We start from the raw sequence: 136,293 nt of genomic DNA, 5'->3' as shown, positions 1-136,293 counted from the left end.
TTACGCTTTGCCCCTGTTCCTGTGTTCTTTCTTGCCTTATCGAACACATTTTATTTTGTTCCTTGAATTCTCTTATATGAGCAGGCTTTCATGCAGGCTTCCTATGTCTAAAATGCCCTTAACTCTTGGCTCCAGCTCAGGAGTCATCCTCTCCTCTCCAGCCTTCCGCACCCTCTCCTGTGTGTGCAACCATAGCATAAGGTGCAGGCTCCTGGCTCCTGGCTTTGGATCTGCGCAGCTCCGGCCGTTGCGGCCATCTGGGGAGCGAACCAGCGGATGGAAGACCTCTCTCTCTGTCTCTACCTCTCTCTCTGTAACTCTGTCTTTCAAATAAATAAAATAAAATAAATCTTAAAAGAAAAGGGACAGTCTTGGAAAGATTGTTAGTTTTCCTCTGGGGTAAAAGAAAGGAGGGAAGGACAGGAGAAGGAGAGTGTAGGAGATCGTGCTGGACAGCTTCTACTTTCTCTCCTAATGCAGCGAACACTGCACATAACAGCTGACCTGAAGCTCCACTTTCACACCTTCAAACGTTTTTCTTTTTAAGACTTCTTTATTTATTTGAAGGGCAGATTCACAGAGAATGACTTTTCCACCAACTGATTTGCTCCTCCAAATGCCCACAATAGCAGGGTCTGGGCCAGGCTGAAGCCAGGACAAGGAACTTCATCCAGGTCTCCCAGGTGGGTGGTGGGGACTCAAGCTGTCATCTGCTGTCTCTCAGGATGCGTTAGCAGGAAGCTGGATCAGAAGGGGAGCAGGGACTCCATCCCAAGCACTCTCATACGGGATGTGGGCATTCCACACAGTGGCATAGCCTGCTGTGTGCTAATGCCTGCCCCCCAAATTCTTAATTCTACTAATGTGCCAGCTTCACATCTTGCCAAGTTGTGAGAACCAAGGAGATCATACAAGGAAAGATCATACAAGGAAAGGGCTCGGAACTCTTCAGATAAGTAGCAATGGACCAGATCATCGCTTACGTCTGACTGCAAATCCATACTGTTAGCAGTTGCTAGGGGCTGGCACTGTGGCATGGTGGGTAAAGCCTCTGCCTGCCATGCCGGCATCCCATATAGGTGTCAGTTCAAATCCTGGCTACTCCACTTCCAGTCCAGCTCTCTGCTATGGCCTGGAAAAGCAGTAGAAGATGGCCCAAGTCCTTGGACCCCCGCACCTGCATGGGAGACCTGGAAGAAGCTCCTGGCTCCTGGCTTGGGATCGGCTTAGCTCCAGCTGTTGCAGCCAACTGGGGAGTAAACCATTGGTTGGAAGACTTTCTCTCTCTCTCTGCCTCCCTGTAACTCTCTCTGTATTTCAGATAAAATAAATAATTGTTAAAAACAAAAACAAAAACAAAAACAAAGAAAGTTGGGGCTGGCGCTGTGGTGCAGTGGGTTAACGCCCTGGCCTGGGGCGCCCACATCCTATATGGGCACCGGTTCTAGTCCTGGCTGCTCCTCTTCCAATCCAGCTCTCTGCTATGGCATGGGAGGGCAGTGGAGGATGCCCAGGTGCTTGGGCCTGTGCATCCGCGTGGGAGCCCCGGAAGAAGCTCCTGGCTCCTGGCTTCGGATCGGTACAGCTCTGGCCGTTGCGGCCATCTGGGGAGTGAACCAGCAGATGGAAGACCTCTCTCTCTGCTTCTCCTCTCTCTGTGTAACTCTGACTTCCAAATAAATAAATAAATCTTTTAAAAAAAAGTTACTAAATCCCAAAGCCCCTCCCATGTTATCATGCCTTTAATTCTTTCCTGTGTTGTCAATTCTGCAGTTCCCAGAATTAGAAACATTTTGTTTGCCTCTAAATTACTTTGAAAGAAATTCACTAGACCTACCATTACCAAGTAATTTTTTTTATTACAGGGAGAAAAATGATGAAACTGAGGAACACTACCCCCCTCCTGCAATGTCTGGCTTTTTTTTTTTTTTTTTTTTGAAGTCATGCTTAAGTCTAACTATATGTTCTAAAATTGGTTTAGGATTCCTTTCAGCCACCAATGCCAACTTATCTTAGGCCAACAGGACTAGAGTTCAGTTGATCTAATTTAGAACAAATTTTTATCCGTAGAAGGGATGGAAAATCTAGGTGAGGATTAAGGTCATGGCCAAGGTACAAGAGGAGGAGGAAGTCTGAGTTAATTATAACCTAGGTTCTGCCGTCTTAATTCCAGGAAGCTGTCCCTTAGCTAGGTGGACAACTTGTTGATTGAGGAGGAGCTGGAAGCCACCAGCTCCCGGATTCTGAGATGAATTTCCACAAGTGAAGGTGTCAGTATTGAAAGACTAGAAATCCTCAGAGAAATATGTCACTTGGAAACATGTCACTTGAGTAGGCATTTGGCTATTTCTCTCCAGCTATCGTGGCTGGCCTAAAAGAGTTCTCTACGGCTGTCTTTTTGTCTTTTTTTTTTTTTTTTTAGACCCATTGCGTCAGGCTGTTTTCACATATTTTTTGAGTACACATTATAATGTAGTTATTGTTTTTAGTTGTTTAGTCTTAGATTTGAAAAAAAATTATTACCTTTTGGTAGACAGCTGAGAAAAAAATACAGAACAGTGAGAACACGAACATCACGGCACGAGGAGACCTCATGCTCCCTGATACAAGGATGCCAGGCTGCAAAGCAGCCTTTCTTTTTTTCTTTTTCTTTTTCTAAAGGTTTATTTTATTTATTTGAAAGACAGAGTTACAGAGAGAGGCAGAGACAGAGAGAGAGGTCTTCCATCTGCTGGTTCACTCCCTAGATGGCTGCAACAGCTGGAGCTGCACTGATCCGAAACCAGGAGCCAGGAGCTTCTTCTGGATCTCCCATGCAGGTGCAGGGGCCCAAGGACCTGGGCCATCCTCTACTGCTTTCCCAGGCCACAGCAGAGAGCTGGACTGGAAGTGGAGCAGCCGGGACTAGAACCGGCGCCCATATGGGATGCTGGCACTTCAGGACAGGGCTTTAACACCTGCTGCGCCACAGTGTTGGCCCCGAAAGCAGCCTTTTTTGATGTTTGTCATATGTGAAGTTACATGAGCTTCTGATATTGAGCTTAAAAATGGAAAACTTATTTTTGCGGCATTATGGGTAGAGGCCAGGTAGTTAAATGATCACTGGTCAATTTAACTTTTATTGTGTTTCATATTCGACCCTACCCTCCACTCTTTTGCCCCAGTTTCTTCTCTAGTCGGAGCGGTCCCCATCAACATGCAGCCAATCCGATTGCTCAAGCCCTAGGAAATGCCATGGCAGTGAAGGCTGTGATGCAAATCCTAGTTGTGAGTCATCGCTCGCTCCCGCTGACGTGGGCATGGCGTGGCTCACATGTGGGCTGGAGTTCACCTCGAAGTCTGAATGAAAACATGAAAAGCACTTGGCCCCTTGCCCCACTCCTGCCCCTCACAGGGCAGTAACCAACTGAAGTCTCCCAGAGCGGAGAGGATGTGGTTAGAGTCAGGGAACAGGATTCCGGGCCTGCGTTCCAGTCCTCGCCCCTGACTCACGCACCTCGGGCAAGTGGTTTCACTCCGTTTCATTTGCACTGAAGAGTGAGGAGAGTCATGTGTTGCTGCCAATCTTCTTAGCTGTATGACACCTACTACCCAGAAAGAGGCCTTTGCTGCAGTTGAGATGCACAAATAGGGAAACGTGCCACTAAGGACGGTGTTCCACGAGAGGAGAGAAGGATGCTGTTGCTGACTTGGGTCCTTAGGCCCTTTCTGTGCGTGCCTTTGGAGAGCTGTACTAGTCAGTGCGGCCTGGGAGGCTGTGTGAGTGGGGCCGCATGGTGAGGGTGGAGCATATGAACTTGGGGTTCTGCCCAATGGGGGTGACAGAGCCCGAGGTGGAGTGGAGACCAGTTTCCCTGTGGCAGGTTCTAGCAGTAACTTAGGTATTACACAGCCTACCACGGTTCTGCCAGCATATTCCAGGCAGATGAAACCTGGACAGGGCTCCAGGCAAAGCAATGATGAACGACAGATCGTTCTTGACTTAATGTTAACTCGGTCATCATCACTTTCAGTCTTTTTTCACCAAGCCTGCGTTCATGTGACTTTGTTTCCATTTCTCTACTTGAAGGTCACGAAAACTGGCAACCACTCTTCTGCTGTCACCTGTAATTCTGAGAGCCAACCACATGTATTCACTTGTTCTACTGAGTTCTCTGCCCGCTTTTTGTTTGTTCATTTGAAAGTCAGAGTTACAGAGAGAGAGGGGGAGGGAAAGGGAGAGAGAGAGAGAGAGAAAGAAAGAGAATCTTCTATCTGCGGGTTCACTCCCTAGATGGCCAAGCTAGAGCCAGGAGCTTCATCTGGGTTTCCCACACGGCTACCATCTTACGCTGCTTTTCCCAGGTTATGAGCAGGGAGCTGGATCAGAAGCGGAGCAGCCGGGATGCAAACCGGTGCCCATGTGAGGTGCCAGTGTTGCAGGTGGCAGCTTTACCTGCTATGCCACAGTGCCGGCCCCAAGTTTCCTACCCTCTTGAGACCCAGAGTGAGATAACATCAAGGTAAAAATCAGACTGTCCCTTGGGGAAACAATAGTTATTTTAACAAGTAGGCTATGATTCAAAACCACACAACAGCATTTTAATTGCTTTTGGATTTGACAACACTGGAATCCATCAAAACGAAGCCTCTGAAGATAACTTCTTACTTCATGTAAGAAGTCCAAGATAGGGGCTGGCATTATGATGCGACCAGTAAAGCCACTGCCTGTGACACCGGCATCCCATATGGGCATGGTTTTAAGTACTGGCTGTTCCATTACCCAATCAACTCCCTGCTAATGTGCCTGGGAAAGCAGCAGAAGGTGGAGAATATGCTTGGGCCATGGCACCCATGTGGGAGACCCAGAAGGAGTTCCTGGCTCCTGGCTGCAGCCTGGCCCAGCCCTGGCTGTTGTGGCCATTTGAGGAGTGAACCAGCAGATAGAAGATCCATTTCTCTTTCTGACTCTGCCTTTTAAACAAACAAACAAACAAACAAACAAATCTATCTTTAAAAAGAAGTCCAAGATAAAATTTTTTAGGAAACCCATCCGTAGGTTACATGTATAAAATCCTTGAAGGAAATGTGAGGTGCTACAGAGCCATCTATGATGTGCTTCTTTCTGTTGTACCAGGGATATTTTTTTAAAAGATTTATTTATTTATCTGAAAGTCGGAGTTACACAGAGAGACAAGGAGAGGCAGAGAGAGAGAGAGAGAGAGAGAGAGAGAGAGAGAGAGAGAATCTTCCATCTGCTGGTTCACTCCTCAGTTGGCCACAACAGCTGGAGATGTGCCAATCCCAAACCAGGAGCCAGGAGCTTCTTCCTGGTCTCCCATGCAGGTGCAGGGGCCCAAGGACTTGGGCCATCTTCTACTGCTTTCCCAGGCCATAGCAGAGAGCTAGATTGGAAGTGGAGTAGCTGGGACTCGAACTGGTACCCTTATGCTGCCATCCGCCACAGCGCTGGCCCCTGTACCAGGGCTATTAATCCTGAAATGCAGGCTTGGCAAAGAAAGAGGGAGTGAAGATGGTGAGTTCGTAAGGGATTTCTGAGATGTTCCAATTTCAGACTACGTCTTTTATAACAGGATCTTGTACTGCCCACCTTCGGTTCCTCCTTCTTAGCTCTTGGGCAAAAGCAGCCCTGTGATGCCCGTGCTCCGTATCGAAGGGAAGCGGATAAGGGATCCAGATCTCTGTCTCAGAGCTGGAGGGTGAGATGCAGGTGTGACTCAGCTGGCATCAGCTTTGTAGCATTCTCAGCCTGCAGGCCTGCAGGAAGCCAGTCCCCCAGGCCTGCATCTCCCTCTGTGGCAAGCTGCCACTCACCTCTGCCGTGTATCACCTCAGTATCAAACAGAGGCAGAGGCGTCTGTTTCAGTGTTTGAAAACTGACAGTAGACAGGCAGAGAATGTGATGGGCTAGGGTTACACAGGCAAATGAGAAACAGTACCTTCCTTTACGAAGCTCACAGTTTAGCAAGGGAAATAAATGTAAATGCAGCACTGGACTACAGGGATGTGTGTTGGGAGAAGCATTACAGGAAGGGCAGAGGGAGACATCAGAAGACTTCTCCAAAGACGGGATGAGTTGGCTTTGAACGTGGTGCCAGGCAGAGGATCCCTGTGAGACCTCAGTGGAGAGAAAGGGCCATCAAAGAAGGATGCACTCTTCTCTGAAGGGAGGAGAGAACACCCACTTTGCTGATGGCCGTGTCCACATACCCATGGAGTCTATGGTCACAGAAGGCCTCCATAGCCTTGGCAGCCCATGGCAGGAGCCTCGGGTGATCACCGACGTCATAAATAAGAGTGTTAACTGTTAAAGGAACAACAGAAGTCACTGTGCATTTACTCCCCATATAGGACCTCCGTCCATAATGAGTTGTACTATGAGAACTGACTGTAAATTTTGATTCCAAACCGTACTCTACATGGTGTGTGTATGCATGGGTGCAAATTGTTGAAGTCTATGCTTAGCATGGAGTTGGTCCTCTGGATATGAAGTCAAACTGAAAATGAACCATAATGAAGGAGATGGAGAGGAAGAGGGAGGTGGGATGGGAGTTGGAGGTGGGGAAGGTGGGTATGGGGGAAAGAACCAGTGTATCTATGTATACAACTAAAGTTGTATCTATGAAAAAATTCATTCATTAAATTAAAAAAAAGAAAGTGGTGGCCGGCGCCATGGCTCAACAGGCTAATCCTCTGCCTAGTAGCGCCGGCACACCGGGTTCTAGTCCTGGTCAGGGCGCTGGATTCTGTCCCGGTTGCCCCTCTTCCAGGCCAGCTCTCTGCTATGGCCCGGGAGTGCAGTGGAGGATGGCCCAAGTGCTTGGGCCCTGCACCCCATGGGAGACCAGGAGAAACACCTGGCTCCTGCCTTTGGATCAGCGTGGTGCGCTGGCCGTAGTGCGCTGGCCGCGGCGGCCAGTGGAGGGTGAACCAACGGCAAAGGAAGACCTTTCTCTCTGTGTCTCTCTCTCTCACTGTCCACTCTGCCTGTCAAAAAAAAAAAAAAAAAAAAAAAGAAAGAAAGAAAGAAAGAAAGTGGTGCCAGGAGCTGCCACCTGCAATGCTGGCATCCTATATGGGCACCCAGTTCAAGTCCTGGCTACTCTGCTTCCACTTCACCTCCCTGCTAACATGCCTGGGATGGCAGTGGAAGATGATCCAAGTGCTTGGGCCCCTGCTACTCAGGTGGGAGACCTGGATGAGGCTCCTGGCTTTATCCTGGCTCAGCTCCAGCCACTGTGGCCATTTGAAGAGTGAAACATCAGATAGAAGATCTTAAAAGAAAGAAAGAAAGAGAGAGAGAAGAGAGAGAAGGAAGGAAGGGAGAGAGGGAGGGAGGGAGGGAGCGCTGCTTGGTAGAAAGGGCCAGGAATGAAGGTACAGGGAACAATATTTATGAAAGTATAGATTCATTATGGCTAGATTAGTTTATTCATCGCATGTGTATTGAGTGACTTCTATGTGCCTAGAACTTAGGTTAGGAACCATCTAGCACAGGCAAGGTAGAATGCGTGTGTTTGTGTGTGTGTGTGTGCGCAAAAATAGTGGTAGGTTAGTAGAATAATGGCTTATTTTTTCCTAGTCAAGTAGGAAGTAAGGTTATCTGTTGATGGAAATAACCATGTCCCATGGAAACACAGTATAAGTGGCAGGTAGTAGTAAGTGCTCTTTTAAGACTGTGATCCTGAATGTAAAAGCAAGACTAGTCACCTTGTTTGCTCCAGCTATACTCAGCTATGTGGGTGCAAGTGCAGAGCAGGTACACAGTGTATTAAGCAAGGATGTGGTTTTGGCAAATGATTACAGCAAAGTGAGAGCCAAGTAAGTTCAAGTGCATTCAGGGGGATGATCTTTATTGATGATGAAATATGAATCGGGGGACTGGCACTGTGGTGCAGTGGGTTAAGCCCTCACCCATGATGCTGGCATCCCATATGACTGCCTGTTCAAGTTCCTTCTGCTCCACTTCTGATCCAGCTCCCTGCTAACGTGTCTGGGAAAGCAGCAGAAGATGGCCCAAGTGCTTGGGCCCCTGTACCGATGTGAGAAACCTGGAAAGAAGCTCCTGGCTCCTGGCTTTGGCCTGGCACAGCCCTGGTCTTTGCAGCTATTTGGGGAGTGAATCAGTGGATGAAATATCTCCTTTTCTCTTTGTCTTCCAAATGAGTAAATAAATAAGTAAATAAATAAATACTTTTAAAATGGAGAGATATTAATTGTGTAAAGAGGGAAAAGGTGAGGGGAAGGACTGGAAAGGAAAATGGCCAGAGAAAGGGATGCATGAAACTGAAACTAGAGTGGCTGAAATTTTTGGTAATAACATGGGAATCCATGCCCAAGACAGAGGAAAGACATAATCTAATCTTTGGCGTTTCTAGGGGAACTGAGAGGCCAAGTACCTGGACGGATCATTTATGTCAATAATTCTCACACTTTAGTGTGCATCAGAATTATGAGAGCCAAATAAAACACAGGTTGCAAGATCTCACTCAGGGGCCGTATTCTGGAAACAACACAACCTTGTGCATTTTGAAATTGCCAAGAATTAAGATACAAGTAGTGCAGTAGCAGGCAGCAAGCCAGGAGACACAATTATCAAGAAACAAAGGGGAGTGAGCTGGTGGCCAGTAGAAAACTACAACAAAATTGGGGCGGTGCTGTGGCGCAGCAGGTTAGACCACTGCCTGTGGCGCCTGCGGAGTCCCAGCCACTCTACTTCAGATCCAGCTCCCTGCTGATGTCTGTGAAGGACAGCCAAGTGTTTGGGCCCCTGCACCCACGTGGGAGACCTGGAAGAAGCTCCTGGATCCTGGATTCTACCTGGCCCATCCCTGACTGTTGAGGCCATCTGGGGAGTGAACCAGCAGATGGAAGGTCTAATTACATGAAATTTAAGGTTGGGTTTTTTTTTTTTTTTTTTTTTTTTTTAAATTTTTTGACAGGCAGAGTGGATAGTGAGAGAGAGAGACAGAGAGAAAGGTCCTCCTTTTTGCTGTTGGTTCACCCTCCAATGGCCGCCACGGTAGGCGTGCTGCGGGCACCGCGCTGTTCCGATGGCAGGAGCCAGGCGCTCATCCTGGTCTCCCATGGGGTGCAGGGCCCAAGGACTTGGGCCATCCTCCACTGCACTCCCTGGCCACAGCAGAGAGCTGGCCTGGAAGAGGGGCAACCGGGACAGGATCCAGGATCGGTGCCCCGACCGGGACTAGAACCTGGTGTGCCGGCACCGCAAGGCGGAGGATTAGCCCGTTAAGCCACGGCGCCGGCCTAAGGTTGGGTTTTTATAGGCACTGGTTATAAATTGTGTGGCTGAAAGTTAATACCAAATGAGATTAAGATGAGGCTAAAGATAGGCTGTCAAGGGACTTGTATATCAGTATTAGTTTTTTTTTTTTTTTTAAGATTTATTTTATTTATTTGAAAGACAGAGTTACAGAGAGAGAGATAGAGAGAGAGACAGAGAGAGAGAGAGAGAGAGAGAGAGGTCTTCTATCCGCTGGTTCACTCCCCAGATGGCTGCAATGGCCGGAGCTGTGCCAATCTGAAGCCAGGAACTTCTTCTGGGTCTCCCACATGGGTGTATGGGCCCAAGGACTTGGGCCATCTTCTACTGCTATCCCAGGCCATAGCAGAGAGCTGGATTGGAAGAGGAGCAGCCGGGACTAGAACCGGTGCCCATATGGGATGCCAGCACTTCAGACCAGGGCGTTAACCCGCTGAACCACGGCACCAGCCCCATTTTTATTAGTTTTTCATCTACTTGAAAGGAGAGTGAGAGAGAATATCTTCCATCTGCTGTTTCACTCCAAAAATGGCCACAATAGCTAGGGCTGGGCCAAAGCCAGGAGCCTGGAACTCCACCTGAGCCTCTCATGTGGGTGGTTGTAATGCCTAAGTACTTGAACCACCATCTGTTGCCTTCCCAAGTGCATTAGCAGGAAGCCGGATCTGAAACGGAATAGCCAGGACTCGAACCAGCACTCCATTGTGGGATGAGGGTGCCCCAGGCAGTGGCTTAACCTGCCGTACCAGTATTAGTATCAGGGCCTCTGTTTGATAAGCAGGTCTAGTGTTAAGTTCTCTAATGTGTTATCTCTGGTGAAACTGCTACAGTATTCCCCACAACAGTGATCACAAGCATACCATTTATGTCCTGGTAAATAAAAACCACACTGATTAGGAAACAGCATCAAAGAGTCCTACAAAGCTGTGCATCACCTTACATAAAATTAGGGAGGCTGACATCTGGAAGGACAATAAATCTCAAATAACTTGAGAGTAGTGCAAAGCAGGACTGAGACTATTAGTGCTGAATGAACCATGGAAATTCGAAGCAGGGAGGTGTGCAAGGTGGTGATGGGTGACAGCAGGGCACAGAACACAGCACGTGATCATTACCTGGGCCCAGCGTGTGCTTCCACCACTTGTTACTGATGGGACCCCGGCCAAGGCACTTCATGTTTCTGCTGCTCAGTTTTCAACTTATTAAATGGGTAGATCATTCCTACCAGCTGCAGGCTAAGTGAGATAGAGCAAGTGCTCTGAAAACGTAAATTGCTATACACACACAGAATATTTTAAAACATATTGAGTTATTCTTGGAAATCTGGGCAGAAGACACACTCACAAGTGCTAGGAGATGACTGGAAAAGAAAGGCGAAACCTTGCTCCGAGGAGAGCAATGCTGAGATGTACAGAAGACTGAACGTGCAAGTGGAGTTTCATATTGGTCTGCAAGTGAGGAAAGCTCAACAAATCTTCACTGTTGACATTTCTGTTGAGTAACGTACTTTTATTTATTTTCACTTACTTGACAGGCACAGTAAGCAAGGTGGGGAAGGAGGGAGAGAGATCTTCCATCCGGCAATTCATTTCTGAAATGCCTGCAAGATCTGGGGCTGGGCCAGGTGGAAGCCATGGGCCAGGAACTCCATACGGTTCTCCTACGTAGGTGGCAGGGACCCAAATGCCTAAGCCAATCACTTGCTGCCTCCCAGGACAGCATTAGCAGAGAGCTGAATCAGAAGTGGAGGTGGGACTCAAACCCAGGCACTTCACTATGGGATGTGTGCGTCCCAAGTGGCTGCTTACCCAAGGCACCACAACGCCCACCCTAGAACTTACTTCCATAGATCACACCCTTGGACCATAGTGACTGATCATTCTCACTCACTTGGACGTTAGCAAGTGTAATCTTCCCTCTCCTTATGATGCCTTCTAGAGTGTCTGTACTTTCACCTGAGAAGAATGCAGTACCATATGCACTAACCTGCACCCTGTGCACGTTTCCATCCTAGCACCTGTTACACGGACTTGACTGATGTTAGACTAGGCAAACTGTTGGAGGACCTTGTCAAAACCTTTCAATGGGTTTCCACTTGCTGGCTGTAAGACGGCTCAACCCTTGACATGGTGGAAAAGGCACCTCAGGATCAGGCGCTGTGTTTCTGACTTTGCCGGTGTCGTCTCACGGTTCTCTACTCAGGGATCCAGCCACACTTAGGTTCTTTCAGGATCTCCCTCGTGCCAACCATTTCCTGAGTGAACAGGTTTCGCCCAGGCTGTGCTGTCAGCCTGATGTACCTTGCCTGTCTTTCTGGTCACTACTCTTTACTTTAGGTGTTACCTCTCCTGACCATCTCCTTCTCAAGTCTGGGTTAGCCTCCTCCTTCAGTACAGCCCTCCTCACATAACGGCAACTGTGCAATGACCTGTCTCACAAGACAAAGCTCTGTGAAGCCGCCGACAGTCTTGTTCATGTTTCTACCACAGTGAATAGGAACTGAGGTGCACAAGAGACATCTGACTTTTATCGACGGAGCCAATGGCAAACACTGGCACCCTGGAATTCAGTGAAAGATGGCCTCCTCAGTTCTCTGCTAGGAAACAGGCCATTTGGAGTTGGCCCGGCAGAAACAAGCCTGGTGAAGTCAAGTGGCCACTTCATGCAGCCCACTGCTATTTTAACCTAAGAAAATTCTGTACATGCACTACTAGCCACACGGAAGACCAGACACGTGTTGTATGGCAAAGGAGGAAGTAGCAGTCAGGTGAGTAGTAAATGTTTATTGTAGCACTTTCTGGTGTGACTAATGTGGTTTACAAAACTCACATCACATATTCTTCCACAGGTTCTAGCTAGTGCAGTCTAACCTCACACCTTTCTTTCTTCTGCTTAGTTTTAATATTCATGAATTGTATGAGAGACTCATACAGATCACCATTATCAGAGAAGCCAATATCTTTGCAGTGATGCTACTCATTTTTTTTGACAGGCAGAGTGGACAGTGAGAGAGACAGAGAGAAAGGTCTTCCTTTTTGCCGTTGGTTCACTCCCCAGTGGCCAAAGGCCGGTGCGCTGCACAGATCTGAAGCCAGGAGCCAGGTGCTTCTCCTGGTCTCCCACGCGGGTGCAGGGCCCAAGCACTTGGGCCATCCTCCACTGCACTCCTGGGCCACAGCAGAGAGCTGGCCTGGAAGAGGGGCAACCGGGACAGAATTTGGCACCCCGACCGGGACTAGAACCCAGTGTGCCAGCGCCACAGGCGGAGAATTAGCCTATTGAGCTGCGGCACCGGCCCTCTACTCATGTTTTTAAGTTACAGAACAACTTCTTGAAAAGGTGTAGCTCCAGTTTTGATCACTTGTATGTATTGCAGAAGCAGTAAGTTGGGCATTACTTTGTTTCAGAAGAGCAGCAGTCTCTGGGAGACTTCCTTGCCAATTAGAGAAGCTGGACCTGGCCGGTGCCACAGCTCACTAGGCTAATCCTCCGCCTGCGGCGCCGGCACACTGGGTTCTAGTCCCGGTTGCCCCTCTTCCAGGCCAGCTCTCTGCTGTGGCCCGGAGTGCAGTGGAGGATGGCCCAAGTGCTTGGGCCCTGCACCCCATGGGAGACCAGGAGAAGCACCTGGCTCCTGGCTTCGGATCAGTGCGGTGTGCCGGCTGCAGCGTGCCGGCTGCGGTGGCCATTGGAGGGTGAACCAACGGCAAAAGGAAGTGCTTTCCTCTCTGTCTCTCTCTCATTGTCCACTCTGCCTGTCAAAAAAAAAAAAGAAAAAGAAAAGAAAAGCTGGGCCCTCTATTACAGTAGAGCAGCAGGGCTGAAGCGGGCATCCTGCAGCAGGTTCCTAGGCTCAGTTCCTGGCTCTGGCCCAGTAACTATGTTCTTCCTTTCATCTGGGAGACTGGGACTGAGTTTCCAGGTCCCGCTGAAGCCCAGCCCCATCCTGGCCACTGCAGGCATTTGAAGAGTGAACCGGCAGATGGAAATCTTTTTGTCTGTTTCTTAAATAACAAAATAAAGCAGCAGTATTATATAAATGTACAAGGTAAATTTGGGACCGATAAAGGTTCAAACTTATTCAAGGATTAATACTATATTTTGTTATAGTACATTTACAATCAAAAGGCACCAGACCATCTTGGTTTATCATGGCTACATGTTTTGTTGAAGCTAGGAGTGTCAATGGAGGGGCCAGCACTGTGGCACAGTAGGTTAATCCTCTGCTTGAAGTGCTGGCATCCCATATAGGCGCTGATTCTAGTCCTGGCTGCTCTTCTTCCGATTCAGCTCTCTGCTATGGCCTGGGAGAGCAGTAGAAGATGGCCTAAGTGCTTGGACTCCTGTACCCACACGGGAGACCCAGGAGTTCCTGGCTCTTGGCTTCCGATCCGTGCAGCTCTGGCCATTTGCTGCCATTTGGGGAGTGAACCAGCGGATAGAAGAGCTCAGAGCTCTCTTTCAGTCTCTCCCTCTATTTGTAACTCTACCTCTCAAAAAAAAAAAAAAAAAAAGTACCAATAACCCAGCCAAGGATTCTAAGATTCTCAGGAAAAGTGAATGATCATGGCCAGCACCGTGGCTTAACAGGTTAATCCTACGCCTTGCGGCGCCGGCACACCGGGTTCTAGTCCTGGTCGGGACGGCAGATTCTGTCCCGGTTGCCCCTCTTCCAGGCCAGCTCTCTGCTGTGGCCCGGGAGTGCAGTGGAGGATGGCCCAGGTCCTTGGGCCCTGCACCCCATGGGAGACCAGGAGAAGCACCTGGCTCCTGGCTTCGGATCAGCAAGATGCGCTGGCTGCAGCGGCCATTGGAGGGTGAACCAACGGCAAAAAGGAAGACCTTTCTCTCTGTCTATCTACTCTGCCTGTAAAAAAAAAAAAAAAAAAGTGAATGATCAGTCTCCTTTATCCTCAAAAGAGTTTCAGCAAGACAGACTGGAATTAAACACTTCCATTTATTTCAGGACCTAACAATTCAGATCGACGGATGACACGCAGTTATAGCCCTGTTTAAATAGCTCCAGGCTATTTTATTTTTACAAAGATAGGTAAATTAGGTAGGTTAATAAAACACCAAAATGAGACGTAAAATGTAGATCATGGCGCTCATCTACAGTTCCTGCTGGTGAAGATGTTACAGACACACATTCACAGAACACCACTCTGCTACTCTCTCGGGGGGATGATTTTCAATTTGACATGAAGCATCCCAACATTTACATGGTTGTTGTTAAGGGGTCTTACCTATATCAAATTTTGATTTTTCTGAATGCCCTTCTCTGACTTTATTGGAAAAAACCTGAAATATCATATATTGCAAGCTTCCAAACTGAAATGTTATCCCCATAAATTCATATATCAAGTTTCACAGATTCACACATATTCTTTCCAATTTCAGCTAATCAGATATGCATTTGGAGTTATATTAATGTATCAAAGCAAAATAACTCGATTTAATGTTAGGAGAAATTCAGACTTTCCATTAGCATCTGAGAGAAACATTTATTTTTGACATATTTTGTTCAGATAACAGTCTCAACACACATGGTCCAAAACCACTCAAATAATAAATCAAATACAATCCGATGTCGAACACTGGTCTTTAAACATTATAGCCCACGATGCCACGCTTGCCTATGATCTCTCCGATATAAAACCACATCCACACCTCAGTGGCCACCAAGCCATTCAGCACAGCTTCCTGAAAAACAAGAAGTACAATGCTTAAGGGCCCCTTTTCTTCTTCTCTATGTAAGATTATTCTTTTCCAGGATTAAGTGACAGAGATGCTATTCAAAACCAGAGGGCAGTTGCAGTCAGTCAAAATTTACTAAAGTTAACTCTGTTCAACTGCTGAGAATACTTTTAACTTTCAATTTTGTAAGGTAAGTAGTCCAGCGCTTATAAATTCTTTCAAAGCATTCTTTAAAGCCCTGAACTGACTTAACCCTTTCATTATAGTTTATGAGACACTTTATAGGCCCTAAAACAACCCACATCCTGGAACTAGCTGACAGAGTTAGACAGGACTTCGTATGAAAGGATGGCTGTAGGGAGGCCAAGTCAGTATAGGCAGTTTTGTCTGGCCAAGGAAAATCTGTTGAAAGATGCAGGGCACTATCTTCCCCTTTCAACATAATTTTTATCCATTTATAATTTAGCTTAACTCTTTCCAAGTTCTCAGTGGTTGACATGTTGCTGCCCTTAAAACAGAAAAATACACATATGATTCCAGGAAGCATTATCTCATGTAAGCACAATTTAGAATATTGAAATTCTAGTTGAAAAAAGATCTTTCTGCAACAAAATCAGGCCTTTTTCTATGTATGTATGCATTTATTTATTGTAGGCCTTCTTTTAGCACTTCTGGGAGTAGATTTTCCCTTCCAAATTAGACCAGAACTTATTAGACTTTTTGTATCCTGTACTTGCACTAAGTAAACATAAAAACCATGCACCAATCCTTAGTCTTCAGATTTTATCCTCATGAAATTCAATAACCCCAGTTTTGGTATTTTTTGTCCTTTAACTTTCTGACGGTGATACAGTTTGAGATCTTTTGGCTGAAGGGGACTACAGAAGAATAAAAACACAGCTCCAGCAAAGTGAGCTGTCTGACTTGACTACACTGCTAAAGTCAGAGCAGAAAGAGGCTTATTTTCGTGCTATGGTATAAGACAACTAGGAAACGGAGGCATAAAATAGCCCAATTATTTCGACCCAGGATGGCAAAATTAGAAAACCGAGTCTCTTCCTCAGCAGTCAAGAAGAGATTATCTCTCATTATGCTGGATTCAGTGTCACTGGAAAATGCATATAGTAATCAAAACAATCAGAAAACTCCCAAGGGAACACACTTTCTGTTAGGCACATACGTTTTCATTTAGCCCATGGTTACCTTAACTGTGAGCTGTTTGAAGCTACCAGTCTGAGCACTGTGGACTATTTTTTTCAGGCTTTGAATAGCTGTAGGGATCTCAGCAGGGGTTGGAGGAACCAGCTCAACCTTGGCGTAGTGCCAAAATGTGGCCAATCGAGGCTTCGAGTAAGTCACAGCAGCTGGAAAACAAAACAAAACAAAACAAAACAAAACCAGGATGAACTCACTAGAGACCAAAAGAAGCAGATGTGTGGGCTGGACACAAATATTTATTCATGCATCACATTCATTCACAGCTCGCACCAAATGTGCACCCGGTGTGAAAAGTCAAAGCTGCTCCCTGGTAACAAGAGGCTTTTAAAGATGCAGAACACCTGTGTCACAGGGCGTTCAATCAGGCCGGAAGCGCTAAGCACATCCAATTATGCCAAGACTTCACTAGTGGCCTGCCAGTACTGTCACTTTACTTACGAATGGCTACTCTAGTTAACTGTAAAGTGACCAGAATATGGATGCAAAAACAAGAACCCCGCAGCAATTCATTCACACCGTGTCGGTAGAGAGCAGAAAGTTGGGAGGGAAGAGGTGTAGAAGGGGAAAGGAGCTGTGTAGAACGGCAACCTGAAGATAAGATAAAAACATCACAATGCTGGCTACAAATTCGGATGGAATTGTGACTATCAGCACCTAGTTTTGGTATCCTCATCAGTATGTGTTGGGTTAAAGCTTCCTCCTGAAGCACAACTGTTCCTCTTTGAAAAGCGCCACAATTAAAAGTAAAACCTACATGTATCGTTAAGAGCAGCATCTATTACTGAGTGGAAATTCCTCAAGGAATTTACTATTTCCAGAAGAAAATCCTTAATAAATGGCAGATAAATGTGTCTATGACAGTGACTTCATCAAGAAATAGAGTAAAAGTAACATGGTGGCTGGCATTGTGGCTTAGTGGGTTAAGCTGCACCTTGCGATGGCAACACAGAGTCGGGATGCTTCACTTCTGGCCCAGCTTTCTGCTAAGACACCTGGGAAAGCAGTGCATGATGGTCTGAGTACTTGGGCCCTCACCACCTTTGTGGCAGACCCGATGAAGTTTCTGGCCTCTGGCTTCAGCCTGGCCCAGGCCTGGCTGTTACAACTATCTGGGGAGTGAACCAGTGGAATAAAGACTCTCTCTCATCCTGCTTTTCAGAGGTAAATCTTAAAAAAGCAAAACAAGGGGCTGGCGCTGTAGTATAGTAGGTAAAAGCTGCCACCTGCTGTGCTGGCACCCATATGGACACTGGTTCAAGTCCTGGCTGCTCTGCTTCCAATCCAGCTCTCTGCCACAGCCTGAGAAAGTAGTGGAAGATGGCCCAAGTGCTTGGGCCTCTGCACCCACGTGGGAGACCAGGAGGAGGCTCCTGGCTTCAGATCGGCCTAACTCCAGCCATTGCAGCCATTTGAGAAGTGAACCAGCAGATGAAGACCTCTCTCTGTCTCTCTCAGTAAAAATATCTTTCAAACAAACAAGCCCCCCAAAACAAAAACCATGAATGCATGAACATGCATAAAGTGTCTATTAATTCAAGGGTGGATTATTCAAGTCTCTTGATGCCCCCCCCCCTTCCTATTATTAACTGCCTGTATTTAGGTATTTCATTAATCTTAGAATCATTCTGTCTCTCATCTCTATTTGGGGACATGGGTAAATCTCTAAGGAGACCCAAAGCCCTAAGAGACTGTTCTCAATACAGCTACCAATGCCTGTAACACAGGACAATGAGAAAGTACATATTAACTGTCTTTAAATTATCAACACATCACTAAAAAAAAAAAAAATCAGTACACTGCACACAAATACTAGTTGGTTCTTTTTTTCCTCGGGGTGTACAGGTTACCAAGTCTGAAACTGCTTGATATGTATACAGGGATGAGCAAAAGTAAGTAAATCAAAGGTAGGTGGTAGAGCCAGTTTTCCACTGAAGGAGCAGGAAGTAAGAGACTAGCAAGGAAAAAGATAAATAAACCCCACGGTTTTAGAACTGGAGATCGCCCAGTGAACTCATATTTAGCTTAGTATACACACAGATGGATAATTATGTGTATACATGTATACCTGTGATAGAATGACTGGCACACACACCTCCTATACAGACAGGCATCTGTATCCCTATTCATTGAGAGCCTAAAAGCAGTGTTATTTTAAATAGCAAGGAACAAACTTGGCATACTCAGGTCTTAGTTTCTAAATTCCATTCTCCAATAAAAGGAACGAGGGCTCCTTGGGGAAGTGGCTGATTAATTCCAGACCAGGGCAGGGAAAACACAAGATGAGTCTGAAGCATTTTGTAGCACCAAAAATTAAGGAGGCACGTTAAAGGGGTAGAGGTTCCAACCGGCAAGAGCTCCCAAGGGCCAAGGCTGCAACGCAACACTAGGTCTCTGAGATATGAAGCTTGTATCACTAATGATGTCGCATCACGTGGCTATCATCCACCTCCCAATATGTGGTCGGGCCACGTCATCTCTTCAGTGTCCTTTCTAAAACGCACAGCTACAGACTACTCATGAGAAAAACCCCAGAGAAGGTCAGACTGAGGAACATTTTTAAAGATATCCCAGCAGATACCTAGATGGACATCTCAAGATGGTCAAGGTCATGAAGACAAGGACAGGCTGGAAAACTGCCACAGATTAGAGATGAGTAAACGTGACAGCTAAATGCAAGTGAATGAGGTACCCAGGTTTGAATTCTGGAACGGAAACAGATTAATGGGAGAAAAAAACAAAAAGGTTAAGTCCAAACAAAGTCTAGAATTTCGTTAGGGGGAAAATCCAACTCTGGCGTCTCTGAAGAAGTCTACTGACAACTCTTTGCATTTCCTTAACCTTCTTTGTCCCCTGGCATGTTAACAGATACAGTCAATAATTTCTATTAAATATTTAACGTTCACATTTAATACAGACCTATGTCACAAAGCAAAATAGATTTCCATGTTAACAGTGCGGCCCTGGTCAAGTCCTTCTTTCTGAGAGAATAACAGTAACTTTTGGAAGAATAACCATTCTTTGTTAACGATTTATTTACTGGAAAGGCAGAGCAAGGGGAGGGGGGAGGGAGACACAGGGAAGGAGAGAGATCTTCCATCTGCCAGTTCACTTCCAAACGGCTCTAACAGTCAGGTCTGGGCCAGGCCACAGCCAGGAGCCTGGAAGTCCACCAGGGTCTCCCACCTGGGTGGCAGGAACCCAGGTACTTGGGCCATTAGCCACTGCTTTCCCAGGCGAGTCAGCAGGGAGTTGGATCTGCAGGGGAGCAGCAGGGGCTCAAACCATCACTCAGGTAGCTGCCCCAGGAGTAACAACTTACCTTTCAGTTATTTCAGCACTAAGGAATGGGCTTACAGACTTCATTACAAAAGCGACTTTGTTCTTGTTCGAGGGAATCATTAGGACTTGCAATTCCTCATCTGGTACCCCCTCAGGTATGTGAGGGCCACGCTATGAAAGCCCCCTTGAAATAGTAAAAATACGCCTCACATCAACCACCAGGTCCGAAGACTGACGCCTCCTCTTTGTTGCTTTTTGTTTATGAAAAACTGTAGAGCTTTATACCAGACACCTGGATGATCTTAGTAAAGTCAAAAGTTGCAAACCTAAAATCCTTGGGAAAAATGTGTAACGCGTCTCCCGAGTAGGCGGCGGGTTCCACAGGAGGGAAAAATATACCAGTGTTTACGGTACTCGGCGCTGCGAGACCTTCCCAACACTGGTGGGCTGGGGTGTGTGTGTGTGTGTGTGTGTGCACAGAACCAGCAGCAGTATCAGCAGGCTCCGGCTGAGAAAAACCCCAGGAATGCTAATCTGTAACAACAAAGACCACTGTTTACAGAAACCCCTTTCCTTGCCCACCCGGGCGCGGGTACTCAGCCACAAAGCCCAGTGTCACCGAACATTTCCCTCGGGTTAAAGCGGAACCTCAGAACCTGGCCAAGACAGAAAAGAGCCAACATGGGAGACCTCACCCACTCTTGAACATTCCCGTAGACTTCCACATACTCCGCCGAGAACCAGGCCACCGGAGAGGCCGAATTCATGGGCTTCCACACGTCACCCGCCCCTCCCTTACCTAGCTCCCCTCCACATTCCTGCTCTGGAGACCTAAGGGGGAGTCCTGGCGGCAGCTGCCGGGCTCCCGGCCTCTCCCCACCGCCCTGGTTAGGACTGGGAACTTCTAGGTTGCAATGAGACCCCACGGCGCAGGCGAGGCGAGCGGGAGGCTGACCAGAGTCGCCAGCCTGCGGCCTCCTGCCGCCTGCGACCCTTGGCCGGCGCGGCCCCCGCGGGCCCTCCGGGTCATCGCGGCCCGCTTCCTCCCCGTGGCCCGTGGCCCTGCTCGAAGGGCAGTCTCACACTGAGCTCACCGTTCACCAGCGCCGGGGCCTTCTCCGCGAGGTTACGGACAAACTGGGCCATGGTTCTGGGCTGCAAAGTCCGTCGCCGCCACAGCCGGCTGAATGTCACCCCCGGAAGGACCCGCTGCAGGACCCCGTCCCATTTCCAAGGTCAGGTCGCCTCTCTCCGCGCCTGAACTCACGATATTTAGAGGTCCCACCATCTTCGCGGAATACAGTCAGCCCACTTATTTTGTTCAGTCACGGGGGAGAAAGTGTCTGTGAAAAGATGAAGTTAGCGTGTACGTGCAAAACAACCGGATCCCGCAGAAAAACAGGCATATCTTGGGGCAGCCACGCGCGGGGGCCCGGAAGGCCGGCGCGGTCGGGAAATGCGCATGCGCGCTGGGCCCCCAGCGTTTTCTTGGCGCCGACCGCCGGTTTTTTGCGTAGCACTGTTCCGGAGGTTTTCTGAGGGAGCCGAAGCCCGCGCTGGAAGGCATCGCTGAAATTCTCGTGGTCCAACACGGTTGTTTTAGAAGCAGAGAGAGGGTCCAGGGACAAGCACGTAACCTCGGGGACTGAGAAGGCGCCACAGCAGCCCTAAGTCGCCGTGTTTAGCTGATGGCTCTTCTTGAGCTGATTTTCCGAATCCCTGTCTGCTCCGAGTTCTGTGTCGGGGTTGGAACCCCATCCCCGGTTCCCCACAGGAGCCTTGCAGATGTGAGGGACAAAGTCGTCCAGTATGCTAGACGTTTTGGGATTCAGAGAAAGCTGGTGCGTTAGGTCTCCTGTCCCCACGGAGGCGGGCTGGTAATTGGCCAGAGCCGGGGAGTGGCAGAGTTGGGGTCTGAAGAGCAGACGTCGGTGTCAGGTTGTGTGTGGTGCTGATCTGGGAGGACCACTGACCGAAAGGGTCGTTTAATCTGACTGGAAGAAAATAGGATGTAGAGAAGTGGCATGTGATGAGAACAGAACTATAAGTAATGTATTTTGGGGAAGCCTGGGCAGAAGTAAAACTCGTGGAAGGCTCAGAGTTGGAAAGAAATATTAGAAGTTGCATCAAGAGGGGCCCTCGTTGTGGCCCAGCAGGTTGGGGTACAGCCTGCAACGCTGGCGTCCCCTGATGAGTGTCAGCTATTGGAGGCCTGGCTGCTCCACTTCTGATCCTGCCAATGCACCCGGGAAAGCAGCAGCAGATGGCCAAAGTACTTGGCCACCTGCTGCTAGGAGATCACGATGGAATTCCTGTCTCCTGGCTTTGGCCTGGCCCAGTCTTTGCCAGTTGCCGCCATTTGGGGAGTGAATCTGTGGATGGCACATCTGTCTTGTCTTTCTCTAACTCCCTTTCTTTTTTTTTTTTTTTTTGACAGGCAGAGTGGACAGTGAGAGAGAGACAGAGAGAAAGGGCTTCCTTTTCCGTTGGTTCACCCCCTAATGGCCACTGTGGCCAGCATGCTGTGGCCAGTGCACCGTGCTGATCTGAAGCCAGGAGCAAGGTGCTTCTTCCTGGTCTCCCATGCGGGTGCAGGGCCCAAGGACCTGGGCCATCCTCCACTGCACTCCCGGGCCACAGCAGAGAGCTGGACTGGAAGAGGAGCGACTGGGACAGAATCCGGTGCCCCAACCGAGACTAGAACCCGGTGTGCCAGCGCTGCAGGTGGAGAATTAGCCTATTGAGCTGCGGCGCCGGCCTCTAACTCCCTTTCAAGTAAATAAGTCATAAGAGGAAAAAAAAAAGGCGGGGGATATCAAGCAACCAAGAGCATTTTTCAACAAGGGAGTGATTCAACTGCCCTACATGCTAAGAAGCCAAATTAAAGATGGGAAAGTTAATTTAGCAACGTAGAAATCTTTGACATTAGCTAGAGAAATTTCCAAAAGTGAGGCCAGGAGCCAAAGCGAATCTGTGAAGGAACACGGCTGTAAGGAATGCCAATCAGACAACCAAAGGGGAAGGTGGAAACTGGGAGAAACTGAAGGTAGAGAAGAGAGTTGACAAGAGCCCTGAGGAGGGGAGCAGGGTGGAGCCTTTCCCACACAGGGGGTGATGGCGGAAAAGGCTGAAAGCAGAGGCCCTTGTCTGTTTGCCTGGTGAAGCAGAAGGCAATGCCATTCCACTGTGAAGCGAGAGGAGAGGGCAGGAGAATCGGAGGATAGAGGTCAAGGCTTGGGATAGCTGCTGGAGTTAAGGACACATGGAAAGACTGCTGGGCACCGTGCTAAAAACTGTGTTGTTGTTAATACAACAGCAGCCTGCAGCTTGGACACTGGAGCAGAGGTGAGTGGCTGGAGTAAGCTGAGGTCTTGCATGGCAGGGGTATAAAACAAGGGGCAAGAAAGGGGAACGTGATAGCAGATTATTAAAAGATCTGGAGTTCGGGCCAGATAAAGAAGAAAAGTGATGGGAAAAGGGACTTGATCCCAGGGTCCCCTCCAGAGGCCTACCTGATAGGGCAGACCAATTCAGCCAGGTCACACACATGAAACTGCCTGCCCAACAAAAAGTCAAAGCCAGAAATGGCCATTTTCAGAGGGATTTCTAAAACTGCCACTAGCTTTCAATACTTCAAGAAAATGATAACAAAGGTTGTAAGTCAGATGGTTCTTTTATTAAATACAAGTTTTGAACAAACACCCCCAGGCAAGTTTGACAAGTAACCTTCCTGGAATGTTTCAAAATACATTTATGTTGATCAAGTTTTATTTCAATCAACCTTTTCGTTGTTTTGATCTTCCTCTTCTTGGTTTCTAGGTTCTTTTCCTGTTTAGCGATTAGAGCATGTACATTATTTCCTCACATGACAACCGCCGTGCAGCATCAGCCTCTGGCTTGTCAAGGCACCCAGCAGGCTTATGCTCTGTGCAATGGCTGCTTAGCAACCAGCATCAAATAAAGTAATGAAGCCTTTCTAAGAGTGTGACACCACACAGCAACTGGCACCTTCGAAACCCTTTAAAGCTTCCTTCAGTTTTCACACATCCCTTAACAACTGTACTTAAGAAAACAAAAACAAAACTCAGATTGATAAATCCTACTTCAATAATTTTCCAAGTTTAGTATTAGCCTCTTGGTAAGTTATGAGCAGTACCAGAGCTGGCTCAGGAATCTTCCTTTATCCTATTGTCCTCCTGCAAAGCCAGCACACTGGGCATGTCAGGAAGTCTCACTCGCAGATTCAGCGCTGCTTCCGAGTTTCAGATGGAACGCCTCGGAAGCTTTTCCGAGTGCAATACACATTGTACCAAGATGGGAATTTTTTCAAGGCTCATTTTTGGATATCCTTAAGTTACTTCACAGAAAGAAAAAAGGCACAGAGGACACTTGGTTTCTTCACCAGTGGTGGCCTTAAGCTACACACCTGCCTTTGTGATGAGAGTAAAGATAGCAGCATTCGTGGTGCCACAGCCATTCATACAGTTTCAGGAAAAGAGCTTTAAAACAAATGCCAGGAAAGGCTCATAGTCTTGGAGGCTAAATACAGAAGTATAATACAGACACTCGAGGCAGCACAGAGACTGCTGACCAAATGCTGCTGGACCCAGCTGCCTTCTCAGGTTTTGTGCCCATTTTCTGCAAAACTCTGCCCTCCTCCCTTCTTTTTAAAGTGAAGCCATCTTACTAGGTTGGCCAGTGGAAAGAAGCTGATTCCAGACCCAGTTCATTCTCAGGTGAAGGAGGATAATAAATATGAAATGAAGCTCATTTCAATCCTGTCAACCCATGCCTCAAAGACCCAGGGCACACACTAAATTGATCTTAAATTCAGGCATTTACAGATGTATCCTAAACTTCCTTCTTTCATTTATAAGCACAGCAATATGCAATGTCTACTTATATCCAAGGTGGGAGGTCTTCTCGGATTTGAGATTCCTTAGCTGATACTGACAAAAAGAAACCAAGGACAGCTGGCAGCAATGTGTGTTAGAACATCATAAAACTATTCTCACCTTACTTAAGAGGCCACATAGTGTCCTCTACAGGAAACAACGACACCTGTTTCTAGATCATACCCCCCTTTTTTTGTCACTTGTGCTATCTTTGGGCAGAGAGGGATAGTAATAGAGATGTTCTATGCCTCACTCAGCACGTTAAGCTGCAGTATGAGTAGGGCGCTCAGGCTCAACCTGTAAAAGATCCGTCCCTTTCCCAATTACTCAGGTTAAAGTGGGTATTTAAAAGGGTTTGCACAAAAAATTTTGCTCAAATTCCTATTTTGTTCATTGATGACCTAAAGCTGTGTTAGAAACAGCTCTTAGGAGTCAGGTCACAAGCCCAGACAGACATTAATTATATACATTTGATAGTCTCAGAACTGTATTTGTCAGCACAGCCATACACGGCTTACATCTCACATGGAAGAGGCAACACAAAGTTGTACCCAGTTTACACTAGACCAGTATAAACATCGTGTATGCAGCTGTACACTGACACAGAATGTCCATATTAGTACCTGAGAATGACACTGTTCATCGTTACAATGTTTGTTGCTTAACTCTTCTACTCAGGCCTAGTTCTTGTAGCAACAGATTTTCCTAGGAGAAAAAAAAATGGGCACAACAACCTCCTATATATTCCTTCACCCCAGAATTTTTCTGAATGAAGTGTCTAAACTGCAAATTTGCCCTATAAAGCTTCATAAAAAAGACTGTAGGCTCACTTTTCCATGATGACGATCCCATTGTGTTACAAGATGACAAAACTGGGAGCTACCAACAAAAGTTACGTAAGATTCTTCTTTTGTTCCTTTAAAATCTCACCTATCCACCTTATTCAAAAAGCCTACACAAACATCAAGGTATCTGCTTTTATGTGAAAAGTTATTCTGTACCAAGGAAAAGGGCTTAAGTCTAGATCTAGAGAACTAGTAAACACACAGGATAACTGAAGGGTTTCTGAAAACATCAGCTATCACTGAAATATGGGACTTCCTAGATGGAAAAGCAGTGCTCACCAAAAACATTTGAGCAATACTTGGAAGAAAAATAGTAAGGTGGCAGACAGTTTAAGTAAAGTGAACATAATTTAAAGCAAGGGAAGGAAAAAGGAAGAATAGGAAGAGAGAACCAGAAGGTGAAAATTAGTGATTACTTCTAAATGTGGTGATGCTATAAGAATTATAATTTCTTGCAAGCCAGGGAGCACTGTCAAGTTCTTAGGAATCTTAATTATCATAATTTGAGCAACAGCAGTTCTCTAATTTAGTTAAAAAAAAAAAAAAAAAAACAAGAAAAAGGAAAGGAACAGAACTAGAAAGAGAAACCACAAACAATTGTTTATCTGCACTCCAGGGTTGGTTCTGGCTTGTTTAGTTCACAGTATTTATTCAAGCTGCTCCTTTTGTTGCTGCTTCCTCTCTGCGAGCCACCGTTGGATTTTTTCCTTTAGTTCTGTATTTGGCCGGATCTGGTCCATGGTGAGGGGACTACGGTTAAAGGGATCTGTTTGGTCACTGGAACAAAGAGAGAAAGGGAAATGAGGTTATTTCCATAAACTTTAAAATCCTAAGCCCAAAATAGAACACCTAGGGACCTCACTTTGAGACTGAAGCCAGGAGTGCACTACAGCATGGAGTCAAATGCCAGATGTTCACTTAGGGGTTAGAAAGAATGAGAAAGGAATGATTCAATTTTTTAAAAATCTACTGTCTTCTCTGTCTCTTAAACTTTATTCAACACCAATATGCAGATGGTATTTGTTCCAGTGGCTTAAAAGTGCTCTCCTTATGTTGCCAACTTTTAGATTTCCCTAAGGCATAGCCACTATAAAATACAAATTTTAAAAAAAGGATGTATTTTGGCCGGCGCCGTGGCTTAACAGGCTAATCCTCCACCTTGCGGCACTGGCACACTGGGTTCTAGTCCCGGTTGGGGCACCGGATTCTATCCCGGTTGTCCCTCTTCCAGGCCAGCTCTCTGCTGTGGCCCGGGAAGGCAGTGGAGGATGGCCCTAGTGCTTGGGCCCTGCACCTGCATGGGAGACCAGGAGAAGCTCCTGGCTCCTGGCTTCGGATCAGCGAGATGCGCCGGCCGCAGCGGCCATTGGAGGGTGAACCAACGGCAAAAAGGAAGACCTTTCTGTCTGTCTCTCTCACTATCCACTCTGCCTGTCAAAAAAAAAAAAAAAAAAAAGATGTATTTTATTTATTTGAAAGACAGAGTTAGAGAGAGAGGTAGAGACAAAGAAAAAGGGGGTCTTCCATCCGCTGGTTCACTCCCCAAATGGCTGTAATGACAGGGGTTGGGCCAGACTGAAGCCAGGAGCCAGGGGATTCTTCCATGTCTCCCTCGTGGGTGCAGGGGCCCCAGCACTTGGGCCATCCTCCATTGTTTTCCCAGGCCATCAGCAGGGAACTGGATAGGAAGTAGAGCAGCTGGGACTTGAACTGGCGCCCATATGGGATTCCCTTTTGCAGGTGGTGGCTTAACTTGCTATACCACAGGGCCAGCTTAATGGGAAAGACATACCTCCTAGCACAGCATCATGTTTGTAGCAAATGTCTAATACCAAATACCATGAGATAGAAAATTCACTTTTTTCAATATTTAAAAAGTCTCTAAATTTGAGTCAATTTATAGAATTAAAAATTATTTTGAGAAGCAGAGAGAGAGAGAGAGAAACAGAAACAGACAGAGCTCCTGTCGCTGGTTCACTCTCTAAATGCCTGTATTAGCCTGGGCTGCACTTGGCGAACCCAGCAGCCAGGAACTCAATCCAGGGACTCAAGAACTTTTTACCTCCAATGGTGTGCATTAGCAGGAAGCTAGAATCAGGAATGGAGCTGGGACTTAAACCCAAGCATTCTAATATGGGATGCAGGTGTTCCAACCAGTGCCTTAACCACTAGGCCAAGCACTTGCCCCTTATATAATTTGAAAGAGTCTCTCAGTACCCACTTTTATCAATGTTGCACTTAAAAAAGTGAAGGGGCTATTCAGGCAGTAAATCAGCTACTATTTGTTACGTTGTTCCTGCAGTATTTATTACTTTGTTTTCTGTAGATATCAGGGGCAGGCTGTCTAAGAGCAGGCAAGCTGGGGGAAACTCAGGGTTATCATGGCTGAACACGATGAGAGCAACAAAATGTGAGGTAACTCATGGTGAATATGGTATAAAACTTCAGTGAAAAAAACTTTGTCTTATATTTTTACAACTAAAATGAAATTAAAACAATTTTGGGTCCACATCCACTACGTGTTGACAGACTATAAAACATGTTTTGAATATTTAAATTCTTAACAATCAACTAACTCCAAAGTGCCTACCCAACACATCCACAAATCAATAGTATGGGGCACTCAGTGGGCGCAAAGTGCTGTAGTAGGCACCAAGGAGAAAAAACTGACAGTAAAGGAGCATGGCCCTGAGCTCCCAAGGCTGCTTTGGGGACTGGCCTACCTCAGTAAGTGTCTGGCGATGGTGGACCGGTCCACGGTGACTCTGGAGGATGGCAGCACCACAGGGTCCGACATCAGTGTGCTCATGATGGGGTCCAGGAACTCGTCACAGGCGTCGGCGTAGGTCTCCTCTTCCTGCTGCTGCAGGTCTGCAAGCGACTGAGCACACAACACCCACGAGTCTCAGCGACTTCACAGTGCAGCTCAATTCAGAATCCTCAGCGACCACACCTGAATCCTGCTCACTAATTACCCTTGACAGTGATCATGAGAAAGCTTAACTTTATTTTCTCAAGAAAAGCCAAAGTAGATATTTCAGGTGCAAATTTAGCAGCCAGCCCCAAATCTGAAACTTCAGGCTGGACTGGAAATGGGTTTGAGTGTTGGCAGGAAAAGTAATACCACAAAGACCCAACATTCTTCCGGCAGCAGTTCTGTTACAAATGCCCAGTTCAGAAGAGTGGTGGTCAGCAGGGGTGGGAGGATACTGCTAGCATAATAAGAGTCACTCGTAAGCCCATGGACAAAAAGCAGTTTTAGGGTTTTTTAAATTTATTTCTAAAATTTTTTTATTTTGACAGGCAGAGTGGACGGAGAGAGAGAGAGACAGAGAGAAAGGTCTTCCTTTTTCTGTTGGTTCACCCCGCAATGGCTGCTGCAGCCGGCGCACTGCGCCTATCCAAAGCCAGGAGCCAGGTGCTTCTCCTGGTCTCCCATGCGGGTGCAGGGCCCAAGGACCTGGGCCATCCTCCACTGCACTCCCAGGCCACAGCAGAGAGCTGGCCTGGAAGAGGAGCGACCAGGATAGAAACCAGCACCCCGACTGGGACTAGAACCTGGTGTGCCGGCGCCGCAGGCGGAGGATTAGCCTAGTGAGCCACGGCGCCGGCCAGTTTCAGATTTTTGGTACAAACAGGAATAGGAATTTAAAACTGACTTCTACATCTGATTCCTTCACAACTCGAGTTCCTCAGGGATCTGTTTAAGCTCCAGCCCAAGAAGGAGCTCAATGCAATAAAAAAGAAACTCAATGAGGGAAGACTTCTCAGTAAGGAGGGTTTTTCATGAGTCTTGTGTGTCCTTTTTTTCCTTTTCCACTCCTCCTAATGTTCTCTCAAACTCCAACCAAAGGGATTAGCTGAAGGCAGTGCAGTACTTTAAACTTTAAATTGAATGGATATCCCAGTATAAGCCAACTACCAACTGCAGATACAAAGAACAGAGAAATAAAAACCAATGAATGAAAACTACCTATCTTGAATTTAATTCTAAAAAAGTTCCTTTGGATTAACATTCTAGATTTTCAAACCTACTGATACTACTGTGCGTAAGTTTCTGTAAAAATGGCCTATGTAAATGTGTACATTCTCTTCTTCTAGTAGAAGTTTCTTAACTTTGTGTTCTTTCTTGGTAAAAACAGTGTTAGTAATAAGAAAATGTTAGTTCTAGTTATTGACTGATCTGGAAGCAGTACCGGCTTCTACATTTCTCAAGACAATGCTCTTTGTCTTCCTGAAACGGTGAAAAGCAGCATGTCTGAGTCTTAGACCATATCATTTTTTTTCTCAAAAAAATTTTGATTGGCTGATTTGAGAGACGAGGCAGTGAGGCAGGAAGGGAAAGAGAGAAAGGGACAGAAAGAGAGAGAAAGAGATCTTTCATCTGCTGGTTCACTCTCCAAATGCCTGCAACAGCCAGGGCTGGGCTAGGCTGAAGCCAGGAACTCCATCCAGGTCTCCCACGTGGGTGGCAGGAACCCAAGTACCTGGGCCATCATCCGTTGCCTCCCAGCAGAGGAAGCTGGATCAGGCTCGATCCCAGGCACTCCAGCATGGATGTAGCATCCTCAGCGGTGCCTTAACCCAGTGCACCACAATGCCTACCCTGGTATAGTGATTTTTATTAGGTATGTTAGCAAATTCTCCTCCTCACCTTGATTCTCTCTGCCAAGTTGCTAAAAGCCACAATCATATTCCCTGGTTTATTTATTTTCTTCAGGACTCGGACTGTTTGTGCAAAGAGAGTTGGGGAATAGGATCGTCCATCCTTGGGCACGGTGGCACAGAAATTCTCCTCATCCCTGCAAGGTCAGCACAGAAGGTCACTGAGCACCAGAGGTAGGTCAGTGAGGGGGACGACAGAAGCACTGCACAACATTCTCATCACTTGCAAGCCCGAATGTTCTTCTGATCTAGAAAGATGGCTCATGTTCAAGGAAGGAAAATACCTATCAAGTATACCCTGGCCTTAAAGGAATACTTTTCCAAACAACAAACAGTACAACAGGTTATCTTTGCACGGATCAAGGCAGAATGTTGGCAATGCTAAGCTATGACCATGGGTCATACAAAATCTCCTAATTTAAAACTACATAAGATTCCTTCACCAACCAATTAGAAACGAAATGTTTCTTTTCCATTTCCACACAGCTGCCAACCAGTCATTCTACCATCAAAGCCCCGGATGAAAACATTCAGCCTCCCTCTGGCTTGCCCAATTCCAATCTCAGGTACCCGAGATTTAAGTAGATAGTGCAGATGTCTGATACGAGCTGCTGGGGTTTGAAGTCAAATTCACTGAAGTCCTTGACTTTCAAGGCGCCCATCTTGGGGCCCACCAGGTGCTGCAGGAAATAGTTCAGCATGGAGATGATGCGCTCAGCCAGGAAGGGATGCACAAAAAGTGATTTGATCTCTGGAAAAGAAGTCAGTATCTTAAATAAACTCAGCTTTGCAATCTTCTACTTATTATGTCTAGTTGTCCTGCAGACCTCTGGGACTACTTCTATTTTTACTACATAAATAATACACTTTCTTTCTTTCTTTTTTTTTTTTTTTGACAGGCAGAGTGGACAGTGAGAGAGACAGAGAGAAAGGTCTTCCTTTTCCGTTGGTTCACCCTCCAATGGCCGCTGCGGCAGGCACATCACGCTAATCTGAAGGCAGGAGCCAGGTGCTTCTCCTGGTCTCCCATGCGGGTGCAGGGCCCAAGCACTTGGGCCATCCTCCACTGTACTCCCGGGCCACAGCAGAGAGCTGGCCTGGAAGAGGGGCAACCAGGACAGAATCCGGCGCCCCGACCGGGACTAGAACCCGGTGTGCCGGCGCCACAAGGTGGAGGTTTAGCCTATTGAGCCGCGGCGCCGGCCAAATAATACATTTTCATTGCAGAAATAGATAACCAAAAAAACAAAAAACAGTAAAAAAAAATCTCCAAAAACTATCACCCAGAGATAAATTAACTACTATTAATATTCCACTCTATATCCTACCTTTTCTATCCATATTTACATACATACATATTTTTAAAGCAAAACTGATTATCATATTGTACATATTCTGTAACTTGCTGTTTTCAGTAACTATATCATGAATATTTTACCATTTTAATAAATGTATGTCCCTGTGCTCTCTAAAATGGTACCCACTGGTCACATGTGGCTTTTAAAATTTAAATTAAATAAAAATTCAGTTCTACAGTTGCACTGGCCACATTTCAAGTGTTCAACAAATATATACAGTACTAGGCAGCCCAGATTTATAGAACATTTTCATCACTACATAAAGTATCAGTAGAATACAGATGATTCAAACCCCTCCTTTTTTTTTTTTTTTTAATTTGAGAAGCAGAGTGAAAGAGTGAGCTCCAATGTACTGGTCACTCCCCAAATGCCGGTAACATATGGGGGAAGGGGCCCAAAGGCAGAGGCTGAGAACTCAATTCAGGTCTCCCACATGGGTGGCAGGAATTGGCTACCTGAGCCATCAATGCAGCTTCCCAGGGTCTGCATTAAAAAGAAGCTATAATCCGAGTTGGAGCAGAGGAGCGAAACCCAGGTACTCTGGTGTGGACCGTAAGTGTCATAATCAGTGCCTTAACTGCTAGGCCAAATGCCCAACCCAATTTACACCATTGTGAATGGCCAGTTTTCCAGTCAGTGATTGTACCATAGTTATTTAATCTTTTTTGACAAATACTGTTTTCAATTTTTTTTTGGACAGGCAGAGTGGACAGTGAGAGAGACAGAGAGAAAGGTCTTCCTTTTGCCATTGGTTCACCCTCCAATGGCCGCCGCGGTAGCGCGCTGCGGCCGGCGCACCGCGCTGATCCGATGGCAGGAGCCAGGTGCTTCTCCTGGTCTCCCATGGGGTGCAGGGCCCAAGCACTTGGGCCATCCTCCACTGCACTCCCTGGCCACAGCAGAGAGCTGGCCTGGAAGAGGGGCAACCGGGACAGGATCGGTGCCCCGACCGGGACTAGAACCCGGTGTGCCGGCGCCGCAAGGCAGAGGATTAGCCTAGTGAGCCACGGCGCCGGCCCAATTTTTTTTTACCACTATAAACATTTTACTTACTGATCAATCTAATCTCATTGTATACATATTTTGTGACTTCACAAATTTGTGAGGAACTTGCTACATCACAGGCATGAAATCCAAAAATTTTTAAAAATTAGTTGACACATGCCAAGTTTTATAAGGCTCAGAGAAAGACTGCCACTAAGTACTACAGTTTTTTTGTTTTAGTCATTATCTATTGAATGTTCCACAGTTAATGCCTTAGCTCTCTCTTGCTATCCTTCTTCCCTAAACAAAATCTCCCAAATAGCTAATCAAATATTTGGTTCCATAACTTAGTTATGTCATTTAAGATCATGTCAGTATCATTTACAGCAGGGCCATGTGGTGTCTGAAACAACTTTATTGTAACTTTTTGATTTTGTTTCCTTATTTTCAGAGTACCTATCACTACATCCTTTCCAAAGTCTTCACAGGAATTATAAAACATTCAAAGTGTTTATTTTTAGCTGCTCTTTACTTTGTGGAGACATTTTTTTCTGGACGTTTCAGTGCTTTGCTGCAGCCTAGACTGCTGTGCCATGGTCACACACCTCCACCATCATCGAGGGAATCTTCGGCGTGCCTCCCTTGTGTGGGATTTCACCTTCCTCCTCCTAGGTTTACTCCTTCACTCTGAGCGGGATGTCTTTTTGCAGCTTCCCGAGAAATGGTATACTGGAAGGCGACTGGATACCTTCCCAGCTGAAAGTACCCTTATTTTTACCAGCAAACTCAACTGATAGCTGACTATAGGATTCTAAACTGAAAAAAATATTTTCCCTCAGAAACGTGTCCCAGCTTCAGATGTCACTGCTGCGAAATTCAAAGCCATTCTGACACTGGAACCATGCCGTGACCTGACTTTTCTCTGGGACCTGTCTGGGGGCTTCCCTGTACCCCGATTTCCTGAAATTTCACACTGATGCATCTTAGTGTGAGCTTTAAAAAATTCTGTACAGGACACCTACCACTTGAATTTAGAGTCTGTTCTGAATCTTGGAGAATCTTTCGGTATTAATTAATAAATTCCTCTCCTATATTTTTCTCTTTTGAGACTTTCTTAGGCCTATCTTTTTTTTTTTTTCCTTTAAAGATTTATTTATTGAAGGCAGAGTGACAGAGAAAGAAAACAGTGAAAGAGACAGAATGCTTCCATCTACTGGTTCACTCCTCAAATGGCTGCAATGGCCAGGGCTGGGCTAGGTGAAAGCTAGCAGCAGGAACTCCATCCAGGTTAGACCTATCTTTCATTTTCTAATCCTTTTCTCTCTCTCTCTTTTTTTTTTTTTTTTTTTTTTTTTTTGACAGGCAGAGTGGATAGTGAGAGAGAGAGAGAGAGAGAGAGAAAGGTCTTCCTTTTTGCCGTTGGTTCACCCTCCAATGGCCGCTGCGCCGGCGCATCTCGCTGATCCGAAGCCAGGAGCCAGGTGCTTCTCCTGGTCTCCCATGCGGGTGCAGAGCCCAAGCACTTGGGCCATCCTCCACTGCCTTCCCGGACCACAGCAGAGAGCTGGCCTGGAAGAGGGGCAGCCGGGACAGAATCCGGCGCCCCAACCAGGACTAGAACCTGGTGTGCCGGCGCCGCAAGGCGGAGGATTAACCTGTTAAGGCACGGCGCCGGCCCCTTTTTTCTCTTTTAATTACCATCTCTTTTCCTTCTGTTCTTCTTTATGGATGACTTCATTGAGATTCTCCTGAATAGTTAAAATCCTGAAGTACATATTTTTAGTATCCAAAGCTCTTATTCTTTTAGCCTCTTCATTCTTTTTACGTGACTGCTGTATCTTCTCTCATTCCTGAGATCACAAAGATTTTTAAAAAGTTTTCATCTATCTGTATTTCACATTAGAGGAGCTAGCTACTCAGGTGTCTGGGGATCACTGGTTGTCACTTTTAACTGAGGCACTAAAAGTCATTATGAAAAGTACCCAGATATTATATTTAACCAGGATTCAAGATTATTTTTCAGATATTCTCTCTCACACACACACTCTCTCTCTCATGGCTAACCTGTCCTCCAGAAAAATCTGCCTGACTTATGCTTTCTGGGGGCTCTGTGAGGGAGACCGTTTCCTCATTCCCATGTCAACAGCGGGAAGCTTTTCTAGTGAGTCATTTCCTCAGATGTGCTGTCACCAGTCTGAATTCTTGGTTTCAGCTGGCAGATCCCTCACTTGAAGCAGATCTTCTGGGGAAACGGTGCCTTATTTCTTTACCTGATGTCAGGAAGGCCAGGGTACCGATTGTTTCATTGGACATGATGTTATGGAAACGTGCCAGCTGCCCAAACATCTGCAGGCCAGCCTCCTTCTCTCGGCGGGCCTCTGGAGTCAGACCATCCCATTCACCTCGGTCCTTCTCGATCTGCTGAATCTTTATCTTGCTTAAATACTACAGAAACCAGAGGGGGCAGAGATCAGAGAAAAAAGTGCAGTTGGAGGAACAGGATATTTCAGAGGTCCTATCTAAAATCCAGCTAACTATGCTGGGAAAACAAGAGACTTGAGTCTGTGAGCACAGGGCTAAAGTTTAGAGAGTACTTTTAGAGAAAAAGCAAAGTTCTGCCTTCAGATTTGTTTTAGCTTGGGTAGATTCAAAGGTTTGTCCTCTAGAAACAGGACAGTATTGTAGAAAAGAGGATAAATAGTATAATGTAGAAAACCCAGGCCAACAACAAGCAACAGTGAAAAAATGATGACAATGAATTCTCTCTGAAAGACAAAAATCACTCCACTCCAATTAAAAGAAAGCCTCCAAAAACACTGCTTACCAAAAATCAAAGCTCTATCAAATATGCAAGGAGTATAGAAGGAGAACCATAATTATTTAAATCTCAGCATTCTTGCTGTTGTAGCAAACAACATGTTAAACCTAGTCTAACACCTACGTTTCACAATATAGCTAAGGATTTAGGAAGCAATGTATAGATGAAGAGTAATGATTACTTAAAGTCTTTTTAAGACAAAATAACACAAACCAGATTTTTTTTTAAAGTACTAGTGCAAAAATCACAAAGCAATATCCTCTGATTGCCTCTTGTAGTGCTGGCCCGATTATTCCTGTGAGTGCACTTCCTGCCAAAGTTACCCATTCTAGCTCAAGGCCCTTTTCTAACAGAACACTAACAGAGAGCTCCGGAAGAGCAAGCATGGAGCTACACTACTACTAACAGATTTTTGGTATTCAAGTACTAGGGGCATAAGGATTGCTTTAGTATAATCACAAAGATAGAAATATTCATGATGCTCTGATGGTGTGGGTACAGTTAAATCTTTTACCTGTATGGCTTCATCCAAAAGGAAGATGGCATCGTTCATTAGTAGGTTAAGAAAGCGAAGGAAAAGTGGGGGATTCATGGCTTCTAAATTCTTAGAGGCGTAGTCAGCCAAATCCTGTAAGTTCCAGCCCAAGAGAAAACCATTTCAGTACTGAATCACAACTCACTGGGGCCTATCTGAAGCAACTGGTTTCACCAGAAACTCACCTTAATGCTCTCCCGATAGTTATCTGTCCCCCACATGTATCTTAGGATGGGATACATGGGACGGCGATAATTAAACTTCTGTTCAAACTGATGAGGGTCTCCTGGAGAACAAAACATCAGACAGGTAGTGCTATTAGGGACAGAGTAGAGCCCAGGTCTGTGTGGAGTCCTTTTCTTTCATTGTGAGTGACAAAACCACTGACAAAATTTGCCCTGAGGGGGTCAGATTAGATAGTAAGGAGGACTAGAAAGGTTAGTCAGTGTGTACAAGTTGCAGTGAGATACAAAGAATAGGTTCTGGTGCTCTATTACCTGGTAAGGTTGTCTGCAGCTAATAATGTGTCATATATCTCAAGATAGCTAGAAAAAGATCCCAAATGTTATCAGCACAAAGAAACAATAAATGTTTGAGGTGATAGATGTGGTAATGATCCTGATTTGATTACTACACAATATACATATGTAGTGAAACTTTACACTATATCCCATAAATGTGTACAATTACTATATGTCACTAAAAATCTGGGAGGAAAGAGTCTGCACTGGGAGTTTCTAAATGCCTAGGGTTGTGGCCCAGTGTTTACCTCATCTCTTTGCTGGGAACCTGGGGGAGAGTGATGTAAATACTTTACCCAGCAAGGGACAAGGACCAAACTGGTAGGAAAGAAAAAGGAAGAAGAGGTGTCAAGGGAAACGAATGTGTCCACAACCCAATGTGGAGTACTCATCAGACGCTGAATGAGGCCTCCTGAACTGGCCATGGTGGCAGTGAAAGCCACGTTCAGAATGGGATACTAAGTAGTCCTCACATTCTTCAATATCCCAACTGTGTAGCCAAATAGTTCTTGATTACTCTGGAAAAATCAGGCCAGGGGCTAAGAACCTAAGGGATTTTACACTTCTAAAATATTGAAGGCGTCTACGGCCATACCACCCTGAACGCGCCTGACCTCGTCTAAAATATCGAAGGCATCATTAGAGCTCCACAGGGCAGGTCACAGAATAAAGGAAGAGTAAAGGATTTGAAGTGAGAACTAGGTTTACATTCTGGCTCCGTGTACTGCAGGTTTCCACTTTCTGAGAAAACACAGACACGGTACCACAATACAGTCACACACTGAGATAACTGCCCTGACATTCTATACAACTTCTATGTGTTATGGACTATTTCACTGAATCACCACCCACTTTACAGATGAGGAGACGAAGGAGCCGAGTTGAGACAAAGCCGGAATCCAAATGTGGAAGGCTGCCAGTAAAATGTTCAATGCTTCTTTACACGTTAGTTGTACTTATCACTGGGTGGTAAGACATCCCCTTAGAAAGGGTCTCAACCAACTGCCTGGCTTGTCTACTGGCTGAGTTAGGGCACTGTTTGATCAAGCCTAGGGGCTTAGGGCAGAGGGAAACAGAACGCTGTCTGCTGGCATCCTTGCTCTGGACCGTTAGCCAGCCTAGTCGAGGTAAGGGACTCTCTTCCTCAGCACCACTGGCTCACTATCCATTCTTCTGCAGGTCTAATGACAACCCAGGTTTAATCAGACAACATAATTTGAGTATGATTTGATCAACCCATGTAGTATAGGAGGTAAGCGTTATTTAAGGTGAGAAACAGCTGGTTTTACCACTTATTAGCTGTATGATACAGTTTTATTGGGCACCCCAGTCCTCATATGTAAAATGGGCAAACTTTTCAGAGGGATATGAGGAAAGTCTGGTTTACTGTAGGTACTTAGTAAATGGGGGCTTGACATGTCTCTGGTGTTCGAAAACTGAGCTATGAAACCCCACTGCTATCAGTCGCTCAGTTCTGGACCTGGCTGCATGGCTGCTTTACCTGTAAACTCAATGTCCACAAAAACCTTGATTAGTGCTTCCGCAAGTTGAGGTGCGTGTGCAAAGTTGCAGAACACACGTTTCCGATGGAACACACTGGATACCAGGGGGTTTGGGGTCTGGTCCAGATGGGGCATCACTGCTTCCAACACCTCAGCTAGTTTGGCCCTTAGATGGGGATTCTTCATTCTGCAAATAGGGCAAAACGTGAGGTGAGCAGGTACACTTATCTCCCAAATTTATGACTCTGTTTTTTCCACATGAGGAGCCAAAATATCCTGTACCATCATGACAGGAGAAAACAGGATCCATTTGTGCAGTTTTGTCATTTTTGTGGGGTGAGGGGGTGGTGGTGATTCAGGATGAACCATTTAACCCTTGAGATGACAGCTTACAAAGGAAAAGGGTAAGAACTTCAGTCTGTATTTAATGTTTAGCCATTCTGTTCTCTTGTTTCTAACAATCCACTATATACTGTTTACTATGATTCTCTGATAGCTTCATCCCGGATAAACTTGCTGTAATTTTATATTACCTGCAGTGTACACAATGTTTGTCTAATGAACACTTGTTGACCCATGACTTTCCATCAGGTTTGCTCAGCTCAGTGGAGGACCAGCTTCTATCTACTTCTCACTGACTTGGCCTAGGAAATTGTGGGTCACTCTTTAGTGTGCAGCAGATCTTCATTTAAAAAAAAAAAAGATTTATTTTTTATTTATTTGAAAGGCAGAGTTACAGAGAGGGACGGAAAAGGGGGGCAGAGAGAGAGAGAGAGAGGAGGTATTTTCCATCCTCTGGTTCACTCCCCAAATGGTCACAATGGCTAGGGCTGTGCCAGGCCCAAGCCAGGAGCCCAAAGCTTCTTTGGGGTCTCCCATGTGTAGAAGGGGCCCAAGCACTTGGCCCATCTTTTGCTGCTTTCCCAGGCACATTAACAGGGAGTTGGATTGGAAATGGAGCAACTGGGTCAGCTGCCCATATGGGATACTGGTGTCATAGGCTGCGGCTTAACCCGCAGTACACCATAACGCTGGCCCCTAATCTTCACTTTTATAAATAATTTCTGCTTCTTTTGGCCTACATGCCAAAACAAATAAATAAATAAAATTTTAAAAAATTTAAAAAAAATCAGGGAAACAACTCTATAAGTGATAGTTATCTTCCTTTGGGAAAGAACAATAGAAGCTATGAGAAGACTTGAGATCAGAAATAATACTGACCCGGCCGGCGCTGTGGCTTAACAGGCTAATCATCCGCCTTGCGGCGCTGGCACACCGGGTTCTAGTCCTGGTTGGGGCACCGGATTCTGTCCCAGTTGCCCCTCTTCCAGGCCAGCTCTCTGCTATGGCCCGGGAAGGCAGTGGAGGATGGCCCAAGTGCTTGGGCCCTGCACCTGCATGGGAGACCAGGAGAAGCACCTGGCTCCTGGCTTCGGATCAGCGCGATGCGCCAGCTGCAGCAGCCATTGGAGGGTGAACCAACGGCAAAAAGGAAGACCTTTCTCTCTGTCTCTCTCTCTCACTATCCACTCTGCCTGTCAAAAAAAAAAAAAAAAAAAAAAAGAAAGAAAGAAATAATACTGACCCAAGTTTCCTGCTCATACAATTCAGAAAAGAGCAAACTTTGTTGTCATACAATTATTACAGGATCATTAGCACCTGGCTGCCACTGGTAAGGTTTCTGGCATTATGGCAACTATGTTAACCAGGGACTAGGAGTGGAATTCCCAACAGGTACCTTATGCGTAGGTTCAGATTCTCTGTGGGCAAATTCCTTTGCTTATTATGCCTCTCAACAGTGGGATTTTTGGCTACCCATAAGGATGGTCAGGTGATTCATTAATGTTAACATAACTTCTGAAGGCAACCCCTTATGATTCAGGCTTGTTTATTTCTTGGCATAGAAGTCTCTTGAGTGTTTTGCAGCTCTAAATAGTGATAGAGCCAAGCTTTCAGCACTTCACCTTTCTATGCTTCCAGTGAAAATGGTGATAAAGTGAAGGACATGCTCCAGGGAATCTGCTGATGTCTCCAAGATGTCATCAGCAAAGCGGCGGAGAAAAATGAGGAAATCACCAAGGTTATCTGCAAAAAATTCTGTAAAAGAAAATATTCACTGGATTAGTCAAACATCTAACAAGACCAAACATTTTAATTCCTTTCTCTCTACTTAATGTTAAAAAGCTTCAAATGTCTTGTCAGTGCCAGGAATGATGGTAAGTCAATAAATGTAGACTCACCTTTACACATAAGTCAATTTCTATTTTTATCAAAGTAAATATATGAACTCTAGTGATACAAAAGACCATTAATAGGCTAGTATGCCAAGATGTTTTTCATTCTCAGGATTAACTGTGGTTGCCAACAACGCTTCAGATGTTTGTAGATGCACTAATAAATATTTTTACATGAGATGGCCATAGCAGTGAGGTGTCAGGAGGGCCCTCCAGTGATCCCCGCCTCCCAGTATTTGTACCTTTGTGGGCCCTTCTCATACTATTCCAGGGTAGAAGGCATACCAGGAGACAGACAGTGGAACTGATGGTATGTCATTTCCAAGGTTTTCCTTTTTCTTAAATATTTATTTACTTGAAAGGCAGAGTTACAGAGAGAAGGAGAGATGGACAGAGAGAGAGAATCTTCCATCTGCTAGTCTACTCCCCAAAAGCCAAAACCAGGAGCCATGTGGGTGCAGGGGCCCAAATACTTGGGCTAGTGACTGCTGCTTTCCAAGGCACCTTAGCAGGCAGCTGGATGGGAAATGGAGTACCCAGACTCAAACCAGTGCCTATATGTGATGCCAGAGCTGCAGGCCATGTCTTTAATCCACTGAGCCACTGCACTGGCCCCATTTCCAAGATTATACTGAAGTGATCTTCTGTATATAAAGAGAATTGGAAATGAAAAAAAAAAAAAAAAAAAAACAACCTGGTGTTAAAATGGAAATGGCATAGAAAATTAATTATTTTGAAAAAAAAAATTATGTAGGATCTCTGTCTTTAATGTGCTGTACATTGCTATTTAATGCTATAATTAGTAATCCAATGGTAGGTTTTTCACTTGATGTTGCTATATGGGCAAAATGTTGAAATCTTTACCTCATATATATACTAAACTGATCTTCTGTATACAAAGAGAATTGAAAATGAATCTGTACATGAATGGAAGGGGAAAGGGAGCGGGAGGGGGGAGGGTTGCGGGCGGGAGGGAAGTTATGGGAGGGGGGAAGCCATTGTAACCCATAAGCTATACTTTGGAAATTTATATTCATTAAATAAAAGTTTAATAATAAAAAAAAAAAACAAACTTGTAGCTTGCATTTTGTTCACTCATTCTGGGGTAGGCCAGCTGCCACACATGTGTCCAGGAAGAGGGGCTCTTGGTTAATAGCACAAGTAACCGAGGCCTGTGAATAACCACATGACTGGGTTTGGAAGTGGATCCTCTAGCCCGTCATGGCCTCAGATTCCTAGAGTCCTGACTGACAGCTTGGCTGCAACCTCATGAGACTCCGGGTTACAAACAGCTGAGGGTGTCTGTATTCCTGACCCACAGATATGGTGTGATGTTTGCTATTTCAAGCTGTTGTATTTTGAGGTGACTTGTTACACAGCAATATATGACCAATACAGTGCTTCAGAACACATCAACTGACTCCATGGGAACACCTGCTGGCCCCTCACGGACACACATATCCACATACAATCTGCCTGCTGGGTTAACAGACAGGTGATATTTTTCCTAATTAAAGCACAGGGGGAGTTAAGATACATTTGTAAGTTGAACAACAAACAATATATTAATTATAGAAATAAATAGCCTAGAAAACCTGAACCACATTTCATCCTTTGAAGACTATTTTCTGATGTGCACAGCAATGGGGACACAAGGCTGAAGAACAAACCATTAGTCCCCCTCCCCCATATTTTGGCCAGCAGGTATCATCTACAAGTTTGTTTTCCCAAAAACAACTGAATGATAATTAAGAAAGGCTGTTTTGAAGATTAAACTTCCAAAGTGACCTAGTTACACTCAGATGGCTATAAATAGAAAAGTACTCAAGAGAGAACCTGCTTACCTGGCACATAAGCCAGAGAGTTGTAGCCATCTGGCAAAGGAAAAGTCAGCTCTACAGGCTGTGAGCCCTCATTGCCTATGGCCAGCTGAACCAACAAAACAGCCATGGACACCTGTAAATTGAGGCAATTCTGCAGCATCTGTGGCTCAGTCATGGCCGTCTTGGTAGAAAGATAGATGGTCATCAGCCGCTCAAACTGCTCACGGAGACTGTCAGCAGCAGGGCTAGAGCTTTGCTGGGCATCCCGCCAGGCGACCTGTAGCCGATGCAGGTTCTGGTTGATTTTGACCATCTGATCATGCAACCTGCCCGGAAGAAAGCAAACGACATTGGGTCAGGGAGGCTCATACGGAACAGTCTAGTAAAGTCCATCCCAGAAAAACAAATCTTCCTTTACTTATTTTGGCATTCTCTGTGATGATATAGAGGGCACACACAGAAGTTTTAGACATGACAGAGGCAGGGTGCACAGCACTGGGAAAATGCTACAGTCAACAGAATTGAAACTAATTACAAACAGCAGCCTTCAGCTGAAATGCACCATCCAACAGACAGCTGAGCAGGGTGTACTTGGGCATTATTAAGCAAAGTACAAGAAGTCTGGCAGGACAGCTTTACCCCACACAAGTGCGATGATCATACTTTGATGGGGTTATATGGATGACCTGTCTATGATAAGCAGACAATGAAGTTGGTGAAAAGAGACTTTATTTATTTAATTATTATATATATATTTTTTGAACTTTCGATTAGCAAGACCACAATTAAACCAGTGACCACTGGGATGCAAGCTAAGTGCAGTTTCCAGCTTTCTGTTGTTCAATATAAAATTAAATTATTCTTCACAAAAAGTCATTCAAATATTCTCTACTGAAAAAAATGGCCCCATAATTCCAAGTTATAGATAACCGTTTCCATGTATACAGTTCAAAATCATATCCTTTGGCCCTGTGGATACTGTCTAGTGCTAGTTAGTTGAGAAACTAGATGACATTCATTTTTGTGTTTAAATCCAGATGACTGAGCAGGTTAAGAGCATGGTGAACTTTTATCATTTTATTTATAATGTCAAGGGGTAAAAAATCTTCTAATAAAGACATAATTTTAGGCTGGTACCATGGCTCAATAGGCTAATCCTCCGCCTTGTGGCGCCGGCACTCCAGGTTCTAGTCCCGGTCAGGGCGCCAGATTCTGTCCCGGTTGCCCCTCTTCCAGGCCAGCTCTCTGCTGTGGCCCGGGAGTGCAGTGGAGGATGGCCCAAGTGCTTGGGCCCTGCACCCCATGGGAGACCAGGAGAAGCACCTGGCTCCTGCCTTTCAATCAGCACGCCGGCCACGGCGGCCACTGGAGGGTGAACCAATGGCAAAGGAAGACCTTTCTCTCTGTCTTTCTCTCTCACTGTCCACTCTGCCTTTCAAAAAAAAAAAAAAAAAAAGACATAATTTTTTCATTTCCCACTAATTTGTTAAATTGAGGATTTTGAAAAACACTCTATGTCATTAAGTATCCTGAAAAGGCAATAAAAATTTCTAACCCTAATACTTGTTCCTGTAGACTGTAATTGACTAAACTGCTACTTTTCCCCACTTATTTTTATTTGTAGCTATAATCAGCTAAAGCAGACAAAAAAATATTGTAGGAGGACATGGGGCTATCTAGAACCAGAACCATTTTGTGGAACTATACACTCTAGTTCTCAAATCTACACTCTCCTTAAAATCCCCTTTATTTTAATCATAGGTATTTTATGGTCCTATTATTCTCATCAGAATCTCTTATGAATATTTCCTTAATTTTTTTCCAGCTCTGTCTCTATATTATAGAGCTTGCTTTTTTTTTTTCCCCCCATCGAGAGTAGTGAGTAATACAAATCCAAAAGCAAAGAGTTAAATATAAAATGAAAACAATTTCACTTTCCCAGATGACAACAGGAATCAAAAACTTGCAAATGTAGAGAAAAACATTAGTGTATTTTTTAATTTTAAAAAGTTAAACAGATAAAAAATTCAAAACAAATTTAAGTAATCTGGACAAAATTCATTCATGTAAACACAAATAAATACATATAATGCCTTTTTTATACGAGGTTCTAATGGGAGCTTTTAGCATCAAGTGAGATTATATCTCTAAGACTCACTTTCAACCTCTTGTTATCAATACAACTAGTTCTTTCCTAGTGACATCAGGGGAGTTACCTGTGAAATCCCAAGTACAAGGTGTATTCTGTCAGGGCAAGGTTCTCTGTCACAAGGTTGTAGTTCTGGGGAAACTTTGGTTCCTGCACAGCTGGGATCAAACAGGTTTCTTTGTCCAAACCTCAAAAAGTTAAAAAGGAACAGTAAAGGGCTTGCCATAGACATCTCTCTGTCTGCAGTCTCCTCCTCCTTTCGTTCAGCTTCCAAACCGATACCACCACCAGTGATCTCTTTGTAAAGACAAATCTTTTGGTTTTTTAAAACTTTTTAAGATTTATTTATTTATTTGAAAGGCAGAGTTACAGAGGCAGAAGTAGAAAGAGAGAGAGAGAGGTTTTCCGTCTGCTGGTTCACTCTCCAAATAGCCACAACGGCCAGAACTGGGCTGATCTGATCCGAACCCAGGAGCCAAGGGCTTCTTCCAGGTTTCCCACATGGGTGCAGGGGCCCAAGCACTTGGGCCATCTTCCAGTGCTTTCCCAGGCCATAGCAGAGAGCTGGATCAGAAGTGGAGCACCCAGGACTTGAAACAGCAGCGGCTTTACCTGCTACACCACAGTGTCGACCCCTTAAAAACAAATCTTGATACATTACTTTCTTGTCTGAAAACATCTGTATACAGAAATAGCTAAATCTCTTTTTCTTGTCCATGAAATTACCAAACTTGATAAAGAACATAATGGGGGTTGGTGCTGTGGTGCAGTGGGTTAATCCTCCACCTGTGGCACTGACATCTCAGATTGGCACCAGTTCAACTCCTGGCTGCTTCACTTCCGATTCAGCTCTCTGCTATGGCCTGGGAAAGCAGTGGAAGATGGCCCAAGTTCTTGGGCCCCTGCATCTGCATGGGAGACCCAGAAGATGCTCCCGGTTCCTGGTTTCAGACTGGTGCAGTTCTGCCTTTTGCAATCATTTGAGGAGTGAACCAGAGGTTGAAAGACCTTTCTTTTTGTCTCTCCCTCACTCTGTAACTCTACCTCCCAAATAAATAAAATCTTAAAAAAAAAAAAAAATTAGAAAAAGAACATAGTGTTGTAGAGTTTTTCAAGTGAAAGGCAATGGACTGTTTGTATTTATCCTGTGCTTTTCTGCATTTACGATTATTTGCTTTTGAGCCAGTTATCACTTTTATACTTAGAAGAGCTACAGGGGCCACTGTTGTGGTACAGTGGGCTAAGCCATTGCTTGCAATGCTGTAATCCCATATTGTAGTGCTGGTTCAAGTCCTGGCTGCTCTGCTTCAGATCTAGCTCCCTGCTAATGTTATGGGAAAACAGCAGAGGATGGCCCAGGTACTTGGGCTGCTGCCTCCCATGTGGGAGATGCAGATGGAGTTCCAGGTTTCTGCTCTTGGCCTGGCTTATCCCAGACTGTTGTGGCCATTTGAAGAGGGAACCAGCAGATGGAAGATCTCTCTCCCTCTGTCACTTTGTATTCCAAATAAATCTTTTTTAAAAAATTATATAAAACTCGAAGGAAATACATCCAATTGTTTAAAAAAAGTGATTTACTGTGAGTGGTAGGTTCACGAATCATTTAATTCCTCTTTACTACTTTGCATTTGTCACATTTTCTCCAGTCTGACTCCAGTCTTCTTCCTCTCCAGAACCCCTTCCGCCATTTCCCACCCCAACCACGACCTGCTTCCTGCTCTACTCACATTGAGATTCGGAGTGTTCCTCAGTCAAGGTTTTCCATAATCTTGTGCCTCTTTGCTGCTACTCTCTCTCTATAAAGAGGTTCTCTCGCTCCTTTGCTTGGTAAAACCTAACTCATCTTTCAAGGTTCAGCTATGAAAACTTCTAACTTTGTGCAGAACTCTTCACTCCCCTCTCTCTGTCTGCTCAGTTAGCCCCATGCCGCATTACAATAATCTGCTAATATATCTGCCTTCTTCTGGAGCCTCTGAATTAAAAAAGCATAGCGACTCTGCTTTATTCATTTTTTATAAAAAAAAAATCAGTGAATGAATGAATGAATGAATACACAGCCACCAACCCTGGAAGTCTGGCTGAAGCACAAACAGTTAAAGGCTATCAGTTACTGTTTTTAAAGTCTTAAACATTTTTTTAAAGGTCCTTCTTTCTGTCTCATCTTTTTTGGAAAAGCTGCACTCTGAAAAAAGAGAAGGGGGTGAACGCCTTACATCACACACAGACACACACCCACTGAGAGGCCTAGCTCCCCCACCTCCCTACCTCTCATGTGTACATTTTTAATTTTTCGTTCTTCGTCATTCAACTCCTTCAGGGCACAGTAAGTGGGATTGAAGGTGAGGAGCCGAGAGGATCTGGGTTTGCAAAAAGGCTGGCACAGCTTCAGGAGGGCAGCGCCCAGGTTCAGAAAGAAGGCATCCGAGGCATGCATTTGGAGGAAGATCTCTGGCATCTGATTGGCCCAAATCTTGGTGCGGCCTGCATTTGCATGCAAACAGTTTCCGAGCCAGGACAAGATACAGTGTTTGGTTTCTGGAGAGAGCTGGAGTAAGTTCTTCAGCATCTGGTAGATCTTTTCATGGAACTGAGCCATGAACTGTTTAACCAGAAAACACAACCACAGAACATTCCAGTTTCACAATCCTAATATTTTTTACTTCTAAACCTTAGCAACTGGCAGTTTCTAAAAATATACTAATTCTAGTCTTTCTCTTCAGTGTCCCTATCCCTAAGGCTCTCTTTCTGATTTCTAAAAAATACATTTCTGGGCACTTAGGAGACATTTTTTGATCAGCTGCCAAAATGCAGACAGCATTACTGAGCTTTAGAGCATTGGTTAGCAAACTTCTGCAAAGTGCTAGATGACACCTATTTTTGGCTTTGCTTATTATAAGTCTCTGAAGCAATTATTTAACTCTGCCATTGTATAAAATCAAGCCATAACCAATACATGTACAAATGGACATAACTATATTCAATCACAGGCTATTTTCAAAAACAGGAGGCAGGCCACTGCTATAGTTCACCATCACCTGCTTTAGGGAGCTGTGGTTAAATGACAGATTGAAACCACCCTCGCTTGAACCATTGGTCAGCCATCTACTTATTATAATTTATGCTAAGAAGCTCAAATAAAGAGAGCACAGATAAAAGAAAGGGGGTAAAACATTGGGTTCATAAGCAGGAGTTCCAAGACTCCAGGAGCTAAAGTTAGGAGCCACGGCTCAGTGGGAACAATGAGGGTGATGGGAAGTGGCTGTGCTGCTTCCTACCCTACACAAAGGTCTACCCTCCGCTCTTAGCATAGGCTAAAGAGGCTGATTTCTTCATAGGATTATGCTAAAAGCCAACCACATCCATTTGCTTTCCCAAAGAGGCTCAAGCAGCCTTATCTGTACCTGGTTCCTGAGGAAATTATTTAATCTAAGCTCAGGGGGTTAGGATACCCCAGTAAACAGTTCCACCTGATGGATGTTGGCCTCCTGGACTTTGATCTCCTGAGGACTGGACCGGGATGGATTCAGGAAGTAGCCATGATTTTCTACCACACCTGGAGTCTTTAATAAGCAGGAAATATTCAGAATTACTCCTAGCAAGGTCTTCTGGTACATCTGCCCATTGCTAGGGTCCTTGGGTTGAATGTATTCTACAAAAACCTGTAGAAGACAAATCCTACTTATTTATCTGTGTGGTGTGATAAAGATGAAGGCATCAGAGTTAAGATGATACAACAATTCTTTCTCGTATGCCATAGGTTGTATCACAGCGTTTTCGGGTTAGGAAACATAATGTGTTAAATCTCTAGCACAACTGAATCTGTAACACCTTTCAGACCCACCTTTGCCATGTCCTTTTGCCTGGTGAAATAGAGAAGAATATCCAGGTATGCATACAAGAGGATCTGGCAGAGCTCCAGATCTTTGATTCGACCCAATAAAATATCAAACACTGGAATCATGACCTCTGGAAATGTTCGAACTTCTTCATCCAGTATCAAGGCTTGAATGACCTCCTCTAGAAACTCAGTTACATCTTCAAAATCTAACAGAAGACAAATGAGAGAGAAAGGAGGCCACCGGGATTTTTAAATGCCTGTATACCCTTCTGATGCATTTGATAATTCTCTTGGTATTTAACCCCAAGTCTGAAAGTGTGAGCCTTAAGTTAGACCAGAACCACAATGACTCTGAGACTTTCTAATGTAAGTAAAGGAATTTAAAGTCTGGAAATCAAAACATAGAAGCTCCCACATCTTATCTACTCACGGGCTCCTTGGATGGCTTCCAACATCAACTCTACCAGCTGCTCATGGATGTTTTGGTCAACATAGATCTCTGGGGTCAGGAGAATTGTCCGGGTATTAGACACAGTGAGGTTCCTGCACTGCACTGCAAAAGGTAGCAAGTTCTCTGGGACTTTGGTAATCTGCAACAGCACAAGGGAGAGAGGAAAGAGTCTAGCTCTGCGACCTAGAGCAAGGGCAGACACAGTGTACACCGGGTTCCAAACAATATCAGTTTCCTGTGGAACCTTCAAAATCCACGAGGTTCATTCTTTTGCTTAAGGAATTAAGAATTTATCCGATAAAATTCCAATCCTGAAATTGTCAAGCTTAGCCTACTCTAATATTTATACTCCAATGGAAATGAATTTATTGGGCTTTTTATTTTTTTAAAGGTGTGATTTCTAAAGAGGTTTTAGAGAAAATAGGAGACACTGGTTAACTGAAGAGAGGGGTGACCCCAAGCCACAGAAAGATGACTAAGGCCTTAGAAGACAAACTGAAAGTGCTTGTAATATCCAGTTCCAGATAGACTATGATGAATATAAACTGTTGTAAAGGCCAACTCGGGCTTACATACTAAAGTCATCTCCAAGAGCATAATATAATATCCTATGGGATTATTACTTTACCTCCTCCTTGGCTCTTTGGAAGCAAGAATACAGGTAACAAAATATGTGCCTCTCCCCTGCATCGCGATCAGCAGAGAGATTTAACGTTGTGGAAGAAGTCATGTTAATCAAGTGGTTGCCTGGATCTTGAAGTAACAGGCGAGCAAAGATGGCCTATTAAGAAAAGCAAACAGAAATACTAAATCACTGCAAAGTCAATCTTAGGTCACTGGATGTCACACATAATTCTGACACAGGTTATTACAAGAATCAGAGACTTGGATGTAGAGTGAAAGGGAAAACAATGACCCAACATTTTATTACTTTAGAAAATATTATACATAGGGGCCGGTGCTATGGCGTAGCAAGTAAAGCTGATGCCTGCAGTGCCAGCATCCCATATGGGTGCCGGTTCGAGTTTTGGCTGCTCCACTTCTGATCCAGCTCTCTGCTATGGCCTGGGAAAGCAAAAGAGGATGGCCCAAGTTCTTGGGCCCCTCCACCTGCATGGGAGACCTGGAAGAAGCTCCTGGCTCCTGGCTTCAGATTGGTGCAGCTCCAGCCATTGCGGCCAACTGGGGAGTGAACCAGCAGATGGAAGACCTCTCTCTTTCTCTGGGTAACTTTGACTTTCAAATAAATAAATCTTAAAAAAAAAAAAAGGCTATTTGTTGAAAGATGTTGAGAATCAATGATTAAACCTGTATGTAAAAATCTATTCTGTGGGATTGCTGACCTCACTCAGACTTTAAGATACTTTTAAGCTTCATTTTTAAATTTTTATTTATTTACAAGGAAGAGTGACAGAGACAGACACACAGATCACTCTTCAAACTGCTGGTTCCTTACAGATACTTCAAATGTGAGAAGTTAGACTGCAAGATGTGAAGTGTTTTCCCTACCCAGCTTTTACTCCCCTGGTAGTAGTGATGCACCTGTAAGGTGTGATGCATTGCTGTGATTTTTGAAAGGATATAAAGACAAAAAGTGAGATAGGCCTTGCCCTAAAGAACTTCAAGAATGTAAAATGGGAGATGAGACAGGCACATAAAAAGCTGTTACATGAGACAGAAAGTGACAATTCCCATTAGAGATTACTCTAGGATCTTGGAGGAGGGAGTAACAACTCCTAAGTACAGGCTTTGTAAATAAGATGGCATTGTAATTGATTCTTAAAGGATGGGTAACTCTGGAAACATGGTAGATGAGAAGACCCCAAAAGAGGAACACCATACACGTTGTAAGCGAAAGAGGTAAGCAGGATCTCGGCTGGAGAAGGGTGAGCAGAGCTCAGCAGCAGGGCTAATTTTGCTGAAGGCGCCCATTAGGAACAGAAGAACAGTACCTGCTCAACATTGCTCATATCAAGCCAATCTTGATCTTCCAGTTCTACTGCCATTTCTTCCAAATACACACAACGGCTGGGGATACCATTCCCACTTTTCAAGCTTGGATCACCTGGGAAATGATTATAATCTGATAGGTTAAGGATAATGTTCCTGTTTATATTATATAGACAACTGATCTTACATAGACACCAGCACTTTTCCTGAACTCCAAGTTTGACTCAGGAGTGATCCTGATATACAAAGTAGTATGTAAAGATTTAAATCTTTTTCTTCCAGTCACAGAGCATGGGCTTGGTTATAAACCTGACATCATAACATTTAAAGAGTAAATCCCAGACATTAGTTCTAACTTTGGGATTTAACTACAGATAGGGCACACAGGGAAAACACTGATATCTCTCAAGGCTTCCATCTGAGCAAAACTGGCTTTGATGCCATTCCCATTTCCCTTTCAGGTAGTAAAGCCGAGTGGCTATATGGCCCAGTTAGAATCAAAATGGGGACAAAAGTTAGACCTGTGTTTAAACATCGTTTGTGGGTCACAGCCAAAGCTTCACTGAAATATAAACCCTTTATTCCAGGGGCACAGTGGGTTTGTCTGACCATCAGATGCAAAATATTTCTAAGAACAAGTCTCTGGTGCAAGCCCAAGTAGGAAAGGTAGAATAATGACCAGGTTGGCCACAAGTCTTTAACTCACTGTTGTCCAGAGTAATGAGGAAGATTCTTTGGATCATGTGATTGATGTTGAGTTGCTCACATATTTCCTGTTGTGATCGGAATGAGCGGCTAATCTCGGCCACAGAGTAATCAAATTCATCCAGGCTCTCTGACACACTGTTATCCGAGTCATCTGGGCTAGCTGGGAGTTCATCTGCCAGAACATGTTAAGCTGTTCAATGCCACATCCTTCTCTTTAAGAAACCAATTTACCACCCAAAGTGATAAAAAAGGAGGGTAATTTTACTGTGAAACAAGTCAATCATCTAACCAGTAAATATCTTAAGTCTGGCAAGTTAAGTGTTTGATTCTAAAATCCACAGCTATAATCTCACCACAAGGGGAAAGTTTTATTACTTCTACTCATAACTGTGTTCCATACTGCCAAAAATAGAAACGTTATCTTCCCAACAGAATGCTTGTAAACAAAGAATTACCTAACAGGTCAAAATGCCTGGCTTTCTCCAGGAGGAGACATTTGTTTTAATAATTCCAAACTGGCCGGCGCCGTGGCTTAACAGGCTAATCCTCTGCCTAGCGGCGCCGGCACACCAGGTTCTAGTCCCGGTCGGGGCGCCGGATTCTGTCCCGGTTGCCCCTCTTCCAGGCCAGCTCTCTGCTATGGCCCAGGAGTGCAGTGGAGGATGGCCCAAGTGCTTGGGCTCTGCACCCACATGGGACACCAGGAGAAGAACCTGGCTCCTGGCTTTGGATCAGCACGATGTGCCGGCCGCAGCGGCCATTGGAGGGTGAACCAACGGCATAAAGGAAGACCTTTCTGTCTCTCTCTCTCACTATCCACTCTGCCTGTCAAAAAAAAAAAAAAAAAAAAAAAAAAAAAAAAAAAAAATTCCAAACTGTTCAGGAAAGTGCAGTGCAGAAAGTCTCCTCTGAGCCAATTCCCTATAGACAAGCACTTAATTCCGCAGTGTTCCAGATTTTTTTCCCTTTATTCCAGTGCTAATGTTCAGTACTTGATTTTTATTGATTTAAAAAATGAGATTACTGACTGGTGCCGCGGCTCAATAGGCTAGTCCTCTACCTGCGGCGCCGGCACACCGGGTTCTAGTCCCGGTTGCCCCTCTTCCAGGCCAGCTCTCTGCTGTGGCCAGGGAGTGCAGTGGAGGATGGCCCAGGTGCTTGGGCCCTGCACCCCATGGGAGACCAGGAGAGGCACCTGGCTCCTGGCTTCGGATCAGTGCGATGCGCCGGCCACAGCGCGCCGGCCGCGACAGCCATTGGAGGGTGAACCAATGGAAAAGGAAGACCTTTCTCTCTGTCTCTCTCTCTCTCACTGTCCACTCTGACTGTCAAAAACAAAACAAAAAATGGGATTATATTTTACACAGCCCTTTTCAGCTGGCTTTTACAATTAACCAGCACCAACACCTTTCCTGCTAGGTCATTTAGAAACATACTTCATTTTTTTCAATGACTGTATTATGTACTGTATTTTTGGCACACACTGTTTTATGTAGGTACTTAAACTCCAAGCTGGTTCAACAAATGATGAACAATACAGTTGTTTCAATTTTTCATGACTTTAAGTAATATTGCACTGAATATAATTTTTTGTTCACTTGTATTTCTATAGGATAAATTCATAGAAATAGAATTGCTCGCTCCAAGGACTTGAACATTTAAAAAATTCACATATACTACCAATACCCTCAGAAAGACTAATTTACAAGCCTACCCACCGGTATATGTGAGAATATGTCTATTTCAATCTTCACAAATTTCACAGATTAAAAACAAGCTAACTGTTGCCGTAACTGGCATTTCTGTGACTAGCAAGACTGGACTTTTTAATCTCTAGATTATCGTATGTAAATTGCTTATCTCCTTTTCTGTTCTGTCCTTTCTCTAGTTACCTTTTTCTTACTGAATGAATCTCTTTTGTTTCTTCCAAACCCTTTCAGAACGACACTCGTAACGAATGACTACAAACACTGCTATTCACTAAAAGTCACACAGGAGTCTCCATCTGCTTTTCTCTGTTGACAAGGTGGCTACTCTGCAAGCCTAAACACCATCCAGAAGGAAGAGCTGCCTCAGTGTGGTGAGTTTAGGACCAAGTAAAGCTCAATATAGGAGGCCAAAGGTTTCGACAGAGTGCTAACTTCTAATGGCAAACAGGTTGGACCTGGTGGCACGATAAACTCTGTGTAAACAAGCTACGATGACGAGGTGCCAAAATAGTAACAGCAGGGCAGTGCCGGCCTTGTTCCCACTGCCTGCAATGCTGCCGAGTCCAGCCAGCCTTATGTCTGTTTACAGCCAGCTAAAAAGTCAGCATCGTGTTTATTTTTTCTTTGCTTTATCCACCACCCTAACACACATCGTCTTGCCTTTATCTCCTTTTTGTTTAATCTTAATCAAAAGAAAGGCCACATCTCAGCTATAATTGTAAACAATTTTCTATTTCTCAAAGAAAAACTATTCCTCTTTTTGGAGATAGGAGAAGGAGTGCAATGTTTAGTTTGAAAGACTGTGAACGCTGGGGCCAGCACTGTGGTATAGCAGGTAAAGCCACTGCTTGCAGTGCTGGCTTTCCACATGTGCACCAGTTCAAGTTCCGGCTGCTCCACTTCTAATCCAGCTCCCTGCTAATGCACCTGGGAAAGCAATGGAATATGATCCAAGTGCTTGGATCCCTGCACCCATGTGGGAGACCTAGCTGGAGCTCCTGGCACCTGGCTTCGGCCTGGCCTAGCCCCTGCCTTTATCACCATTTGGGTAGTAAATCAGCAGACAGAAGATCTCTCTTTAACTCTGCCTTTCAAATAAATAACAAATCTTAAAAAAAAAAAAAGAAAAGAAAAAAGAAAAGGGAAGACTGTAAATGTTCTCAGGAGTCTAGTATGTCCGAGGCACCCCACCCGAGTTCTTCTAGGCCACATGTTTCCTGACTGGAGGAAGCTGGACTTGATCTTAACTTTGTTTCCACATAAAGACAAACATTTTTCTGATTAGTGAGATATTCAGATTTTTTTTTTCACATTAAGGCTAAGGGTCAGGTTTTCCCAGGGTTCTAACAGCAGTAGGTTCTAAACAGTAGTAGGTTCTAACAGCAGTAGGCTATAAAAGAGGCCACTGAGAAGCACTTTACTGGAGAGGGCCTTCTAAACTCTGAACTTAGGAACAAATCTCATTTATCCACAAGTCAAAAAGCTCTCACAATCTTCCTTTTACACTTGCTTTCTATAGCTGCATATGACTTGCTTTCCAAACTTTCACTTACTTCGTCAGTTTACTATGTTAAAAATATGTACTACTTAACACAGTGATTTTTTTCTTTTTAAAAATAAAACAGCACGGCAGCTTTGATATCACAATAACACCCATTCTTATGGAACCACTTATTTTCCAGTTTCTTTATACGCAGGAGGTGTGGAGGCTAAGGGAGAACCCAAAACAAAAACCAACAAAAACAACTTCTGCCCTAAATGAACAAAAACAATTTCTGTCTCAAACTTAAATTCCAATTGCAATTAAAGGGCCCAGGGAATACTTAACTGGGAAGACCCCATTCCAGGTCAGCTCATCCGCGCGATTGGCTCCTTCACTTACCAGATTGCTGCTTCAGCTGCTCTTTTTGGATTGCTGCAAACTGCTTGGCATCAGCCAGGGAGCCAAAAAGAGCAGCAAAGGGGTTACTTGAGATGTTGTTGTTATTCTCCTGGTCTGTCATTTCACTTTAAGTTATCCTCCATCCAGACCTAGGGGGAGGGGCTGTACAGGGACAGGTATCAGACACAGAAGGGCAGATAACAGAACAGTTATAAGACCCTCACAGCAATTCCTTTTCCCACTTCTCAGATATAATACACTTCAAAAGGCTTTGGGTTAAGATTTTGCAAATTCTGCTCCAAAATGCAATACTATTTTGGCAAAATCAATTTAAACCCATCAAATGGACATAATGGCCTAATTTGGGGGCAGTGAAACCCCAAAAAGCCTAAAAAGAGCATTCAGTTGAAATGTACTTATCTGTAGTCAAGTTCTTACTTCAACATTTGCTATTGCTATTCCTTCAGGAAAGGCTAGGCATAAAGAAGTCAGAGACCTCATCGGCTAATTCTAACAGCACGGCACTTAGAAAGAGTAACTATGAAGCTCCGTAAGTCTCGAGGCTGGCAGGCTAGTTTTCATTCACTATGGGGAGGAAAAAGTGGCACCTGCTCAGACTCCTATGACCTAGGGTTGGAACTAGGACTTCCCTCAGCTACATACAAAATAACATAACCCCATAGCTTAGGTTTAGAACAGCAAGTCATGACCAGAACTAGACTAGCTGTATGTTATATATCTTTAATATGTGTTCGGCAGTCTTTCTCTATTTATAGGCTTAAAACTACTGACATTTCTTGAACTGAAAACGAAGTGGCTTTTGTTTAATTCTATATCTAAGTTTCACTGCTTATCTGATTTTTTTTATTACAAAAATCAAAGAAACATAGAAATTTTCAGGTTTACAGTGTAACATAAAATAGACAAATACCCCAAAGGTATTTGGTGGAGCTGACTGAGCCTGCATATGTACTCCTGTGGCTATACTTTGTTTTTCAAAGCCAAGCAGACTTAGAGTTACAACAGGATGAGCAGAGACCCCTGAAAGGTTGTCTCCCATTTCTAAGATTTTTAAGGCCACTGCATAAAAACAGACCCAAGAAAAATGTGGGAAGAGACACAGGGTAAAAATAATACGCTTAAAGGATGTTGAACTGCTACAAGAACAAAGGCCTTAGAGCAGGGGTAGAGACACAAGGGAAGGTGGAAAAAAAAAAAAAAAAACTACCTTAGTATATTGAGGTAAGCTTCCTTACAGAATGACATTAACAAAAGCTAGCGCCAAGTTGGAAAAGTTACAGGAAGAGATGATAACACTTCTCAATAAATCTGAGCTACCTCCACCAGTTATTTCACATCCCTCTGCTATGTCTTCTGGTTAAGTATTAATGGCTAAGGGCCAGTGTTGTGGCCTAGTGGGTAAAGCTGCCGCTTGTGACGCCAGCATCCCATACTGGCGCTGGTTCCAGTCCCAGCTGCTCCACTTCTGCTCCAGCTCCCTGCTGATGCACTTCTGAGGGCAGTGGAGGATGGTCCAACTCCTTGGGTCTCTATACCCATGTGGGAGACCCAGATGGAGTTCCAGGTTCCTGTCTTCAGCGTGGCCCACCCTTGGCCATTGTGGTGATTGGCGAATGAACCAGCGGATGGAAGATCACTCTTTCTGTCTCTCCCCCCCGCCTAGTAACTGTGCCTTTCAAATAAATAAAATAAATCTTTTAAAAAAATAGTTAATGATTAGTGGCCTGCTTTGTGGCGTAGTGGGTAAAGCTGTCGCCTGTGACACTAGCATCTTATTCAGGTGCCAGTTTGAGTCCTGGCTGCTCCACTTCTTCTTTAGATTTATTTATTTTTATTTGAAGGTCAGAGTTACACAGAGAGAAGGAGAGACAGAGAGAGAGAGAGAGAGAGAAAGTCAGTCTTCCATTCATTGGTTCACTCCCTAATTGGCCACGATGGCTGGAGCTGAGCCAATCCGAAGCAGAAGCCAGGAGCCAGGAGCTTCTTCTGGGTCTCCCACATGGGTACAGGGGACCCAAGCACTTGGGGCATCTTCTACTGCTTTCCCAGGCCATAGCAGAGAGCTGGATCGGAAGTGGAGCAGCCGGGACACGAACCAGCACCCATATGGTATGCCGGCACTGCAGGCAGTGCATTTACCTGCTACACCACAGCGCGGGCTCCTGCTCGACTTCTGATCCAGCTCTCTGCTAATGTGCCTGAGAAAGCAGTGGAAGATGGCCCAAGTGTCTGGACCTCTGCCAACCACGTGGAGGACCTGGAAGAAGCTCCTGGCTCCTGGCTTTGGACTGGCCCAGCTCCGGGTGTTGAGTTGGGGAGTGAACCAGTGGATGGAAGACCTCTCTCTCTGTCTCTCATCCACTTCTGTGTAACTCTGCACATTAAATAAATAAAAGTAAATTTTTAAAAAGTTAATGCCTAATTAGTTCTAATGACTTATGCAGACAGTATAGTCTCTCAGTGTGGTGTCTTTACTGCTTCAAGAAATAGAACTCCTTTTAGAAACTTTTCATTTTTTGTTTTGTTTTCTTTTATCTGAAAGGTACGCATGCACACACACAAAGAGTGAGAGAGAGAGAGAGAGAGAGAGAGAGATTGATCTTCAATCTGTATTGGTTCACTCTTCAAATACATATAATATACAGGGCTGAGCGAGGAGCCTAGAAGGCCATGCAGCTCTCCCATGTGGATGGCAGAGACCCAAGTACTTGAGCCAACATCTGTGGCCTCCCAGGGTGCCATTGTCAGGAAGCTGGATCCCTTGTGGAGTAGCGGGACTTGAATTTGAACCAGACACTCCGAAATGGGATGGGACATCTATGGTGTGGCTTCTTAACTGCTGTACCAAAGGCCCACCATAGTTTTTTTTTTGTTTTTTTTCCCCTTTTTATTAGAGATGTATTTTATTTTTTTGAAAGACAGAGTTACAGATGGGGGGGGGGGGAGGTCTTCCATCTGCTGGATCGTCCCCCAAATGGCTGCAATGGTCGGAGCTGAGCCGATACAAAGCCAGGAGCTAGGAGCTTCTGTGTTTCCCAGATGGGTGCAGGGGCCCAAGCACTTGGGCCATTTTCCACTGCTTTCTCAGGTGCATTAGCAGGGAGCTGGATTGGAAGTAGAGCAGCAGGGACTTGAACTAGTGCCAATGTGGGATGCTGGCGCTGCAGGCTAGGGTTTTATCCCATTGCACCACAGCACCAGACCCAGGAATTAAGACTCTTAGATGATGCTCTATCCATTTTATTTTTTGCCCTGTATGACATGGTTAACATGTATTATGAAAAAACTATGCAAGGATTTAAAAAATATTTTGTACAAAATAATATCTGTTAATTCTATTTTCATGAACTTTTTTAACCATCATAAATTTGAGTTGAGTTTAATAATGTAAAAATGGAAGCTATTTTATGTAGTGTTAGAATTAACAAGAATCATTGACAGGGCTTTCCCCTACATAACTACCACATCAGCTTACTAATTACCTCTAATTCATATACAGGCCCCAAGAAGTGCTTCCCTGTCTGGTGACCACTACCCTTCATCCATCGTAAGGTGCTGGATTTAGGAATGCAAAAAAGTATAGTGAGTTCTTGTTATTTTCTGTTTCTAAAGCACCACCATGTTATTTCACATCTCTCAGTCCAGGTGTTCCGATGGGGCTGATATCACCCACTAAATCCAGGAAGGGGCATGAACAGAAAGAACGCCGTATTTTCTGGCCAAAGCAGCTAAACCAGGATGGGGCACAAGACCCTACTGAGGCCTATGAGAGTTAATGAACACAAGCTTCAGGGCTTCGGCTGAATCTAAACAGAACTCTGTTCTCCTGCTTGGGTTGCTCGGCTGGCAAGATAAAGACCTAGACTTGCCCTCTTTACAGCATCTACAAAACACCTAACCAAAAACTAAGTCAACATTTAGAAAAATAAAAATTGAGAGATGAAAAGTCTTCTGCATTTTTCAGTTCTAAAAGTCAATAAATTCGGCCTGCGCCGAGGCTCACTAGGCTAATCCTCTGCCCGCGTCACCGGCACTCCGGGTTCTAGTCCCGGTTGGGGCACGGGATTCCGTCCCGGTTGCTCCTCTTCCAGTCCAGCTCTCTGCTGTGGCCCGGGAGTGCAGTGGAGGATGGCCCCAGTGCTTGGGCCCTGCACCCGCATGGGAGACCAGGATAAGCACCTGGCTCCTGGCTTTGGATCAGCGTGGTGCGCTGGCCGCAGCGGCCATTGGAGGGTGAACCAACAGTAAAGGAAGACCTTTCTCTCTTTCTCTCTCTCTCTCTCTCTAACACTGCCTGTCCAAAAAAAAAAAAAAAAAAAAAAAAGTCAATAAATTCTCTTAAGTATAGAAGCCAGTTTACAGCTTTTTTTTTTTTTTTTAAGAAATACATCTGAAAAGAGCCTGGGTTATTATAAAGGAGATACATCTCCTGTACCTTGTGTACTGAAAGGAGGCTGAGGGCTAGCACAACACAGCATATGGCACAGACAAGCTCTTAAGACTACTGAGAGAGACACAGAGAACTCATCAACAATCAATGGCACCACGTCCTCCCTTCTCAACAATGCACAAAGAAGCTGGTTTCCTAACACAGCTAGTCTATAATTTTGCTAGGATTTTTATCTTCCCCCATTGCATTCCTAAGTAGATCTACTTTGCTAGATGATAAGCTCTTTGAGCACAGGTTCAAATCTGATCTTTCTTGTTCAGCATTATATATCACAATCATGGAATCCCAGATAAATATCTATTGAATGACTCAATCTTACTTAAGCTATTCCTGAACTCCTTGTAATCAAGAGCATCAGTCCTGATCCTACTTCAAAGTAAGGGCTTTCCTATTTGTGTTGAGTTGCAGGGGAAGGTCATATTTCCAGGCCAGACACGGTGGCTCTTTGGTATCTCAGCATGTACAAACCAAAGAGTAGAAATAAATCTCTGTTGTCATTGCAAATGTCTGTGAAAAACAATAAACTTTTTTTTTTTTTTTACCTAAGTAAATCTTTCACATGTACTTCAAATCTGGACACAAACTGTTTTCAAAGAAAAAGCTGAAACTTGACAATCACTCATAAAAAAGTTACAGGAAAAAGGAGGGCTGGTCACTTGATGAGAATCTTCATGGAGATGCCAGTTTAATTTTTTTCAATGGACTTAGAAATGTGGATGTGGGTAACTAGGTACTGCCCACTCCAAAACAAAGACGTGATAAAACAGAACCTTGATATTCTGTCTTAATGTTCCATAATGTCACTGGCTACATATAATCTCCTATTTTCAAAGGCCATATAGAGATACACATGACACCGTTGTCAGCCTTTGGGACAGTGTAACCAACAATCCTTAGAAGCTACTGGACTTGATTCTCTTAGAATATGTGTCTTGAAAACAAGTTTCACTCTAATACTCTTGCTGCATGGGTCTACATTTACTAACAGCGGTGCATCTTCAGTCCTACAATTCTCTCACCCTTCTGTGACTGAAGCTTTTGTTTATGAACAGTACTGCTAAGCCTGTAAGGGCCATTCTCAACTCCAGGAGCACATAAATGTTTTAACATCTCATCTGTAACTGTTTTAAACAGAAATATCTGAACTATTTTCTAAAACTGAGATTGTTAAAATCAAGTTCTACTAAATTATACTCCGTGAGTTCTCTCTCATGGAAATACCTGCATCAAATTAAAACGGGAAATTTTAAAATGCTCTCGTTGTATATTTCACCCAATAATATTTTCAGGCCAGCCTAACGTGGCAACAAACCTCTTCACCGCATCTATCCACAAACTAAAAGGCTCTTATCAAGCAAAAAAAGCAGACAGCTTTTTTCTTTTTTTTCCTTCTTGGGTCCCCTTTCATCTTACGTGGACTGCCACGTGGGCCCATGACAGGCAATGACACAGAGACAACACATCCTTGCTCCCCACAGGAAGACCCATCCAACATGAGCTCGCGAGCTGTGGTCACTTCATTTTTAGGAAGCACGACGCAGAGTTCCACGAGCTACGGGTGGTGAACCCATCGCTCGCCGTGAGAAATGTGAACACTCTGACATAGGCATCCAATCGGTTTGATTACTACGGCTCGTGCTTATTTGTATCTTTCCGGCGTCTTCCTATTTGTCGTCTACTTTCCACACTGTATCGCCCCAGGTTCCATAAGGGAAAGAGGCAGACCCACCAGCTCGGCGCATGTTCTAGAAAAGAAAGTCAAAAGATAAGGCAAAGCAGTATTCCAGCCCTCCCAGGAAGGGCACAGCAACGAGCAGGGCAGAGAAACGAAGAGAGACAGCAAAGGCTGGGGTCCTGTAAGGGTTCCTAAATCAGGGTGGAAGTTCGCGAGGAAGGTCCCAAGGCAGGAAAGCAATGTGCAGAGGCCTGGACTGACATTTCACTAGGAGAAAAATCCATTCCAGACTCAACGATCCCCTCCCGTCAGGCTGCCTTCTCTCTTACCAGAGCCTGAAGGGCCAGCAGCGACACGACAGAGTCTCAGGGGCCGAAGGGTTCCCACTTCCGACTCAGCACGGCGACCGGAAATTACATCATCACCCAGCGCCGGGGCCTGGGAAATCTCACCTTCGCGCCGGAAGCCAGGCGTATCAGCCCGCGTCGGTCAGGGCGCGCGCGGACACCGCCACAGCGCACGCGCCAGCTCCCTCGCAACCGGCGGGCATGGGGCGGAAGTGCCCTGAAGTAGTCTTGGGATTCCGTGGGGGCCCGGGAGGGGTTTGGAGTTTGGAACTTGGTGCAGTGTGAGTGTGAGTTTTGGAAACTTGTATGGAGGGCAGCTCTAACATTGTGAACCCAAGCTATGGTCGCAATACCTGTGGATCTCTGCTTTCTGTACTCCCACCGGGCCTATACCTTTTTTAAAAATTATTTTTTATTTATTTATTTGAAAGGCGGAGTAACAGAGAGGCAGAGAAAGACAGAGAGATGGCTTCCATCCGCTGTTTCACTCCCTAGATGGCCGCCACCGCCAGAGCGAGCTGATCCGAAGCCAGGAGCCAGGAGCTTCTTCCTGGTCTCCTGTGCGTGTTCAGGGGCCCAAGAACTTGGGCCATCTTGCACTGCTATCCCAGGCCACAGCAGAGAGCTGGATCGGAAGTGGAGCAGCCAGGACTGGAACCAGCGTCCATATGGGATGCTGGCAGTGCAGGTAGTGGATGCTGTACCCGCTGCCACAGCGCCAACCCCTCTATGCCTTTTTGAAGCATTTCTGTTACTCTTGATAGATGATTTTATCGATGAAATCAGCTATGATTGAGTGCCAGTTCTCTTATCTGTGGAGACAATTTACATTTTTTAAAGATATATTTATTTGAAAGGTGGAGTTACAGAGAGAGAGAGGCAGAGGTAGAGAGAGCGAGCGTCCATCTGCTGGTTCACTGCCCAAATGGCTGCAAAGGCCAGAGATGGGGTGGGCCAGTCTGAAGCCAGGAGCTTTTTCTGAGTCTCCCACATGGGTGCGGGGCCCAAGTACTTGGGGCATCTTCCTCTGCTTTCCCACGTGCATTAGCAGGGAGCTGGTTGGGAAGTGGAGTCGCCATATGGGGTACCAGCACTGCAGGCGGCAGCTTAACCTGCTTTGCCACAGCGTCAGCCATGACAATTTAGATCTTACAAGGCTGTTTTATTAGAGTACACAAAAGTGACTGGAAACAGCATACTTCTACAGAATTAAAAGCAGTGTACAAGTGGTAAGACAGCTCACAGAATTACTGAAAAGACTTGAAAGTCATCTCTCTGATAAAGGATTATTATCCAGAATATATAAAGAACTCTTGGAATGTAACAAAAAAACCCAAACAATCCAAGAATGGGCCAAGCGGGACAGGCATTGTGGCCCAGTGGGTTAAGCTGTTGCTCGGGACTCCTGCATCCCATATCTGAATGGCTAGTTGGAGTCCTGCAACTCTACATGGAATCCAGTTTCCTGCTGATGCACACCCTGGTAGTAGCAGGTCACGACTCAAGTGTGTGGGTTGCTGCCAAACAAGTGGGAGACTTGGATGGAGCCCCAGGCTCTTGGCTTTTGCAGCATTTGGGTAGTGGCCTGGTGGGTGGGAGTTCTTTCTGCTTCCCAAATTAAAAACATTAAAAAAAAAAATCCAAAATCATGTTGAGATTCTACTTCACACTGCAGTGGCTATTTCAAGCAAAATGAAAGTAATTGTTGCTGAGAATGGGGAGAAATCTGAACTTTTAGGCATTACTGTTGAGAATGTAGTATACCCACTTGAAAAAAACATTTTGGCAGTTTCTCAGAAATGGAAGCATAATATTACTGTATGATCCAGCAATTCTACTTTGTGACTGATACACAAAAGAACTGAAAGCAGCAATTCAGATATTTGTACATCAATATTCATAGCAGCTATTCATAACAGCCAAAAGGCAGAAACAACCTAGAATGTCCATCAACAGATGAATGGATAAACAAAATATGGTATGTAGTAGGTATATTTGACTATTATACAGCCTTAAAAAAGAATGACCTTCTAGGGAAAACAGATACCAAAGATGATTGAAAAGAAAAACAATGAAGTTCTGATACGTGTGACAGCATGGGTGAACCTTGAAAATGTAACACTAAGTTAAATGAACCTGGTACAAAGGGACATATGATGTGTGATTCCATGTACACACACACACACACAAATAGGAATGTAAAATAGTGCAGCTAGTTTGGGAAGCAGTTTGGCAGTTTCTTAAAAAGTTACACATACATTCACAATATGACCCAATGATTCTTCACTCCTGGAGGAATGAAAGCATATTTGTATGCTCATACAAAGACTTGTATGAGAATGTTCATACAAAGATACTTGAAAAAAAATTTGTGGGAAAATGGAATTAAAATATAAGTTTGTTTTGGTGCAAAAAATTTTGGAAATCTTATATAAGGCAATCTTCAAAACGTTCAATGACAGGGCCTGGTGTTGTGGCACAGCATGTTAAGCTAACTGCCTGTGATGCCAGCATCCCATATTGATGCTGGTTTGAGTTCAGGCTGCTCCACTTTTGATTCAGTTCCCTGCTAATGCTCCTGGGAAAGCAGTGGAGGATGGTCCAAGGGCCTGGGCCCCTGCATCTAGGTGGGAGACCTGGAAGAAGCTCCTGACTCCTGGCTTCATCCTGACCCAGCCCTGACCGTTGTGGCCATTTGGGGAGTGAATCAGTGGATGGGAGATTCTCTCTCTCTCTCTCTCTCTCTCCCTTTCAAATAAATAAATAAATCTTTTAAAAAAAGTTTGTGGACACATATAAAAACTATGTGTGGACATATGTAAAAACTGTGCATGGATTTCAAATTTTTCCACATGAAACATCTTTTGGTTTTACATTTCCATGAAATTTTTAAAAAACATTTGTTTATTTGAAAGGCAGAACATCAGAGAGAGAGAAATCTATCTGCTGGGTCACTCCTCAAATGGCTGTAACAGCCAGGGCTGGGCCAGGCTAATGTCAGGTACCAGTAACTCTCCCATATGGGTGGCAGGGACCTAGGTTCTTGGGTCATCTTCCACTGCTTTCTCAAGTTCATCAGCAGGGAGCTGGATCAGGAGCTGTGCTCCGACATGGGATGCTGACCTTGTAAGCAGCAGCTTAACCAACTGCGCCACAATGCTGGCCCTGCCACCAGCCTTTTGGCAAATCCTTTTAGCAATCCTATTTGTTGCCCCCAAATGGGAACAACCCGATAGACAAGTAAAATGTGGGGTAGCCATACAATGGGACACCACTCCGCAACAAAACATTGGTATCTGCTACAACTTAGATGCCCCTGAAAACATGCTCAGTGATAGAAGCTGCATGCAAAATACCCCATGGAGTATGATTCCGTTTCATAAAATGTCCAGAAAAGGCAAATCTAGAGACAGAGAGAGATTAGTGGTTACCTGGGGTTGAGGATGGGAACACGGAGCAAGTGCAGCCAGCACAAGGAATCTTTTTTTTTTTTCTTTAAAGATTTTATTTATTTATTAGAGTTACAGGCAGTGAGAGGAAGAGACAGAGAGAAAGGTCTTCCATCCGCTGGTTTACTCCCCAAATTTCCGCAATGGCCGGAACTATGATGATCTGAAGCCAGGAGCCAGGAGCTTCTTCCAGGTCTTCCATGCAGGTACAGGGGCCCAAGGACTTGGAGCATCTTCCACTGCTTTCCCAGGGCATAGCAGAGAGCTGGATCGGAAGAGGAGCAGCCAAGACCAGAACTGGTGCCTGTATGGGATGCAGGTGCTGCAGGCAGAGGATTAATCCACTGTGTCACAGCGCCAGCCCCACAAGGAATCTTGAGAGTCATTGAAATGTTTTTTTGTTTGTTTGTTTGTTTGGTTCTTTTTTTAGATTTATTTGAAAGGCAGAGTTGCAGAGAGGGAGCAATCTTCCATCTACTGGTTTACTCCCCAAATGACTGCAATAGCAGGGGGCTGGGCCAGGCCAAAGCTAGGAGCCTGGAACTCCATCCAGGTCTCCTACATGGGTACAGGGGCCCAGGGACTTGGGACATCCTGCTGTTTTCCCAGATCCATTAGTAATACTAATGCATTAGTAGATGCATTAGTATGGATTGGAAATAGCAGGAGCAGCAGGGACTTGAACTGTTCTGTTGCCCATATGAGATGGTGGTATCACAGATGGTGGCTTACCTTGCTGTGCCACAGTGCTGGCCCCAAGAATGGTCTAAAACTGGATTTTATTTTTATGTACATTTATTTTATGAGAATTTGCCCTTTGTTATGATTTTTCAGTTTTTGTCGTTTTTTAACTTTTATTTAATGAATATAAATTTCCAAAGTACAGCTTATGGATTACAATGGCTCCCCCCCCATAACTTCCCTCCCATCTGCACTCCTCCCATCTCCCACTCCCTCTCCCATTCCATTCACATCAAGATTCATTTTCAATTCTCTTTATATACAGAAGATCAGTTTAGTATACATTAAGTAAATATTTCAACAGTTTGCACCCACATAGAAACACAAAGTGAAAAATACTGTTTGAGTACTAGTTATAGCATTAAATCACAATGTACAGCACATTAAGGACAGAGATCCTACATGAGGAGTAAGAGCACAGTGACTCCTGTTGTTGACTTAACAAATTGACACTCTTATTTATGGCATCAGTAATCTCCCTAGGCTCCAGTCATGAGTTGCCAAGGCTATGGAAGCCTTTTGAGTTCACTGACTCTTATCATATTTAGACAAGGTCATAGTCAAAGTGGAAGTTCTCTCCTCCCTTCAGAGAAAGGTACCTCCTTCTTTGATGACCTGTTCTTTCCACTGGGATCTCACTCGTGGAGATCTTTCATTTAGGTCATTTTTTTAAAGAGTGTCTTGGCTTTCCATGCCTGAAATACTCTCATGGGCTTTTCAGCCGGATCCGAATGCCTTAAGGGCTGATTCTGAGGCCAGAGTGCTGTTTAGGACATCTGCCATTCTATGAATCTGCTGTGTATCCCGCTTCTCATGTTGGATCATTCTTTCCCTTTTTTTAAAACTGGATTTTTAAAAAGACATTTATTTATTTGAAAGTCAGAGTTACACAGAGAGAGAAGAGAGTCAGAGAGAGAGAGAGAGGTCTTCCATCCAATGATTCACTCCCCAGTTGGCCGCAACTACCGGAGCTGTGCTGATCCGAAGCCAGGAGCCAAGAGCCAGGAGCTTCTTCCAGATCTTCTACGTGGTGCAGAGGCCCAAGGACTTGGGCCATCTTCTGCTTTCCAGGCCACAGCAGAGAGCTGGATTGGAAGTGGAGCAGCCAAGGCTGGAACCGGCGCCCATATAGGATGCCAGCGCTTCAGGTCAGGATGTTAGCCCACTGCGCCACAGCACACTGGCCCCTAAAACTGGATTCTGAAGATGGTTCTACCACTGGATAAGTTTACTAAAAACTATTGAGAACAGGTAAAATTATTTAAAATAATGGACTTTTATGGCATGTAAATTATATTTCAATGCAGTTTTTTAAAAATAATATCTATACATTTATACAACATTGTTGTTAAAGCAAATGATTGAAATCAGCTTAAATGACCATAAGTAGATGACTGATAAAATACATTCAAGTGGGAGGCTGGTGTGGCACAGCAGGTTAAGCTGCACGGGTTTAGTTCAAGTTCTGGCTGTTCCACTTCCTATCCAGCTCCCTGCTAAAGCATCTGGGAAAGCAGTGAGGATGGCCCAAGTGCTTGGACCCTGCACCCACATGGGAGACCTCGGTTAAGTCTAGGCTCCTGGCTTCAGCTTGATCCAGCCACAACCATTGTGGCCATTTTGGGAATGAATTGGTGATTGGAAGATCTCTCTATTGTATCTTCCTCTCTCTCTCTCTCTCTCTCTCGCTCGCTTTCGCTTTCCTTTTTTTTTAATTGTAAAAAAATAGTAGATTTACATAATGTCACTATGTTTGGAAAAGGAGTTCCTTATGTACTTATGTGAAACAATCTTCAGGGGAAAAGTGCAAGATGTACAGTATAATACCATCTGTGTGAAAAATAGAGGAAGATAGAATACATACTTGAGAATTCGCTCATATATGCTGAAGAGACCTCCAGAAAGATATCCAAGAAACCAGTTTGCCTCTTTAGAGGGCAACTGGATGGCTGGGGATGGAGGTGGAGGGTTAATATTTAAACCATGTGAACTATGACCTATACCAAAATGAAATAAGAATTAAAGCAAAACAACTATTCAAACTGAGGGGTTATTTGATCTTTTCCTTTTAAAAACTTTCCCGATAGGTGGCGCTCTCAAAACACCGTATTCATTTTTACTTTGAAGAAAGCCCAAATTAACTCTGATGGCCTTGCTTCTCCATTTGTCTCCATGGGGAACCTTGAGTTTAGATTCAGGGCTGAAGCTATCCCTGCTAGGAGCTCTCCAGACTGTATTGCCTTGATTGTGAGAACTGGATGGAAGGGAGAACACCTGGTTTGGGAAAAATAAAATCGAAATTAGTTCAGAAAATCAATTAATACTTTCAGTCCTGTCTTTCTGATTGAAACTTCCAATAAATGTGTTGAGCCAGAACTTCTGATTGGTTGATTTATCAGTTAATTGAAAAGTTAGTAATATAGACCAGTGCTTTTTTTTTTTTTTAAAAAGATTTATCTTTATTTATTTGAAAGAGTTATAGAGAGAGGTAGAGTCAGTGAGAGAGGTCTTCCATCTGCTGGTTCACTCTCCAAATGACTGCAATGGCTAGAGCTGAGCTGATCCAAAGTCAGGAGCCAGGAGCTTCTTCTGGGTCTCCCATGTGGGTGCAGGGGCCCAAGGATTTGGGCCATCTTCTACTGCTTTCTCAGGTCATAGCAGAGAGCTGGATTGGAAGTGGAGCAGCCAGGACTAGAACCAGCACCCATATGGGATGCCAGCACTTCAGGCCAGGGCATTAACCCATTGCACCACAGCGCTGGCCCCAGGCCAGTGGTTCTTAAGTAAAGGTGACTTTGCTCCCAGGGGGAGTTTGACAATGTTCTGGACTGGTTTTGGTTGTCACACCTGGGGTACTACTGTCGTCTGGTGGACAGAGACCAGAGATACTGCTTCAAGTCCTACAAATCGCAGGACCATCCTTCATCATGAAGAATTAACTAGAAACCCTAAAATAGGTTAAGATTAATATTCAGCATCTCTGTGGCTTGAGGCCCTGTTCTGAGAGATTTGCAGCATCCATATTCTCTTAGGCCAGTCAGCCCCTGTGATTTCAGAAAAAAGCATCCACAATCCACCCCTCCGCTGCCACACGCACACACGCACACACGCACACACGCACACACATGCGCGCACACACGCACACATGCGTGCACACACACATGCACACACACAGTGTGATCCTGCTGGCTGTTTGGGGCAGGAAGACAGACTTGGCAGTTGGGAGTGCAGGTGATGCCCTGGTACTTCCTCAGGAGTAGTGCTGAAGAGCCCACCTGCCATGTCCGGAGCTCAGTGCTTCCTCAAGTTGTTTCCTTGAAGATGGCTGTACTGGTCATCTTCCCGATCCTTGAGGGGCTGAAAGGGACAGTACAGTCAATAGCTCCTGTTTTTCCATCGCCTATTCATTAATTTGATGCATAGTCATGGAAAGCTTTTTATATGCTAGGCACTGGAGTGTGTGTTTTGCAGCCCTGGAGGTGGGAGCAGGACAAGAATATGGAGGCTTTGCATAGCATTGCTTTTGGGTTCCTCCCAGTGTGCACTCCCCCTTTTCCTCACTAGGTCCTGACCTCTGCCTCTCACAGTCCTTTTCATTTCACTTGTTCTACCCAAAGGACTAACTGTCCCAGCTTCTGGTATGCTCTCTATAGTATCTTATCTCTATAGTGGCTTCCAAGTAGTGTGTCCCCCAATCCCAGAGTTTTATATCCACTAATTGTAGCCAGGTCTCTTTCTTGTCTCATTCTCTTACCTGGTAGAGCTGGTCATTGGGCAACAGAGTCTGCTTATCTGAAGCTGAACAAAAAAAAAAATAGACAAAATAACACATACACAAGAGAGAATGGATAATATGTTGGGTTATATTTATACTAAACAATACTAATAGCGATAAGAATCATCTCCACACAAGAATATGGATAAATCTTACTCGCATGTTGATGAGCAAAAGAAGCTGTATGCAGGAATACTCACTACAGGAATCCACACACATCAAAAAAAGAAACAGGCAAAATGAATTCCTGTTGTTAGAAGTCAGGAGAGTATTCACTCCTGGGGATGGGTAGTGGCTGGAAGTGAGCAGGAGAGGGGTCCACAGGGTGCTGACAATAGTCTCTTTCTGAACCTAGTACCGAATACATGAATGCATTTGCTTTGCTAAATTGTTTTTTTGAACTGTGTGCTTGTGATTCACCTTTCTGCATGTGGAATTTATGTAGAGTTTTTTAAAAGTGTGGAGACACTTGGACATTGAGATCAGTAAATAAGCCGTGACCAAGTTGTGCTTTTTTTCCCGCCCCATAGAAGCAGAGCCTTACCTAGCCATGCACCTGCCAACTCAGTCTCTTCTACTGGGACTATTTTGGTAGAAGGGAAGCTGAGGGGCTCAGATGGTGCCATCTGTTATCTAGGAACATTTTTTGTTTTACCCCTTGACTGGCGAACTCCATCTTGTCCTGCAATGAAGTAGACTCCAACAGCAAGGAAGAAAATGCTGATGAGTTCAGCGAAGACAAAGCCGGAAACAGTGGCTGCATTTAGCTCAATGCAGTTCTGACACACTGTGGGAAAAGGAGAGAGATGCCTCCTTCAGGGTGCAAAGGTTGTTTTTCCTAGACCTTTTTCTCCTGCCTACCAGCAGTAATACCACTGTCTAAGGCAGCAGCTTCCTCCTTCTGTGGGTGGTGTGGCAAGAGCAGATTGTGGGAGCAAGAACTCAATGCTTCTGGATGTTCCTCCACACTCCCCACCAGGTGTCCCTGGGAAGCCCATGTGGTCTTATTATTAGGGAACATATGTAATTAAAGGAAGACCAGATTCCCTCCTCCAGGCTCAACTGCCCTCCACTCCTTTCTTATTGCTGCCCATCTTGTAATTTCTCCCGTCTCACTTTCCCCCAATTCAATTCACAGGAGTTGCAGAATTGCTCCAATCCATGGGGCCCACCCAAAGTTAACCAAGGCTTTATAGGACTGGCTATGCTTTTTTAAGAAGCTGTCTTGTCATATTAAAAGGGGGGGCAAGCTGAGATTAAGAAAGTTGGCTAGGGGCTGGCACTGTGGCATAGCGGGTAAAGCTGCCGCCTGCAGTATTGGCATCCCATATGGCTGCCGGTTTGAGACCTGGCTGCTCTACTTTCGATCCAGCTCTCTGCAATAGCCTGGGAAAGCAGTAGAAGATGGCCCAAGTCCTTGGGCCCCTGCATCCACATGGGAGACCCGGAGGAAGCTCCTGGCTCCTGACTTTGGATTGGTGCAGCTCTGGCTGTTGAGGCCAATTGGGGAGTGAAACAATGGATGGAAGACCTCTCTCTCTCTCTCTGCCTTTCCTACTCTCTCTGTGTAACTCTTGACTTTCAGATAAATAAATAAATGAATCTTAAAAAGAGAGAGAGAGAGAGAGTGAGAGCGAGCGCTGGCTAACATACCACTGTTCAGCACCTATCCCCCCCTTCCTCTGGGGCAGAAAGCCCACCCAGCACAGCAGATACTGCTTCATTTCACAACAGCAGACCAAAGGGGATTACATACTTCTGTAGTACACCTGGAGTGATTCCGAACTTTTCGTTGCTCCTTTACACAAATATATCCCTTGAGGGTCTTTGGTACTACTTCCCAGGTTCCACTTATTTTCACTTATATTTCGGAAGTTCATTTCCTGCCCATCTTTTAACCACTTGATATTTTTGTCTGGCAATTTACAAGTCAGAAGCACTGAGCCATCATCTCGATTGTCATCCACTTCTATTATAAGATTTTCTGAAAAAGGAAAAGCCAGAGTTCTGTTATAGATGCTACCTCTGAAATTCTCCCTGCCCCCAGGAGCCAAGAGAAGACACTAGAGTACATGGGGATCTTGCTGGCGCTCCAGGTTCTATTCAGCAGTGCTTGGGAGGGGGTGATTCTGCACTTCTAATGTGCTCTCAGGTGATGCCAATGCTGCTGGTCCAGGGTCGCAACTTGCAGAAGTGCCTTGTTGCTAGGGTTTTGTTTCTCCTGCAAGGATGAGGCAGTTAAGGCCACTGCTTTGACTGACAATGGGAACACCACCTATCATCCCATCTTTTCTAAACTGTTCTGGTAGCACTACTGTTGTAGGAAGTTGTATTTCTATGAATATCCTCAGAGTTTGAGGATTCAAATCAGCCATTTCCCTTACCTTTTTTTATCTGGGCCATAGTACCTGTAGAGACAGAAGAAAGATAGAGGGTCAGCTGGGCATGGAGTTGTTCAGATGCCTGGAAGGACCCTCATGGTCATTTGAGACCAAGGTCAAAAGAGCTCTTAGTCCTTGGGCAGATAATCTCCATATCTACTTCCTTGGATCATAGCCTAAGAGGAATTTTGTGTGATAACACAAAATTTGGCCTCTCTCCTAGCATCCTGGGAGGAAGTTTCTAAGCCCTTGGAATTTCAGGAGTGATAGCAGCACCTTTGTTAAGGATGGTGGACCCTGGGACCCCACCTGAGTTTGTGCTAAGGAGGTGACTCAAGATGAGGGCTGGTCAAGACCAACCACGTGGTTAGAGGATCAGGGATTTGAAGCCAGTGATATCAGCCCTGAGAGTGGGGTGGGGAGGAAGAAGCTAGAGATCAGGTGCAATCAAGTAACCAACCATCCAATCAATCGTGCCAATGTAAGGATACTTCAAAAAAAAACCTTGGTTGGTGGACACATTAAAGTGCCGGGATGGCTCCCAGACCTTGCTTCACGGATCTCTTCATTTGGCTGGACCCGATTTCATTTATTTTTTTTAATTAAAAAAATTATTTATTTTGAAAGTCAGAGTTAGAGACAGAGAGAGAGATCACATGTGAGAGATCTTCCATCTGCTGATTCACTTCCCAGATAGCTACAAAGGCCCAGTACTGGGCCAGGCCAAAGTCAGGAGGCGGAGCTTCTTCCGGGTCTCCAATGTGGGTGGCAGGGCCTCAAACACTTGGACCATCTTCTGCTGCTTTTCCCAGGCCATTAGCAGGGGGCTGGATCAAAAGTGGAACAGCGAGGACAGGAACCAGTGCCCATGTGGGATGCCAACATTGCAGGCAGTGGCTTTACCCACTATGCCACAATACCAACCCCCAGATTTTATTTTTTATAGTAAAACTGTGATAGTAGATAAAGTGTTTTCCTGAGTTCTTTGAGTCATTCTAGTGAATTATCAAACATGAGAGGGTTATGGGAACCCTCTGGATTTGTGACCAGTTTGTCAGAAGTATGAATAGTCTAGAAATGCCTGCTCTTATGCCTGGCATTTAAAGTGAAGGCAATCTTTTGGGGGCCATCCCTGGCCTGGTGGGGTCTGACACAACTCTGAGGGGTTCATTTTTCAGAACTGTATTGCAGCGTACATATGGGTATTGCCCATATGGTCCAGAAAGGTCTGCTCCTTTAGCATTTGAGGCCCTGGCTGGGAGTGAGTGTACTCTAGCTAAAGTCTTCAAAACTTTTTGCAGTCACTCTTTTGAGGGGCTAGCATTTTAGCACAGTGGGTTAAGCTGCTGCTTATAATGCTAGCATCCCATACTGGAGTGACAATTTGATTCTCTGCTGCTCTGCTTCTGATCCAACTTCCTGCTAATGCGCCTGTGAAAGCAGTGGAAGATGGACCAAGTGTTTTGGCTCCTGTCACCCATATGGGAAACCAGGATGGAGTTCCTGGCTCTTGGCTCTAGTCCAGGCCAGAACTGACTGTCATGGTCGTTTGTGAGATGAACCAACAGATGGAATATTTATTAAATAATATTTTATGGAATATTCCTCTCATGAGTCATTATTTACTGCCTTCCAGGATACACCGGAAGGAAGCTGAATCGGAAGCAGAGGAGGCAGAGTTCCAATTGGCACTCTGATATGGGATGTTGGAGTCCCAAGTGGCAGCTTAACCCTCTCTGTCACAATGCCCAAAAGCCTTTTAGTGATGAGTTATTTCCAAAATCTCCAGCCCTGGTGATCCATTTCTGGTAGAAACCCAGGATGTCCCAGGGAAAGCTAGCTATTCAATTAGCTCTCAAATCTGTCTCCAAACTTGTAGTAGTAGAGTTGCATGGTAGAAATACTACAGGACCTAGCATTGCAATTCAGTACAGTTGGATTTAACCCACACATTCATGGGGCCCTGTTATGACCTGCTGTGATCAGGCATTGTGTGATAAAAGGGTGGTGATGTGAAGAACGAGGTGCTGCTTCTAAAGGGTTTGTGACAAAGTGGACCTTGAGGAAGAGTAGAGATTGACCAGACATGTAGTCATTCTAAGCAGAAAGAATAGCCAAGCAAAGAGATGTATTTGGAAAAGGACAAAGAGGTGGTGTGGCTAGAGGCAGAGTGTGTGATAGGAGAGGTAGGCATGAGTCAAAGGGTGCTGCAAATAGTTGGAAGGAGTTAACTGTCTCAGAACTTGTGCAAGGCTAAGCTTTTATGAATGGTACCCAGCACAGCACCCGGAACATGGTAGGAGCTTTATGTTTGTTGAATGAATGCATGAGCAAAGAAATGAGTGAGTCGGGGAGAAAAATCAAGACTAACAGTTAAAACAGATTTCTTGCTAGCCCTTTTCTCTGACCACCTGGCTGCCAGGGGAGGGTACAGAGACTTCCTCCTAACTTTCCATAAGAAAGGAAATCTAGGGGCCAGCACTGTGGCATAGCAGGTAAAGTCATCGCTTGCAGTGCTGCCATCCCATATGGGTGCTGGTTTGAGTCCCAACTGCTCCACTTCCAATCCAGCTCTCTGCTATGGCCTGGGAAAGCAGTAGAAGGCGGCCCAAATGCTTGGGTCCCTGCACCCATGTGGGAGACCCGGAAGAAGCTCCTGGATCCTGGCTTCAGATCCACCTAACTATGGCCATTGCAGCCATCTGGGGAGTGAACCAGTGGATGGAAGACATATCTCTCTCTCTCTCTCTCTCTCTCTCTCTCTCTCTGCCTCTGTCTCTGTCTCTGTCTCACTGTAACTCTGCCTTTCAAATAAATAAATAAGTCTTTAAAAAAAAGAAAACAAAACGATATGGCAAAAAAGAACCCATTTTTTTTTTTTAAAGAGGAAATCAAATTGCTCAGTGACATCTAATTTTGCTTACCTGAGTGCAACTCCCTCGTAGGACTGAGATCTCTTCTAGCGGGGTTTCTGGGTTAACTGGTGTGAGAACTGAGCCCAGAGGGTCACACAATGCAGTGGTGGCTGAGCTGGGGCTGGAGCCCTGAGTCTCTGTTCCTCAGCCCAGTGCTCTTTCCACTACTCCAGCTGCACCCCCCAGCGTCCAGCATTGGTCCCCAGCCTGTGTTGCCTTCAGCTGGCTCTCTCTCCCTATTCTCTCAGAAATAATTCTAGGGGCCAGTGCTGTGGTGTAGCCAGTTAAGCTACTGCCTGCAGGGCTGGCATCCCATATGAGTGCCAGTTTGAGTCATGGTTGATCCATATTTGATCCAGTTCCCTTCTGATGACCTGGGGATGCAGTGGAAGATGACCCAAATGCTTGGGCCTCTGCACCCATGTGGGAGACCCGGATGAAACTCCTGGCTCCTGGCTTTGGTCTGGCCAAGCCTTGGCTGTGCTGGCAATTGGGGAGTGAACCAGCGGATGGAAGAGTTTTCTCTCTCTCTGCCTCTGCTTCTCCCTCCCTATAACTCTGTCTTTCAAATAAATAAATATTGTTTTTCTAAAAAAAAAAAAAAAGAGAGAAATAATTCTTTTTTTTTTAACTTTTATTTAATGAATATAAATTTCCAGTGTACAGCTTATGGATTACAATGGCTTCCCCCCCCCATAGAGAAATAATTCTAAAGGCTCATTGCCTCCTTCAGGTCTCCCACTCGGCCAGCAGCCCGCTGTGTTTCAGGAAGTAGCGTTGCCTCCGGTCCATCTTTATGAGAACGTGGATGCTTTCTGCTACAGCTCTTCCTCCCTTAGCTGACTTTCCCCCGCTTAGACTCAGAGGGTATAATTATCACCCTCCCTTCTCTACCCTTGGTTCTGCTCTCGACTCCAACATCAGCTCCAGGAGCTTGCTCCTCACTCTCTTCTCTTAGTCTAGAAATGTGCTCAAGTTTTCCTCCCTCTCAGAAGCACTCTCCGCAGACTCTACTTCCCCCTTCACCTACCACCACATCTCTTCTCCCTTCCCATCCAGTTTTTCTAAAGAACAGTCTGCACCTGCTGCTCTTCAACACCTGACCTGCACCTGCTGCTCGTTTCCATTTGACTCCCCTTCAGACTCCTGCCAAAATTGTTCTAAATCACCCATGCCCTTTATTTTGCCAAGTCCTACAGATTTAACTTTTCTATATATTCTTGTATTAGTAGACTCTCTTTGACATTTCAAGTTCTTTTTAAGATTTACTTTATTTATTTTCAAGTCAGAGTTACAGAGAGAGTAGAAGAGAGAGTAGAAGAGGGGAGAGAGAGAGAGAGAGAGAGAGAGAGAGAGAGATCTTCCATTCATTGGCTCTCTCCTCAAATGGTCAAAACAGCCAGGGCTGGGCCAGGCTGAAGCCAGGAGCCAAGTGCTTCATCCAGGTATCCACATTAATGCAGGAACCCAAGCATGTAGACCATCTTCCACTGCTTTCTGAGGTGCATTAGCAGGGAGTGGGATCAGAAGTGGAGCAGCTGGGGCAAGAACCAGTGCTCATCTGGGATGCTGGCATTGCAGGCAGTAGCTTAAACTGCTGTGCCACAATGCCAGCCCCTTTGTCATTCTTTTATCTCTCTCCAGAGATTCTCCCCCCCTCCCAACTGCTCCTTAAAAGTTGGCAACCTAGGGCAGGTATTTGGCCCAAGGGTGAATGTCCCACATTCAAGTGCTGGGGTTTGACATCAGTCTCTCACTCCTACCTCCAGCTTTCTGCTAACGTGGGACCTGGGAGGCAGCAATGATGCCTCACGTAATTGGGTACTACCACCCTTGGGAGACCTGGGTTGAGTTCTCAGCTCCTGGTTTCTGCCTGGCCCAGCCCCAGCCATTATAGACATTTTAGAAAAGATTTGTTTGTTTGCTGGTTTTAAAGGGAGGGAGGGAGAGAGAGGGAGAGAGAGAGGGAGGGAGAGAGAGGGAGAGAGGGAGGGAGGGAGGGAGAAAAAGATCAATCTTCCATCTGCTGATTCACTCCCTAAATGGCTGCAACAGCCAGATCTGGATCATGCTGAAACCAAGAGCCAGGAACCAGGAACTCCAGGCTGGTTTCCCACCCAGGTGGCAGGGACTCAAGTATTTGAGTCATCATCTGCTGCCTTCCCAGGCACTTAGCAGGAAGCTGGATCCGAAGTGGAGCAGCCAGGACTTGAACCAGCGCTCCCATATTGGATACACAGGGTGGCTTAACCTGCTGTCCCCGGTGTCGGCATTTGCAAAGTGAATCAGCTGGTGGGAGCACTCCCTTCTTGTCTGTCACTTCTCAAAAAAAAAAAAAAAAAAAAAAAGAAAGAAAGAAAGAAAGAAAACAAGTTGGAGTCCTCACAGTTCCACTCCCAGCCCCATCTTCCTCACATCTCACACAGTGTTTGTGGTATTTCATGAGTTCAGTTTCCCCCAGTAGGTCTGGACTCCAGACCCCAACCCACTCCATCTACTTCCCGTTGGATATTTCCAATTGAGTATTCACACAGGCACCTTATAGTGTGCCCTACACTCAGTCCGGCTATGTTGAAACTTGGCTCTTCAATTAGACAATGAGCTTGTCAGAGCAGCAGCTTTTTATACATCTTTATGTCCCCCTGGCCACACATTGGGATCTCACCCATATTTGCTGACCAGCTGACCAACTGAGCAAGTGAGCAGGTGAGTGCTTCCGAGGCCTACTGCCGACCCCAGCCCTGGGTTAGGGAACACACACCTGTTCCTCTCAGTTTCCCGACTCCGTGCCCTCTTGGGCTACATCAAAACCTAAGATGGCGGTAGCAGGGTCGTCTCTGATTGAAGTCCCCTGTTTTGATCTCTTAGACAAAAGGATCTTATCTCCCCTCTGAGACACTGCTTCTGCTTCTCTCTGGCACAGCACAGAGGCTTCATTTTTGCCCTTGCTTCCTTGAACCCTGAGATGACAATTGAGGCGGGCTCAAGGCTGGATCGCAATGTTGCTGTCTCTCTGGCGATGGCCTCTTCCTTATCGCCCTTCCCCGGCTGCCAAGCCCCTTGAAGGCCCTTACCTTGAAGGAGAAAGACAGTCAGGATGAGGCCAGCCAGACCCTTCTGCTGCTCCATGTCCGTCTCCCGTCTACTGTTGAAGCGTGGTGCAGCCCTAGCCGCCAGCCAGCCTGTGCAGCAGCTAGGAAGGCTCCACCCAGCCCGCTGCGGGCTGTGGCCTCTGCGAGAAGGCAGGGGCCCGGGGCCTCCACCTTCTGGCTCCAGCGTGGGCAGCCAGGGCTTCAGCTGGGCTGCAGGTGCAGATGTCTCTTGCTTTTCCGTTTAGGAGGGCAGGTGGGGGTGGTGGGGAGGAAGTGGGAGAGTGCTGGATTCCCACGCAGGGATTCTGCTTGCACAGCCTGCCGCTTTGATGCTGGGAGGGTGGTGGCCCTGGGCTGTTTTGTTCATGAGGAAGATCAACGTCCCTGCCACCTGTTGCTGCTTATTGCTGATTGTTGCTGCCTGAACTAATGAACTTAGGCGAGATTCAGGTGCTTGGGGCTGGAGCTCTGAATGAAAACCTGCATGAGTCCAGGTTTTCATCCAAGAGTTTTAAAAAAAAATTTATTTATTTTAAAAGCATCCATTGATTTACTACCCAAGTGGCTGCAACAGCTGGGGCTGGGCCAAGCCAAAGCGAGGAGCCAGGAACTCCATTTGGATCTCCCACATGGGTGGCAGGGACCCAAGTACTTGGACCATCTTCTGCTGTCTTTCCCAGGAGCACCAGCAGGAAGCTGGATAAGAAGCGGAGCAACTGAGACTCCAAGCAGCGCTCCAGTATGAGATCCTATTGCACCACAATACCAGCCTCTCATCCAGGAACTTTTTCATAGTTCTTTTGAGGTCATCAAAGAGGTATCCATCAGGGAGGGAGTAGGTGGGACAGTTCCCACAAGACAGACCAGTGGTGCATGTCCAGGGGCCAGGGCAGGACTGAGTCTTCAGGATCTTACGCCACCATGCTCTCAGCACACCAGTTAGCAAGGCCACAAGAACTGGCAGCGACTTCTTGCTGTGCTGCAGGCACAGAGATGGTGACGAGCAGGACAGACACAGTTCTGTGCTCGGGGTGTTGCAGTCCAACTGCAGCAGCGTGGGGAGTTTGGGATCTGCACAGGTCCTTGGGGAAAAAGTCCAAGCTTTTCAGGGAGGCTCAATTCTGCTTGTAAATAACATATTTTTCTTTGTTTATTTATTTGTTTGAAAGGCAGAGCAAAAGCAAGCAAGTGAGCAAGTGAGAGATCTTCCACCTGTTGGTTAACTCCCCCAAACACCCACAACGGCGGCACTGGCCCAGGATCAAAGCCAGGAGCCAGCAACTCCATCCAGGTTTCCCATGTGGTTGGCAGGGGCCCAGGTACTTGGGCCATTATCTATGACTTCCCAGGATGTATTAGCAGGAAGTTACATCAGAAGCGGAGAGGCTGGGGCTCAAACCAGGCATTAACCTGCCACAACGCCTGCCCCAATGATATGTTGTTAATAATAATTACCTCTTATTGAGCACATACTCTGTGTCAGGAGCCATGCAAATAATTTGTTCAAATCCTATTGATGCTGGGTGAGCGAAGTTTTGAAGAATTCCCTGACTGGCCCAGGACTCTTGGGCAGGCAGTATTGGGGCCAGTATTGAAGTCTCTGGGTGGAGACGGGAGGGCACTAAAGCCTGGCTTGCTCCGACCAGAAGGTGCTTGATCTGGCATCTCAGGTGGCCCGGTCAAGGGTCCTGAGAAAGACCAGGAGCAGGAGGCACCCAGCTTTATGCAAGAGGCCCATTGCTTCCTTCAGCAAGGTGGGGAGGTAGCAGTTTTTCGGTGGTGAGTAAATGCCACGTTGTCAGTAGACACCCGGAAGTCCTTGCTGAAGATCCAAATCCCCATCACTTCCTGGAAGTCCAGGCAAGCTTGTCCACACTCTCTGCTCTCCCTTCTTTCCCCTCCCCACCAAGCCCCCTGCTCGGAGAGAGAGCAGTTTGCACCTGCTTCCTTCCTAGCCCTGATGACAGCCCTGATCACTGTGGCACACAGCAGAGAGGCAGGCGTCTTCTAGTTCCTCCCCCACTCTCGGCTCCTCCGTCAGTCAGCTGGGGAGGGCAGCTCTCACTCTGGCTGATGGTTCCGTGACCTGGCTCTCTCTACTGGATGAATTCCCCCGGAAGATGGAACACGGCGGGCTTCTGGCTGGCTTCATACTGGTTATCCTTCTTCCTCAAGGTACAAGAGGCTTCTGCGGGGGAGGGACTGAGAAGGACAGTACCATGTGAAGGTGGTTCTCATCTCTAGCTGCAATTTACTCGGCACCCCAGGGTGTCAGGAGCGCAAGGCTGGGTGGAGCACACGGTCGGGGAAACAGCCATTTGTCTTTGACCAACTCTGGCTAGGAACACGTATTGACTTTGGTGTCTCTCTAAGACCATAGGCCAGGGAGCTCTAGGAAATGATTCAGTGTATGTGTATGCCTGAGCCAAGGGCTGCTTAGAGGAGCAGAGTTGTCTGCACTGCTCTGTCTAGGGCACATGGACTCTGGGTTGGGACTCTTGGCCATTGAGGCTATCATTGTGTTACCACATGGAGCCAGGAACCAGCACTCACAAATGTTTTAAAAGAAAAATGAACTTTAGGTTGAGCAGGAGGGGAAGGATATGTTACTGCATACTCAGTAAGATGCCAAGTCATCCCAGTTGGCCTGCTTTTAAAACTGGAAGTCCTGGGGCCAGCACTATGGCATAGTGGGTAAAGCCACCGCCTGTAGTGCCAGCATCCCATATGGGTGCAGTTCGAGTCCCAACTGCTCCACTTCTGATCCAGCCCTATGCTCCGGTCTGGGAGAGCAGTAGAAGGTGGCCCAAATCTTTAGGTGCCTGCACCCGCATGGGAGACCCGGAAGAAGCTCCTGTCTCCTGGCTTCAGATCAGCGCAGCTCTGGCCATTGTGGCCATCTGGGGAGTAGACCAACAGATGGAAGATCTCTGTCTCTGCCTCTGCCTCTCTGTAACTCTGCCTTTCAAATAAATAAATAAGTCTTTAAAAAAAAAAAAGAAAAAAAAAAGAAAAAAAAAAGAAAAAAAAAAAAAGAAAAGCAAGAGTCACAGGGAGAGAGAGCTTTCATCTGCGGCTCACTCCCCAGATGGTCACAATGGCCAGTGCTGGGCCAGGCTGATGCTAGGAGCCAGGATCTTTATCCGGGTCTCTCACATGGATGGCTAGGGTCCAAACACTTGGGCCAATCCTCTGTGGATTTCCCTCAGCCATTGGCAGAGAGCTGGATTGGAAGTGGAGCAGCAGGGACACAAACCAACACCCAGATGGGCTGCCGGCATCACAGGAGGCAGCATTACCTGTTATGCCACAGCACCGCTCCTCCTCCCACTTCTAATCAGTGGTCTGAACTCAGTTCCAAGAAGGTTCTTGGGCCAAGCCAGCTCCATGGCTCTTTCTTTTGCCCCAAATCCCTCAAGACCTGTCATTTCCTTGCTCTGTAGCCTCGGGTCCTCCCTGGTCCCAGCAGTTCATGGCAAGCTTCCCAAAGCCTTTCTCTTGTGACTTCTGTCCCTCTCACTGGAGCCAAAAGCTGCCCTAGACTGGGGAAGTGGTCCTTAAGTATGAGCCTGAACAGGACAAGGGGTTCAGTGCGGCCACAGAGCTTCTTCAGCTGTTGTATTTCTTCCCTTAGCGAGCCCCGACCGCATATTTGTCGAGGAGCTGGAAGACAGTGTGTTTTTGAGTTGCAATACCAGCATCAAGCGGATGGAGGGAACAGAGGGAATACTGTTAGCAAACAATAAGACACTGAACTTGGGAAAACGCATCTTGGATCCACGAGGAATGTATTCGTGTGAAACAGAAAGTGATCCGGCCAAAAAAGTCCCTCATCTGCAAGTCTATTATCGAAGTACGTGCCTTCGGGACCCTTGGGTTGGAAAGGAAGGGGCCTCTGGGTGTGATGCTTTCTGGCTGGAGGGGGCTGTGGTGAATCAATCCTATTTGTAAACTGGGGTCCCTCTTGTAACAGTACTATCGATTTGGGGGGCCTCAGAGTGGGAGAGAGAGCAGCAGGGATCTTGGTTGGGACACAGGATGGACCCACCACCTTGTTTAAGGTCCCACAAAGCTAAGGTGATGTCTTGGCTCTGCTCTGGGAACCCTGGGGTTGAAGTGCAGAGACAGCGGCAGCGAGGCCATCAGCAGGCCTTTGTCCCGAGTTCTTACCGAAGCTTGGATCTGGGCATGAGAGATCCTAGGGCTGCCCTGGGGAGCAGAGATGATTGCCTGGCCTTGAAGACCCTCTCCATCTCCTCTCTCCCTGCTTCCCCCACAGTGTGCCAGAACTGTGTGGAGCTGGACTCGGCCACCCTGGCTGGCATCGTCATCACTGATATCATTGCCACTCTGCTCCTTGCTTTGGGAGTCTACTGCTTTTCTGGACACGAGACTGGAAGGCTCTCTGGGGGTTAGTGGAGGGGCAGTGTGTGTGTGTGTGTGTGTTTGCATGAATGCATAGCAATGAGCTTACTTATCAGCCAAGGAATGGGGCTGGTGGGAAGCTCAATCTCCTCTGGGAGTCACTTTTGCAATCCCCTGAAGACTCCTACAACTGGTTGCTGAAAAAACACAAGCCAGTATTGCTCCTGTGGGTTTCTCTGAGCTGGGGGCTGTGATCAGCTGCAGGCTCCCTGCACTGTGCAGGGGACTTGCTGTCCCCACCTCCCAGGCCCTTGGTGACTACGTCCCCTGCTTCTTCCAGCTGCAGACACTCAAGCTCTGTTGAGGAATGACCAGCTCTATCAGGTGAGCCCTGGGCCTGGAGGGGGGGCGGGCAGAGGCAGACCTGGGAGGAGGAGGAGTGGGGATGGGCAGGCTGACACCAGGTGTGTTGTGTGCATGTGGGAAGGGTCCTGTAGGGGCTTCATTCCCAGGGGTGTCTGGAGAGGTCAGCCTTGACTCTCCCCAGGAGGGTTTTGACCCTGCCTCTGTGTCTCCCCCTCTTATCTCTTAGACCCTCCAAGATCGGGATGATGCTCAGTACAGCCGCATTGGAGGCAACTGGGCTCGGAACAAGTGAACACGAGATTGGGGCTTCTGAAGACATCATTTATCAACATTTTCCTCATCACTCAGCCAATAAAATGTCCTCTTTCACACAGCAAGTGCCTGACTTTTTTTTTTTTTAAGCTTTATTTATTTGAGAGATCGAGTTATAGACAGAGAGAGGGAGAGACAGAGAGAAGTCTTCCATCCGCTGGTTCACTCCCCAAATGGCTGCAATGGCAGGAGCTGTGCTGATCCGAAGCCAGGAGACAGGAGCTTCTTCCAGGTCTCCCAAGTGGATGCAGGGGCCCAAACACTTGGGCCATCTTCCACTGCTTTCCCAGGCCATTAGCAGAGAGCTGGATTGGAAGTGGGGCAGCCAGGACATGAACAGCACCCATATGGGAAGCCGGCACTGCAGGCGGAGGCTTAGCCCACTACACCACAGCACTGGCCCCTGTCCTGACTTGGCTGGGGCCTTGCCCCTCTGAGTCCCTGTGTCCTTCCTTTGCTTCTTCCCTTCCTCTGCCCCGCATGGACACTGTGATGGAGAGTTTATCTGTTGTGACTCTAGTCCCCTGTCACGGCCCTTCTAAGGCTGTGGCTGCCTCACCATGGCCGAGGGTAGGCTGCTGTGTTCCGGAGCCCAGCCACACAGAAATTTCCCGTGACATCATGAGCGGGGGTGGCAGAGACATCAAGCGGCCCTAGGGCTCACTTCTCACCAAGCTTCAGAGCGTGTGTGTTACAAAGTCCCTCTGTGTTGGGGGCTGGCGCTGTGGTAAAGTGGGTTAAAGCCCTGGCCTGCAGCACCCACATCCCAAATGGACTCTGGTTTGTGTCCTGGCTGCTCCTCTTACAATCCAGCTCTCTGCTTATAGCCTGAGAAAGCAATAGAAGGTGGCCCAAGTCCTTGGGCCTCTGCACCCACTTGGGAGACCTAGAGAAATCTCCTGACTCCTGGCTTTAGATTGGCTCAGCTCTGGCTGTTGCAGCCAACTGTGGAGTGAACCAGTGGATGGAAGATCTCTCTCTCTCTCTTTGCCTCTCCGTCTCTCTCTGTAGAACTTTGATTTCCAAGTTAGGGGCCGGCGCCGTGGTGCATTGGGTTAATCCTCTGCCTGTAGTGCCGGCATCCCATATGGGTGCTGGTTCTAGTCCCGGTTGCTCCTCTTCCAATCCAGCTCTCTGCTGTGGCCTGGGATAGCAGTAGAAGATGGCCCAAGTCCTTGGGCCCCTGCACCCGTGTGGGAGATCAGGAAGGGGCACCTGGCTCCTGCCTTCGGATTGGTGTAGCTCCAGCTGTTGCAGCCATTTGGGGAGTGAACCAATGGAGGGAAGACCTCTCTCTCACTATCTGTGGCTTTACCTGTCAAATAAATAAATAAAATCTTTAAAAATAAATAAATAAATCTTTAAAAACAACAACACAAAGTCCCTCTATGCTAAAGGCTGGCCTCAGCTTGTGGCCCTTCCTAGTGCATAAGTATCACCAGCTGTGCAGGGGTCTCCACCTCGGCCCCACTCAGCGCCTCTTTCCACCTGTATAGAAGGTATCATTCGGGCCAGTGCTAAGGTGTAGCAGGTTAAGTCCCCGCAATGCTGGCATCTCTTATCAGTGCCAGTGTGAGTTCCAGCTGCTTCACTTCTGATCCAGCTCCCTGCTAATTCGCATAGGAAAGCAACAGAAGCCCAAGTCCTTGAGCCCTGTCACCCACATGGGAGACTTGGATGGAGTTCTGGTCTCCTGGCCTCTGTGTGTGTGTGTGTGTGTCTCCCTCTCTCTCTGTAACCCTGCCTTTCAAATGAACAAATACATCTTAAAAAAAAAAAAAAAAAAAAAAAGGAACCATTTAATCTTTCCCTTGCCTCTGCCTTCCGTGTGACAAACTGGGATCAGAAATCCTGCATCAGTTAAAACCTGTTATCCCTTCCCGCTTAGCTTCCCCTGAGCATGAGACTGGGAGGGAGCTTGGGAGTTTTCATCAGCCAGTGGGTTGGTGCTGGCTCTGGAACTTTGGGAGGCTGAGATACTTATTAAAAATAAAGACACCCAGGCTCCACTCAGGATGTGCTGTCCCCGGGTGAGTCTGGCTTAGAGGGAGAATAGGGGCCACTTACTCTCCTGGGTACTTTATGGCTATTCCTGGATCCGAGTGCTGGGACCCTCCCTTCATTCTCTGAGTACACAAATCACTTAAGCAGGACTTTCCTAAACCAGATTCCAACAGGAGAAAAGAGCTGACATCCGGAGACCCGGCTGATTCCGCCACTGTCTTCTCAAGATACACGGACCCCAGGTCCCTGAGACGGGGAACCCCCAGTCTACACGTGCTTCGCCCGCAGCTGTGATTTATTCCTACCCTGACTTCCCGGTTGCTGCAGGCCTAACCCAAGGTCCTGCTTGCCCACCCGAATCCTTGAGTTTGGGCTTCCCTTCCAAGGCCTGCATTTCACCCACAATTTGGATGCTTCTCACACTCTGCACACTTCCTCACACCTTGTAAGAGGGGACTTCAAAAAGTTTATGAAAAAGTAGCATGAAAAATATGAGTTTATTTTGATGCAAAAAAATTTAGGCACAAAATGCATTATTTTATTATTTTTAAAGATGTATTTATTTGAATGGCAGAGTTACAGAGAGAGAGAAAGAAAGAAGAGAAAAGAAGAGAAGGGAGAGAGAGAGAGAGAGAGAGAGAGAGAATCTTCCATCTGCTGGTTCACTGCCCAAATGGCTGCAACAGCCAGGGATGGAACAGGCCAAAGCCAGGAGACAGTGGCTTCTTCTGGATCCCCTACATGGATGCAGGAGTCGAGCACTTGGGCCACCTTCTGCTGCTTTCCCAGGCTCACCAGTAGGGAGCTGGATTGGAATAGAGCAGCTGGGACTCAAACTGGTACCTGTATGGGATGCCATCGTTGCAGGCAGTGGATTTACTGGCTGAGCTACAGCACTGACCCCCAAAATACATATTATAAAGACTATAGAGGCTGGCATTGTGGTGCAGCTCATTTAGTTGCTGCCTGCAATACGGACATCCCATTTGAGCACTGGTTTGTCTTGGCTGCTCCACTTCCCATCCAGCTCCCTAGTAATGCACCTGGGAAAGGAGCGGAAAATGATCCAAGTCCTTGGGCCCCTGCACCCCTATGGGAGAACCAGATGGAGTTCCAGGCTCCTGGCTTTGGCCTTGCTTAGTCCTAGTCATCGTGTCCATTTAGGGAATGAACCAGAGGACGGAAGACTCTCTCTCTCTCTCTCTCTCTCTCTCTCTCTCTTAACTCTGCCTTTTAAATAAATAATAAATCTTTTTTTAAAAAAAAAAAAACCTCAATGCATGGATTTAAAAGATATTTGTGCCCAAAATAGATTCATATTTTTAATTCCTTTTTCCATAAATTAAAAATTATTTATTTATTAGAAAAGCCAGGTCTCCCACATTGGTGGCAGGGGCCCAAGTACATGGGCCATCTTCCCCTGCTTTTCCTAGGCTATTGGCAGGGAGCTAGATTAAAAGTGGAATAGCTTGGACACCAACCAGTGCCCATATGAGATGCTAGCAGGAGATTTACCCACTATGCCACAACATTGGAGATTTACTCACTATGCCACAACATTGGCCCACATATTTTAATATTTTTTAGAATTTATTTGAGAGATTTGGGGGGGGGAGAGAAAGAGAAAGAGAGAGAGAGAGAGAGAGAGAGAGAGAGAGAGAACTCCTTTCTGTTGGTTCACTCCCCAGATGCCCACAATGGCTGGGGTTGGGACAAGGCCAGAGCCAGGAGCTGAGAATGCTATACAGGTCTCATGTGGGTGTCAGGAACCCAATTACTTGAGTCATCATTGCAGCCTCCCAGGGTCTTCATTGATGAGAATCTGGAGTCAGGAGCCAGAACCAGGAATCAAACCTAGATGCGCCAATGTGGGCGTCAACTATTAGGCCTGCTGATTTTCAGTCTACTTGTTCCATCACTGTTGGATGTAGACAAACTGAACTCTTACCATAATTGTGGATGTATTTATTATTCCTTGACATTCTATCAGCTTTTGCTTTAATTATTTTGAAACTCTGAAATTAAGCAAATAAGCATTCGGAATTGTTAATATTCACTCCTTTGTCATTATGGAATGACCATTTTTTTACTCCTGGTAACGTTCTTTGCTATTTGAAATATACTTTATCTGATATTAATATGTTGCTCTGGTTTCTTTTGATTAGTTCTAGCATAGTATGCCTTCTTCTATCCTTTTTATCTTTGTGTTTCATTTTGGATTTTTTTATTGTTATGTCTTAGAGGTCACTGATCCTTTCCTCCTGCAACATCTAATCTGCTATTAGATGTAGCCGATGCATTTTTTTTGGCATCAGACATTGCATCCTATTTTTAAGAAAATATTTATTTATTTATTTGAAAGGCAGAGTTACAGAGAGGCAGAGGCAGAGAGAGAGGTCTTCCATCCACTCATTCACTCTTCAAATGGCTGCAACGGCCAGATCTGCGCCAATCCAAAGCTGGGAGCCAGGAGCTTCTTCCAGGTCCCCCATGCATGTGCAGGGCCCCAAGGACTTGGGCCATCTTCTACTGCTTTCCCAGGCCAAAGAGAGCTGGATTGGAAGTGGAACAGCCAGGACTTGAACCGGCGCCCATGTGGGATTCCGGCACTGCAAGGCTTTACCCATTATGCCACAGCGCCGGCCCTGAGATAGTGCGGTCTTCATACCTTTAAGCTTCTTTTTTTATTTTTTATTTTTTGAAGATTTTTATTTATTTACTTATTTGACAGGTAGAGCCACAGATAGTGAGAGAGAGACAGAGAGAAAGGTCTTCCTTCCATTGGTTCACTCTCCAAATGGCCGCAACGGAATCTGAAGCCAGGAGCCAGGAGCTTCCTCCAGGTCTCCCATGCAGGTGCAGGGGCCCAAGCACTTGGGCCATCCTCTACTGTTATCCCAGGCCTCAGCAGAGAGCTGGACTGGAAGAGGAGCAGCCGGGACTAGAACAGGCGCCCATATGGGATGCCAGTGCCACAGGCAGAGGATTAACCTAGTGCGCCACGGCACTGGCCCCCATACCTTTAAGCTTTATTTGGGGGGCTGGAGTTATGGTGCAGCAGGTTAAACGTCTGCCTGTGACTTAACCTATATGAATGCTGGTTCAAGGCCTACCTGCTCCACTTCTGATCCAATTCCCTGCTAACATGCCAGGGAAAACAGCAGAGGATGGCCAAAGTGCTTGGGCCCCTAACACCCGTAAGGAAGATCCAGATGGAGTTTCAGGCTCCTGGTTTGAACCTGGTTCAGTCTCAGCCTTTGCAGCCATTTGGGGAGTGAACCAGTGGATGGAATTTCCCATTCTCTGTCTCTCCCTCTCTCTCACTCTGTGCCTTTAAATTAAATAAAAATAAATATTTTTTGAAAAGTTTTATTTGGGCCTGTTTTATATCATTTATGTCTGTACTTAACATGTCTGATATTTCCTGTAGCTTTTTGATCACATGGAATGATTTGCTTGATGTGTTTGTCTAGCAATTCTGTCACTTGGGTCATTTCTGGGATAGTTTTCATGAACTGATGTTTTCATTATGAAGAGTTATATGATATCAGCTCTTTGTTTCTACAATTAAGGGCCTAGGCAACTAACTTAATGAAGGGAAAAGGTTTATTTAGCTTACAGATTTGGTAACTCCTTTGGTTGGACCTTCTTTGAGAGTGGCAAGAGCAGAGCATGGAACAGAGTGGAGGAAGAATTCCCACAGTGAGCCAGGAGGCAAAATTTATTTACTTGAAAGACAGAGTTACAGAGAGGGTGAGGGAGGGACAGAGAAAGAAAGATCTTCCATCTGCTGGTTTGCTCCCCAGATGGCCACAATGGCCAGGCAGAAGTCAGGAGCCAGGAGTTTCATCATGTATCCCATATGGGTGGCAGGGACCCTAACACTTGGGCCATCTTCAGCTGCTTTCTGTGGAACATTAGCAGGGGGCTGGATGAGGAGTAGAGTGACTGGGATTCCAACCAGTGCTCTGATGTGGGATTCTGGTGCCACAGGCTGGTGTCTTAACCAGCTGCCCCACAGCCCCAACCCGTCCCAATGCTCCTTGTGCTATCAGGTCACGGGAACTAGCTCCAGCATTGTGTGAGAGCCACAGATTTCTCCCTCCGGTCCTTTCGGGTGATTCTTCCTTTGCTCTCTTAGAGTTCCTCAGGCATGCACCAATCACTAGTTAAGACTCGAGGGAGGGCCGGCGCCGTGGCTTAAAAGGCTAATCCTCCGCCTTGCGGCGCCAGCACGCCGGGTTCTAGTCCCGGTTGGGGCACCGGATTCTATCCCAGTTGCCCTCTTCCAGGCCAGCTCTCTGCTATGGCCCGGGAAGGCAGTAGAGGATGGCCCAAGTCCTTGGGCCCTGCACCCGCATGGGAGACCAGGAGAAGCACCTGGCTCCTGGCTTTGGATCAGTGCGATGCGCCGGCCGCAGCGGCCATTGGAGGGTGAACCAACAGCAAAAAGGAAGACCTTTCTCTCTGTCTCTGTCTCTCTCTCTCTCTCACTATCCACTCTGTCTGTCAAAAAAAAAAAAAAAAAAAAAAGACTCGAGGGAGTCCCCTTCAGATTTCTGGAGATCTCTCTGTGTGCATCTCTCTCCTCTCTTGCACCAGAAGCCTGGGCTTCCGTCTCGGTCTCCTCTCCTGGAGCAGATCTCTGGGCTCTGCTAGGTTCTCCCTCCTTGCAGCACAACCTGGAATTTCTTTCTAGGCAGTAAGCTGGAGCTATCTGGCTCAGCTCCCCTGGTTTTGGGCCCATTTCTCATAGTTGCCTGGCATCCAATGTCTAAAAACCTGTTGTTTGAACCTGTTTTACCTCTTTCTTTGATTCTTTCGGGCAGAAGGTAAATCCAGTAGTTGCTACTCCATTTAGCAAGAGGCAAGCATTGATCTCCCTTTTTGCATTCTTAATCCTCCCTCAGCCCGCACTACCCCTGCACACGCGTGCTACTGCAACCCCGCGGTCCTTCTGCAGGGTGCAGCCGCCTGTCCGCAGTGTCCCTCGAACAACCCACATCCCCTCCATCCTGCTTATCTTCCTTCCTCGGGCATCCACTCTCATCCAGTGTCACCCTGCCCCAAGTAGGAAATCCGTGCAGGGTTCAACCCCAGCTCCAGCCCTTCCACTTATCTTCCTAGGACATCTGATAGCAAGCAGTGGAAACCAGCCGCAACTGCGGGGTCAGACCTCACAAATGAACTCAGTGCGGGGGTTAGGACTATAACGAAGCGGGGAGTTAAGACAGCTGTTGTTCTGCCCAGCTGTGAGTCTGGGAACAGGCAGAGCCCCTTCATGAGTAACCTATAACTACGGGCTCATCTAGAAAAGAATTTTTTTCTCCACACCCACCCCAGTTTTTACTCTTATCTTCTACTGCTAAACAAAGTGTCTTTGCCTAAGATAAGATTGATATTAACTGGCTGTTTTTAGATATCAATCCAGTCCAAAGATTAGGAGGAATGGAATGTTCCTTTGAGTAGGGACTGTGCGTTTGCAGCTTGTTAATGATTGTCTTTCTGTATGTTAGTAAAACAGGGATCTCATTTAGACCTCTTAGTGGTCTGCCTTGGAAATTCTGTCAGCCATCACCTTCCAGGCCAGTTCCACTCAACAGTTACTGAACATGTATTATGAACTAGGCTCTGAACTATGTAGGAGCTGGGGATACCAAGGAAAAATATAGATGTTTTCCTATGTAGCAGTAATGAAATTCATCCATCCACTCACTCATCCATCAATTCTCTCATTCAATGTGTAAACAGATAAGCATAATGGTAGGGATATGACAGTTATAAACAGAGTTCCGTGACACCAAGCAGTAGTGGTCTCAGCCTAGACTGGGAGAGATTTGAAAGGTTTCCGGGATGACATTGTCGTCTCACTAGTTTTAGTGGATCAGTGGAAGTTGGGTGGAAAACAGGGGCAAGAAAGGAGAGCCCCGACAAAGAGCTTGAGGTAAGAGATGGCAAGGAGAGGCATCGCGGGGGGCGAGGCGTGGGGAAAATTTAGAGATTTTGTTTTGCTAGAGCATGAAGGTCAAGGTGGAGAGTGTTGGAAGGCAAGACTGGAGAGATGGTAGTGACCCAAGGGTGGAGATCTGGGGGGTAAAGCTAAAAAAGAGTGGGTTGGGGCTGGCGCTGTGGCATAGTGGGTAAAGCCGTTGCCTGCAGTGCCGGCATCCCATATGGGCGCCGGTTCGAGACCCAGCTGCTCCACTTCTGATCCAGCTCTCTGCTATGGCCTGGGAAAGCAGTGGAAGATGGCCCAAGTGTTTGGGCCCCTGTACCTGTGTGGGAGACCTGGAAGAAGCTCCTGGCTCCTGGCTTTGGATCGGCGCAGCTCCTGCCATTGTGGCCATTTAGGGAGTGAACCAGCGGATGGAAGACCTCTCTTTCTCCCTGCCTAAATAAATAAATCTTAAAAAAAAAAAAAAAAGGAGTGGATTTTTTTCTGTAGGAGGTGATATATAGGAAGAGCTTGAGGCAGGAGGTGGCATGGGAACTGAATTCTGATAGCTGAAACAGAAAAAATATCAGACTGAAGACTCATTTAGGGGCTGGTGTTGTGGCATAGAAGTTGAGCTCCACCTGCAATGCTGGCATCCAATATTAGAGCATTGATTTGAGTCCCACCTGTACCCCTTCCAATCCAGCTCCCTGCTCATGCACCCGAGAAAGCAGCAGTAGACGGCCGAGGTGCTTGGGCCCTGCTACCTCAGTGGGAGACCTTGATGGAGCTCTGGGCTCCTGGCTTCAGCCTGGACCAGCCCCATTCATTCGGGGAGTGAACCAGTGGATGGAAGATCTCTCTCCCTACCTGCTCCAAATAAATAAATAAATAAATCTTTTTTTTTTTTTTTTTTAAAGAGCCATTTAAGGAGTGCTATTTGGTGACCAGTTGAATATGGAAGATGGAATACAGTGGCATACTGGCCAACTTTGAGGTTCTGGTCCTAGTCCCTAGAGAGCCTAGTCCCTAGGCTGAGGGGTGCTCTTCATTAGGGTGGGACATAAAGTGGGGGGAGATGGTTTGAGGGGTTGGGGGTGGGGGTGGGTCAGTGATTCCAGTTTTGAACATCTTGAATCTGAGATGTGCGTAGAGTCTGTGACATTCCAGATGGATACACCTAGAACATGTCTGCGGCTCGGACAGCTGTCCTCTCACATCCAGGGACAGAGGTGCGAATCTAAGGAAGCCAGCCAAAGAGCACTGAGATGAAAACAGAACTTGCGGTGTTTATGGAGCAGGTGGCGGTGGTGCTGGGGAGGGAGACGGAATCGCGGGAGAAGGGAGGAGGAGGAGGCGATGTCATGGATGCCATGGAAGCGAGCGGTCTGCCTGCCTCCTACGGGGTGGGGTGGGGTGGGGGTGGTCTGATCCTGCAAGGCTGCTGCTGTGCCTCCTGGCGCTGGGGAGAAGGAGAGCCCTGGGGCCAGAGCGGAAGTTTCTGGAAGGCTGGAGGAGGAAGCCAGAGTGTGAAGGGAAGGGAGGAGGCTGGCCTAGTGAATGTAGACTTCTCTTTGGAGAAATTTGGCGGAAAGGCCAGAGAGCGCTGTGGGAGCGTCTGGGCAGGGGGCCTGCTGGGCCATGGGGGAGCTTCCGTTAGCATGAGCTGTGAGCAGTGGAGCAGGAGGATCAAGCCAAAAGGGATCATCCTGGGGAGACCCTGGAAGAGGTGAGCGGGGAGAAGCTGGGGGTCGGTGGGAAACGCCTTTGGTCTGGAAGGGGAACTGAGGAAGCAGGCGAGAGGGTGGCTGGGGCCCTGGGGCCAGCCTTTGTTCTCTGTGAAGCTTCATCCGCTTGGGGCACGCAGGACAGGGACTGGGGGGACACCTGGGAAAGCCGCAAGACGTGGCACAGCCACCCAGGAGGATGGAGGGGAGAGCTGAGCGGGGCAGAGAGAAGGATGGCCAGCCTCTGTGTTGCTGTGGCCGGGTGCTGCCGGGACCCACGAGCTCCTAGGGCATAGTCTGGGCACCTTCCGTACTCACAGCATCTCAATAAAGCAAAAGCAGACCCGTGTGGAGCCTCAATTCCAGGGCCAGCACTTCCTGGCTGTGGGGTCTCAGGAAGTTACTTCACAGTGTTCTCTTCCCAAAGTGGAGAAAACCATACCCCCGGTGCCGCGGCATGCCGAGGACTGAGTGAGATACGGCACGGCGAGTGCTTGGGCAGGGGCCTGCACACAGTAGGCGCCCATCGCCAGTTCCCTTCTCCTTCCCTTAAGTGGATCAGCTCCTCAATGGGGGCTTGCCTACCTTGAAGCCTTTGTCCATCCCCTTCTCTCCAATGTTCTTTGTCTCTGAATTTCATCCACCCTTCCCTCCAACACCTGGCCTGGAGCCCCCCCACTGCCTCAACACCCCCTGAACATCTGGAACACCCCGGTGGCTGGATCACATCCCTGCTCTCATGTTGCTGTTGAGCTGTTTGCATGCCTGGCCCTGCCATAGGATTGCAAGCACCTTGCATCCCTTTCAGCTTGAGCACCCTGCTGGTTGCCCCATGAATCGTGAGAAAAGCGCTCCTTGGAGGAATCCCTAGACAAAATTAGACACAGCTTGGAAGGCAGGAAATGAAACGCACTGTTTAGGATGACGGCCACCGCTGGGTAGCCGCAGTCGGACAGCCCCTGCTGCCCATCTCAGCTCTGTGACGGGGGCAACTGACTTCACCTGTGTGAGCTTCAGTGTCCCCACCTGTAAAATGAGGGTGACGATGTCTACCTTGTGGAGTCAGGATCAAAGCTTGTAAAGCAAGCACAGTTTCTGGAGCATAGTAAATGCTCAATAAATGCTAGCTATTTTTGTTCTGGTCCCACGGAGCCAGGCGTCCCTTTGACTGGTGCCACCCAATACACCTGAGACACAATGGCCCTCCCGTGCCAGCCTGGTGATCTGCAGCTGGTGACAGGTGGCATCGCAGACTCCCTGTGAGCATGAGTGTTGATGCTCAGAGGGAGAGAAGCGAGGCTTCAACAGGGACGGACAAACAGAGGCTGTGGCTGCAAGGCCAAGGCCAAACAAGTGCATGCAGAGGAGCTCGTCACGGGTGGCCGTTTTTGTCGTGGTCACACAGAAATAGCGCTGTGGTCAGCGGGCAGGGTTCCGAGCGCAGAGAGGGAGGGAAGGGAGCCCGCTGGTGGGAGCTGGGCTGAGAGAGCCCCTCGGTGTCGGGGCTCTGGCGAGCTCGTGTCTCGTCAGCTGAGGGTTCTGTGGGAGGCTGGGAACCAAGCGCTCTCACGCTGGCTGGGGGCCCCTGGCTGTTGCCGCGCTCGCCCTCACTGCTCGCAGCCCACATCCTGCGCTGCCTAACCGCAGCCTGCCCCTGGCTCCGAGCTGCTGCCTCTCGCGTGGAGGGCGTGGGCCTGCCCCCGAGGGCCTCCCTCCCCCACTTCCCGCTGCCTGCTGCCTTTCCTGACAGCGTGTGGACACCTGCGGCCCATCCTCCTGCATCCTCACCCCCTGCCCTTCTGGGGCCTTCGTCGGCCTTTCCGGGCCTCTCTTTCTGTCCTGCCAGTGTCTGATCTGATCCATCAGGGACCCAGCATCACTTTGCCGCCTCTGTTGTTTTCCTCTAAGAGAAAATAGTTCATCTCTCCCCACCCCCCACTCCCCTCTCCAAAGAGAGCATTTCACACAATGCCCCTATCAGCTGTGAACACAGGTAGGGCTTGCATTTGGATCATAGCCAAGAATTTAATCCCAGGTAGCAAGACGTGAGCTGTCTTAGGAACTAAGGTGACCCCGAGGCCTCCCAGAAAAGAAGGACAGCCACTCTTTTGGCCAAATACACTTTATTTCTTTTGCTCAAGGGAGAGGGGCCTAGTGCACACACAGAGTCACAAATGACCGTGAAGGGGAGGGAGCACGGGGCTGGCAATGCGCAAGGGTCTGTGCCTGGGGCAGGGCTGCGGGTCCATCCCAGGGAGGCTTGCAAAAGAGAGGGCTGGAAAAATAGGAAGATAGACGGAAGAGTTAGGAACACAGGACAAGCCATATGCAGAAGGAGGAGGGGACTGAAGGTGGAAGCAACTTCCATGTGGGGAGGGGGCTGTAGGATGGGCGAGAATAGCAGAAATGAACGTCCCGATGGCAGGCCAGGCGCAGGGGTGTGGCTGGTGGTGATGTCCCCAAGCGACTTCCCAGGACCCAGACGAGGTTGCAGGAATTCACCATGAGGTTGAAGGACAATGTTCTTGGGGTGCTCCAAGGCTTGCCTGGGGCCAAGCACAAGCAGGGTGCCTGGGGAGGAGCCAGACCTGTGCCTGGGGAGGCGGTGACTCCTGGCGCTGTTAGATGCCTCTCTGGTTTAGGCCAGAATACAGGTCCCGCTGGCCTTTCCGGATGGGCTGCGGTGGAATAGAAAGGGGTTGCTCAATAGAGGAGAGGGAGTAGGTCCTAAGAAAGAAAAGGCGCAGACGATCTCGGGGGCAAGCACCTGGGATGCAGAGTGGGCAGACAGGCAGGCTCGCACCCTAACTTGGCAGGAGCATAGGAGACTCTGCCGGATTCTCTCAGCCTTCCCATCTCAAAAACGGGAACCTAAAGGGCCACCCACCTGCAGGAGCTTTTGTCAGATTTAAATGAAGCCATGCAAGTGAAAACCATCACCCGCTTGGCTTGCAGGTGTGAACTTCAAAGTATCCAAAGCCAGCCCATGAATCTGCTTACCTGTTGTGTTTCTGCAGGAATCTAGAAAAAGCTGGCAATAGTGATGCTATGTTACGAGCCTTAAAGACATTGAAGTCTTTGAGGTCCCTGAAAATGGCTACAACAGACTTCTATGATAAGAAGGAAGCATTTTAAAGGCATAGTTAATTAAAGGTTCATAATAATTAGTTGTTAAGGGCTTCAAATGAGATTTGGAATGTTAATAAGAAATTATAATAATTTTTTTCAAGAAAAAAAAAAAAGGATCCAACAGCAGGAGTGTGCACACTCCAGGCAGCCAGAACAGCCCAGCATTCCCCCAGGCCAGGCATTCCCTCTCTAGGGGCAGTCAGCGGGGGAGGGGGAAGCTGAGGCATTTCACCCTTTAGGAACTGGCATCTGTACTGGTGCATGCTGGTGGAATATCAGCTCTGAATGCATCAGGTTAGAATCTGTATTATGGTTATGCTTCGTGGCCAAAGAATAAACCAAAAAAAGAAGAGTGTGTCTCTCCTCTAACTCCCCCCTCTCCGGACCCCCACCTCCCCAAGGCTGTGGAAGCCACGCAGGCTTTGATAGGCATCGTGCTCTCCCATGACGGAGGCAGAGGCTGGCACCGGGGGTGCTGTCCCTTCTGCCCCAGAAGCCACCCCCAGCCCTGCTCCCTAGCACTACCCCCCATCCCTCCCTACCCCACCCCTGTTACCTCGTAGTCTGGGTTGGGAACAGGTGGAGGCCTCTCTTTGTTCTGCCCTGCAAAGAGAGAGGGGGAAGAACTGCACCTCCAGGCAGCAGCACCAGTCTTGTTGCCCCGACCATGGCAACCGGCTGGGCTCGGGATGGCCACCGCCGCTCTGTTCTTTCCTCTCCTCCCCTCTGTCCCCCAGCTGTGCTGCCTCCCATCATTTGGTGACTTTCCCCAGCCCAAGGCCCTCTTGTTTCTTCCCATGGAGGAGGGGAAAGGAAAAGGCGGGAACATCCCAACTTCTCTGTTCTCACAGCTTGGAGGTGGAATCTAATTTATTTTTTAAAAATTCAAATCTATTTATTTAAGTGTAGAGAGACAGACACAGGCAGGGAGTTCCCATCTGCTGTTTCATTCCCCAGATGCTATGATGGGCAGGAATCTAATTTTTTAACAAAATTTGTTTGAGGGGCCAGTAGTGGGCTAAGCTCCTGCCTGCAGTGCCGGCATCCCATATGGGTGCGGTTCCAGTCCCGGCTGCTCCACTTCTGATCCAGCTCTCTGCTATGGCCTGGGAAGGCAGTGGAAGATGGCCCAGGCACTTGCGCCCCTGCACCCACTCGGGAGACCTGGAAGAAGCCCCTGGTTTCTGGCTTTGAGATCAGCTCAGCTCCAGCCATTGCAGCCATTTAGGGAGTGAACCAGCGGATGGAAGCCCTTTCTGTCTCTCCCTCTCTCTGTCTGTAACTATGCCTCTCAAATAAATAAATAAAATCTTTATTAAAAATTTTTGTTTGAAAGGCAGAGACACTCAGACAGTTGGTCATCTTCCACCTGCTAGATCATTTCCCAAATGCCCACGACAGCCCAGGCCAAAGCCAGGATCCAGGAACTCAGTCTGGTCTTCGCACAAGGGAGGCAGGGACCCGAGAACTTGAGAGTGTATGTCAGGAAGCTGGATCAGAAGCAGAGCCGGGACTTGAACCCAGGCGCTCAGATGTGAGGTGTGGGCGTTTAGGCGATGTCTCAACTGCTGTGCCAGATGCCGCCCCCTGACTCCGAGGCCTCCAGGGCATGGACAGATGTTTGAGGAGCCCACCATGCTGGGAACCGCTCTCGCCCTTGCCCAGCTTGGGAGGGAGTGCCCCGAGGTGGGAGGCCTGCCGTCGAGAACAGCAATGATTCTACAGATGCTGTCTTGACTTTGCCAGGGCCTCGCTGCCCTTCCCGCCCCAGGAAGAACCTCCCCTCCCCAGCTGTGCCGGCTCACCTCTGGGCCTGCCACCAGCACCCGCTCCTCGCGTCACAGGCTTGCACTTGGCCTTCCTGTTCTTGCTCCAGTAGTAGACCAGCAGCAGCAAGCCCAGGGTGACGCAGACATCAGCTACGACAATGGAGGCCACCGTCGTGAGGTCCACCTCCATGCAGGCCTCACACACTGCAGGGGACCGGGGAGGGAGGAAGAAAAGAACTCACGGGAAGGAACACCGCAGCATGCCAGAGAAGAGAAAGAACCAACCGCAGACGAGTCTCCCCACAGAGCGGACAGGCTTCCCATGGCCCGAGCCCTTCCTCTAGCTGACTGTGTGTATTATAGTGACAACAGCAATAAACAGAGTGTGGTGGTTATGGGTAGACACTCTGGACGCCAACAGTCCTGGGTTCAAGTCCCAGCTCCATTACTCACTAGCTGAGAGTGGTGTGAGGCATGTTCACCTCACTAAGCCTCTGTCTCCTTGTCTACAGGAGAGAAATGAAATAGTACTTAACCTGGGGTTGCTGAGGGGATGGCGTGAAAAGACTCCCTGGCAGGTGTTTGGTTCAGTGCTTGAAATCTCAGCCCTCGATAATCGCTATCATTATTACGATCATGCCATGGTTTATATGACATTTTATTGTAGTGACTTGGAGTCTCTTTTGCAAGTTCATCAAAAGAATGGCTCTCTTGGGATAAAACTCAAGATAAAGCCTTATCGGTGCACCACGATTCCGGGTGTGACACCATGCAAATACCTTGTGGGAAGTTGCTGTTAGATCAAGCGCTGGTTGAGGTCACACAGACAGCCATGTATGGGTGTTCAGTCTGTGTTCCAGAACACAGTGATGCCAGGTGGCACCAGGTGCAGGAGGAAGCCCGGAGGTGCGGGGTTAGGGGAAGTCAGGGGGACGCCCTTTGGAAATGGTCCTCCCCGGAGGGCCTGGCCAAGCCTGTTCTGCAGGCCCACGGTACCTCTGGCTTTCAGGTAGAGAATATGTTCTTTCTCCTTCTTGTCCTTTGTGCCCGTATAGCAGGAGTAATAACCGCTGTCCTCCATTTCGGAAAAATTCTCCAGGTCTAGTTCCTTGTCTCTATCTGGCAAACTTTTTTTATCTGTTTCCCAATGTATGTCAGCTTCAGCTTCCAAAGGGCATGTCAGCACCACATGGGTTCCAGAGATGGAGACTGTAAATACTGGGCAATGGGAGAGAGGACAAGGGAATTGGTGGGGGGGGCACGAGGAACATTCCAGAAAAGGCAGGCTAGTGACAAAAGGACCAACGGAATGCTGGAAGTCACCTGTCATCCCAATCTTGGATGTGCTCACCAGAGGGGCTCTACTGGCTGGAGGGTGTGGAAGAGGGAACCAGGGGAGCTTTTTGGAAGGTGGCTTCAGGGTTTAAGCAGGGTCACGGTGACTTGGGAAAGGGTGGGCAGTGGTGAGAAAAAACCCAGGACTGCAACGGGAATCTAACATCGGGAACACCTCGGCTCTAAGTTAATCTCCTCCCATCAGTTCTTTCTCTATTACCCACCAACCTGTGTCACCAGACAGGGCAGCAATAAAGGACTGATAAACTCACATTTCTGTGTAGAATCATCTGGAAATGAAAAGGTGAAATAGTGGTGAGAAAATAACCCCAGTTTCAGTTTATTTTACTATCATTTTTAAAGATTTATTTACTTTATTTGAAAGTCAGGGTTACAGAGAGAGGGAGAGAGACTGGACAGAGAAAGATCTTCCATCTGCTGGTTCACTCCCCAAGTGGCCCCAACAGCCAGGATGGAGCCAGGAGCCAGGAACTTTGTCCACATCTCCCATGTGAGAGGCAGGGGCCCAAAAGTTGGGCCATCTTCCACTGCTCTCCCAGGCCATTAGCAGGGAGCTGCATCAGAAGTGGAGCAGCAGGCACACAAACTGGCACCCATATGGAATGCTGGAGTCATAGGCGGCAGCTTAGCCAGCTGCTCCCCACCCCAGTGCCTCTAGAAAGCTTTGAACTCATCCTTTTGCATTAGCCAGGATCATATTGCAGATAGATATGAAATGATTTAGTGATGAAAAGCTCCATATATTTTCAAGTTTTTAAGTATTTATTTTGGAGGCAGAGAGTGAGAGGAAGAGATAGACGACAGAGATCCTATCCCTGGGCTCATTCCCAAATGCTTGCAATAGCTGGGAGTGGGCCAGCCAAAGCAGGAGCTAGAACTCCATCCATGCAGGTGGCAGGAACCCAATACTTGAGTCAACCCTGTGGCCTTTTTTGGGTCTACGATAGCAGGAAGCCAAAGTCAGGAGCCAGAGCTGGGCATTGACCCACACAGATCTTTTTTCATATGCATATCATGGAGCTACTATATTTGAGTCCTCCCTGTTCATTCTCATGCTGACTTTCCATTGTCAAGTTATATGTTGTTCATCAGAGTTTCACACTCTGGAGAAGAAACCTCATTCTGTGGTAGGATATGCCAATCCTTCTTATTTTATCTTCTTTCTTTCTTAAGTCTCAAGGTACCTGCATTTTTGCACTTATAAATTTAAATGCTGTAAGTCATCTCAATAACATGCATTTAACCAGACAGCGTAGACAGAAGAAACTCAGGTGCACTTAGGTCATGTGACTAAATAACTGGTGGCTTCTACAGACTGGAGACAATGAGCATCCATATATGACTTTCAGTATTGCTCATGTTTTAATTAATAACTGCTGTGTTGGGTGTAGTTGTTCTTGTTATGCTATGCAAGATTAGGGGAAAATATAACTAGGGGAAAATATCAGGATTCTTCTAAGGGTTCATGGATAAATTAATCTAAAAGACAAGTTCGTTTCAGTACAAAAAAGAGCCTGCAATCCATGCATAGCTTTTTCATAATCTACATTTTCAAAAGATTTTGAAGACTCCTGATATGTAGGGATTTCTGGTTTTTTTTTTTTTTTTTTTTGCCCCAAAATAAATGTCTCCCCTACTTCCATTTTCCACAAAATATTTGAAGGATGCCAGTATGCTAAAAAGAAAGAAGCCTCTTTATTTTTAAAAATTTCCTTTAAAACTTTTTTAAAAATTAACAGTAATTATACCTACAGTGTACCACTTCAATACCTGGATTCGATGGTGCTGACCCAAACAGGGTCATCAACCCTCCCCTCCTCTGTCATCACCTTACGACTAGAGGCTTGGAGCGTCTCTCTTCTATTTGTTCATACACTATCAACCAAGTTCCTGTGGCCTGCAGCCTCCCCGCTGTGCTGTGTAACACCAGAAACCAGGACACGGGCGTCTTAACTGGCCTCCCAGCCGTGAGGCTAAAGGCTCTTCCCAAAGACCACATCTCTGAATCGCTGATTCCTGGGCTCACCTATTTCCCATGAGTCAGAAAGTCTTCATCATTAGGATTCTTCATAATAGAGACCAACATCCTTCTTCTTATTCCATATATTTTTCTCTGTTAATTGCCTTTAAATTATGTGGTGCACTCTACATACAAAGCTGCACCGTTTGTACATTACATCTGCGGACTCATCTTTCATTTGTTTCTGTTAGAGGGAGGTGTGGACTACTGAAATCCACCAATCACCTGGAAAAGAGTCTGTCCTTGTTTCCTGGGAGACTTGTGGCCGGAGCACTGGGTAGCACTGCGCTACACCAGAACCTGGACGTGGCAGCTGGTAGAGAGGAGATACAGGGGTGCTCACAGACACTGTTCTACCGGGGAAGGAGCACTCTGCTCAGTCAGAAGCCCTGTGTTTGAAGTCCAAATCTGCCCTAGCCCGTGTGACCGGGGGCAAGTCAATTAACCTCAGAGCCTTACCCAATGGGATTTCGGTGAGGGTTAACGGAGTAGGAGAGGCAGGTGCGGTGGCACAGCAGTTTAAGAGCCTGGAGCGTGTGATGCCCACATCCCATTTCACAGTGCCTGGGATCACGTCCCACCTCCACTTCCAATCTGGCTTCCTGCTTGTGTGCACCCTGGGCAGCACCCTGGTTCGAGTGCTTGGCCTCCTGCCACTCACATGGGTGACCTGGATGGAGTTTCTGTCTCCTGGCATCAGCCTGGCTCCTCCGTGGCAGTTGCAGGCATTTGGAAGTAAACTATGGATTTAAGATCTCTCTCTCTGTCTTTGTCTCTGTCTCTCTGTCTCTCTATCCCTCTCTTCTCTCTCTGACTCTCTGCCTTTCAAATAAATTTAAAAATTTAAAAAGGAGTATGCAAGTCCAAGTGTTGGCATTCTCTTCCGTTCCTTCTTGGGGTCCTGCTACTGTGAAGAACAGCCGAGCTCTGACCTAGCCTGCTCTGGTAGCCCTCAGCTGAGACTGCGGAATGTAAATCAAACATTCTCCAGGTTTTTCCACTTGCTAGTAATTGGAAGTAGAGCATAATAACACTAAACAGTTGATATGATTTTGTCTTTTAAGTAGTTTCTTAGAAATGCTACATGAATTAGATATCACCATTAAAACAATGGGTTAAGCTGCTGCCTGCAGAGCCGGCATCCCATGTGGGCACCAGTTCAAGTCCAGCTGCTCTGCTTCCAATCCAGCTCCCTGTTAATGGCCTTGGAAAGCAGTAAAAGATGGCCCAAGTGCTTGGGCCCCTGCACTTACGTGGGAGACGCAGAAGAAGCTCTTGGTTCCTGGCTTCGGTCTGTCCTAGCTCTGGCCATTGTGGCCATTTGGGGAGTGAGCCACTGTTTTGAAGATTCTCTCTGTCTCTCTGTCTCTGTCTCTCTCTGTAACTCTGACTTTCAAATAAAAGAAATAAATCCTTTTTTTTAAGGTTTATTTATTTATTTGAAAGTCAGAGTTACACAAAGAGAAAAGGAGAGGGAGAGGGAGAGGGAGAGGGAGAGAGAGAGAGAGAGAGAGAGAGAGAGAGAGGTCTTCCATCCGCTGGTTCACTCCCCAATTGGCTGAAATAGCTGAAGCCACGCCAATCTGAAGCCAGGAGCCAGGAGCTTCCTCTGGGTCTCCCACTTGGTGCAGGGGCCCAAGGACTTGGGCCATATTCTGTTGCCCTCCCAGGCCACAGCAGAGAGCTGGATCAGAAGTGGAGCAGCCAGGTCTTGAACTGGTGCCCACATGGGATACCGGCGCTGCAGGTGGTGGCCCTACCCACCACCCCACAGCGCCGGCCCCAAATCCTTTTCTTAAAAAAATAAACAAAAAACAACTTAAAAGTGTAAAGACCTACTCTGCTTGATATGTTTGTTTGAAAAAAAAAAAAGCAATGAAAAAATTGCTCATACTTGTGTTGGGATGAATCCAGTTAGCAGAGCTGGGACATATTCATACAGGAGCCCAGATGTCCATGTTTAGACACAGGTATGCTCACAAAGATTTTATATACAGCCAGAGGCAGTAGCTCATAATGATTAAGGAAAGGAGCTTCAGTATCCTATCAATTTATGTCTGCAATTCGAGTTTCTAAGTCATGATTTTCTATCTGTAGAATAGGAATGTCGGAATAATTAAATGAGGAAATTCAGGTAAAACATTTAGGATGAGGATGCCCTAGCAGTTAAAACACCCGGTTCTCACATTGTAGTATTGGGTTCAAGTCCCAGCTCCAGCTCCAGCCCAGCTTCCTGCTGATGTAGGCTCTGGGAGGCAGCAGTGGTGGCTCAAGTAATTAGGATTCTGCCACCCACATGGGAGACCTGGACTGAGTTCCTGATTCCAGGCTTCAGCCTTGGTGCAGCGCCAGTTGTGGCATTTGAGGCTTGCGCTCCTTCTGTCTCTGCCTCTCAAAAAAAAAAAAAAAAAAAAAAATCTAGTGCCAGTACTGTGGCCTCCACCTGTAGTGCTGGCATGCCACATGGGTGCTGGTTCAAGTCCTGGCTGCTCCACTTCCAATCCAGCTCCCTGTTGATGGCCTGGGAAGGCAGTGGAAGATGGCCCAAGTGCTTGGACCTCCCACTTCTTCTGGGAGACCCAGAAGAAGCTCCTGGCTCCTGACTTCAGACCAGCCCACCTCCAGCCATTACAGCCATTTGAGGAGTGGACCAGCAGATAGAAGACCTCTCTCTCTCTCTCCTCTTCTCTGTGACTCTGCCTCTCAAATAAATAAGTAAATAAATCTTTAAAAAAAATTTAAGGCAATACCTCGAACATAAATGCCCAACAAATTTTTAAATGATTTATGTTATTTATTTGAAAGAGTTACAGAGAGAGAGAGAGAGAGAGGGAGAGAGAGCTGGTTCACTCACCACACGGCTGTAAGGGCTGGAGCTGGGCTGATCTGAAGCCAAGAGACAGGAGCTTCTTCCAGGTCTCCCATGTGGGTGCAGGAGCCCAAGGACTTGGGTCATCCTCTACTATTTTCCCAGGCCATAGCAGAGAGCTGGATTGGAAGTGGAGCCAGGCCTTGAACCACTCCTATGTGATGCTGGTGCTGCAGGCCAGGGCTTCAACGTGCTGTGCCATAGTGCCAGCCCCCTCAATAAACTTTAAAGCCCATTATCTATAGTCAGTGTGCTTTCCATATAAACGATAGCTGGCCTTCACCTGTACATCAGACAGCATTCTGAGTGCTTTAACTGTTACGCATCCAATTTGCATAACAACTGTACTTGCTACATACCGTTACTATCTCCATTTCACACCAACGATGCCACGGCACAGAGAAGTTAAACTTTTCATGGAAATGCAGGTTGTAGGGAGTTGACCATCTAGCTTTTGGGTTAGACATTTAACCTCATATCACACAACATTATCTCCTAGGCCTAAAATATGCTTCCCAAAACACAAGCTCATCCTTTAAAACTCAGCTAAAGAACATCTCCCCAAGGAGCCTTTCTATACTTTTGCCTGTAGAGTTAACTGGTCTCCTTTCTCCAAGATACCTCTTAGGGAATGTTGTATTAAGAAAAAACAATACATGGATTTCAAAAGATTTTGCACCAAAATAAACTTATCTTTTTACTCCATTTTCTATGAACTTTTTGAAGTCCACTCCTGCTTGATTTCAGTTTGCATCTACCCGTATCACAGCATGTGACACATTATATTATCAAGTATCTGTCTTTTACTCCAGACCACTAGCTTCTTGAAGGAAGGGAATTAGCAAGGCATTCCTATGTGTGTTCATTTCTTTTCTCTTTATAGGTTTATTTATTTGAAAGGTGGAGCTACAGAGAGAGGGAGAGACAGAGAGAGGGACAGAAATCTTCCATCCACCGGTTCACTCCCCAAATGGCTGCGATACCCAGTACTGTTCCAGGCTGAAGCCAGGAGTCAGGAGCTTTATCCAGGTCTCCCACACGGGTGCAGGGGACCAAGTACTTGGGGCATCTTCTGCTGCTTTCCTAGGCACACTGGCAGGGAGCTGGATCAGAAGTGGAGCAGCTGAGACTTGAACCAGCTCTCATTTGGGATGCCAGCGCTGCATCCCAATGGCTTAATCCGCTATGCCACAGTGCTGGGCCCTGTTCATTTCTTCATTCAAAAAATATTCATTGAGAGAGCCGGTATTGTGATCAGCAGGTTAAGCCATGCCTGCAATGCTTGCATCCTTATACGGGTGTTAGTGTGAGTCCCGGCTGCTCCACTTCCCATCCAGCTCCCTGCCTATGTGCCTAGGAAGCAATGGAAGATGACCCAAGTGCTTGGGCCCCTGCACACATGTGGGAGACTTGGATGAAGCTTCTGGCTCCTGGCTTTGGTCTGGCTTAGCCCTGGCCATAGTTGCTATCTGGGGAAGAAACCAGTGGCTAGAAAATCTCTCTCTCTCTCTCTCTCTCTCTCTCTTTCTCTCTCTCTCTCTCTCTCTCTCTTCCTTTCCCTGTTTCCCTCTCTGTAACTCTGCCTTTCAAATAAATAAATCTTTTTTAAAAAGTCATTGATGTTCCAGACACTGTGATGTGCCAGACACTGTGCCAGGTAAATGAGACACTGCTCTGCCTTGCAGGAACTCATAGTTTACTTAAAAAAAAAAAGTGTGTGGTAGGAACGAGCATTGTGGCACAGCAGGTTAAGCTGCTGCTTGGGACGCCTGCATCCCCTGTTGGAGAGCCTGGTTTGAGTCCCAGCTTCTCCACTTCCAATCCAGCTCCCTCTAATGTGCCTGAGAAGCAGCAGATGATGGCTCAAGCACTTGGATCCCTGCACCCATATGGGAGACCTGGATGGAGTGCCTGGCTCCTGGCTTTGGCCTGGGCCAGCCTTGGTTGTTGTGGCCATGTGGGAGTGAACCAATGAATGGAAGAGCTCTCTCTGTCTTGCCCTCCCTCTCCTTCACTCTGCCTTTAAATAAATAAATGCCTCTTTTTAGAAAATGCACGGTAGCTCCAACCCACACTCATGCACATGTTCTTCCGTGACAGTACACTCAGGGATACGTGCATAGCAATAGTCAGACATGACAGCTGGGAACAAGTTCAGGCTCATCTCACAGACGCGACTACTCTCCCTCCAGCAGTTCTGACTCGCAGTGTTGACTGCTGTGCTTATTCTCCATGACCATTTTGTTCTGCACTTGCAAAGAGACTGTATGGAGTAAAAATTCCCTTACCAGTGTGGTCATCATCTGAAAAGGAAACGATAAGAAGCCATTAGTGATGCTCCACTCAGCGACTCATGTGAGGCCTTCCCCTAGGGGCCTGAGACTTGTCCCTCAAACATCAGAAAAGTACGGATCTGCAAATCCACGAGCTGTGTTGGGCCATGCAGCCTATGCTAAATATTGGATGGCTATTGACAAACGTGCCTCTTAAGGATGCTGCAAACTGGTCAGTGCCACAGACGCAGACTGGAGCAATGGTTGCCTTTAACACAACATTGCTTCGCTCAGTTGGAGCAGCTGGTTGAATACCCAGACTTCCACTATGGGGCCCTCCTGACTGTTCTGCTGTGATTGGGAAGGTCCAGGGGCTGGCACTATGGCACAGCAGGTTGAGCTGCCAACTGTACTGCCAGCATCCCATATGACTGCTGGTTCGAGTCCTGGCTGCTCCACTTCTGATCCAGCTCCCTGCTCATGTGCCTGGGAATGAAGTGAAAGATGGCTCAAGTGCATAGGCCCCTGCGATCCACATGGGAGGCTCAGGTGGGATTTAGGGACAGAATTTCTGGCTCCGGACTTTGGCTTGGCCCAGCCCTGGCCACTTCGGCCATTTGGGGAGTGAACAAGCAGATGAAGGATTTTTTAAAAAAAGATTTATTTATTTATTTGAATGGCAGAGGTACAGAGAGAGAAAGGGAGAGACAGAGAGAGAGGTCTTCCAAAACCCTGGTTCACTCCCCAAATGGCTACAATGGCTAGAGCTGAGCCGATCTAAAACCAGGAGCCAGGAGCTTCTTCCGAGCCTCCTACAAGGCTGCAGGGGCCCGTGCACTTGGGCCATCTTCCATTGTTTTCCCAGGTCATTAGCAAAGAGCTGGATGGGAAGTGGAGCAGCCAGGACTTGAGCCAGTGCCCATATGGGATGCTGGCGCCATGGGCAGTGACTACCCACTATGCCACAGTGCCAGCCCTCAATAAATAAATCTTTAAAAAAAAAAAAAAGGAAAATATGTCCAGGCAAGGTAGGCACCTTCATATGCGTGTGCATGAACACACATGAACACACACCTGTGACTCTGAATGCTGTCCCCAGGCTTATTCCACAGAACCCTGGGTGTACATTTTGGCCACATGCCTTCTACTAAATCTTACATCAGATGGAAAATGCAAACAAGTGAAAACGTGGCACTGTCTACGTCATTGCCGGCCTTGGTTTTTCTCTTGAAGAGCATTATTCCCTATGATTGCTGTGGCTTCCCTCTTCTGAGCACAGTTATCTGCAGACTTAGGAGGAGGAGGCAAAGGGGAAAATGCTAGTAGAAACCCTTTGTACTGATTTCTGAGGGAGGCCTAGAGAAAGCTCCAATCATAAATACAAAGAAGCTGGGCAGATTTCATTTAAAAAAAAGAACACACAAAAACCAGAAAGCATAGCTCACCTTCCTGTCCCCAGGCGGCAACTAGAAAATAAACAATAAAAGGAAAAGTTAGCAGATGGCATGGGTGCTTCCAATTCCAAACAGGAAAAGGGCAGTGGTGCAAAAAGTCCATTTAGGAATATCTGCAGTCCTATCCCGCCCCCGCCCCCGCCAGATCAGTCTTTCCTGTGCCCCGGGAACAGAATACAAACTGCTGGTGTTAACCCGGGGGTCCTGCTCAGCTGGGGAGGAGGCCGAGCAAGGAAGCCTCTGGCATCCGGCTTGAGCGCCCGACATTTGACAAGCAGAAGTTAGAAGAAGTAGGGGCTGCTTTGTGGATGACTGGAGAAAAAACAAAAGAGTTTTGCAACCAGCTTGGTCTCTGACTGGAAGAGAACCAAGCCCTTGGCTGAGCCCAGACGTTCCATCTCTGCCTCCTGTTTGTCTGATGGCTCGGTTTTTCCATTGTTTTCGGCCTGAGACAGAGATGGAAACATTTGAAGCGGCGATGACTCATCAGCTAGAGCCTGTGTGTTGAACGGCCTGATCTCATCTGCTCCGGGCCCTGCAGGGCCGTCTCCCTGGGCCACCGCTTGGACTCTCTACAACGGCCAGGCTCCCAGGCACTGCTTCAAAGCTTTCCCTACACCTGGACCACAGTCCCCCAACAGCGTCTTCACGGAGTGAGACACTCCCCGTCCCCAGAACAGATCGGACATATTCTCATGATGCCAAATTTCTGGGGCGTGCTTTAGTTTTTGCTGTCCCCCCTCCTCCTCTTCCTCCATCCTCTCCTTCTTGTTGTTAAGGAACAGCATAGTTTATACCCCAGGTCTGTAAGAAAATCCCAGCCCCTTCCTGCAGGGGTTCTACCCTGCCCCTTGCTACACAATGTGTTCGCTGAACCAGCAGCAGACTAATAAACCGGAGCGCTTATTAGCCCCCCTGGAGCAGAGGCTGCATCTAAGCAAGGTCCCCAGGAGACAGACGCGCACACAGGCTTGAGAAAGCCAAGACGGAGCAGGACGTGGAGAAGCCCCAGCTGTGGCTCAGCTCTGGCTGTGAGAGCATTTTCTAGGCCTTTGCAACGACACCATCCTGGGCCATTTTGCCCAGGTGGTGCAGCCATTCAGACACAGGGCCTCCTGCTTGCCCAGGTCAGCTTCAGCACTTACCGTGTGGTTTTAAGGAAGTTCTTGAACTTGGAATATCAATTTCTACATCTGCAATAGAGGAGCTAGGACACCTTCCCTCCAGGGATTAAATGGGGTTGCACATGTAAAGAACTGTTTCTTTATACAATACTGGCATTCAATAAATGAGAAACGTGTAGTGAAGATTTGGAATTATTTTCTCCTAGGGGACATGCAAGTGTTTTAGGTGATTTGTCAGTAAATATCCCATCTTGCTTCAAAAGGAGCTAAACTAATTGAAAACTTTGGCCACCTGAAAAAGACTGAAAGCTATGATTTTCTTGTCTCAAATCTGTTAAACTTGCTGTGCCCAGTGCAGAGTTGGCGTCCAATCATCCAGTTTCTCCCAAAGCATAGAGCTTAGTTCTTCCAGCCTCTCTCGTGTACATCACGAGGCTCACTTACAGATGAACAGAGAATCCCTTGTTCTCAATAGAAGTGATCAGCCCAGTTGCTTTTCTTGGGGCTGTTCCCCGAATGGCCTCCCCGGAACCATGGGACGTATTCTTTGTTAGCTACCAGCCCTAATCACCGCCCTTAATGTTGCACAAACAGATTCTTTATATCTTCAGGAAAATGAGGCTACAAACCTTCCAAGCAAACTGGAGACAGGCCCCATGCCCTAACCCAGCCCGCTCACCTGAGAGGAGCCAGAGCGCCAGGACCCTCCAGAGCGTGCCCGCCCGCATCCTGCTCTCTGGGCGCTCACCGCACTAAGATGGCGCAGGCGGAGCGGCTTCTTACTTCTGGAAAAGAAGCCAGAGGACTCTTCTAGGACACTTGTGGAAATAAAGATCCCAGGGCCATTGTTCGCAAAGTGAGGATGGAAAGGGGGCTTGGTGAAGAGAGACTCACCATTTTTCGAAGCAAGCATCCGAGGCCGGGAGGGGAGGTGGGTGTCTGAACCCCACACAGGAAGTTGTAGGGGGCCACTGGGCCTGTGGGTTCCACGTCACTAGGAAACGTTCAAGGTCAAGGCCTCCACCTGGGTTGGCTGAGGACAGCAGGGCTCCTCACCATCCCATGAAGATGAGCAAGAGGACTCTGGCCAAAGCTGGAGGTGCTGTGAAGACGCCTGTGGTTGAGCTGCCCAGGCCGCGTACCGTGCACCTGCACGCCTGCAGCTCCTCTCTCAGATTCTGCCTCCCTGCAGGGAGCTGGGACAGGAAGACAGAGCAGCACTGAACGTTATTTTCTTCATGGTGTCCCTGGCGTGGAGCAGCAGGTTGGAGTCGTCTCATTGACGAATGCTTTTAACCTGAAAATATGTGTTGACTTAAAACATGTCGATGTTTTGGCCTATAATCTTTACAAAAACGTTTAAAAACGCAGTACTTAACGTATAGAGATGAAAAGGAGTTGTCTTAAAATCTGCTGGTGTGAGGGTAAACGGATACAGGCTTGCTTAATGTGTAAGCACGCATCAACCAAATACTTTAACCCACCTGCAGGCTTCACCAACACATCTCATTTGATCCTCAAAACAACCCTCTAAGGTAGATACTGAAAATTTTAAAAGGTATTTCTCTATTTATTTGACAGAGAGATAGAGAGGAAGAGGGAGAGAGATTCTTTCTGTGGGTTCCCTCCCTAAGCACCAGCCATGGCCAGGGTGAAGCTGGGAACTGGGAACTCAATCCACGCCTCCCACACGGATGCCCCAACCACCTGAGAAGTCACTTGCTGCCTCCTAGGGTGTGCAGCCACTGGAAACTGGAATCAGAAACAGAGCCAGAACGCATGGTCACACACTCTGACATGGGGGATGAGCAAGTAGCCCAACTGGTGTCTTAACCACTAGGCCAAACACCCATCCCTACGGTAGGTATTATTTTTATTCCCATTTTATACTTGAGCAAACCAACGAGGCTACATAACTAGGTTTTGTAGCTTGGCTTCTAGAAACCATGTTTGCAAAAACCACTAATTTATTACATACTAATAAGTACATAGCAGGCAGTACTGGGTGGTAGTAACATAGCAGTAACAAAGGTAGTCCTCACGTATGAAGAAAGGAAGTGTGGACATTAGTCGGATCCCTGTGGAGACTGATGCTAAGAAAGAAGGCACACAAGTGCTAAGGGAGGGAGGGGAAGGGGCCCAGGACATCTAGGGGGTAGAGAGGGTCTCCCTGAGTAGGTAAAATCTAGGCTCCAGTTTGTTGGATGAACAGGAGTGAACCAGGAGAGGACAAGCCAAGTGCTGCAGACACAGTGAGCAGTGTGTGTGAAGCCAACAGACGAGGAAGAGCAATGGAGGGTCCAGAGTGGCCAGAAACAAAGAGTGAGAAGGTTTGGCAAGAAACAAGATAGAGGGGGCTGGTGGTGTGGCACAGGGAACTAAGCCACTGCCTGTGATGTCGGCAACCCATACGAGTGCCAGTTCAAGTCCCAGCTGCTCCACTTCTGATTCAGCTCCCTGCTAATGCTCCTGGGAAAGCAACTGAAGATGGCCCACATGCTTGGGTCCCTGCCATGCACCTGGGAGCCCTGTATGGAATTCCAGGTTCTTGGCCCAGCTCTGACTGTTGTAGTTATTTGGGGGAGTGAACCAGCGGATGGATGGAAGATCTCTCTGTCTCTGTAACTCTGCCTTTCAAATACATTTTTAAAAATCTTAAAAAAAAAAAAAAAGAAAAAAAAAAGAGAATCCAGCAGGTGCCAGCTGGGGAGGGATTTGTAAGGATTCTCTAAGGGCCACGGGCAGTAACAGAAATATTTAAAACAGGATTCTTTAAATGTTTTAGTGAAAATGTTTTAATTACAGAAGGAATACTTGCACATGGTAAAAACAACAGAACATGCAGGTCACATAACGAACGACTGCCCCCCCCCCCCCCCCGCGCCCCCTGCCACGCCTCTCTCTGGAGAAAGCCACATGTAACCTTTTACATTGGTTTTTTTGTTCTGGTGGTTGCCTTCCTGTTGCTGAATGTGCATGGTCATTCGTTGGGTTCCCTGGGAACACACTCTGAGACAGCGACTTGTAGGCAGGTGGCTCGCGGAGCGAGGCTGAGGGAGGCAGGCCTGGCAAGAGAGAAGGGGAGGTGGAAGCAGCGGTGTCCGCGCCTTCTCAGGCTGGGGTCTCCTCCGAGCTGGTCGTTGGCTGAGAGCTGTTCCCGGAAAGCGGGTGTGGCTTGAGTGAGGCAGCTGCTTCCGCGGGGGCGGGGGCGTGCCTGGGCGAGTTCAGCTGTGAGCCCTGGGGGACAACAATCCCCGCAGGTGGGCAGTCCTGCAGGGGCACCCCAGCGGCCCACGCCTGTACTGCTCTGGCCCGTTTGCTTCCTACGGTATCTTCACCCCGTACTTAAGCAGCTTTTGCAGGATTCTGATTGATGTCTTTTCGTGCAGAATCTTATCAAAGGAAAGTGCGTGGGATGAATTGCAGTCGGGTTACCACGGCCATCAGTCCTGGGTAACGGCTGATAGTCCCCGCCTCCCTCCTTTGTTGCCCGCCCTCGGGTAACCCCTCTGCTGACCTGGGGGAAGCCTGGGGCCTGAGCCCTGGTCACCTCACTCACTGGCCTTCCACATGGCATCGTGAAGTACCAAGAGGTGCCCCAGGGAGCCCCTGGGTTCCATCTGAATTCTCCCTCTTCTCTGCTGAGTGGTCAGCATGGATACTCCTACTTGCGACCCTTCGTTCCTGAACACATGCATTCTTAGGATGCAGTATTGTATAGTAGTCATTGGTTTAAGATGTGTGCCACATCCTGGGGCCGGCACTATGGTGCAGTGGGTTAATGCCCTGACCTGAAGCATTGGCATCCCATATGGGTGCTGGTTCAAGACCTGGCTGCTCCACTTCTGATCCAACTCTCTGCTGTGGCTTGGGAAAGCAGTAGAAGATGGCCTGGGTCCTTGGGCCCCTGCACCCACGTGGGAGACCCGGAGGAAGCTCCTGGCTCCTGGCTTTGGATCAGTGCAGCTTCGGCCATTGTGGCCAACTGGGAGTGATTCCATCAGATGGAAGACTCTCTCTCTCTCTCTCTCTCTCTCTGCCTCTCCTCTCTCTGTGTAACTCTGACTTTTGGATGACTGAATAAATCTTTAAAAAAAAAACCTTTTATTTAGTAAATATAATTTTCCAAAGTACAGTTTATGGATTACAATGGCTTTTTCCCCCCCATAACTTCCCTCCCACCCGCACCCCTCCCATCTCCCGCTCCCTCTCCCATTCCATTCACATCAAGATTCATTTTCAATTCTCTTTATATACAGAAGATCAGTTAGTATATATTAAGTAAAGATTTCATCAGTTTGCACCCACACAGAACATAAAGTGTAAAATACTATTTGAGTACTAGTTATAGCATTAATTCACATTGGACAACACATTAAGGACAGAGATCCCACATAAGGAGTAAGTATACAGTGACTCCTGTTGTTGACTTAACAATTTGGCACTTTTATTTATGGCGTCAGAAATCTCCCTAGGACCGGCACCGCGGCTCACTAGGCTAATCCTCCGCCTTGCGGCGCCGGCACACCGGGTTCTAGTCCTGGTCGGGGCACTGATCCTGTCCCGGTTGCCCCTCTTCCAGGCCAGCTCTCTGCTCTGGCCAGGGAGTGCAGTGGAGGATGGCCCAAGTGCTTGGGCCCTGCACCCCATGGGAGACCAGAAGCACCTGGCTCCTGCCATCGGATCAGTGCGGTATGCCGGCCGCAGCGCGCCTACCGCGGCAGCCATTGGAGGGTGAACCAACGGCAAAAGGAAGACCTTTCTCTCTGTCTTTCTCTCTCACTGTCCATTCTGCCTGACAAAAAAAGAAATCTCCCTAGGCTCTAGTCATGAGTTTCCAAGGCTATGGAAGCCTCTTGAGTTCGCTGACTTCGATCTTATTTAGACAAGGTCATAATCAAAGTGGAAGTTCTCTCCTCCCTTCAGAGAAAGGTACCTCCTCCTTTGATGGCCTGTTCTTTGTACTGGGATCTCACTCGCAGAGATCTTTCATTTAGGTCCTTTTTTTTTTTTTTTTTTTTTTTCCCAGAGTGTCTTGGCTTTCCGTGCCTAAAACACTCTCATGGGCTCTTCAGCCATATCTGAATGCTTTAAGGGCTGATTCTGAGGCCAGAGTGCTGTTTAGGACATCTGCCATTCTATGAGTCTGCTGTGTATCCTACTTCCCATGTTGGATCGTTCTCTCCCTTTTTTATTCTATCAGTTAGTATTCGCAGACACTAGTCTTGTTTGTGTGATCCCTTTGACTCTTAGACCTATCAGTGTGATCAATTGCGAACTGAAATTGATCACTTGCACTAGTGAGATGGCATTCGTACATGCAATCTTGATGGGATTGTATTGGAATCCCCTGGCACATTTCTAACTCCACCATTTGGGGCAAGTCCGATTGAGCATGTCCCAAATTGTACATCTCCTCCCTCTCTTATTCCCACTCTTATATTTAACAGGGATCACTTTTCAGTTAAATTTCAACACCTAAGAATAAATGGGTGTTAATTACAGAGTTCAACCAATAGTATTAACTAGAACAACAACAACAAAAAAACTAAAAGGGATAAAGTATTAAATTGTACATCAACAGTCAGGACAAGGGCTGATCAAGTCACTGTTCTTCATAAATCTTAAAAAAAAATATTATCAGACGATGTACATATATTGAGATGGTCCTAAGATTTTTCTCCATTATTAAAAATATATATATATGGCTGGCACCATGGCTCACTTGGTTAATCCTCCACCTGCGGCGCTGGCATCCCAATTCAGCTCCCTGCTGTGGTCCGGGAAGACAGTAGAGGATAGCCCAAGTGCTTGGGCCTTGCACCCACATGAGAGACCAGGAGGAAGCACCTGGCTCCTGGCTTCAGATCAGCACAGTGCGCCGGCTGTAGTGGCCGTTTGGGGGGTGAACCAATGGAAGGAAGACCTTTCTCTCTGTCTCTCTCTCTCATTGTCTAACTCTGCCTATCAAAAAAACAATTACATAGAAATTGACATTAAGAAAGCTTATTTTGGTGCAAAAAATTGAAATATCTGCATAGTATTCAATTTGTTTATTTGAAAAGCAGAGAGAGAGATAGAGACAGGTATCTTCCATCTGCTGGTTCATTTCTCAATTGCCTACAACAGCGGGGCTGGGTCAGGTTGAAGTCAGGAGTTGGGAGGCCCAGTCTTGGGACCCAAGGACCTGAGCCATCACCTGCTGCCTCCCAGGGTGTGCATCAGCAGGAAGCTGGAGTCCAGCAGAGCCAGAGCTCTGACATCGGCACTGTGATGTGGGATATAGGTGTCCCAAGGGGCATCTTAGCCACACAAAATGCCCCCCATGAACTTTTTGAGGATCCCTCATATATATAATTTCAAAAAAAATTTTTGCACAAAAATAAGTTTATTTAATTTCATTTTCCATGAACTACTCAAAGTGCCCTGTGAGACCACACCACCCTGAAGCTGCCAGTCTGAGGGGTCAATGGAATAGCTTCGACTGTAAATCAAGTCACCGCTTCCCATAGCTCCTGTATTCTAACATAGGCCAACAGTCTGTCTCTGTCTCTGTCTCTCTCTGTCTCTCTCTCTCCATTAAGTGATGAGCAAGCGCAGGGCCGGAAGCTCTGACTTTGGAGGATTTTTCCCCACTTTTGTCTTCAAGGTCCCAGAACCGCAGCATTCCATTTTGGGCTTGCGTCCACACACTGAGCTGCCATCCATCAACCAAAACCAGGCCTCATTCAGCTCCATCTGCTGCGCTGAGGGTGTAGGGGTGGTTCAGCCGTGGTGGGTGAGGTAGGAGCCTGAACCACACTCGCCAGCAGCTGCAGCCTGCATTCTTGCCTGATCCAGGTTGTGTTCCCTCCATCTGTGCTGACCTGAGCTTAGGACTCGTTGAATCTGGCAGTGCCTAGCGGTTAGTGGGACGTTCTGGTGTAATGGTCAGTAGCTGCCCCCTATTCTCTCCATTTCTACCAGGGAGTCCACTCCAGCGGCATGCCAGGAGCTGCATTCAAATGGTAAGTGGTCCTCTGCCACACATGGAATGGTCTCCCTTAAGAACCGCCAGTGGCTCTCACATCAGAGCTGGCCAGAAGCCCCGAAGGCGTCTTACCCTCCAGACTCTTCCACCTGCCACCGTGGTGAGGCACGGGCCAAGCGCAGAGCTGCTTGTCCAGCAGCCTGGGTTTGCTGCAGAACTCTGTACTGCACTGGGCTCCCTTGCAGCCCACGTCACTTGGAAAATGAGTGACGCTTAGAGCACGCTGCCTCTAAGGCACGAGGGGCCTGAGAAGTGTGCGTCAGTGATGGGGAGGGCACAAGGTGCGGTGCATGCTCTCTCCTTTGGAAGTCCAAGATGCTGGATTCCCTAAGAAGGCCACTTGTGCAGCGCACCCCTGAGTTTCCGTGGGATTTATCTCCCATCCTTCAAGGCCTCCGAGTACTTACCATTTCTTACTCACTTGATTTGGTTAATACGATGTTATTGCCATGGTGGACCATGATGGTGTTCTCAGAATGTCCAGATTATCCAGGTCCCTGCAGACCATGTTACAACAGAGCGGGAGAGTTAACCAAGCTCCAGGCAAGACCAGGAAAGTATGTGGTCTATTACCTGTGTGCACATGCTCTCGTGAGGATATTACACTTGGAATAGCTGTTGCTTCGGTTTTTGTTAACCCACTCTCATTCACAATGATGCTGCAATTTTTGCAAAGACCAAATTAGTGAACTTAATGTGGGATATGATGAGACCATCATGCTTTAAGTCTCAAAGTGACATTAATTTTCAATGTTCCCTATAGGATACATTATTATTTTTGAGTTACTGTCTTGGCTGAGCGACACGGAAAGTTTCACGGACTTCCATTGGCTTTTCTGAACACAATAGCTCTTACAGATGATGGCAGCACGCTGAGGGTTCTTCCAAGGGCTATGTCCACTATTATGCTTTTGGGGGCTGGATAAATGACAACCAGGGTGAGAGGCAGCAGGCCAGGACTCCATTCCTCACGTTATCCCCATCTATCCACTCCAATGGCCATAAGGCACTTTGGAACCCTGATTGTAGCATCACCCTGGACCCTGTGTCCAACACTGGGAAAAATCTGGGCAATTCCTGACCATGAGTCAATGGTCTTGGTCCTTGTGGGGAAGGAGTGTGAGAGTACACTGGACATGGTGTTGCAATGACCTTTCTTTTTTTTTTTTTTAAGATTTACTTATTTTACTTGAAAGTCAGAGTTACACAGAGAGAGAAGGAGAGGCAGAGAGAGAAAGAAAGAGATCTTCCATCCGCTGGTTCACTCCCTAGTTGGCTGCAATGGCCAGAGCTGCGCCGATCTGAAGCCAGGAGCCAGGAGCCAGGAGCTTCTTCCAGGTCTCCCACGTGAATGCAAGGCTCAAGGACTTGGGCCATCTTCCACTGCTTTTCCAGGCCACAGCAGAGAGCTGGATTGCAAGTGGAGCAGCCGGGTCACAAACCAGTGCCCATATGGGATGCCGGCACTGCAGGCGGCTGCTTTACCTGCTATGCCACAGCGCCGGCCCCGCAATGACCTTTCTTAGGGAACCCTGGCCTCTCTTGCAGGTGGGTTTTGGGTTGGAGAATTGCTTGACATCTGGAAACTCAGAAGTGGACTTTCTGTTGGGGAAGCTCACCTCAGTCCCCTGCTGATCCATTCTTGGATCTCCTTTGGGGCTACACATACATGCATACGTACACATCTCCAGATATGTATGCATGTAATTATTAGTTATTTATCTGAAATTAAAATTTAGTGGCCACCCTCCATTTCTCTGTGCTAAGTCAGGCAACTTGACCTGAGGAGAACCATATTCAGCAGCCACCTCCGTAGATGCCTGTGAGTCGGGCCCCCTGGCTGGCAGTTAGTCCACATAGCCGCCTTGCTTTGGAAGTGAAGTGCTGCCCCCTGGCTTCTGCTCCCCAGTAGATCTCTCATTCCCATTGCTAAGGGGTTCAGGGAAGGTCTCTGGTAGCACCTCCTACCATTAGTGCAGCCCTGCAGAAGACCACAGCACGGAGCTGCTCGCCAAGGCTGGCAGACCCTCCCCGTCTCCCGTGGGACAGTGGGCTGGGCTAGTCTAGAGTTCTGCTATTGCAGAGTACGTTCGTTCCAGCGTGCTCACTTCCCTGTGCCTTTCCAGTCCTTTCTCCATGGTCTGTCACAGCACTTCTCTGAACCTCACTTTGTGGGGGCCACCGCTTCCCCCAAACCTTCAACAACCTCCCAGCAGCGCCTCCAGACCGTCTCAAGGGCCCACGCCAGTGGGTAAGTCCTGTGTCCCAGGGACGGCCCCTACGCTGCCAAAGCCTCCCCTGTCCGGCTTCACATCCTGCCTCATGCGGTCCACTCGCAGGTCCTGCAGCGCCTTGGCGGGCTAACCTCTCTCGTCTGGTAGCAGGCCCAGCACCGCCTCGGGTGGCCATCATGAGGTTGGACTCCAGTGATTGGTCTCGGGCCAGGAGAGAAGACGGGGCAGATCCTGAGGCTGGCTGATGGCTTTTTGTAAGGACCTACAGAGCTGGGTTCAGGGGAATCTGGAAGTTCAAGGGTCTTAACCCCATTTGCGCAGATGTTTACTTCTCATTTTTTAGTATCACGGCCCTGACTTTGGCGTAGGCTAAGAACTCTTCCTCTGGAACTCTCTCGCTCTTACGATGAAGCCCGTGCCTCGGCTGCCTTCTGGCGGCGGAGGTGAGTGCCTCTTTAAATGTGCTGGAGGGGGTGGGGGTGCCTCTCACACTCTCTGCACTTCAAATCCGTGATGGCTTGTTCTGATCCTGTCCTCAACGATGGCTCCCCAGTTCCACAAACCTTACAGTTAGCCGACCGGAACCTCTCACAAGTCAGGCACCTTGCACAAAGGAGTGTACCCCTTCCCACCTTAACCTCATTGCAGTTCACCACAGCAACTCCCGCACCCCACTAAGGTGATGGGGGCTTCCCTGCCGCCTGCTTGCCAGCTCCAGAATCCCGTCCTCCGTGGGCTTCTTAGGACCACTTCTGGCCCCAACTACTTTGGGATTGGCCGCAGCAGCGTTTGGTGTCTCTTCAGCAACATCTTGGCTATGAAGGTCTTATAAATTGTTGCGTGTACTTGTATTCACTTACGCTCACTTCTGTGTAATATTCTGCCATATGACTGTGCCACAATTTATTACTCACTCTTTTGAAGGACATTTGGGACTGTTATAAACAGTGACATGGGTTGTATAAGTAGGAGAGGTATTACTGTATCATACATATGTTCAGTTTCAGTGGATAATAAACTGTTTTCCGAGGTAGTTGTACTAGTTGATATTATTTTCATCTACATGTGAGAATTTCAGTTTTAACAAGGAGCAGACTTGTTAATTATTGGTATTTTCTTTCTATTTTTAAAAATATTTATTTAAAAGAGTTATGGGAGGGGGAAGGGAGAAGGAAAGAGGAGGAGGAGGAGGAGGAGTAGAGAGAGAGAGAGAGATCGATCTTCCATCTGCTGTTTCAGTCCCCACATGGCTGCAACAGCTGGGACTAGGCCCCAGTACTTGGTATTTTCAAGATTATATAAAGCTTTTTTTTAACCAAAGACATTCTTTAAAAAAAAAAAAAGATTATGGCCGATGCTGTGCTGTAGTAGGTTAAGCATCCAACTGCAGTGCTGGCATCCCATATGGGTACCAGTTTGAGTCCTGGCTGCTCCACTTCTGGTCCAGCTCTCTGCTGATGGCCTGGGAAAGCAGTAGAAGATGGCTCAAGTGCTTGGGCCCCTTTTTCTGTGTGGGAGACCTGGAAGAAGCTCCTGGCTTTGGCCGGGCTCAGCCCTGCCATTTGCGGCCATCTGGGGAGTGAACCAGCGGATGGAAGACCTCTCCCTCTGTCTCTCCCTCTCTCTGTATATATGCCTCTCAAGTAAATAAATTATAAAAATCTGAAAAAAAAAAATTTGAAAGGCTGAGTTACAGAGAGGGAGGGAGCTTCATCCGGGTCTCCTATGTGAGTGCAGGGACCCAAGTAACTGGGCCATCTTCTGGTGCTTCCCCAGGCACATTATCAGGGAGCTAGATAGAAAGTGGAGCAGCCAGGACTCGAACTGGCAGTGCCCATATAGGATGCTGGCATTGCAGGTGGTGTCTTTACCCACTACACCACAATGGGAGTCTCACTATAGCCATTCTTGTAGACATGTACACGTCCTTTTGGTGTGGTATCTCATTATGGCTTTTCTTTTTCTGATGACTAAAGGAATGGAGGAGCTTTTCATATAATTTTGGATATTTTAATATTCATTTTTGTGATGAACTTGTTCAAATTTCTTGTCCATTTTTCTGTTGGATTGCTGTGCTTCTTATAAAAGGTAGGAGTTCTTAATAAAAATTTTTGAAGGTTTCAAATATACTTTATTTCTTTCATAATGTCATATTGTAACTGGTACACAGCGCTTTTACTCAGCATCAATTGAGAATTGGTTTTGAAATGATTCAGTATTGCACAAGCTGGGGGGACTGCTTATTAAGATAATCAATGATATTCCTACTTATTTTGTGAATTATAGTCTTTGATTTTTTTTTTCTCTTTTTTGACAGGCAGAGTGGACAGTGAGAGAGAGAGAGAGAGGCAGAGAGAAAGGTCTTCCTTTGCCGTTGGTTCACCCTCCAATGGCTGCCGTGGCCAGTGCACTGCGCTGATCCAAAGCCAGGAGCCAGGTGCTTCTCCTGGTCTCCCATGCGGGTACAGGGTCCAAGGACCTGGGCCATCCTCCACTGCACTCCCTGGCCACAGCAGAGAGCTGGCCTGGAAGAGGGGCAACCGGGACAGAATCTGGTGCCCCGACCGGGACTAGAATCTGGTGTGCTGGCGCCGCAGGCGGAGGCTTATTGAGCTGCTGCGCCGGCCATATAGTCTTTGATTTTCTAATGCTAAACTAACCTTGTATTCCTGAAATAAATTCACTGTGGTTGTGATATAGTTCTATGTATATCCTTCTACTTATTCCTTTTAAATATATATTTCTTTTAGTATTTTACTGTATATTCATGTATGAAGTTGGCTTGTAATTGTCCTTTCTTGAATATCCTTGTTAAGTTTCTGTAACAAGGTTATGCTAGCCACAGAAAGTCAATTTTAAAAAAGAAAAAGATTTATTTTAAAGGCAGAGTGACAGCAAGAGGTAGAGAAAGAGAAAAAGGTCACCCATCTGTTGGTTCACTCCCCAAATGGCCATGACAGTTGGGGCTGGGCCAGGCCAAAGCCAGGAGCCAGGAACTCCATCTGGATCTCCCACGTGGGTGGCAGGGGTCCAAGTACTTGGGCAGCATCCACTGCCTTCCCAGGAGCATTAACAGGGAGCTGGATCGGAAGTGGAGCAGCTGGGACTTGAACCAACGCTCTGATATGGGATCCAGGGTTCCAGGCAGAAGCTGTACCCACTATACTACAACACCAGCCCTTGGAAAATCAATTTTTTTAAAAAAAATTTATTTACTTACTTATTTTACTTACTTATTCGAGAGGCAGAGAGACAGACAGAGAGCTCTCCCATCTGCTGATTCATTCCTCACGTGTGGACTGGGCTGGCCAAAGCCAGGAGCTGGGAATTCAAAGGAGGCCTCCTCCGTGGGTGGCAGGAACCCAGTTACCCGAGCGGCCACCACTGCCTCCCAAGGTCTGCATCAGCTGAACTTGGAGTCAGGAGCTGAGGCCAAGATGCGGGTTGTGGGCGTCTCAGCGGCTGAGCTAAACCCACCCTGAAATATTCTTTCTTTTCTTAACCTCAGGAAGACTCCATGAGCTGATGGCTCACACTGGCTAGATTAACCGGCAAGGCTCTCTGGGCGCTGGGATTTCTTAATTGCAATGGTTGTTTCCTAACACAGATGGTCCCCAATTTGTGGTGGTTTGACTTAAAAAACATTTACTTTATGATGTGCCAGAGTTATCTACCTACAGTAGAAACCATATTTCAAATGTAAAATGTGGCTCTTTTCCTTCCCTGTGATCGCGAGGGTAAAATTACAATGGGCTCCCTGCAGGGGGCTGTGTTGTCGACCTCTCTTAGGTATTATTATTTTGTGTTTTTGCATCCCATTGTGTATACAAAATGCCCACCTGTGTGTGTACATGAGATGTTCAACATTTTATTATACAATAGGCTTTGTGTTAGATGATTTTGTCCAACCAAAAGCTAAAATAAGAGTTCTGAACATACTGAAGGTAAGCTAGGCTAGGCTAAGCTACTCAGTAGGGCAGGTGTATCAAATGCATTTTGACTTAGATATCTTCAGCTTACAATGGGGTTAGCACGATGCAAGTTGTGGGGCATCTGTGTACGCATTGGGGCCTACAGGTAAGGGCTGCTGTCACTGCTTCCCACAAATTTTAATTTGTTGTATTTGTCCAGTTAAAATGTGTTCTAATTTTCATTGAGTTATCTTTGACCTTTGAGATATTTTGAAGTATCTTACTAGAATTAATATAAGAATGTCATGTAATTCAACGGAACAGATTGGAAGCTCCAGAAATAGACCCTGACACATAGACATAATGGATTTTCCAGGGAAGTTGCCAGGGTAATACAATGGGAAAAGGATCGTTTTTCCAACAAATGGTCTTAGAAAAGTGGCTAGATATCGGTGAGGAAAAATGCGAACTTCAACCCCAATCTCAAACCATGCAGAAAAATTAACTTGAGATGAGTCAGATAGTCATGTGAAGCTAAAGCTATAAAATGTTTAGAAAAAAAAGCACAAGCCAACAACTCTAGGACTTTGGAGTAAGCAAAGATGTCTCAGGATACCAAAATAGTAACCATAAAAGGAGAGAAAGGATATATTAGATTTTAGCAAAATTAACTTTTCTTTCTTTAGAAAATTTGTTAAGAAAATGAAAAGATAAGTCACAGGTAATACAGTGATCTAAACAAAGGATGTGTATCTTCAATATTGCAAATAACTCACAACTTAATAAGACAAATAGCCCAATAAAAATTGGGAAAAGAAGATAGACATTTCACAGAAGAAGACATGGGCCCAGTGCTGTGGTGTAGTAAGTAGAGCCACTGGCTGCAGTGCTGGCATCCCATATGGGTGCCAGTTCGAGTCCTAGCTACTCCACTTCTGATCCAGCTCTCTGCTATGGCCTGGGAAAGCAGTGGAGGATGGCCCAAGTCCTTGGGCCCCTGCACCTGCGTGGGAGACCCGGAAGAAGCTCCAGGCTCCTGGCTTTGGATCAGCCCAGCTCTGGCTGTTGCAGCCATTTGAGGAGTGAACCAGCGGATGGAAGATTCTCTTTCTCTCTTTGTCTCTCTCTGTAACTCTGCCTTCAAATCAATCAGTCAATCAATCAATCAATCAAAAAAGACATAGAAAATGAAATTAAAAAGAAAAAATCAGTAGCTTTAAGGAAAAAAAAGGAAGGCATACAAATTGTCAATAAGCACATGAAAATATTTTCAACACTATTAGTGGTCAGAGAAATGCAAATTCAAATTGCAACAAAATATCACTAGATACTTACTAGAAGGGGTAAGATTAGGATGACTGACAGTAGGAAGTGTGGGAAAACTGATACAGAGTAACTGGAACTTTTATATTTTTGGTGGGGGTGTAGCATGGTACAGCTACTTGAAATAAGAAAACTGGCAATTTCTTATAAAGTTAATATATTTTGTTACAACTTAGCAACTCTTTTTAAATGTGTATTGTTTATTTTCATCCACCTGAAAGGCAGAAAGCTAATGAGAAAGAGAGAGAGAGATTTTCCATCTGGTGAATCTCTCTCTAAATACCTGCACCAGCCACCAGCACTGGTCTCTGGTGAAGCCAGGACCACTTGGGTGGCAGGGACCCAAGCACTTGAGCCATCATCTGCTGTCTCCCAGGACACATTAGCAGGAAGCTGGACGGCAAGTGGAGGACCTGGGCCTTGAACCAGTACTCATTCCAAGGGGCAGCTTTCACCGGATGCGCTCACCCCTGTGACTCAGCAGTTCTATCCCTAGGCACCTAACTGAGGGAAATGAAACCATGTATTCCCAAAAAGATACATGCAGGAGTGCATAGCAGTTTTCATTGTAATGGCCCAAATCTGAAAACAGCCCAAATGTCCAAAAATGATGAACAAATTGTAGATGTCCACTTAACAGAATACTACTGAGCACCAAAACAGGACAAAGCACTGACGCACGCGATGGCGTGGGGCATCTCGAAGCCAGCACAAGAGTTTCGCAGCTTAATCTGCAGTGACAGATAGGAGGTTCTTGATCGCCTGGGGGCAGGAAGTAGGGAGAAGACCGATTGCAAAGAATCTCTAGGGAACCTTTATGGGTGCTGGAAACGTTTTGGGTCTTAACTGAGGTGGCTAACATGCTGCTCGGAATGCTTGGATCTCAGATTGGAGTCCCTGGGTTTAAGTCCTGGCTCTGCTCCCAGGTCCAGCTTCCTGCTAATGTGGAGGGGGCGATGGCTCAAGGACTTGGGTCTCTGCCATCCATGTGAGAGACCTAGGTGGAGCCCCAACTCCAGCCACTGCAGTTGTGGGCATTTGGGGAGTGAGCCAGTGCATGGGGGCTCTCTTTCTGTCTATCTGCCTCTCAAATAAATAAAAATAAAAATAGAAACAAATAGTATACAAACACATACACACAGAGGGAAAGATTGTAAAACACTATGAAAGTAAAAAAGGATACATTCGAAGGGGAAGGCAAAGATTATTTTTTGTTTTTGTTTTTCCATTCTAAGCCTTCAGCAAATCGATTTTTGAAAACCATGTCCTCGAGGCTGGCACTGTGGTGTAGCGGGTAAAGCCACCGCCTGCAATGCTGGCATCCCATGTGGGCGCCGGTTCAAATCCCAGTTGCTCCACTTCTGATCCAGCTCTCTGCTGTGGCCTGGGAAAGCAGTAGAAGATGGCCCTAGTCCTTAGGCCCCTGCACCCGAGTGGGAGACCTGGAAGAAGCTCCTGGCTCCTGGCTTCGGATTGGCTCAGCTCCGGCCGTTGCGGCCATCTGGGGAGTGAACTGGTGGATGGAAGACCGCTCTCTTTCAGCGTCTGCCTCTCTATAACTCTGCCTTTCAGATAAACAAATGAATCTTAAAAAAAGAAAGAAAGAAAAGAAAACCATGTCCTTATATTTCTTCACTAAAAGAAAGCAAGCGTACGTGAGAGCTAAGAAAGTGGACAATTGTGAGGAGTTTAGCAGTGCAGGAGACCAGAGAATGGGGTTTTGGTTGGAGGGGATGTGATTTCATGGGAATTCCTTTTTGAATGACAGATTCATGAAATTAGGCATGAACCCTTAGGCTTATCTCTCATATATAACTACAGAACCGAAAGGAATTTACAAGACAAATCTAAACATTTCAAAATCAATTCAATTTAGTAATATAAAAAAATACAGAATTGTACAGTATAATCCTTACCATCCGAAATGTGAATATATAGGAAAATGGGGAAAAAAGTACAGCATAATTCCTTATAAAGATAGCCCATGTATTTACTAGGATGGTTAAAACCTTAGCCTTGGGGCCAGTGCTGTGGAGTAGCATTCACCACTTGCACATGTTAGACATTATTCGGACTCTGATTTAGCTGAAAAAGCTGCTGCCTGTGGTGCTGGCACCCCATATGGGTGCCAGTTCGAGTCCCAACTGCTCCACTTCCAATCCAGCTCCCTGTTAATGTGCCTGGGAAAGCAGTGAAAGATGGCCCAAATGCTTGGGTCCCTGCTCCCACATGGGAGATACAAAGAAGCTCCTGGCTCCTGGCTTCGGACTGGCCTAACTCTAACCATTTTGGCCATTTGGAGAATGAACCAGCAGATGGAAGATACCTGTCTCTGTGGTCTCCCCCCACCTCTTTCTCTCTCTCTCTCTCTCTCTGACTCTGCCTTTCAAATAAATAAATAAATCTTTTTTAAAAAAACCACAAATCTTTATTCTTACCTCTGAAATAAGTATGATGATGTTGAATTGGTAGTGTTTAGTTGTAAACAAGTTCAAAAAACTAATCTTTGTAATAAATTAATCTAGCACTAAAACTATATTTTGTTTAAAATATATAAGCGGAATAATATTTTCTTCCTGTATTTTTCTTTTTTCCCTTGCTATATTTTCTATGTTTGAAATTTTCCGTGATGAATATGTATGACTTACGTAACTAGCTAAAGGCAAGAACTTTTGAAGAAAAGAATAACACGTCTAATTTTCAAATAGGTATGAATGTGATTTGCATGAGTTTTTAATCTCAGCGTGGAGACGTTCCCTCCCTGCTTCACCGGAATTCAACCTAGGGCACCCCACCCTCATCTAATCACCTTCTAAAGGTTCTTCCTCTGAACACTTCAGTTGGGTTAAGTGTCCACCCTCTTAATACCATTGATTTATTACTCTGGGGTTTAAAGTCCTGTGTGAGTTCAGGGGGACAAATCAAATCCGAGCCACAGCGCCCTCCCCCATGTCATCCCGGTTTATACCCGCACGGTGTATGCCGATCATTGGAGGAGGCTAAGGGACCCACTTGGGCTCAAAGCCGATCTTCCCCGGGTGAGCGGTCCTCCCGGGCCACCTTTCAGAAGCCCAGGGAGTTTCTCCCCCTGAAGCAGTCAGGAGAACACTGGCATTTTGTGACACCTGCTGAGTGAGTGGATCTGGGCCGGGAGCCTCTGAGGCTGCTGTCCCCAATGGAGAGGCCACACTGCGGAGAGGGGCCACCCGCCAGGAAGGGGGGCTTGCTGAAAAAGGCTTTAAGAAGTCAAACCCTAGCCTGATGGAGCCTCAGTCTAACTGGCGTCAGCTTGTTCCCAGGGGTGGTCAGCATCACCTGTTAGAAATGAAAATTTCCAGGACTTTCCCCAGCCCAGGCTCAGACACTGAGTGCGGGCCCAGCAATCCGTTGCAACAGACCACTGATGCCCCTTACGCACTGATGGCCACTGCTCTAAACATAATCATATTTATGGAAAACAAAAGAAATATTTTATTAATGACATCCTGGTGATGCAGGCAAAAAGGAAAAATATTCATAATGGGCCATTCTCCCAGACACACGGCCCAGATGGAGGTCACACAGAAGGAAAGGTGAAGTGGAACCTACAAGTAGACTGAGAGCGACTCGGGGAACACTCACCGCTTGCACATATTAGACATTATTTGGACCCTGATTTAAGTAAACAAACTGCGAAGACATTTCTAAGGCCTATGAGATGACTGGAAAATTTAAAACTGGAGAGTTGCTATCTAGTATATTATCATAGCCTTTATTTCAGGATTGATAATGATAGTAAGTGTGAAAATAATTAATGGGGAGTGGCCGGCGCCGCAGCTCAATAGGCTAATCCTCCACCTGCGGTGCCGGCACACCAGGTTCTAGTCCCGGTAGGGGCCCCGGATTCTGTCCCGGTTGCCCCTCTTCCAGGCCAGCTCTCTGCTGTGGCCCGGGAGTGTAGTGGAGGATGGCCCAAGTGCTTGGGCCCTGCACCCGCATGGGAGACCAGGAGGAAGCACCTGGCTCCTGCCTTCGGATCAGCGCAATGAAGACCTTTCTCTCTGTCTCTCTCTCTCTCTCACTGTCCACTCTGCCTATCAAAAAAAAAAAAAAATTAATGGGGGGCCCATTAGACTGAGCTGGCTCTGCCACGCTGGGATGCCATTAACCCAGCCGAAACCTGCTTCAGCCTCATTCCTGAAGGCAGCTCAATGGATTAAAAAAAAAAAAAAAAAAAAAAGCTTAGCCAATCACAGGCGCCATCTGGGTGTTTTTTACGTTGTCTCAGACCTCCCACTGGATGTTTCAAGCACAGCAGCTGTCAGGCTTTAGCCACTGAAACGGTTCCTCCGCTCCGGGCTGCACTCACTGAGCCTTCCCTCTGCTCCTTCAGCAGAGCCACACCCCTTCCAGTCCGGAGCCGACTGTGCTAAAGTGTACTTTTTTTTTTTTTTTTTTGAAGATTGATTTATTTTATCTGAAAGGCAGAGTTACAGACAAAGGGAGAGACAGAAAAAGAGAGTCTTCCATCCATCCACTGGTTCACTCCCCAAATGCCACAACGGAGCTGTGTCGATCCAAAGCCAGGAGCCAGGAGCTTCTTCTGGTCTCCCATGTGGGTGCAGGGACCCAAGGACTTGGGCTATCTTCTACTGCTTTCCCAGGCCATAGCAGAGCACTGGATCCAAAGTAGAGCACCTGGGACTCAAACCATTGCCCATATGGGATGCGGGCACTACAGACAGCAGCTTTACGCGCTATGTCACAGCACTATCCCCACTTAATTTAACTTTTAAAAAATGTAAATATCTTTTTATATGTATATACTTTTAAATTTTAAAAAAATATTTTATTTATTTATTTGAGAGTTAGAGTTACAGACAGTGAGAGGGAGAGACAGAGAGAAAGGTCTTCCTTCCATTGGTTCACTCCCCAAATGACCGCAACGGCCGGAGCCATGCAGATCCGAAGCCAGGAGCCAGGTGTCTCTTCCCAGTCTCCCACGTGGGTGCAGGGGCCCAAGCATTCAGGCCATCTTATACTACTTTCCCAAGCCATAGCAGAGAGCTGGATTGGAAGAGGAGCGGTCTGGACTAGAACCAGCGCCCACATGGGATGCCAGGGCCACAGGCAGAGAATTAACCTACTGCGCCATGGTGCCGACCCCTATTTTTAAATTTATTTCTTTATCTGAGAGAGAAAGAGTGAGAGAGCTCCTATCTGGTGGTTCACTTCTGAAACACTCACAATTGCTTGGACTGGGTGGGCTTGAAGCCTGGAGCCAGGAACTCAATCCAGCTCTCCCACATAGTGGCAGGAACCCAGGGTGTGCATGTGCGTTCGCAGGAAGTTGGAGTCAGGATCCAGGGCGGGAAATGAACCCAGGCACTGGGAGTGGCCTGTGGCAGCTCAACACGTATCTTAACCACCCAGCCATATGTCCACCTCAATTAGTTTAACATTGACATATTATATGTGAGTGTTTACATCAAACCCATATTGCATCTGTTCCCCTCTTTTCATGCTTGCTCAAAGCTGGAAATAGCAGAAGGTGGGAACTCTTGTTGGAAGCACACATCTTGCTTTGGAGACGCAAAGGTAAACAAATTAAAGGTGGGATTGAGCTTCAGGTCTCCATCCTTGTCACTTTTTTAAGGCCCACCAGAGGGCGCTCCACACTGCCTGGTGGCCCTGAAGTGTACAAGGAGCAGGCTTGCATAAACCCGACTTCACTCAACAAGGCGGTGCGACAAGGAGCTAGCAGTTTCCAGTGCAAGGGAGGGACAGGTAAGATGCAGAGCCTGTCCTGAAGGGGCTCCGGCCAGGGCCCGGGCAGACAGGTAAACACATGGTGGTCACACTGCACAGCCGGACGCCGAGGGCATGATTAGCTCTGGCTCCAGGGGCCCGGGAAGGCTTCATGGGATTTGACCTTAATTTGAAGGGCAAATAAAGGTTCATCAGAATAAAGTCGACAGAACAACCTGTACCATTACAGGTGAAGGTGAGACCAAGTCGGCAAATAGTTTGGCCTGGTGAACAATAAGACTCCAGGAGCCTGGAAAATGGGGGCACAGGAACCAGTGAGCGGGCAGGGGCCAGAGGACAAAAGGCCTCAGTCCATGAGAGGAGCCGGTGAGCACACATCCCACTCCAGAGGGGAGCACTCCAGCAAGGCTCTGGGGCACCGCCCTTCCCATAGTTACACACAAAGCTCTTTTGTAGGGAAATTGTCTTTTAAAGGATCCTCAGGGGCCATTTATAGCCTTTGTAAGATCATTCTTGTTTTTTTGTTTTGTTTTGTTTTGACAGGCAGAGTGGATAGTGAGAGAGAGAGACAGAGAGAAAGGTCTTCCTTTTTGCCATTGGTTCACCCTCCAATGGCCGCTGTGGCCGGTGCATCTCGCTGATCTGAAGCCAGGAGCCAGGTGCTTCTCCTGGTCTCCCATGCGGGTGCAGGGCCCAAGCACTTGGGCCATCCTCCACTGCACTCCCGGGCCATAGCAGAGAGCTGGCCTGGAAGAGGGGCAACCAGGATAGAATCCGGCACCCGAACCGGGACTAGAACCCGGTGTGCCGGCACCGCAAGGTGGAGGATTAGCCTATTGAGCCGCGGCGCCGGCCTGTAAGATCATTCTTTTCTTAGAAGTTTATTTTTATCAAGGCAGACTCTCTCTCTCTCTCTCTCTCTCTCTCAAGCGTGCATACACACACACACAATCTTCCATCCCACTGATTCACTCCCCAAATGCCTGCAGTAGCCGGGCCTCAGCAGGAGCCAGAAACTTCGTCTGATCTCCCCTGTGGGTAGCAGGGGCCTGAGCACTCGGCCATCCTCTGCTCCCTTGGAGGACGCATTAGCAGGAAGGTGCTCTGAAATGAGCCGCACATGTCCCAAGCTGTGGCTTAACCTGCTGGCCTGCAAGGTCATCATTCTTCTAAAGTTATAATCCGTGTGTACATATTCTCTGTCTTTCCTCCTTTCTTTGATCTATGTGATCAGATCTTTTTGTAAAAAAGAGTTATTTATTTTATTTGAAAGGCAGAGTGAGAGAGAGAGAAAGAAACAGAGAGAGAAATCTATCTTCTGGTTCACTTCCCAAATGGCCACGATGGCCAGGAACTTCCTCCAAGTCTCCCACATTGGCTCAGGGGCTCAGGCACTTGGGCCATAGTCTGTTGCCTTCCTAGGTACATTAGTAGGGAGCTGGATCAGAAGTGGAACAGCCGGGACTGAAACCAACACCCATGTGGGATGCTGGAGTCGCAGGCAGCAGCTTTGCCAGCCCTTCTATGTCTTTTAAAGATGTTCAAAAATCAAGCCCAGGGGCTGGCGCTGTGGCACAGCGGTTTAAAGCCTCCGCCTGTGGTGCTGGCATCCCATATGGGCACCAGTTCAAGACCCGGCTGCTCCTCCTCCGTTCCAGTTCTCTGCTATGGCCTGGGAAAGCAGTGGAAGATGGCCCAAGTGCTTGGTTCCCTGCACCCAAGTGGGAAACCCGGAAGATGCTCCTGGCTCCTGACTTTGATCAACTCAGCTGTAGCTATTGCGGCCACTTGGGGAGTGAGCCAGCGATGGAAGACCTTCCTCTCTGTCTCTCCCTCTTTCTGTCTGTAACTCTACCTCTCAAATAAATAAATAAAATCTTTTTTTTTTTTTAAATCAAGCCCAATTTCAAAAGCATAAAGGTTTGCCATTAATAAGGGTCTTTAAAAAAGAAAAAGCTAAATCAAACTCTTTTTTTGACAGGCAGAGTTAGACAGTGAGAGAGAGAGACAGAGAGAAAGGTCTTCCTTTTCATTGGTTCACCCCCCCAAATGGCCGCTGCGGCCGGCGCACTGCGCTGATCCGAAGGCAGGAGCCAGGTGCTTCTCCTGGTCTCCCCTGCGGGTGCAGGGCCCAAGCACTTGGGCCATCCTCCACTGCACTCCTGGGCCACATCAGAGAGCTGGACTGGAAGAGGAGCAACTGGGACAGAATCTGGCGCCCCAACCGGGACTAGAACCCGGGGTGCCAGCGCTGCAGGCAAAGGATTAGCCAAGTGAGCAGCGGCGCCGGCTAAATCAAACTTTTAAGGCAGCTCCAAAAGTGTTATTTTGAAAGTGTTTGGGATAATATCAGCGTTGTTAGAATACAAGTTTGAACCTAAGGTGATGATTTTATTTTTAAAGATTTATTTATTTACTTATTTGGAAGAGAGAGAGAGAGAGAGAGATGTTCCATTCACTGGTCAGGCTGGGGGGCCAGCCGGAGGCGGAAGCCAGGACTCCGTCTGGATCTCCCACGTGGAGACGGGGAACTCGAGTGCTCTGGGCTGCCTCCCAGCCGTGTTAGCCAGGGAGCTGGACGGAAAGCAGAGGAGCCAGGACTCCGGGTGGGTGGCCCAGTCTGGTGCACAGCACCCGCCCCGAAGGTGGCAACCTTAAACGTTCCTATCTTGCTGGGTCTTTGAAAGCCTCTTTTCCTCCTGGCCCCAGCAGATGCCTACAACGCTGGAGCAAGTGGGAAAACCGGAGCAGCGCCCCAGGCTTCTCCCAAAGTCCTTGGCACAGAGAAGCGGGGGCGGGCCCCCCACCGAGCAGGTGGGCGGGCTTTCACTCCTGCTGACTCACCCGCGGACTCGCACCTGTTTGCCTGGACAGGCTCCTGTGTGCCCGCTCTGCCGGAAGGCTTCTGAGGACGAGTCGGACCTGCTTCCCTCCCTGCGGCAGGGGGCCTCCGCGGGCAGTGGGGGGAGTGCGGGGCGGGGGGAGGGGGGGCAGCCTCCCTGCTCCCTGATCGGCGGCTCTCTGCAAACCGTGGTCATGAGACCTGTGGCATCCGGAGTTTCTGGTCTGTGAAGCTTTGTTAAGTCAGAACAAGGCGCCCTCAGAACCTGCGGGGCTGCGAGGGGCCGTGGAAGTCGCCTGGTCCCGGCTCATGGCTTTAGAACCGCGAGAAGAGTGGGTGACCCTGCGTCCTCGCGGGCCAGGACAGTCCTGGCTCACGCGTGTTTTTTGAGTGTAAATGTCCACCAGGCCTCTTGCACTCTCCAAAACAGTGTCCCAGTCTGCACACATTATAGGGTCATCCACACCCCACCCTCAGAGAAAAGAGAGGTATGAATCGTGCAAAGCAGGGAAAAAGGAGAATTAAAGGGAAGACACACTTAGATATGGAAGTATTTAGAAAGAAGCATTTAAATATGAACATAGGCCGGCGCCGTGGCTTAACAGGCTAATCCTCTGCCTTGCGGCGCCGGCACCCCGGGTTCTAGTCCCGGTTGGGGCGCCGGATTCTATCCTGGTTGCCCCTCTTCCAGGCCAGCTCTCTGCTATGGCCCAGGAAGGCAGTGGAGGTTGGCCCAAGTCCTTGGGCCCTGCACCCCATGGGAGACCAGGAGAAGCACCTGGCTCCTGGCTTCAGATCAGCACGATGCGCTGGCCGCAGCGGCCATTGGAGGGTGAACCAACGGCAAAGGGAAGACCTTTCTCTCTGTCTCTCTCTCTCTGTCCACTCTGCCTGTCAAAAAAAAAAAAAAAAAAAAAAAAAGAACATAAGAATGCTGTTAGCACATCAAACTTCTTTCAGGGATTCTGTTGCTAAAGTACATTCTCTCTCATGAATTTTTCCTTGTAAAGATAAAATATACCCTTTTTTTTTTTTTCAAAAAAAAAAAGTTTATTTTATTTACTTGAAAGGCAGAGTGACAGAGAAAGAGATCTTCCATCTCTGCTGGTTCACTCCCAAATGGACACAGCACCTGGGGCTGCGCCAGACTGAAGCCAGGAGCCTAAAACTCCATCCAGGTCTCCCGCAGGACTGGGGAACTGCAAAGTTGTGCGCGTGGATTCTGTTACCAGAGGTGGCCGGATCAGAGGCCTTGCCTTCATGCAAGACGTGAGACAGAGTAGCAGTGAGCGAGGTAGAGGGTTTAGGAGGTCGGGCGGGCATCTCAGCAAGGAACCAAAGCCCAGGCGCATTCAGACTGCAGCAGGGTGACAGGGTCTGGCCACTGCTTCTCCTCGGTCCCTCCTCTTCCCGGATAGGGCTGGGCGGAGGGGTTCTGGGTGAGGGATTGGTGAAGTTCCTCAATGGCTTTATCAGCACAGTGTTAGGGAAGGGTCTCCCAAGCTGCCCTGGGGGAGGGGAGGGACCCTCCTGATCATTGGCCGATTTGGGCAAGACTTTAAGTGCAAATACTGGGCTGCTTCTGAGGCTGGTTTCTGTTTCTTCCCAAATTCAGCTGCAGGAAATTCTGCTTCCTCAGCCCCGCTCACACCGGCTCACACCCATAGGCTATCGTCTACCTTCCTACCCAACGATCCAGCATTTCTCACTCCCCCACCGCCTGTCAATTTCTTTCTCACCTGCCTAAGAAAGGTGTGCAAATTATAAGTGCACAACCTGATGCACTTTTTTTAAAAATATTATTTATTTATTTGACAGGTAGAATTACAGACAGTGAGAGAGACAGAGAGAAAGGTCTTCCTTCTGTTGGTTCACTCCCCAAATGGCCGCCGTGGCTGGTGCTGTGCCGATCTGAAGCCAGGAGCCAGGTGCTTCTTCCTGGTCTCCCATGTGGGTACAGGGCCCAAGCACCTGGGCCATCCTCCCCTGCCTTCCCGGGCCACATCAGAGAGCTGGACTGGAAGAGGAGCAACCGGGACTAGAACCCGGCGTCCATATGGGATTGCCGGTGCTCCAGGCGGAGGGTTAACCTAGTACGCCACCTCGCCGGCCCCAACTGGATGCACTTTGACATGAGCTTATCTATATAATAATATGTAACATCTATAGAATAAGCCCCAAGATCAACAAATCGCAGTTCAAGACCCCAGAAGCCCCCCATGTGTCCCCTCCCCATACATCCTTAGCACAAAGCCCTGTTTTTTCCCCCACCATCTGGTGTAGAACTCTGGGTAAACCAAGCACTCATGGAGTTTTTCTAACATGTGACCTAGGGGCTGGTGTTGTGGCTGAGCAGGTTAAGCTGCTGCCTGCAATGCCAGCATCCCATATCGGAGCGCCAGTTCAAATCCCAGCTGCTCTGCTTCTGATCCAGCTCCTTGCTAATGTGCCTGGGAAGGCAGCAGAGGATGGCCTAAGTACTCGGGCCCCTACATCCACATGGGAGAGCAAGTCTTTGCATTCACTGGGCGAGTGAACCAGTGTATGGAAGATCTGTCTCTCTGTCTCTCCTTTTCTCTCTGTAACTCTGCCTTTCAAATAAAAAATAAATAAGTCTTTACAAAAAAAAAAAGCGAATTCATATTGCAAACATTTACAGAGTAGGATATTTCACATAAAAAAAATCCAGATTCTTTTCTGTTTCTTTTTGAAAAGATGTGAGGGATCCTTGTTGTGAAGGAAATGTTTTGTATCTGGCCTGAATCCAGTGTTCATAACCCGGCTATGACATTTCAACCGAGTTTTGCGAGGGGAGGAACTGGTGTCTCTTTGCGTCATTTCTTATGGCTGTACATGAAGCTTCAAGTATCGCAAAATGAAAGGTTTAATTAGAAACAAAAATTAATACAGTAAGAAGTGAAAACGGAGCCAGATGTGACAACATCAGGTGTGCCTTTCGCCGGGCCTGGGGTGGACGAAAGCTCTGTGTACTTGGGGCAGTTCCCTTGCGCTGTGGTCCCACACTGGGCCAGCTCCGTTCATTTCCCATGTACCCACTTCCGGATGGGGGTCAATGCCAGACGGAGCGTGGGCTGCAGACGGCTTCCTTGCCTTTCCAGGTACGTGCTGCTTCGGCATTGGCTTTCCTCAGACCAGTTCGCCAGACTTCGGCCTGAGCTGCGTTTATTTGTCTTCATTTTCCTGCGGCCTGGAAGCAGGGAAGCCCGGAGCGGCTGGCTGTGTGGAGCTCGTTGGCTGGGCACCGTTCACAATCAGGATCACCTTCGTGAAATCGTTCTCAAGGGGTTACTTTATTTATTTATTTTTTTTATAAATTTTTTCTTTTTTTCTTTCTTTTTTTTTTTTTTTGACAGGCAGAGTGGACAGTGAGAGAGAGAGAGAGAGACAGAAAGGTCTTCCTTTTGCCGTTGGTTCACCCTCCAATGGCCTCCGCGGCCAGTGCGCTGCGGCCGGCTCACAGTGCTGATCCCAAGGCAGGAGCCAGGTGCTTCTCCTGGTCTCCCATGCGGGTGCAGGGCCCAAGCACTTGGGCCATCCTCCACCGCACTCCCGGGCCATAGCAGAGAGCTGGCCTGGAAGAGGGGCAACCAGGACAGAATCCAGCGCCCCGACCGGGACTAGAACCCGGTGTGCCGGCGCCGCAAGGTGGAGGATTAGCCTGTTGAGCCGCGGCACCCGGCCGGGTTACTTTATTTTTTATTTTTCTAGTTCCTTGACTGCCCCGCTCGCTCTGCCCACCCCCCCCCCACGCCCCCCACCCCACCCCCCACCCCCGTTGCCAGCCCTTAGGGTCAGCCCTTTTCTGATGACATTTTGGGACCTTGAAGAAGTCGCTGAGTTGCGCCCAGTGTCAACGTCGCCATGTGTGAAATAAAGGTTGGGGCCATCTGTGTTTCTTCATTTACTACGTTGAGAAAAGGTGGTCCCTAAGGTTTCTTGCAATTTTAAGAGTTTGACACCTTTCAAAATAAAAAAGGAATCAAGCAAAGAAGGAGAGGTGGGGAGAGTCGGCCCAGGAAAGTCGCTGAGGCCCAGGCCAGCGGAAGCACACTTGCTGAATGAGCTTGTTGAGTTAGCGTGCTAACTCCCCTGAGAGCTGCTCCCCTGGGAGCAGGCCAGCGACAAGCTCAGCCCCTGCCCCCGGCAGTGCCTGTGTTCCTAGGGAAGTGCTGCTTCCCAGCGGTGTGTGTGGAGCAGGAGGTGGGGTGGTGTTGGAAAAGCTGCGGCCCCCGTCCGCTCGGCCTGGCACAGGGCAGCTCTCGTGGTTAATCCGTCTTCCCACTAATGAACGGATGCTCCTCACCGCTCTTTACCGCCCTGATGCGGCGAGTGCTTCGTGCAACCACGTTTGCTTACCTATGCTCGAATCCTTACCCGTGTGTAAACTCGCTTAAGGATGCCTCTAATGATTTATTTGAAAGTATAGCTTTTTAAGCAGTACTGACAAATCTCTGTTGCCTTCTGTTTCACGGCCCTTGAACATTTCCAGGTGTGGGCATTGGCCCTAGCAGTTAAAACACTGATTAAATGGCCACATTCCACGTCAGAGTGTCTAGGTTTGAGCCCTGACTCTGCTCCCGACTCCAGCTTCCTGCTAGTGCAGACCCTGGGAGGCAGCAGAGACGGCTCAGGTGACTGGGTTCTCCCACCCACGTAGGAGACCTGCATTGAATTCTTCCTGGGCTTTGGCCTCAGCCCAGCCCCAGTGTTGGGGGCATTTGGGGAAACAGTCAGTGGTTGGGATTGTTCTCTCTCTCTCCCTCTCTCTCAAATAAATAAGTTTTTACCAACAAAAATAAATAAAATTTCCATTAGGTATTAGAATTTCTCTGATATTATTAGCATTTAAGGGAAAGTCCTTGAACATAATGGAGACAAAAGACTCTCACCTTTACTAACTCCTTTCTGGCCATTCTTGTCTCTTTTTAAGTGAAAGACTTAGTTATGTATCTGAAAGGCAGAACAAGAAGAGGACGAGATCTTCCATCTGCTGGTTCTCTCCCCAGATGGCCGCAGTGCTGGCCCTGATGACCCTTATATTGTCAGGTTGTTTTGCTGGGGAAGGAATATGGAGATGGGAATTAAAGCCCAGTGGCACTATTTCTTAGTTCTGTGATCTTGGGTAAGTTATTAAATTTTCCTTGTCTGTTAAATTGGGATAGTAGAAAGAACTTTCCAAGGTTGTTGTGCAAAGTAAAGCTATTGAAAGAAGTTGTTTAGGGCTGATATGGCATAGGGGGTTAAGCTGCCACCTGCGATGCCGGCATCCCATACCGGTGCTGGTTGGAGTC

At 47.1% G+C, this 136,293-nt stretch overlaps 5 protein-coding genes and 1 non-coding gene across 7 annotated transcripts; 2 read left to right on the top strand and 4 right to left on the bottom strand.

Moving 5' to 3' along the window:
* Positions 1–14,767: 14,767 nt before the first annotated feature.
* ATP5MG (ATP synthase membrane subunit g) lies at positions 14,768–20,688 on the bottom strand. The gene is made up of 3 exons (XM_062197121.1): positions 20,572–20,688; positions 16,184–16,344; positions 14,768–14,986 (listed from the first exon to the last, which is right to left on the bottom strand). Exons 1-3 carry the CDS (start codon positions 20,621–20,623, stop codon positions 14,888–14,890), a joined length of 312 nt encoding a protein of 103 aa, XP_062053105.1. The 5' UTR covers positions 20,624–20,688; the 3' UTR covers positions 14,768–14,887.
* Positions 20,689–25,753: 5,065 nt separating this feature from the next.
* Positions 25,754–60,893, bottom strand: UBE4A (ubiquitination factor E4A). Of its 2 annotated transcripts, XM_062197119.1 has the most exons (21): positions 60,820–60,851; positions 55,441–55,517; positions 54,345–54,506; positions 50,752–50,925; positions 50,048–50,160; positions 48,724–48,876; positions 48,075–48,234; positions 47,648–47,850; positions 47,274–47,465; positions 46,072–46,405; positions 43,874–43,994; positions 41,679–41,983; positions 39,565–39,697; positions 37,600–37,787; positions 35,763–35,863; positions 35,557–35,670; positions 34,495–34,669; positions 30,453–30,633; positions 29,872–30,019; positions 27,941–28,098; positions 25,754–25,994 (listed from the first exon to the last, which is right to left on the bottom strand). In XM_062197119.1, the coding sequence occupies exons 3-21, from the start codon at positions 54,463–54,465 to the stop codon at positions 25,865–25,867; spliced, it is 3,204 nt and encodes a 1,067-aa protein (XP_062053103.1). In that variant the 5' UTR covers positions 54,466–54,506; positions 55,441–55,517; positions 60,820–60,851; the 3' UTR covers positions 25,754–25,864. The 2 variants fall into 2 exon arrangements, with proteins under 2 accessions (XP_062053103.1, XP_062053104.1); XM_062197120.1 differs by lacking the exon at positions 55,441–55,517 and having other exon boundaries at positions 60,820–60,893.
* Positions 60,894–67,571: 6,678 nt separating this feature from the next.
* LOC133764703 (T-cell surface glycoprotein CD3 gamma chain) lies at positions 67,572–77,250 on the bottom strand. The gene is made up of 7 exons (XM_062198385.1): positions 77,173–77,250; positions 71,187–71,210; positions 70,559–70,786; positions 69,458–69,589; positions 68,782–68,825; positions 68,303–68,384; positions 67,572–67,692 (listed from the first exon to the last, which is right to left on the bottom strand). The coding sequence occupies exons 1-6, from the start codon at positions 77,225–77,227 to the stop codon at positions 68,319–68,321; spliced, it is 549 nt and encodes a 182-aa protein (XP_062054369.1). The 5' UTR covers positions 77,228–77,250; the 3' UTR covers positions 67,572–67,692; positions 68,303–68,318.
* A 1,959-nt stretch (positions 77,251–79,209) lies between these two features.
* LOC133764702 (T-cell surface glycoprotein CD3 delta chain) lies at positions 79,210–82,273 on the top strand. The gene is made up of 5 exons (XM_062198384.1): positions 79,210–79,365; positions 80,825–81,043; positions 81,470–81,601; positions 81,896–81,939; positions 82,148–82,273. Exons 1-5 carry the CDS (start codon positions 79,311–79,313, stop codon positions 82,211–82,213), a joined length of 516 nt encoding a protein of 171 aa, XP_062054368.1. The 5' UTR covers positions 79,210–79,310; the 3' UTR covers positions 82,214–82,273.
* Positions 82,274–94,064: 11,791 nt separating this feature from the next.
* On the bottom strand, positions 94,065–106,872 carry LOC133763923 (T-cell surface glycoprotein CD3 epsilon chain). Its single transcript, XM_062197611.1, has 7 exons — positions 106,761–106,872; positions 105,331–105,345; positions 98,405–98,422; positions 97,794–98,015; positions 96,834–97,001; positions 95,585–95,631; positions 94,065–94,577 (listed from the first exon to the last, which is right to left on the bottom strand). The coding sequence occupies exons 1-7, from the start codon at positions 106,870–106,872 to the stop codon at positions 94,521–94,523; spliced, it is 639 nt and encodes a 212-aa protein (XP_062053595.1). The 3' UTR covers positions 94,065–94,520.
* Positions 94,876–95,004, top strand: LOC133764975 (small nucleolar RNA SNORA33). Its single transcript, XR_009866540.1, has one exon. It is a non-coding gene; the product is annotated as a small nucleolar RNA SNORA33 (small nucleolar RNA).
* Positions 106,873–136,293: the final 29,421 nt, after the last annotated feature.

Source organism: Lepus europaeus, chromosome 7, assembly GCF_033115175.1.
Source record: "Lepus europaeus isolate LE1 chromosome 7, mLepTim1.pri, whole genome shotgun sequence".
NCBI lineage: Eukaryota > Metazoa > Chordata > Mammalia > Lagomorpha > Leporidae > Lepus > Lepus europaeus.
This window is presented reverse-complemented; position numbering and strand designations above follow the sequence as displayed.

Excerpts from the sequence above, each read along its gene's own strand:
- ATP5MG (XM_062197121.1), bottom strand. The coding sequence starts at position 20,623 with ATGGCCCAGTTTGTCCGTAACCTCGCGGAGAAGGCCCCGGCGCTGGTG. Across the intron at positions 16,345-20,571 it reads GGCCCCGGCGCTGGTGAACG|CTGCTGTGACTTACTCGAAG; the intron begins GTGAGCTCAGTG and ends TTTGTTTTCCAG. Across the intron at positions 14,987-16,183 it reads TCAAACAGCTCACAGTTAAG|GAAGCTGTGCTGAATGGCTT; the intron begins GTAACCATGGGC and ends CTTGTTTTTCAG.
- UBE4A (XM_062197120.1), bottom strand. The coding sequence starts at position 54,465 with ATGACAGACCAGGAGAATAACAACAACATCTCAAGTAACCCCTTTGCT. Across the intron at positions 35,864-37,599 it reads TGTGGACATTGAGTTTACAG|GAGACCCTCATCAGTTTGAA; the intron begins GTAAAGCAGCCA and ends TTTGTTCTCCAG. Across the intron at positions 30,634-34,494 it reads CCTGGCCTTCCTGACATCAG|AGATCAAATCACTTTTTGTG; the intron begins GTAAAGAAATAA and ends CTTCTTTTCCAG.
- LOC133764703 (XM_062198385.1), bottom strand. The coding sequence starts at position 77,227 with ATGGAGCAGCAGAAGGGTCTGGCTGGCCTCATCCTGACTGTCTTTCTC. Across the intron at positions 71,211-77,172 it reads GACTGTCTTTCTCCTTCAAG|GTACTATGGCCCAGATAAAA; the intron begins GTAAGGGCCTTC and ends CTGTCTCTACAG. Across the intron at positions 68,385-68,781 it reads CCAATGACCAGCTCTACCAG|CCCCTCAAGGATCGGGAAGA; the intron begins GTAAGAGAATGA and ends TGTCCCTTTCAG.
- LOC133764702 (XM_062198384.1), top strand. The coding sequence starts at position 79,311 with ATGGAACACGGCGGGCTTCTGGCTGGCTTCATACTGGTTATCCTTCTT. Across the intron at positions 81,602-81,895 it reads GACTGGAAGGCTCTCTGGGG|CTGCAGACACTCAAGCTCTG; the intron begins GTTAGTGGAGGG and ends TGCTTCTTCCAG. Across the intron at positions 81,940-82,147 it reads GGAATGACCAGCTCTATCAG|ACCCTCCAAGATCGGGATGA; the intron begins GTGAGCCCTGGG and ends CTTATCTCTTAG.
- LOC133763923 (XM_062197611.1), bottom strand. The coding sequence starts at position 106,872 with ATGGACTTTTTGCACCACTGCCCTTTTCCTGTTTGGAATTGGAAGCAC. Across the intron at positions 95,632-96,833 it reads TGCTGGTGGCAGGCCCAGAG|GGCAGAACAAAGAGAGGCCT; the intron begins GTGAGCCGGCAC and ends CTCTCTTTGCAG. Across the intron at positions 94,578-95,584 it reads TTCCCAACCCAGACTACGAG|CCCATCCGGAAAGGCCAGCG; the intron begins GTAACAGGGGTG and ends ATTCCACCGCAG.